This window comes from Furipterus horrens, unplaced genomic scaffold, assembly GCF_987537825.1.
Source record: "Furipterus horrens unplaced genomic scaffold, mFurHor1.1.pri manual_scaffold_8, whole genome shotgun sequence".
NCBI lineage: Eukaryota > Metazoa > Chordata > Mammalia > Chiroptera > Furipteridae > Furipterus > Furipterus horrens.
The window spans coordinates 30,426,133-30,570,311 of NW_028327178.1; the positions used below are offsets into that span (position 1 = coordinate 30,426,133).

Here is a 144,179-nt window from a genome sequence, read left to right on the forward strand (position 1 = left end):
TGTGAGTATGTCAAGGAATATAAAAGCCAACTGCAAAACCTCTCAATGGCCAAAGATAAAACAGTTTGAGCAGCAAAAGAAAGTGGTATTGGATTATAACCCAAAGTAAAAATAAATACCCATGGGTCCATGCTGATATAAACAAATGATTAATTAATTAATTAATCAATTAATGGAAAAGAGACAAATCTCCCTTGCAGACAAGTTCCAAATATTTCTGTAGATACTCCACTCTCAGGAAGCTGGAGCACAACTCTCACTCCTTAAGTATGGACTGTGGATAATGGCTTCTTTCCAAGAGGTATTATTTGGAAAAGAAATAAAAAAGAGTACTTTTACTGTGCAGAAACTTGGCAAGCACTATTTCAGCTAAGTGGTCAAGTTTAACATCAACACTGGTAAGTCATGTTGCTTGCTGGTACCCTTCATATTATGTAATTAAAATGGAACTTTATCTCTGTGGTCCTCTTTTCAAACACCTATAACCCCAGTCACATCATAAGAAAAATGTTAGACAACTTCCAATTAAGAGGCATACTACAAATGATCTGATCAGTATTCCTAAAAATTGTCAAGGTCATCAAAAACAAAGAAGTTCAAGAAACTGTATTGCCAAAGGAGTCTACAGAAGTATGACAACTAAATGTAATAGAGTATCCTGGATAGAATTCTGAAAAACTGAGGTTAAAAACTAAGAAAGTTTGAATAAATTACAGAGTTCAGTTAATAATTATCAATATTGTTTATTACTTGTAACAAATGCAACATACTAATGTAAGATGTTAATAATAAGGGACGCTGAGTGCTAGGTATATGGGAATTCTCTGTACTATCTTCTCAATTTTTTTGTAAATCTAAATCCATTCTAACGTAAAAAGTTTATTTTAAAAGTACCTCTGTATCTTAGAAAAAGTACTAAATAAAACGTTATTATTAATAATACTTTCAAAAGAAAATAAGTTTGGCAATACTGACAGCTACCCAGGCTGAGAAATACTAACTTTAGAGAATAACAATAAATACACACACACATATAGGCCACGTAGTTCAGTTGTTTAGAACATCATCCTGATAAGCCGAAGTTGTGGGTTTGACCCATGATCAGGACACATACAATAACAACAAATGAATGCATCAATAAGTGAACAACCAATTGCTCTCTCTCTTTCTCTCTCTCTCTCTCTCTCACACACACATACACACACACACCTTTCCTCTCTAAAATAAATAAATATACACATATAAAAAATTTTACCTTCAAAATTAAATACTATACATGTTGCCTAAAATCATTATACTTGAGTTTTCCCCCAAACATCTATACCACACATTCATTAAATGGACAAATAAGCATTTACTTATAAGATTCAGCAGACAAGGCCCTGGCTGCTGTGGCTCAGTGGATTGAGCATTGGCCTGCGAACCAAGTGTCGCTAGTTCGATTCTCAGTCAGGGCACATGCCTGGGTTGCACGCCAGGTTCCCAGTTGGGGGCGGGTGAGAGGCAACCACACATTGATATTTCCCTCTCTTTCTCCCTCCTTTCCCCTCACTCTGAAAATAAATAAATAAAATCTAAAAAATAATAATAAAAGCTAACAATAGAAACTATATTTAAAAATAAAATAAAATTAGAGTAAACATAAAAAAATAAGGCAATTTTTTTTAAAAAAGAGTCAACAAATTCTACCCACTTTAGATATGCTATAGACTTTCACATTGATAATATATACATTTCAAGTTTATGCAGGCAGTTACAATTGAAAACCTTTCTTAACGGTGAGAATGCAGAAGAGTTCCATCTTACACAGTAGGTGGGTTCTTGACATTTTCTCTAGAAACATTTGATTTCCTTTGACTCCTGAAAGCCAAGAAAATTAATAAACATAGAACAAGATAAAACTGGCCAAATATTCTTGCAGATAGGATTTAAACCTCCACTGAGAACTAAAATCAACCCTTCTCTTGACTCATGTTTTATTCTCCTTTTAAGCTCAATAGGATCTAAAGACAAAAATGCAAAGATTCCAATTCAGATTATCATGTTGTATCAGCAATGGCTGCATGTTACTATTGGATTTTGAGAAAATATATCCTTTAGTCATTTGTCTTTAAAAAATAAAATAAAATGCCCCACAGAATTTTTGAATTGTCACCTCAGTCAGCTTCCAAAATTTATCTAGACTATCAGACAATACTTCAACAATATAGCCATATTAATCTATAGAATTTGAACAATTCGATAAACTTTACTGGAATACTATGAAATATGGTAAAACAAACACAAGTAGAAATAGGATTGAGTGTACTGAGAGGAATGGAGAAACAAGGAGGATATGGTGAAAAAGGATAAGACAGAGCAACAGAAAGATTATTATAAAAATAAAAATGGAGAAATTAGCACTAATACAAAAAAGCTGGGAGTAAGAATAAATAGATATTTCAAGATAATAACAGATCATCTGTAAGGGAAACTGGACCTCAGTCAAAATGGAATATCTTTGTAACACTACCATAATATTTAAAGATTAAGCATATAGGTATTTGACTAAGAAACATAGATCATTTCTCTCTTTGAAATCTGAAAAAATTTCATTGGACTAGTGAATATTCCAACACAACAATACATATCGTCATTTTTAAGAATTAGTAAGATCAATTTTTAATTTTTGAGGTGACTTCATACTGCTTTCCACCAATCTGCATTCCCACCAACTGTGAAAAATGGTTCCCCTTTCTCCACATCCTTGCCAGCACTTGTTGTTTATTGATTTATTGATGATGGCCATTCTGACTGGTGTGAGGTGGTATCTCATTGTGGTTTTTATTTGTATTTCTCTGATCATTAGTTATGTTGAGCATCTTTTCACATGTCTATTGACCATCTGTATGTCCTCTTTGGAGAAGTGTCTATTCAGGTCTTTTGCCCATTTTAAATTTGGATTGTTTGTTTGTTTTGGTGTTGTGTTTTTAAGTTCTTTATAAATTTTAGATTTTAACCCCTTATCATATTCCATTTCTGGAAATTTATCCGAAGAAACCTGAAACACTAATTCAAAGAATAGAAGCTGTCCTATATTTATTGCAGCATTATTTACAATAGCCAAAATTTGGAAGCAGCCCAAGTGTCCATCAGTAGATGAGTGAATAAAACAACTATGGGATATTTACACAATGGAATACTACTCGACTATAAAAAAAAGAAGAAAAATCTACCCTTTGCAACAGTATGAATAGACCTGGAGAACATTATGTGAAGTGAAATAAGCCAGTCAGAGAAAGACCAATACCATATGATTTCACTCATATCTGGATCTTAATGAACAAACTGAACTAACAAACAAAACAAAGACAGATTCATAGAGAGCAGGATGACAGTTATCAGGGACAGAGGGGTTAGGGGGTGGAGGGATCAAGCAAAAAGGAAAAAGGACTAACGGACAACAGTGTAGTGATTGTGGGGAAGTGGAGGTGGCGAGAGGTGTAAGAGGATATAAGGGGGATAAACTGCAATGGGAATAAATAAATAAGAGTAAGAAAAACAAATATTGCCAAAAATTTAAAAATTGAGGGTGAAGAATATGATTGGAATAATTTGCAAATTTGGATGGTAACGCTTTATGATAAACATGCATTGTCATGCCTATAGGAAAATAACTCCTTTTTTTAAATGAACATTCAGAATATGGCATTTCTACTGTAAAACAAATACTTTCCCATAAACTTCAACTCCTCAAAAACTTTTGATGCATATAAAATAATTTATTTATGAATGTAGCTCATATCATTTCTGCCATACACTCAAAATATTTTCAATTTTTGATTTATTATCTGTATATGACTATTTTCACAACTGGGTAAATACCTCTGGCCTCAAGCCTCTGAGCATTTTTCAGGTGGGGATGAATTTTTCTTCTTCTTTTATTGTCTAAACCCTCATATTATTCCACAAGTCACTAGGAAAGTTTCCAGTGTTTCATTGGGGAACATTCATTCTAGTCACCTATTCTCAATGTGACCCTAAACAGTAGTGAAATAAAAGAAATTCTATCTCTCTTCAGATATGGGAAAACCAAAAGAAGAAAAGTGATTTGTCCAGAGTCACAGATAATGTCAAAGAAAGAAGCTGAAATACAACATCCTCTCTCATTTTAGTCATTGGCATGAAGGTCTATTGCATAAAAGCTACTTTTCAAAGTCAGGACTACAGTCTGCAATCTATCATGAAATTATCATTAGTAACAAATAGCCTTACGTTTTTAGAATATCAAATTACCCAAGAAAGTACATGAAATGCCAAATGTACTCAAAGATAAAAGAATGATGGCTTTTTAAACTATAGGTAAAGAAACAAACACAAAATACTTAAAGAATAAAGTCAAAAATAGTGGTAATTTATTAAAGTGATCAGTTGCTTCTTGAATAGCATCCTGAATCATTGCAACCCAGAGAAAAGTGATTTCTTTATTCCTTTTTTCATCTAATATTTGTTGAGCACTAGACATGGTGTGCAGAAAAGAAAAAACAAAAAACAAAAAACTAAGAGATCTTTCTAGCTACATATGTTTATTCAGTTTTTATTTAACAAACATTTACATTGAACTCAGTATGCGTCTGGCACTGTTCTAAGCACTTTTACAAATATTTACAAAAATTTAGGCATAATAAAACCCTAGGAGGTATGTGCTATAATTATCTCCATTCTCAGATAAGGAAACTGGGAGAAGTTATTTGCCCAAGGTCACAGAGATGCAAAGTAGCAGAGCTAAGATTCAAACACGGGTGGTTCTGCTTCCAGAATTCATGCTTAAAATCACAACACTGTGCTACCTTTGTTTAGAAGTGTAATATTTCCATAAAAGTAACTACACTTTTCAAAAGTTTATAGCACTTTGATGAATGGTGGTTGCCATAAGTTAAGGATTTGAGGAAAGCACTCACTAAGGCCCCATCGAGCTCTTACCTAGTATTGTGGAAAATAAATTGTTTATTTCACAATATAACATTTCTTTATTTTTAGATGGTAGCTTCATAATCTAGAGATTGAGTAATAGCACTTTAGTCAAATGTCCAATACAGTCTCTAATTTTTACTTTTTCTTAAAAGATTTTATTTCTTTTTTTAGAGAGAAGTGAAATGGAGGAAGAAAGAGACGAAGAGAAACAACAATGTACAATAGGATGCCTCTCACACGCCTTGAACCAGGGACCGGTTTTCAGGCCAGCGCTCAACCCACTGAGCCACACCCACTAGTGCCAGTCTCTCATTTTTAAATATTCCCTTGTTCTTTCTGCCGTTAGCCTAATAAATTTGAAAATTTGCCTTTAATAATCCATCAACATATTTATTGAATAACTACTATGGGCTAAGTAGGTAGCTATGGACCATGGGAAATTTTACCAGACACAAGGCTCTTTCTCCCCAGAAGCTTATACTCTAATTGAAATCATAAAACATATTTCCCTAAATAAGCAACTAATGATATAAAGCAGTAAACAATAAATATCAAAAGAATATTACAGGTAATAAGTTCTATAAGGAAGTTAGGGGTGTACATCTTTCTGCTTCAGTAGTTCATTATATATATCTTATTAGAACAATTATTACATCATAATTATCCATTTGGTGGGTCTAAGTTACCTGCCTGTTTCTTCCATTAGAATGTTAGTCCCTTGAGGCCAAGGATGTAGTTTTAATCGTATCTACAATTTAGCCCTTTATCTGGTATATAATACATATTTAATGTATGTTTGATGAATGAATGAAGTTCAAAGGAGACAGGCATTTCTTTTGTGACCAATGTAGCAGAATAGTTCATCTCTGGAGTCAGGATGTATTGGTTTAAATGTCCACTCTACCTTTGAAAAACTGTGTGACCCTGAAAATTTTACTTGATTTCTCTACACTTTATTTTTATCATTGGTAAAATTATAATAGCACCGTTCTTCATCAGCTTATTTTACTATGAAAAAAAAATCACCCCCAAAACAAATGGCTTGAAACAACAGCCATTTATTTAGCTCAGAGTTCTGTTGGTTTGTAATTTGGACTGTGTTGGTTCTCGGGTCTCGGCCGGGTTCATTCATACATCTGAGTTCAGTTATCAGGTCATCTGGAAATGGCTGGTCCAGTGGACTCTCTCATCTAGTGCCAGGCCAATCTGGGCTTTTTCACATGGCAGCTGGCAGGGCTCAAAGAAGGAGAGTTGAAATATACAAGACCTCTGAGGCTCAGACTTGGAGTTGACACTAAGTCACTACTGGTACATTCTATTGGTCAAAGCAAGTCACAGGCCAGCTCACATTCCAGGGGTAAGGAAATAGGCTTCACTTTTGATGGGAAACAGCAATATCACATTAAAGCAAGATGTTTATAACCAGAAGAATGATCTACCATACTCTTACACAGGATTAGCAAGAGAATTAAAAAAATAAAACAGCCAAGGGATTTAGACTAATGTCCACCACACAAGTAATGAGCTCAGTAAGTATTTATTGTGTTCACGATTGCCAGAAAAAGTTTCACAATGAAAATGGAAAGAAACCTGAGTTTAATCTTGAGAAATAGGTGGGATTTCTATATGTAGAGCACCAAGGCCTCTCATAAGTACACAACTTAAGTTCATACACTGTGGTGCGGAAGTGGAATGCTGTCACAAAACAACTAACAACAGACTCCTCAGAAGAGCTAGAGTCAGCTCCTGGGAACCCAGAATGTTGCCATGAAACTGGAGTTTGATCTTGGGGCAATAGTGAATTATTGACTTCTGACAAAATGCTAGCCAATAACACCATTTCTTATCTTTTATTATTATTTCAGATTTTGTGTTCTTCAATGCTTCTTGATGCTGATGGCTTTGTGATAGCTCTGGCCATGTCTTCCCAAGATAGAAAATTTTAAGAAAACAAACGTATGAGTTCTGTCTGGGTTTTCCCACTCCCTAGCTCTGAGGAAGCTATGAGGTCCTTCTTAACTCAATTCTATTTTGTCAGTAAAATGGGATAATTTCTCTCTTTATCCACCCATTTCACAATGTCAACAATCTTAAAGGTTGGGCCACAGGAAGTAGTATTTACTCATGAAAAGAAACAGAGGAGGCCAGGCCCTGCTTTTTATACTCACCTCACAAATCTTCATCAGGAAAGTCAAGAATGGGGAAAATAAATTTTAATGTGGATGCCCCTTCATGTTAGGCAGCAAAACACTTCTAGAACTATCCTGAAGATAATCTTGAGTTCATCCCGTCCAGTGAGATGGTCCTGAGCTACTGGAGCCATTGATCCACCTGGGTCCCTGCCACTCTGAAGGCTGACCAAACTGCTCAGAGTTCGTGGCAGCTCTAAGTAGGCTGCTCATTGGCAACTGCTTCAGAATCTTTCTACTGCACATAGTTTAAATGCAGATTCACTGATGAATAATTTTGATAATTCTGTCCAAGTATGAAGACTGCTTGCATTAGAGGACTACATGATCATATTTAATATTTTATAAGACAATCCTGGCTTCTCTTATGCCATGTAGAATCCATCCTGCTGAGTGCTCTTGACTAGTCACGTCCTTCCTGCCATTTTAAAAACAATAGTGGCAGAGATGCAAGCTGCTGATAGTGCTCAGCAGGACAGATCAAACACACAGATGCAATTTCTGTACGTTTAACAGTGAAGTAGGATAAAATTCAGATACTTACAATCGCTTAGTAGCTGGCATTTGATTGCTGCAAAATGAATCTTTCATAACAGGATTTATCGTAAATAGTGTCATATCATTTGTGAGTTCTGCAATAATTTCAGTCAAAGCCAGTGCAAGATGTTGGAGGTGTAAGATTTATATGATATATATGCTAGTTGGCGCAGATTATAAAGTGATGTTTTTATTATCAATATTCTTTTTTTCACCGAAATTTTTTCTCAGGAATTTTAAACATTCTCAAATAGCATAACTTTAAAGCCCAAATGAAAACAACCTAGCTACTTCATTTTCACAGCTGCTTTGGAACGGCAAGACCCCTCACCCCCTCACTTCCCCTTCCACCTTAGTTGTTAAATAAGCATTAAAATTACAGGTAGTCAAAATTTTTGAAATGCAGCTTTTATATTGTTTGGAAGCAACCAAGATCCTAGTAGTCATCATCAGTGATCAAATATCCTATCAGAAAAAAATTCAAAACTGAGGTATTTTGAAGTCTACAGAACATATCTAAACTGGTTTATTATAGAATGGAAAGATGGCAATGATTTAAGTGATCAATACTCTTATTTTCCTTTGGATTTAGTTTGAAATACTTCATTGAAAACTCATAAAAGATTAACATCAAAGCATACAATAGAAATTGCTTTGCATGTATGAGAATTTGGTGACATTCCATACACTTGATATCTTTAATTGCTAATTAAACAGAACCCCCAAAAGGTGCTATGTTATCATCATACAATCGTCCTATGCAAGGCCTAAATAAGGGAAATTCAAAAAAGAAAAAATCAAAGCAAATGTAGGACCCAAAGATTTGAATAATCTCTTTCTTTCCCCTGCTCTAAACAAAAATAAATAAGTAATCCTTTTTTTCTTATTTTACCCTGTATTTTGGCCTTTCTATTATAAATATGAACATGCAAATGTAGCATCTCAGCAAGATCTGAATAAAGAAGTCTTACTCTTACATAATCTAGGACCATGATAGAGAAGGGCCTTTGTAAGGGAAATTTTTTCATATAGATCCTTCTTCGTTTATTTAAGAGGAAATATCCTAGATGCATGTTAATGTTCACCATTCTAAATGGGGAATCCCCTATTTCTGAACCAAAGAATTTCAGTTTTCCCCCTCCCTTAAGCAGGTGTCTTTCCATCTCTCACAAATCAGAGAGGGTGAAAAGACAGCCTTTCAGTGGTGCCCTGATGTGTATTTCAGTAAGTTTATTAATCAGAACACATATAAATTGGAATGAGTCATGTTCATATATTTAATAGCAAACAACACTCTATTGAACTCATGTCCAGCTTTTTTTCATGTTGATTTTGTTCAAGGGCATACCTTCCTACTTTTGCTTCTTCTTTTTTTTTTTTCTTTCTTGGACACCTCCAACCCCCGTTGACAACCAAAATGCAGGGCTATAAATGTAAGGGTGAAATACATCATGAGGTAAGTCTAGGGAACATGTCCTCTACAAAAATGCACATGAATCTCTAGTACAGCTAACATTCTGGAATCCTGCTGGGGTTCATTTTGCATGCCAAGCAGGATCAAAAATGTGAGCTCTGTGTGGTTGTCCTTGTTTATCAGATTAGCTACAAAGTTGAAAGGTTACCTTTGTGAAATTGCCCCTGAGTTTCCTAATACTTGATTTTAGCTCCTGCAAATCAAAGACTCCTAATTGAAAGACAAATCTGACAATATGATAATCTTCTAATTAAAAAAAATGACTTCTGAACCCTTATCTATTGAACTAACAGAGAAGTTCAGAGATGGTTGTTTAACCAGACAAAATGATGGAGAAAATATGTTTTCCAACAAGATCATAAAGCTTGAATAGTGCAGGGAAGCAAATGCAAAGCAAAGGGCTGTCGTCTATTCTCTCTACCAATTCTGCTTTCCCCATCCCCCGGTTTGTACACTCAGCCACTCGTCTCATAGACAAGGGTTAGTGTCTTCCAAGTCAGACTGCCACCCCAGATACCAAGGCACTGTAAAGTGGCATCTTGGCATACTTTGGCTCAGACAGTTTCTGCATTTCATATTTGGGGGTGGGGGTGGAAGGGAAAAGCAGCATACCAATGTAGTGAAATCTGGAAACAACAGCACATATACAGACACAAAAAAAAGTTTGCATATTGCACAGAGCGCTTGAAGATCATAAATCTATGCATGAGAAAGATGTAGTGGAAATTTTGGGGGGGATTAGAGTTTATTTTTGTCATCTCTCTGAGACAGCTACTCATTCATCCAGATCACAGCTAAGAAAAAAGCTGGTCACAGAAATTAGCAGTTTCAGCTCAGCAGCGAAGTCGCCAGGCTGTGAAGGCAGAGAGAAATTGACTAATTAGCAATGCGCACTAAAACTTGACGGTTCTTTATAGAGAGAGAGAGAGAAGAGAGAGGGAGAGAGAGGGAGAGGGAGGGAGGGGGGCCTCTCTTTTTCCCCTTCTTTCTTCCAAAGATGTTTGAAATCGCAGTCATTTACGCTCGACAATTTTTACAATAGCCTTGAGCCATAATTTTGCGAGTCTCTCCAGCATCCATCCCCCTGTATGGTCTCTCTCTACTGGCCAAGCACGACCGTTTCTCTCCCCAACCGTGGATTTCCTATTACTCTCGTTACGACTCACTGAGCCCCAGGCCCAAGGATAATGATGTGTTGTTTCTTGGTAGCATAATTTGTCACACGTACATTTTTTCTTCTTCTTCTCTTGCAGAAAGCTCTGCTCCCTCTCTCTCTCTCCCTCTTCTTTTCCTCTCTCTCCCTCTCTCTTTCTCTCTTTTTCTCCCTCTCCTACATTTTCTTGCTGTTGCTAATTCATGGTGATCAAATGATGTACGACAAAATAAATTGTAAAGAGTGACTGCCTGGAGTTGGGAACCAGAAGGTGTTTTCCCCCTCCGAAGGAGAAAGCAAACCTTTAAAAAGGAAGGACAATTGATTTTGGGGGGGGAGCTTAAGTGAGCCTTGACTTTGCAGCTGGTTGAAAGCAGGTAAGTTTCTGGCCTTGTGCTTGCCTTGTGTGTATTTTGTTGTCTTTTGGGTTGTTGGTGGGGGGAAGGGATAGGGAGGGAATCTTGGGGAGGGGGATAGTTGTGTGCAAACGCTCATAAAGATTAAAACTATTGCAAGAAATAAGCAGATGAGGAGGAAAGGCAAAGGAGAACAAGAAGGAAGGGGAACAGGAAAGGATGGGGGGCAGGGTAGGGGGGAAGAGACGACGAAGCGGAGAGAGCGGGAGAGGTACGACCTGGTCCACTTAAACAGAGAGACTCTGGGAGATGTTTCAGGAAAGCCAGTGCTTTGGGGGCGAGTGGGGGGGTGCTGCCGGGGGAGGGAGCTCGAGGGAGGTTAGGGTCCACCTGGAAAGGGATGGTGAAGTGAGTGGAGGGGAGCCCAGTCCGGTGTAATAGGAAGCCGGCGATCCAGGACCCGCGCCAGGCAGGGCAGAGTGAGCCGCAGTGGAAGGGGCAGGTCCGGCGGGATCCCTCGGAGCCGGGCGGAGGCGGCGGCTGTCCCCGGCTGGCGGGCGCGCGGGCGGGATGTGGGCAGAGGGTCCTTTTCTGCTCAGCCCTAGAAGGTGCAATTACAGGTTAAGGACCTGGCACATCGATTTCACCTAGCCTCCCCCACCCTGCCCTCCTTTGCCTAAATGTGGGCGGCTCAGACTTTTTACAGAAGTAGTTCCAGGGCCAGGGAAGTGGGGGTGCTCAGGGAGGGGGGGCTCTGGGGGCTGTACAGAGGGACTCGAAGGGAAACTGCGGCTGCGGCGACAATGTGGATGGGATGCAGAGACCCCACGAGGAACTGTGTCCCCAGCCACCGCCCCCCCCGGAATTAGCCCCCATCCCACCCCCACCACCTGCCTGTTAACTTGAACTTCTCACAGTTATTGGAGTTAAAGCCACTGAGTCTGGTGCCCAGGAGGGAGGACCGTTTACACGAATCCCACCCCAGTAGCCCCACTTCCTCCCTCCTTCTCGGTGCCGCTCTGCGAGGGAAGGGGGGACACGCGTCTGAACTTCTGCGCCTTGAAATGCGGAGGGCGGGGGAGAGGGGCCGGAGGTTGCGGGCTGAAGGGAGTCTCCTGTCAGGTTTAAAGGCGTCTCTGGAAAATTAGCAAAACTGAGTGGCGGCGGGGAAACCAACAGTTTGCGAAGCAGGCAAGCAGGCAGGGCCGGGGTGAGGGAAATGAGCTAGAATTGATAAGGACAGCTCCCGCCTCTGCCGAGGCCACTGAGCTGGTCCTCACCGCGCTCCGCTGCACTTTCTCGGGAGAAGAAAGGGCTTTATCTGCTCCCTCAGACTATTAGCCCGGGAGTCTCTCGGGGCAGCACGGATAATCGAAAGGGTCCCCAGCTTTTGGAGGGCTCAGAATCGCCCACCCGCACGCTTGTCGGGCCCACGTCCCTATCCCCCCAAACTGGACCAACTGCGAAACGCAAAGCTGCGGGCGCCAGTTGACCTGGAACCTCCTCCGTCGGTCGCCTCTGCACTCCCGGGGCGCCCCCGGATCCCCACTCCCTGGCCTTTCCCTTCATCCGGCCCGGCATGGACACAAGCCCACGAGGCGCCTCGGCCTCAGCCGCCACTCTGCCGTCGCTGCGGCCGCCGCTCTTACTGCCAAGAGCCGAGCCCGGGCGGTTTTAGGAAAGTGAGGGACGAAGTGTGTGGGCGGTGGCGAGAGGCGTAGCGGAGAGCAGAGCCGGCGCCGGGACCCCGGACAGGGCCCCTCTGGTGGCGCTCACGGATCCGGCTTCTTCAGACCTTCCCCCCGGGGTCCGGGTCTGGAGGCGCGCCGGGCTGGAGCCCAGCTGAGCACTGATTGTTGTTCTTCGCCCTCCCCTCCCCTCCACACCCTTCCCCACCCCGGCCACACCCCACCCCCTCCACTACCCTTCTCCTTCCCTCCCATCCCCCACCCCTGTCTGCCAGGCTGGAGGAGGGTTTAAAGTCAGGTGCGCCGAGTCCGCTCGCCATGTCCAGATCCGGGGACAGGACATCCACCTTCGACCCCAGCCACAGCGACAACCTGCTGCACGGCCTCAACCTGCTTTGGAGGAAGCAGCTGTTTTGCGACGTGACCCTGACGGCCCAGGGCCAGCAGTTCCACTGCCACAAGGCCGTGCTGGCCTCCTGCTCGCAGTACTTCCGATCGCTCTTCTCCAGCCACCCCCCTCTCGGGGGAGGGGTCGGCGGCCAAGACGGCCTGGGGGCCCCCAAGGACCAGCAGCAGCCGCAGCAGCAGCAGCCACAGCAGCAGCAGCCGCCGCCACAGGAGGAGCCCGGGACTCCTTCCTCCTCCCCCGACGACAAGCTGCTGACCAGCCCCCGGGCCATCAACAACCTGGTGCTGCAGGGCTGTTCGTCCATTGGCCTGCGCCTGGTGCTCGAGTACCTCTACACGGCCAACGTGACCCTCTCCCTGGACACGGTGGAGGAGGTGCTGTCGGTCAGCAAGATCTTGCACATCCCCCAGGTCACCAAGCTCTGCGTGCAGTTCCTCAACGACCAGATCTCAGTGCAGAACTACAAGCAGGTGTGCAAGATCGCAGCGCTGCACGGCCTGGAGGAGACCAAGAAGCTGGCCAACAAGTACCTGGTGGAGGATGTGCTGCTGCTCAACTTCGAGGAGATGCGCGCCCTGCTGGACTCGCTGCCGCCCCCCGTGGAGTCGGAGCTGGCGCTCTTCCAGATGTCCGTGCTGTGGCTGGAGCACGACCGCGAGACCCGCATGCAGTACGCGCCCGACCTCATGAAGCGCCTCCGCTTCGCGCTCATCCCTGCCCCGGAGCTGGTGGAGCGGGTCCAGTCAGTAGATTTCATGCGCACCGACCCGGTCTGCCAGAAGCTGCTGCTGGACGCCATGAACTACCACCTGATGCCCTTCAGGCAGCACTGCAGGCAGAGCCTGGCCAGCAGGTAGGAGACAACAAAGAGGAGAGCTGGGGTGGAGGTAGGGGAGAGGCCGGAGGGAGGGGAAGGGGTAGGGAAGAGGGGGGAGAGGGGTGGGCTGGGCCGGAGGCTTAGACAGGCTGAAAACAAATGTAAACAAACAATTCAGACTGAGGGGAAAGTTGCTATCATATTCCCTGAAAGGTCAACAGAGAACTGGTCTATAACAGCATCCCTAAGCAATAGAAACCCCGCATTCTCAATATCCCCAGAGCGGGAAATGTGGGACTTGTGGACAGAAATTGACAGACAAGTGGGGCCAAAGGCCAGGACAGTTAGAAGTGCAGCTTTGGAATCATCTGTGTCCAGTCCTCCCTCCAAATCAAAATGAGCTTCTTTAAGGAAGTGAACTCTGCCTTGAGAAGTTCCCACCCTCCTTCACCTGTTTTCCTGCCTTGGTCCAGCAAAAGTGCCTGGTCGTCAGAAAGGAAAGCTTTTATTCTTTCTGTCAGAAGCTCAACTTGTTTTCTGGAGGTTTTCTTTTTTTTTTTTTTAGTGCATGATGTCTGCTGCCTTTGGAAGTTAGAGCTCCAAAATGCTTTGTCTATTAAGGTCTCTACTGGAAAGTCTGGTATTACATACCCTGGCAAACTTTTCTATCTTATGGAAAGCCTTTCCTTTTCACTTTCAAAGGAGAGCAAAGCAAGAGGTTTCAAGGTGTCAGAGAATCACACCTCCCATCTCCCACCTCAAAGAAGAGCAGGTTGAAAATTAGGAGGAGGGGAGTCATCCAGCTCCTTAGGTCTGTGTGCCTGCTCAGAAGTCACAGAGAAGTTGGGGGAGTTGTTGCTGTGGCTGTTATTGTTATTTAGAATCTATCTCTTGTGTGTATTGCAAATAGGATTTTATGTGAAAGGGGAGAGAGAAAGGATACCGTTTTAAAATGCTGCTGAAATTTTGAAAAAAGAAAAAGACTGTAGGATTTGACCATCATCTTTTACTGGCTCCAATTTAAAAACCCTTTTCAATGAGCCCCAAAATAGGTTGCTTTCTCTTTTTAGAAAAGAGAAGCAGTATCTTTTCAGTTTCTCATGATAAAACATTACGATTCCAGAGGCCAGGCAGGCTACCCCCATCTAATCCACTGAAGTCTTTCGTTAAAAGACACATGGTATAAAAGTCCATGATGGTGTTCTCCTATTTGGAAGGATGTTTAAAGGATTGGGTCTACCTGTGCAGCCTGGTGGAACTAACTGTTTATTTTTCCCATCGTGATGTTTCCACTAGACTAGGTGACTAAACTTTTAAGAAATGGAAGATTCTCTATAGCTGCTTAGGCAGCACTCGTGTTCAGGTGAGGCCCACAGGAGGCATGGGAAACCTTAAACTTAGAAACCTTGCAAGTTAATTTTTTCTAATATTTGTGAGAGATGAGTTAATAAATTTGTGGTGTCAAAAGATGACAGTAAGACTATAGCACAAGCAAGAATCCAAACTCCTGTGTGCTTGAATAGTGAACACAGAGTCCAAGTGGAATGTATACTTACTTTAATAGGGTTTTTCATTTGCCTGAATATCGAAATGGTAAGCTTATTGTGATGGGCAAATGTCACCACACAATAGGCTTTCGTGATTAATATTCTGTTATTTAACCTTTATAACTTCTAAATGACCTACAAGTATATTTAGTTTAGCACATGAAATACATATTCAAGATTCAGACAACACAGTTGTAGTTCTGGACATATATTTACTCATATTTTTAAAAAATATGTATTATCTAGTATACATTCAGAAACCCAGAAGGATGATAAAATTAAGATTTAACTTGTACTAAGAGTAACTTTTGGAAATGAGCATTATAAATTTGATCCAATAAATAATTTCTGGAGCCCTCCAGGTACTTGTATTGAATAAGTATGTCTTAGGGTTCAATGTTACAAGGGTTGACTTTCAAAATGTAAAATCTGTTTCCCACCTTAGTCTGGATTCAGCACACCAGCTGGGGCCTGCTGGCTCAGCCTTGGTGGATGGCAGAGATACCAGGCTGTCTGGCCCTGTGATGACACCTTCCAGCTTCACTGGGCCATATCATTTGAAGGATATGTAGTGGTGTCTGACCACTGAATGCTTACAAGTGTCATGGATGCTGCAAGAATCTGATACTTCTGCATAGGGAGAAACTGTATTTCCCTTTAATAAAAGCAGAAGATACAGAAAATAGTTCATATGAACCTATTGTTGATCTCAAATTAACATAATTTAGATTTTGTTACATCATTGATAGCTACAGCAATTTAATTTTTAGAGACTAATGACATTATTCTAATTTTAATTCGCAGAAAGAATGCAAGAATAATCATCAGTTCTTAACTTTAATGTAGACAAAAATGCTGTAAGTTGCAATCAGTAGCTTTATATCAGACTATTTATTATAGTATCAGCATAATATAGAAATGTTCTTCCAGCCTTACATGTGGTTCAACAGAGAGATAAATGTGTTAAACAACTGTTTTTGCAATTGCATCACTTTTATTGAAGACAATTGAAATGGAAGAGCATTATTGTATTTATTATTTTTTATCCACCTGTAGATCTTAAAGTCTAAATATAAAAAAGTTCCTCAAATTCAGAGAAGGAGTTGGAAAATTAAAATTGAACAGTTTGTTGAAATAAGAACAAAATATAAACAACTAGAATAACTTCAAAGGAAGTTTGCTTGTTAAAAATGTTATCTGTAGAAACTAGGTATATTACTATAGTAACAAATTTAAACATGTTTGTAAATATTATTAAGTAATTTTAAATTTTTATTAAGTCCAGAAAGATAAAGCAACCCAAGCATAAAGACTTTATAAATAACCAAATTAATTTTTAATTTTTGCTCTAGTTGCTTCATTTTTTTTCTGAGTATGTCATTTATACTCAGATTCATATTTTATTTTACCAAACTAAGCATTAAGGATAATAAATTAAAAATAAAAAAGTTAGTTTCTTATATTCAAATATATAAATAACTTAAAATAATACTTGAGTCGACAAAAATTAAAATATTTTGAAGTCTTGTTTCTTTGTTATTATTATCTGTTTTATTGCAAGAAATATAAAAGTTAAGAAAAAAGTTTTTGAAAAGTTCTGAAAAAGTCATTATTAAGAACTTCTAAAGCATTAAAATTTATTTAATAAAGGGATATTACATGCGTTTAGAACATTAAGAAGTAAACATCAGAAGACTTAATAATCTAAGTTTATCTTAAGTAATCCAAAGTTTCTTTTTGATTTGTATTTTTTTAATTTTAATGCATAATTTAGTAATTGTCAAATAAATCAAATTGGATTGGACTAATTAACTTCTCTTTTACATTATCATTGCACCATACACAATGTACCAGTTAAATAAATGCTTATTGAAAGTTGAAGGAATTAAGATTATAAAATAAAAAATCCTCAGCAGGGCACTTCACCAATATCCTTCTCCATCTACGTTACTATTGTACATGACAAAAATCCATTGAACCTCCTCCAGAAAAACACCTGTAGTAGAAATGCATTCATGAGAATGATTACATTTTTTTAAAACATTTAACTACCAGCTGTTACAATCCCATGTAGAGTTCTTTATTAGTATATACTTTTCAAGATATTATATTTTATAAACATAGAAGACTACCTTATAAAGATTTCACTTTCTACAACACATAGCTTATTTAAGATTTCACATAAATTAATGTAGAAATCTATTTAAATGCCAGGAGTACTAATTATTTATTTGCTAAAATTACCTGAAATTATTAAAAAGTCATTAGGTTTTCTAACACTTTTGTTTCTGTCTTAGGTTTTTAGAAAGTATTGCTCTAAATGTAATACAATATTTTCTATTGGCTCTCTCTCTAAGAACTGAAAAACAACCTTAACAAAACAAACTAATCTTATATCTATGCATTCTCTAAATTCTTACTTCTTTTTATATCAATTTGTTACCCTCAGATTATAAGTTGTTAGGCAGTTAGATATTGTATCAGAATTTACTGAACCATTCAGAATACAATTTGTTTATTATGTGAAACAGGACCATTGATTACAAAATTATCTCGTATACCACAGGTTTGGGAGGCAAACAGTTATATCCTACAATCAAAAGGCAACTACAGTAGGTATTAATACATTATATTGGCTTAGAGGTCATACTGATAAAAATGAATATGTTCACATTTTAATTTTGCTTATATTTTTCCCCATACTTAGGAACATGTTGAGGTTTACTTATTAACTCAGCTAATTTCTAGGTATCTCAATTTTCTTAACATAAAAATTCAATTAAAAAAGTTGCTTTATTTATAACAGCTACTTTATACCAGGTGATGTTTTAAGCATTTTATAGCTGTAATCTGGATGGCACAGGAATATGTCCATTTTACTGTAAACATCAGAATTAATTAGTGAAGATAGGGTTAGAACTATTTGCAACATTAGAAGCAGAAAGGTACTAGAGTAAGTCTACCATTGTAAAGAAATGAAAAGAGCAATTATTTATGATGTAAATAAAGAAAGTAAATCACAGGAAAGTGAAAAGACAAGAAAAACAGGCAGTAAAGAAAAGGCAAGCAAATATGGGAATTCAAAGAAATTAAGGGATAAGCCCTCTGAAAAGGAAAGAAAAAGAACTAGCAGAGAAGGATGGGTAAAGACATTTTTGAACTTGGAGTGTAGGCATTCAATATTTGTTGGACCAATAATTATAAATTTAGAAGCATTTAAATCACTATACACCCAGCTTATATAACTTACAGAGTTAAACATGGAGTTTCATTAAAAAAACAAAGTCAGTCCTCAAAAGAAAAAAAAAAATGTTTCCAGAAGAAAAAAAGGTCAGTCATGGTAACTTCATTCTTATAATTTGATTCAGTTCAATAATTATGTATTTGTAATATGAGTTAATCAAGATGTTTAATAGAAAACTCTTTGTTCTTGGGCTGAATGCAGTATTTTCAGAAGTGTCAGGGTTCAAAAGGGACAGCCTGTTATTCCAATAAAAAATGAAATTATTGTTACATTCTTTGTAAAATCATTCTAATTCCTAGTGTAATTGGAACCGAGAGCAGAGCTCAGAACCTTGGGCAGGTTTTCTAAACCCATGCCCATGACCTTGTCATGCCCTCAGTGGGAACTTGGGATCATGCATTGCAATTTACCACTAACAAGAAGTTCTACTATGGAATAGCCAGCCCCCAGATTTGTATTGAGCGTATCTAGTGCTCCAAGCCTGTGCTGGGTTCCAAGATACAGAGTTGAATATGGCAGACATGTTCCTGACTTCATGTAGTTTACAGTGTAAGGAAAAAGATTAAATAATTACACAAGTTAACAGTGGTAACACATGCTATATAGATTAGAAATGCAATGTGCTGGGAGACAGTATCACAGAGTGCTGCAACCTTGTCAGAGTGGCCAAAGAAGACTTTTTCTATAGAAGAGGTTAAGATGAGACATCCAGGTAATGGAACTGGGGAAAGCACAAACTGAGAGGCCAGAGCGTGCATGAGCATCTAGGCAGAAAAGAGTTTGGTGCCTTCCAGGAACTGAAAGGAGGTGCATATGGTTAGAAATTGAGCAGGAAGTGTTCAAATCATGGAGTAAGTTGTAGGCCCTGCTATGGATTATCCATTCCATGGATGAATTCTGTAGTGCAAAATTCAGCATGTTTTTTACTTGAACTGAGAAAACAAGCTATACTATGGTGGAAACACTCTTGCCTTTGAAATAATAAACCTCTACATATGTTCTACTTCTACTGTAGCTGAGTCCTACATCAGTGAAATGGGTTAAGTAATTATAGTCCTACTCAATGGCGTTTTGGTAAAAATCGACTGAGATAGGGAAAAACCTATATAAACAGAAAATGCTCTTTAAAATTAATATGTTACTAATTTTAAAAGATACATTAAGCAAAATGGGCCTGAATACACGTTTGCTCATCAAGAAAAATTTTGAGCGTAGCTGTGATTCCACTGATAACACCGAATTCATAAAGCCAGGAGAATGAGGTTGAAGGGACCCTAAAGGTGAACACAAGGGCCTCAGAAGGAAGTGGGAAAATTAAAATTTCTCACTGCTATCTACAATTTATATTTAATTCTTTAAAAGGAAAATGATGGCCTTTTTAGCTGTTAAAGTCTTTCAATCCTTCCCTTCATAAGAGAGTCCCTCTTCTTTGTAATCTCATTAACTCAAGCTTAGAGATTTCCTTTTCTGCTGCTCCCGGAGCCTCCCACATATGTATGCCTGGTTCTCTGCTCCCAGTGTGCCTGCGAGCAGGTTGGTAAATTGCACCTGCACAGGGACTCTGAGCTTCCTCAGCTCAGCTGGACACCGTATGGAGACTGGCTCACTGGAGGCTGCAGAGAAGTGAACTGAAGAATTACAGTCGGTTTCACTTCCCTGCCTTATGTGCCTTCAGGTGCCTCTGAAGACAGATGAGGCCAGTGAAATGGAGAAGAGGAGAAAGAGAGAAAGCACTGATATTAAGGAAGAAAGAGTCCTTTAAAATGTAGAGGCATTGTTGAAAAATGTAGTTAGATGGGTGTGTGTGTGTGTGTGTGTGTCCACAGACAACATGCATATTGTTGGGTTCCACCTTTAAATATTCTGTACAGTGACTTCTGAGATGTGTTTTTATCAGATAAAAGTCTATGTTGTATGTGAGGATGAGGGTGGGACAGTCATCAATTTCACAGTCTGGCATTGAGGGAGGAATTATTGGGTTGGGAAGGTAAATTTTTTGCCAAAAAAAGAACATAGTCATATTTGTAAATCCTGCTCAAAACAAAACAGCACACCACTGTCTGGTCCTGAATTTTAATACCCCTCAAACCAACCACACCAGACAGCATGTGCAAATGGAAAAGATCAGGAGAAGGAATGTATAATCTGTGAGTCAGAGAGGGAAACTTTGAAGAAAAAAATTCAGTGCTTTAAAAATGCACACTAGGACCTCAACACTTTCTACCTCATATGCATTAACAAGGGCTCATTGATACTACAAGGATTCCAGCCAATATCGGTGTATTAGAGAGGCAGAAGTGTGTGCCTCGTAGCACAGACCAATTTCGTGGATTGGTTACTATGACAACTGTACCACTATTGTCAGTGGCAATTCCTGTAATCTCCCTGTTTTAAGGTTTTCACAAGTGTTCACTCCAAAATGATGTTTATAGGTAGGCACTACAGAGTAAAGTCAGGAGATATAGCTATAAACATAGATACAGATATAGATATAAATATAGATATATGAATGAGGCAGAATATGGCATAATAGGAGATACAAATAAAAAGGCTGTGCTATAATGCAAATATCTTAAATAGTTCTATTGCATAATAAGACTTAACAGTCAGACAGATGCTGGTCAAACCCCCACCTTGACCACTTACAAGCTGGCTTTCCTTTGGTAATTTATTTAACCTATTTTCAGATTGCTTATCTATAAAATATACATAATAATATCCACCTCATTAGGGCAATTCTGAATACTGGAAGAACATGTGTATAACACAACATAGTGCCTGGCTGGGAATACTTAATTAAGAGTTTTTGTTTTTATAGGAATGGTTCTATTTATATATAATTGCCTTTCTAGACGCTTGTTACGACTCCTAATTCCATACAATATGTTCATTCTAGAGCTGGATTCCCACAGCCTGATTTCTGAGTGCTGATCTAATAGGCAAAATGTTTCTGCTGACAGTGTCCATTTTATCCACCTTTGACTGAACTACAGAGCTCCAACCAGTGCTGCAGTCTGTCCTATCCTCTTGATTTACCCATGGCAGCAATTGGAAAACTTAGAAAGGCCATGGTAGATTTATATTAAACACTTTATTGAGATATAATTTAGATACCATTCAATTTGCTCCCTTAAGGTGTATAATCTAATGGTTTTAGTATATTCACAGAGTTGTGCAGCCATTAACCAACACAATTAATTTTAGACCATTTTTATCACCTCCCAAAAGACCTTGTACCTGTTAGCAATCAGCCTCCATTTCCCCTACTCCAGCCCCCACAGCCCCAATCACTAAGCTACTTTCTGTCTCCATAGATCCATAGATTTGCTTATTCAGGACTTTTCATATGTGGTGTTTTGACTGACTTCTTCCATGTAGCTTAATGCTTTTAAAGTTCATCCATGTTGTAGAATATATCGCTTCATTTCTTTTCAGGACTAAACAGTACTCAATTCTATGGATACACCACATTTTCTTTATTTATCAGTTGATGGACATTTGGGTTGTTTCCACTTTTTGCTATTATGAATAATGGTGCTATGAACTTTCACCTACAAGTTTTTTGTGTGGGCATATGTTTTCATTTCTCTTGGGCATATGCCTAGGAGTGGACTTGCTGTGTCATGTAGTTAACATTGAGCAGGTGTTTAACCTTTTGAGGATTATTTTCCAAAGCAGCTGCACCATTGTGCATTCTCACCAGCAGTATATAAAGGTTCTGCTTTCTCTACATCCTCTTTGCCAGCCCTTATTATCAGTCTTTTTGACTATAGCTATTCTAATGGCTATGAAGTGTTATCTCATTGTGGTTTGCATTTCACTAATGACTAATGATGTTGAGCATCTCTTCATGTGATTTTGGCCACTTGTATGTATGCATGTATTTATTTAGAAAAAAATGTTTATTCAAAATCTTTGGCTTTTTTTCTTTGTCTTTTTTTGTTTTGTTTTGTTTTGTTTTTATCTTTTTTTAATGAGTTGTAAGAGTCTTTAAAGCACTTTTAGTAGGGTTTCTCGTGGTTCCTAAATCACAGCTGGGGCTAATTTCTGCAGGCATCAGCGATTCTATTTGACAAAAATGAAAAGAAAATGCATATAGATGTTCACTGGAAAATTCTCTAGATACTTTTCTATGAAACATATGTCTGTTATTTAAAGTCTCAGTGTTTGGTGGTTGATTTTGGTGTCATTTATTTTCTTCTTTATGTGATTATTTGGGCTTTATGCTGACTTAATAATGATATTTCTTAAGTGATAGTCTGGACTTGGTTTAGCAAATCTTTTACTCAAAGAAATATCACCACTACTCAAGTTATTTGCTTAAATTTTCTTAAATGTACATAAGGAATATTTTATTCAAACTATGTTTATACAACAATTATTTTAGGGAAATTAGATAAAACTCTTTATCAAGACAGTGATAACTTATAAGAATCACTTCAGGGGAGAACAATGGGGGAAAAGTGGGGCAATTGTAATATAAAAAACAATAAATAAATTTTAAAAATAAATAAATAAATAATTTTAAAAAGGAATCACTGCAGAATAAGAAGAATATGTAAAAAAAAAAAAAAAAAGTGCAAACCTAATGACAGACACTCTCAGTTGAAAGCGCATGCAGTGTCCCTTATGGGGATCAGCGGGAAAGAGCCCTGCCCAGAAGTTTCAGTAATGGCTGAGATGCAACTGAGGGCACCCCTTCACATGTCACCTGGGCAATTTCTGACAAGGAAAAACTAATCGTAATTAGAACTCGTCCAGTTTCATCTTCCTTGGTTACGATCTCCTCGTGATTCTCCTCAGGGACAAAAAAAAAAAAAAAAATCTGCAGCTCTTGAAAAGAAATTACTTTTACTACTCTTAGTAGGTTAGGTACTATTACTTTAATAACTGTTGCTTTGAGTGTGTGGATGTGGGAGACTGTTTAGCAAACCATTTTCTAAGCTTAATGCTTATGCTTCTGGATGGGACATTTTCTATTTCAGTTTTGGATTTTTTTGAACAATCAAATTCTTGCTTTCTGTTAAAAGATTTACTTCTCTATTATATAACAAAGATGACTTCAGACCACCATCATAGATCTGAGTGCAAAATGGTATGAATTTTAATGTATATTTTTTTATCTGGATAGTCAAGGGGTCAAAGTGTTACCGAAGTATCTGATAATTTTATAGTGTTTAGTATGCACTACCAGCAGATCCCAAGAAAGCAGAGAACCTCTCTAAATTAGTCTTGTGTGTGTGTGTAGAAGGCAGGCATCCTCCCTTGGCAGAAGTCTTGGTGACGCAGAGAAGGTACCTCATTCTAGGCAGTCACTTCAGGACCCGTAGATGCCTAACAAACTTCAACTGTCACTCATTCTTATATTCAAAATCTGGAAAGAGAAAAAGCAGACAAAGCAATACTGAAATATTAAACACCACTCAAATGCACTGAAATACATTCGAGGTCTGTGATTTCTGCAGAGTTAGGGAGCAGCCAACTACAACAGCAGCAAGTAGTGTTAAGGAGAAATCCATCCCAAGGAGAGGCACCCCCTGTACAGCAAGAAGCCCCTAAGCCTTCCATCAGCCTAGTCAAACTAAGAGCTCGAGTTCCAGAAAACAGTAGTCTTTTTGACCTAGAAAGAACCTCACCTCAGAAAGATGTTTCCGGAGAATGCTTCCCATTTTTTTATGGCAAGGAAACTATAGAGTCTCTGAACATAAGACACATTGAACATTTCTGAAAGCACTAAGAAATTGATGTCTATATCTTTATAGACACTAATTAAAGTCTTCCACAAAACCTTGTGCAAAACACTTCTCTCCATTTAGTTGTATCCGTGCTTATCCCTCCTAGTTGCCCTTGCTCACTGGAACAGTGTTACCCATGAACATTTACTGCATGTGTACAGTGGCTGCCCACCAAACAGGAGTGGGTCAGGAGCCTGCCTCCTCATTTCCAGATTCCCTGTACAGAGGGTAGTTGGTGGACTGCTATAAAGTAAAGCTGTTGTGTAGTGAAAATCAGGAAGCCCCTTTCACAAGGCAGTCATGTGAGTTTGACCATAGAAAGGTCCTTCTCAAGTGTCAATTCCCAAAAGTGAGTGTGAGGCTTATGGGTCTTTTCCTGCCCTATGTTCTTATTGGCTGGATAGTTTTGTTAAGAAGGACTATATTAGCCTGCTTGAGCTGCCATAACAGAATATTACAAACCGGGTGGCTTAAACAATAGAAACTTGTTTTGTCACAGTTCTGGAGGCTAGAAGTCCAAGATCAAAGTGCCAGCAGGGTTGGTTTCTGGTGATGCCTTTCTTCCTGGCTTACAGACAACCACCTTCTTGCTGTGTCTTCATATGGCCTTTCCTCTGTGGGCACAGGGAGAGAGAGGGAGAGGTGGGAGGGAGAGAGAGAGAGAGACATCAATTTGTTGCTCCACCTACTTATGCTTTCATTGATTGATTTTTGTATGTGCCCTGACCTGGGATCGAACTCACAACCACAACCTTGGCATATTGGGATGATGACACTCTAACCGACTGAGCTACATGACCAGGGCCACTTCTTTTTCTTATAAGGACACTAGTCTTAAAGGATTTGAACCCCACCCTTATAACCTCATTTAACCTGAATTACCTTGTAATGGGGGTTAGGGCTTCAACATATCAATGGGGGAGGGGGACACAATTTACTTCATAATAAGGGTCAAGAATAGGACACAAAGAATTAGAAAATAAGTTATGGAAACTAACTGAGATGTTACTTTTCAACTAGATTTATACAGACAAAGTGATATAGGCGGTTGAGCAATTATCCAAGTCAGCAAGACATTAATAGCTCTTCCAGTAATACAAAGCTAGAAGAGGAAAAACTACAGGTCCTCTTTCCTCCACTCCAGAAAATCTTGCCTAACTCAGTAGTTCTCTTAAGAATTAACCACAGACATTATTTTTAAATAAAATATATCTTCCCCAGCCCTACCCTGGAGATTCTAAATAAATCAATCTGTAATGTGGACCCAGGAAAACTGGATATTTAACAAAAAACAGGAAGTTTTTCTACCAGTGATTTTTAAACCACACTTTGAAAATCATGGGACTAAACAAATCATTGCTTTTCCAATTTGCTACATATCTACAGAAGATGGGGAAAAAATACTGGTAGTAACTGAAAGAAAGTCTTGAAGAAAATACATTGCAAAATTAAAAGAAATCTGAAACAAAAAGAAAAATGAGTCAGAGGGGAAGTTATGAGAATTACCAGACTGCAGGGATTTATTTCACAATGATGAAGTTTGGGTACCTAGAGCACTAGAGGATTTTCAGGATAATTCAAGCCACGCAGTATAGTGTCCTCAACTCAGCTTCAGAGAATGCAGTAAATTTCCCCGGAATAATTTGTTTCTGCCTGTCAAAGACCTGGTTTTTGTCATGGTTTGGCTGATTGGGTGGGTCTTGGAGGCTTCTGCAAACTGTCCTTTCGGAGATGAGAGATATTGGAGGTTAACCTAGACCTTGCGGAGCCCTGGATTTAAGGCTTACTTAGCCTCTCCCAGGTTGGTGAAGCAGCAAGGAGCAGAAAGAACTAGCTCACCATGGGGAGGGAGAGGAAAAGAGGAGGAGGAGGAGGAGGAAGAGAGATTCCTATTTCACCCATAGCAGCAGGGTATCTCTAAGCTGGATCCCACAAGCCACACCTCATTGTCGCCACAGTGCGCGCACACACACACACACACAGCGCGCGCACACAGCGCGCGCTCACACACACACACACACACACAGCGCGCGCTCATACACACACACACCCGGGCCTGCCTCAGTCCCTTGGTGCTTATCTACCCAAAATAAGGGTAACCTTCATTTATCTTAACCCCAGGAGGATTTCATAGACTTCTTATTCTGCTAAAAACAAATTCTGGCCCATTTAGAAACTATCTGCTAAACCTCCCTTTTCTTGAAGATAGACACCTGTTTGTTGCCATAAATATTCCAAGAGAAGCCTGGAGTAGTCTATTCGGTTACTGACTAACTTTTCTCACTGTGTCCTTGCATGGCCACTCCTGCAGTGACTCTCCAACCAGAAACAGCCTGCAGGGCAGGAGGCTGGCCCAGTGCCTCTGAACAAGCTTCCTACTTCCCCACCAGAAATCTCTCCCTGGAGTTAGAGTAATGGACAAAATCAGTCCCTAGATCATCAGGTGAGGTCTGGCCTTGCTTCTCCTCAGCACCATCCTGAATGGCTGAACTTCTTTCTCTGGAATGTGATTTTGTTAAAATATTCAGTTTTATTGTTATGTCCTAGACACCCAGAGACAAGTAATTTGGGGAGGGAGGATGTCATATCCTAACCTTGAACTTTCAACCTTATTGACCTTATTGTATATTTGTGTGTCTTTCTGCATTTTTTCTTGTACAGCAAGCATCAAAGTCTCCTTAAGTCAGGAAGTCACTCATCTCTTCAAAAAGCCAGCCAGATGGGAGGCAGAGAGAGAGCGCAGTCTTACTAATGAGGTTGGTTCTCTGGAGGCAGCATATAATCACTGGGCTTTATTAGGAGTTTAAGTGCAGGCATTACTTATGAGTTCATCACTAACATGAGAGTGATGCTTTATCTCCTTTTGTCACTAGGCTACCCAGAGCCGGAATGGCTTCTTTGCAGCACAGAACCACTTCTCTCTTGAACAAGAAGTGTTTGCTCTTATCACACAAACATTGCTGGTCCCCACTAGCTTGTTGGGTAGCAAGCTTATGTGCTAGTCAGCAGGGAGACCTCGCATCCTACTTGCAGGAGGATTAGTCTAAGAGGTGATACTTGCCACACAACTTCCTCACAGGGATGTGATGAGGATTAATGAGATGCTATTTCCATTGCAATGTATGCTCTTCAGAAGACAGGCACTGAGTACTAGGTATTAGAATTAGGGATTATATAGGTAACCAAGCAAAGAAGATACTCAACTGCTTCTAGTTACTAAAGGAAGCTTTAACTGGGAAGTGGGGAAAGAGGAAAATGCAGTCAGTATGAAGTTGGCCAGAAGCCATTATCCCTCATGAAGCAAAGGACCAGGAATAAAATGTGAAGGGCTTTGTACAGTATAAAGATAGACCCATTCTGGCCCTTGAGACTTATAATTTAAGTCTTGGGGAAACTTACATTTCATGGATTCAGATGAAAATCTTAAAGCTCTTTTGTCATTTCTTTCTCTGCCGTCATTAGTCTATAGGTTTGGTGCCCAGAGGAAGGGAGTAGAAATGTAGGTGAACTGCTTCATCTGCATGCTGGAGGATATGAATATTCTGGAATTAGTATATGTCAGGGAAGAATTGCGGAAGACCCTGGGTGCTACAGGGGCTGGGTGAGGAGTGAAGGGAAGATGGTTAATTTCAATTACAATGTGCAAAGTTACAGTCACTAAAGATGTTGATCTCACAGTCAAATCTATATGTGGTAAAGTTGGACTTAACTAGGTTTTTAGAGATTCAGAGTTTAAAGTTCTGGTTTCCTTTATTTATTATAATGAGTCCTCAACTATGGTTCTTCCACTGGTAGATGGTACATGAGAAACTTTTTTTTAAATTTATTTTAATAGTTAGGTTAGGTAAGGTATTACTATATTTTATTATATTACTAGATTTAAAATGTATTAGAAATAAAACTCGATTAACCCATGAAGCCCATGATTCATAAGTATAATTGCTTAGATTGTTGTCAATACTGGTTGCACATGAAAATCATGCAGAAAGCTTAAAAAAACACCAATGATGAGTTTCACCCTATATCATTAAATCAGAATCTCTGAGAGGTGCCCTCATCCTAGATATATTTTATAAAAGTTCCCTAAAGAGCAGCCAGCATTAGGAACCACAAGGAAAGACTGGGATTAATAATTTCTTTAAGTGAGCAGTTTTAAATGAAATATTAAGTAATATAGTATGTGAATATGGCAAATATAGTGAAGGTCCTATATCGTGCTAATAACCGAAATTTGGTAAACTTCCCTCTGTCGTGGCTAGCTAGCTCCCATTCTAGCAGATAACACTGATCCTGAAGAACAAAAATAAAAACAGGAACATCCAATCAAAATGATGGGTGTGGTGGTGTAGCAGCAGCAAGACTGATTATTTGGGCATGCTCGTGTAGGGATAAAAGACAGAGGGGCTAGGGGCAGGGTGGAGTAATGGTAGCAGGTTAGGTTTGGGGAGCAGTCAATAAGACTGTCTCCAATGTATTATCTTCTGACTCTGCCACCCTGTAGTTCAGAAATGTGCCTTTTCCTCGTTCCCTTTTGCGTTCTGACACCACTACCACCACACTCACTGACTGTACCTTAAAACAGATGGGGGGAAAAAGATGATAAAGAATCAATAATGACATGTCCCTGGGTAGTTCCTGGGATTACCAGTGACTGACTCTTTTCATCAATTCATTTTTTTATTTATCATTTCTCCATTCATAGAAAAAGCATTCACTGCGTACTTACTATATTGCCTTTAAGTATAGTCAGAATTGTTCTCCATGGACATGCATTGTCTTTATAATATGCTCAAATAAATCTTTTTTTTTTTCAGATTTAATGTGTTTTATTGATTAAAATATTATCAAATAAATCTTAAAGTTACTTCCATTTTAGAATAACTAAATAAGGTGCATGACTGACCACTCTCTAGTCACAGCACAGGCAGACCAGGTGAGAGAAAGAGAGGTGGCTCTGATGTCAGGAGATGGAAACGAAGGCATTTCCAGCCACACCTGAGCATCGCAGAAGGGTTGTGTGGAAAAGCCCTGGAGATATTTCTTCTGTGAAAGGGAGGACATAAAACCCATCCCAGCGCACTGGAAAATGTGCCCAGGACCTTTTTCCTCTATGCTTTTATCTGTTAAATGGGAATAATGATACTTTGTGTTTATCTACTTCAGAGAGGCATTATCAGGTCTATTTAAAGGCTCTTCCCATGAAAGCTGCTTGTGTAATTACCAAGAACAACTATGATAAAGAAACCTAAATGCAACAGCAAATCAGCTGGAACAAATTCTCAAGGGAGTTTATTGCTCTGGAAAAACTTAAGAAAAGGGTAGCAGCTCTCCTCTGGGGACTTGGATACCATTCTAGCTGGAAGTTTAGGGAAGGCTACCTGCTCTTCCAAGTCTCCCTCCTGGCTGATCACTCAAGATCTCTTCTCCTTACTTTTTCCCCATGGTCTAAGCACTTTTCCATCTGAAGTTCCTCTTTTAAGTTTTTCCAGACCTTAACTCAGAAACTCTTATCCCTGAAAAGAATCTCAAGCAAGGCATTTACCAGAGAGAAAGGGGGGTCAGCGGGGGGCGGGGGGGGGGCAGAGAGACGAGGGACGTTGAAGTGTATATTTAATAAATGTAGGATACAGGGAATTTTTTAATAACTTTGGAATAGAGGATTGAAGTAATTGATCATCAATGTCCGGTTTTGCTGAAGTTCATCAGACAAAGCATGTTGGGTAGATTAGGCAGGAGCAGGAGCCCAGACGGCAAGGACACCACCACTGCGACAGCTCGGGGAGAGCCAACCCAGGTGAACTGGGCTAATGGAAGCTTGGTTGGGGTGAAGAGGTCAATAGATCAAAGACACATCACAGATTTAGAATTCATGGGACTTGGCAAACATTAAATATAGCAAAAGAATGGGAGAAGAGTCAAGATTACCATAAAACTGGGTCACCAGAATATCGTAAGTTTCGATGACTTCCTTAATAGAGAGAAATGGCAGCCAAGAGAATTTATGAATGAGATCTGGATCAGTACTGCTGTAGGAAGCCTGATAGTTTTATATTTGTGTGAAGCACATTTATGCAGTAATTACAGGGTGGGGCAAAAGTAGGTTTACAGTTGTTTGTGTGGAAAATAATACAATAATTAACAAATAAAAATACAAGAATAAACTCTGTGTTTTGTGTACTCACAAGTGTAAACCTATTTTGCCCCACCCTGTATTTTGACTATGAATGGTGCAACATATGATATCTGCAAGGCTTCTAAGTACAAAAAAAAAAAAAAAAAAAAGCCAAAATGCCAAGGATTGACTTTAAAATGAGTGATTTGTAAGGTTTATAATTAATCATTTGTCAATTGATTACAATGGTAATTCCATAAATATTTTCCATGTGAAGCCCATGTATCGGCTGGTAGCTTCCCAGATCTCATAAAATTGTTACAGAACCCTACAACCCAGTGTTCTATTGAAATCAAAAGCCATCCCCATTTCTGTGAATCCCTGGCTATTTGCATCATCTTGGCTTTTCCTGCCTCCCGGATCACCACTATACGTCACTGTTGTACCACCAGATGTGAAATGGCCCATTCACTCATTGCTTGTGTAAGATACTGAGCCATCATATGTTTACTCAGGTCCACTGAAATTGGAAAGTCACAGGAAAGAGTCATAACTAATTCCAATCTTCACCAGCCTCTCCCTACTGGACTGTGTTGGGAACATTAATTTTTATCTCCCCTCATTATGCAGAGAGGCATCAACAGTACAGAATGGGTTTTATTTGTTGAAGAAGGTGGTTTTGTATACAAGTAGCAACCATTTATTTTCCTATTACACTTAGATGACTTCACTTAACCCTCAAAACGTTTCCACTTTACAGATGAAGCAACTGAGACTTAAAGAGGTTGAATACCAGCCCAAGGATATAAACCAAGTGGTAGAAAGAGAATTTAAATCAAGGTCTGGATGACTCTTAAAATTAAGTTGGTCTTTGAAGGATGGGATAATGATTATTCACCCCAGTTTACTTTGCCACTCCAAAACCACTTAGTTTTTTCACCAAATCTTTGTTTAAAAAAAAAAAAAACATATTCTCCTAAAGACCATGTATGGGGAATTTATAGAGTAAAAATCTCAATATTTTAGTATCATTTCAGAGAGGAAGACTCAGGATAATTAAAATAGCTGAACAGTGGAAGTGCAGCTCTATTATTTTTAAGTAATAAAACTTGGGTGGAGACATAGGCCACTTGCTTGTCAAACTTGCAAATCCCACAAAGGAATAGCTAATACTGATGATGATGATGATAAGGGTGAGGAGGATGATAGTATTTATTTAGCAGTTTTGTAAATGCTTTACATATATTTTTTCTTTTAATCCTGAAATTTTTTTTTAAACCTATGCCTTGGGTCTATTGTTATCCCTACTTTACAAATAAGGTTAAAGAGAACAAAGAGGTTTCCCCAACACCACTCAGCTAGGAGAAGCTGAAGCCAGGCGTCTCAAGTTAGTTATGAGTCCTACACCCTTAACAACCAGGTTGTCCTGCTTCAAGGACCATGATGCTTTCAATAAATTCCCCCACTAGGTTGGAAGTAGGCGCCATGAGGAACAAGGAATTTATTCCACTCATTCCCACAAATACCTCTGGTGCTTAGAACAGTACCTGAAACATAGTGGGAATTCAATAATTGTTAAAGAATAAACGAATCAACACAAAGTGTCTAAATCAGTCCAGAATACAAAAAAAAAAAAAAAAAAAAAAAAAAAAACATTGAAAATAGTCATGCATTTGATGTCTGAAATATTTAACTAGATGAAATAGAAGATGGAGAAACCTGACTTGAAAACACTTGGCTTAACATATATTTATATTTGTAGTGAGCTGGAAGCTAACAGAAACCCAGCTCTGCACTGTGGCTGCTAAAAGACTATTGTGATTTTGAAAACCTTGAAAAATCGTATACATATCATATTTTCTACACTGTGTGCAATTCTGACCTTCACATTTTTAGGAGGAACAGTGATTGTGTAGAAAGAAGTGGGCAGTATGGTAAGAAAAATGGAAAGTATTTCAGAAAGAAGTGAGGATTTTCAACCTGGGAAAGAGAAGACATATGGCAACTACCTTCCATGACACAGAGATAAGAACTTGCTCTTTTCCTCTAGAGTCTTGGGTAAATTTTCAGCTCAGCATAAGGAAAAAATATATATCTAACACAACTGTCCAACAACTTTCTACAAAAGAGTGGGCCTGAAAAATTAAGACCATTTCATTATACATTTTAACTGATAACAATAATTACTTATGAAAAAACTATTAAAAGGATTCCTACATTATATAGAAAACCAGACCAAGTCAGTGACCTCAAGTCTGGCTGTGTGTTAGAATGAAGTGGAAGACTGCAACTATTGATTTTTTAAGGCCCCATCCCACTGAATCATAATCTCTGGGAATGGGGACCTGAGAATTTATATCAAGAATCTAAATTTTATAATTCCCTCACCGATCTTGTTGACTTACCAAACTTGGAAATCACTGAACTAGATTACTTTAAAGTTCTCTTCTAACTCTGATTCAACAATACTTAGAAAATTATAGAATATTTTCTTTAATAAATAAATGAGAATTATTTATAATTAGTAAAATGAATTTAGTCTAAATGTACACTGGTAGCTTTAAACTGCCAGAAGACCACTTGATTTCTTAAATAGATTAAAACTTTTCTTTCAATCTAATGAAAACTTTTTTTTATGTATCATGGAAAGAAAAACTTTATCTGGCCTGTTTCCCAATTATTAAAGTTCCAAATCACTGAAATAAAAATAAATGATACTTTACCGTACTTAGAAAACCAGTATGATGAAAAATCTGTTTACACCAGGAGGTTTTAGGTCATCCTTCAATCATTCATCCCGAGAACCAAAGCACATATGCGCACGGGCGCACACGCATGCATAGGCGCACACACGCACAGATGTCACACATAGTAAATGTTGGGCAATTACTGAAATGGAACAAAGGGAATCTTTGGATTCCCTCTCCTATTTAACCTTATATTTTTCTATGCAAGAATCTAGGAATTCATATCAAAGGCATCCAAATATGACATACTCAGCTCTTTGTTTAAATCTCTCTAATTCCTTACCTTTTAAATACATTACTTTAGTCAAGGGAGTGCTAAGATGATGAGTAAAAAGAAGTATTTTAAAAATATTAACATATTTAAAGAGAACATACATATTTTGGCTAAACTGTTGCCCTATTCAAAAAAAATACCATATTGTCATATGAAGGAACTCTAATTATTGTAATATAGCGCCATGTTTGTAGATTTTGCCTAATCTAAAATTAAGCCTGTAAGGCTCTGCTGGAAATTATTCTTAGAAAAGAATAATTGAAACCCACTTTAGCAGGTTAATTCTCCTAATTTTACTTTTCTAGTTCATAAGGTATCTTTTTTCATGGCATTTTAAAAATGAAGTTCACTTACATCTAACAAATAGAATAATAATCAGAGTTTTCAATATCCAACACATATCATTAATACCTGACATTATTGTCATTGTCACTATTATAATTGCACATTGTAAAAAGAACAGAAGTTTTTCTACAGGAATTATTCTCATGTATTACTTTCTAGGAGTAATTGAATAGTTGACATTGCATTTATATCAAAGTAAAATATGTGATGGCTTTCCTCATTTATTTTGTTCTTAAGTGTAGAATAATCTTTATTAGGTCCCTTTACAGATCCAGAAAGGTTCATAGTTTTATGTTATGTCCAAATATATACTTTCTTATAACAAGACTCAAAAGGTAACCAATATAATAAAGTAATAATTGTCTAAGAACATAATAATAAGAACATAACAATAATAACAATGGGGTAGTGAAGTCCTCTTAATTAGCTTGTATTTATATCCATAAACTCAGCAAGAATCTCTATGAGAAATATTACTTTTCTTTTGTAGCTCTTTAATGAGATTTAGCACGTTGAAATAAACCTTCTTTATATTGTCAATGTCTAAAGACTAAATAATAATAATTTATATCAGAGTTTACATAGAACTTTTCACTTCATAGTCACATATAATCTTCATGACAATCATTTGAAGATGCAGGTCAGATATTATTAGTCTACTTAAACTAAGAAAACTTAGTCTCTAAGAAGCCCAGTGATTTATACCAAGTCTCTCTGATGAACTGCAAAATTAAGAGTAGAATCCGGTGCATCTGGGTCTAAATTAGAAGTTATAGTAAATAAATATTAAAGAATAGACCTTGGCCTGATAAAGTAGAAGACCTGTGTCTGAACAGTTCCTGCCACTTCGTTTGACTACAGAAACTTTCTCAGCTCTCTGTAGAGTGGAGTTATTATATCTGCCATGTAGGGCTGTTTGGAGAGTCAACGGAGAAAATGGTGAGAAAAACATTCAAATGCATTTTGTTATTTTATGTCTTCTCTCTTCTATACTATGCTGCTTCTCACGTCTTACCCTATTTTGCTGTCTACGTGATTCACCTTCACACGGTAGAGTTAAGTAACATCAGTACTGAGTTAGGAAATTATGTAGCAAGCTTTAGAAACAAAACACTAAGTAACTTCCAGCCAAGATGGAGTCCTAGACAGATACTCTGGGTTTTCCCCCACAACTAAGAAGGAATACAGCTACTTCAAAACTAGAGACAATCAGAAGTTCCAGAAAATCAAGCTGCATGGAAGCCCAACAAACAAATATATAAAGAAGAAATACTCATCCAGACAGGTAGGAGGGGTGAAGCTGGGTGGAGCGGATGTCATGTGGTGGCCACAGTGGTGGCGGCAGCAGCGGTGGCAGTGGCATGCTGGCAGAAAACACAGTCACATGTTTTAAAAATTGGGGAGGGACAACTGGGGAGCATTCCCAGCTCCTGACCAGACCACACAGCTCATGGTCCCAGCACCAGGGAAAATCAAGCCTCATTGCTTCTGACTGTGCAAACCAGTGGCAATTGGGATGGAGGAAGAAACTGCCGGTCTCTCAGCAGAATCCACTTGTTTAAAGGGCCCCACACTCCTAGAATGTCCACAGACCCACCCACTCTGGAAACAACAGCCAGGGCAACACTAGAGAGGCACCGGGCCCATACAGAAGTGGGAGAAGTGCCTGGGAAAGGGGTGAGTGCTGAGCAAATGGTATTGTTCCCTCTCTGACCCCTTCCCCACATACAGCATCACAGCGTGGTGAAACGGGTCACCCTGTACTGATGAACCTAAGGGTCCACCCCTTACAACATAACAGGAATGACAGCTCCACCTAAGACAGAGAGGCAAACAAACACAGGAGCCTGTCAAGATGAGGAGACAGAGAAGTATGGCGCAAAAGGGGGAATGCATCAAGGTTCCAGTAGGAGAACTAAGCAACGAGGAGATAGCCAACCTAACAGATGCAGAGTTCAAAACACTGGTGATAAAGATGCTCACAGGCTTGACAGATATGCTTAAGTATGTCAAACGCATAAGGGAAGAAGTGAAGGCTATGCTAAATGAAATGAAGCAAAATCCCCACAAAACTAATGGTGATGGGAAGGAAACTGGGGTTCAAATCAATGATTTGGAACATAAGGAGGGAAACAACAGTCAACCAGTACAGAATGAGGAAACAAGAATTGAAAAAAAGTGAGGAGAGGCTTAGAAACCTCTGGGACAACTTTAAATGTGCTAACATCTGAATCATAGGGTTGCCAGAAGGAGAAGAGGAAGAGCAAGAAATTGAAAGCTTATGTGAGAAAATTATGAAGAAAAACTTCCCAAATTTAGTGAAGGAAATAGACATACAAGTCCAGGAAGCACAGAGAGTCCCAAACGAGCTAGACCCAAGGAGGACCACACCAAGACGTATCATAATTAAAGTGCCAAAGGTGAAAGATAAAGAGAGAATCTTAAAAGCAGCAAGAGAAAAGCATAAAGTTACCTACAAAAGGGCGCCTATAAGACTATTAGCTGATTTCTCAAAAGAAAATTTGCAGGCAAGAAGGGACTGGCAAGCAGTATTCAATGTGATGAAAAGCAAGGACCTACAACCAAGATTACTCTATCCAGCAAAGCTATCATTTAGAATGAAGGGACAGGTGAAGTGCTTCCCAGACAAGTAAAGCTAAAAGAGTTCATTATCACCAAGCCATTATTATATGAAATGTTAAAGGGACTTACTTAAGAAAAAGAGGATCAAAACTATGAACACTAAAATGACAAGAGAACTATCAACAACTGAATCTAAAAAATAAAAACAAAATCCCGCTAAGCAAACCAGAATAGGAAAAGAATCATAGTTATGAGGATCGTTTGAAGGATTATCAGTAGAATTGGGAAGGGGGAGAAATGGGGAAATGGTGCAGGAATTAAGAAGCATAATTGGTTGGTACAAAACAGGGAGAAGTTAAGAATAATATAGGAAAAGGTGAAGCCAAAGAACTTATATGCACGACCCATGGACATGAACCAAGGCTGGTGGAATTGCTGGGGGAATGGTGGTACTGGGCAGAAGGGAGCAAAGGGGAAAAATTGTAACTATTGTAACAATATAATAAAATATACTTAAAAAAAAAACACTAAGTAAAATGCCATAACAAATTGAAAGAATAATGACATAAAAAATGAAAAATAGCCCTGGCTGGTGTGGCTCAGTGGGTTGAGCACTGGCCTGAGAACCAAAGGGTCACTGATTTGAATCCCAGTTGGGGCACATGCCTGGGTGGCCAGTCAGGTCCCCATTTGGTGTTGCATGAGAGACAACCACACAGTGATATTTCTCTCCCTCTTTTTCTCTCTTCCTTCCCCTCTCTCTAAAAATAAATAAATAAAATCTTTAAAAATTTAAATTTAAATTTAAAAAAATGAAAAATATGTAGAATGTGTTTTTCCTCACTAAGAAGGCCATACATAATGAACTCAAAGACTGCTCCTTCACAGACAACACACAGCCAGTGAGGGTAGATGGTATTTTCCTTACTTCCATGTAATTCCTCATCACAATTCCTGAGGATGCCTGAATAGTTTAGAGATTTATCTTAGTTTGTGGAGAGCTTTCATTGCTGCTTTGTTAGCTAATCCTTTGAATCATGTCGTTGTTGGCGGGGTAGAAGTTACCATTTGCCAACTGTTTAGTGGCTTATGTATTAATAGTCTCAGTCCAGTTCTTAGGGGGCAGATGATAATGACTGGCTTTTTGCGCAGAGGAGACAAAGACTTTAGATTCTCTCTTCATCTGCAGAGATGGTCCATTCAGGTCAATGTTGAAAATCACCAGTGATTGACCCAGGGAAGCTGGCTTTATCAATTAATAAAATGACCTTAGAGCAGTGGTTCTCAACCTTCCTAATGCTGCGACCCTTTAATACAGTTCCTCTTGTTGTGGTGACCCCCAACCATAAAATTATTTTTGTTGCTACTTAGTAACTGTAATTTTGCTACTGTTATGAATTGTAATGTAAATATCTGATATGCAGGATGTATTTTCATTGTTACAAATTGAACATAATTAAAGCATAGTGATTAATCACAAAAACAATATGTAATTATATATGTGTTTTCCGATGGTCTTGGGTGACCCCTGTGAAAGGGTCATTTGACCCCCAAAGGCATCGCAACCCACAGGTTGAGAACCACTGCCTTGGAGACATATTTGAGCCATGCATTCATCTCCCTTTGTCACTCATGTAACACATTTTAAAAGCAGTATATGTCTTTAAATGGAAAAGATGTAATTATATTGCTTTGGTGACACCACCACAATAATGAGTCCTTTCCTCTAACTAGCAGATATTGGTCCACCTGCCCATACCTGCTGTCTGGCAGCAGATAAATGTGTCATGTCATGACAGCCACAAAACTGTGACTTCCAGTTGAACAGGTCAGTCTACACATGGCAACTGACAGCAACCTAAAAAGATTTTTTCTCATCTTGACTTCACTTATATCCACAGAGAAAAAAAAGTCTTATATTGGTTCTGTAACCATGCATTTAGGAGATTATATAATGCATGAACTTTGTATATGTCACTTCACTGTAAAAGAGAAGTACTTAATACACTGAGTTCCCTTAACCCCTCTCAACAAACCACCCCAATCACTGAAAGCCTCAAAATATGGAACTCTTTGCTACTGAATTCTGTTTTCATTTCCCAACTACTGGTCTATAAGGGTAAAAATCCAAAGTACTTCAAATTCAGATAAATTGAATTTTTTGTTTGTGGCAAAATTAACACTGCACACTGATACTACATTAGGCATTCTTCTGTAAACGTGGCTCCTCCTATCTGTGAGTCCCTAATTAGAGTTTCTTCAGAAGATATTTTTCCTACTGAGGCATACACAATGCAGTCAATGGTACCAGAGTTTCATTAAAGGAATTCTCTTGTTCCCTTCCCTTACATGGAAATGCTGTTAACTGTATTAAGTTAGGCCACCCAATGTTAGGTTCTTAACCAACAAACAGTGCTTCTCCACAAGGGCATACTTTGCCAAGCGTCCTTGAATCTGAACGATGGCTGAATATGTAATAATAGACTTAGAGCCACACTGTGGGTTGTGGTCATATTTAAAAGGAACTCTTGTATTTATTGACTTTTCTCCTTTAATCATGGTTGTTCTGTTTCTTTCACCACCACGTTCAGTCTTTCAGGTAAATGAAAAGTTCAATTACATGTAAAGAGACAGTTAAATCAGCAGGCCCCTTGTAGGGGTCTGGGCCTCCCCTCCCTGCTCCAATCATAAGTGTGCTCAATCCATTACTGTTCCTGAGGATGTACATCCATCAGGCCAAGTCGGCCGGCCAGGGTGTATCCTATAGCTTTTACTGCATATGAGATGGTGCAGGCCTGTTCTCAGGAGCTGCCAGGCAGACTGGGAATCACAGTCACGGTTAATAGCAGTGAATTGCCAGTTCTTGATGGGTGGGTAGTCACTCCTTTCAGTGGTTGCCCCCTGGGGGAGAAGGTAGAAAAACAGAGGGAGGGAATTAGAGTGACTTTGCACAGTTGAGCAAGTTCATGCCGCTGGATCAGTGGCAAGTATTGGCAGGGTTCCACTCTGGGGAGGCTCAAAACAACCTCACAGTCTCATTTTTACCAATTGGTGCTGCTGTGTCGCCCGTGGTGCCCGGGGATGGGGTGGCAGGCAGAGGTGGAGAGGGGTAGGGGAGCTGGGGAGGGGATGAAGGCAGAAGTCTCGGCTAAGTTAAACAAACAAAAAGTCCTGATCATGCTGGTTAACCCACCCCAGTTAGTCCTGTGCTACTAATTGTACCAAACTTGTATTTGAAGTTCCCTGGGTGATTAAAGAGTTGGCTCACAAACTCTCTGCATAACCTTAATTTTTTCAAGGTTCTTTGAGTGGAGAATGGCTTATAATAATGATTTTGACTAATACGATTCTTGACATGCAACTTTAATGCTTAACCTTAGTACAACTCCAGAGCATTTCATGTGTACTCAGCTGTAAAGAGTGATGATTTAAAGGGATAATATAAGAAAAAGGTCGTTCTAGAATGAACCTCTAACAAATTGCATAAAGGGAGCTTATTATTCCATGAGTATGGGGATACGCCGCTCTTCTGATCATTTTTCTGCTTGGTTCAAAAAAAATTGTTGAGACATGAATGGGAGAAGAAACAGGAAAAATGAAATAGAAATCTGCAAGCAAGGAACATTCTTTTGATGGTTATGATTTTGTTGCCACTAAAAAGGCTCTACAATAATGTGGTTATTCATCTCCTCTTTTGTTTTGGGTGAAGAATTCGCTCTAACAAGAAAATGCTGTTACTGGTTGGAGGCTTGCCTCCTGGGCCGGACCGCCTCCCTAGCAATCTGGTTCAGTACTACGATGATGAAAAGAAGACCTGGAAAATACTCACAAGTGAGTGCCTGCCTTTTTTTATTTACCTACCTGTTTATTTCACATTAGAGCTGTCTTGAGTTATTAAAAAACATGGCTAATCGTATTAGACATCTTATTGATTTGTGACCCTTTAGAGGTCTATTTATGTAGCACTGGGGATTTAGAGTAAAAGACTAAATTAACATTGCAAAGGTGGCCAAGTTGGTAGTCCAAAAGGCCTTAATGAAAACTGGCCTAAAATCTCCATGAGTTTGTGTTTCTGTGTATGCTGAGGCATGGGGCAGGGGGGTGAAAGGGCAGTGACTGAGATATTCCAAAAGAAATACTTCAGTTATTTTTTTGTTCATTGAGAAGTGAAAGGTTGGCTAATGGCACTAGTAAATTTTCACATCAGCATGGTTGTTCAGTTCATTGGCTCAGTAACTAACACTCTTTTTGCTTTTTAGACATTTTGCTCAATAATCTTTAGTCTATAGAACTTGGTCTTTAGAAAAACACCCCCTCTTTTGCTCCATGGTTTGGATGGACAGATATAGTCATGGCCTATCCTGAGCTGCCTTAAATTGTGCTTGCAAACTTCCACCCAAGATCCGCCTCCCTTCCTCCTTAAAGGGTGATTGTGTTTTACAGCAAACCTCTGGCCTTGGGCACTGAGATTTGGAAATTATTGTTATATTGGGTATGATTCCCAATCTGACTCAGTCACGGAATCAAAACTCATCGTTTCCTGAGTGCAGCAGGCTGTGTGCACCAGCCCCTCGCGGGCACCGTGGTTGCCCTGGTCAATACAACTAAATTCTAACTGTCAAAATTGCCCAGAGCTGTAGAGATAAAATAATAAATGAGCAATTTTGATCCATAAATCAAAGCCATACATTTAAAACCAACAAAAGGGGAAGTCAGGCTTTCTTACTGCATGTGTCTTTTAAGTAGTTATATACTTTATCAGTTTTTTTTTATCATTTCCTTTCCTTGTACTGAAAGCCCTTTAAAATAATAGAAACACAACAATAGTTTGCCCATAAGAGCAGAAGAGGAGCAGAGACATGTGAGGCGGTGCTTGAAATAATACATTCCGAGGCTGGCTCACCCCAGTGAAACCTGTGGTAGCATTGTCCGGGAACTGCAACGAGAAGGCTCCCCAGACGCCTATACACTACGGTTGTAGTAAACAAGTGGTGGCACAGTAGCAGTGAGATCAAGGAGAAGGAAGAAAGAAAAATACATTAGAGATGCCTTGCAATGATTTTTAATCTCTGTTTGACAACAGTGGTAACTTAAATATCTGAATACGTGACCAAGCTGTACTGTAAAGATTCATCAGAAACAAAAGCTAAAGTAAAACTGAAGAATTCCTTTTCTAACACTTGATCAATAGAGAAAGCCTACATAATACTAGGAGGAGGAGAGAGGAAGGACAAAAGATTTTCAAAGAGAGGTTACAGAGAAAGAGAGGCTAAGGGAGAGGGAAATCTTAGACCCAAGCTATAAATGATGTCCATTTATAAATCCATCTGTTTTTCCAAATATGCCAGCTCAGCTCCAATGAGCTATTTGTTTGAAACCCTTCATTAAAGACAAAAAGATTAATTACTGTAGTATGAACAATACCTAAGAAAAATCTTACATTCACTTTGAATCTTGTTCTGAGATGAGGTGATCATCCAGCTTATTGTCCAAACTGGGACATTTTAGAGCATGACATGAGGATCTATTAATTATGCTGGGACAACAGGTATGGACTGGAGCATATGGTCACTCTACTAAAATTTTTCTCATTGGCCGATTTAACTCTTTACTTAGAGAGATGTCGTAAGAAATCATGAACTTGAATCAGTCACACCTGGGTTCAAACCCATGTCTATGACCATAAGCAAGTCATATACAAGTTCTGAGTCATGGATACTTCATTCAATCATCACGATTTGAGTATTTTAAAAACAAAAATGTCATTATTAATATCTAACACATAGCGTGAACTAAATAAATTGTAGGTACTGTTGCTGTTATTGTAACACCACTACTGATATTAATTAGCACAAGACTGCACAGACCTTTATACCTTAGAGGCGTCCATCAACTCAAGCTCTCCACAAACAGGGGAGAAAAATTACACTACAGCAGACACAATACTCGCACCCACTGCTCCAGAGTAGGGACCCTGTTTTCCATGGTTTTTATATGTTGGATGTAATAATCTACTAAGAAGTAAAGATAAATGAACATCTGTTGACTCCGTTCACCACATTTGAAATGGAAGGAAATAAAGACATTAGTGTATAGAAAAGTTCTCATAATGTGAACATATTTAAAGATCTTGAACTTTTTTCTATATTCGGGTATAATCATAGCTTTGAAATAAATGTCTACTCTACTCATACTCTATTTCATTGAGACTTGTACTTTAAAAAATAGAGTTTATTACCTGCTGGACTATGATGACAGGACTGCAAGTGAAGGCATATTTTTCAGGTTTGTCGGAGAAGTATACACAGTTTATCTGGTTGATTTCTGCTATTGGTCTGAATTTTTAAATTAAGGCATCTTATTTGGCTGCATTGACTAAATAATGCAAAATGTCCATGCTGTTTGGACCATCTAATAATAAGTTAAGAAGTGCTTCTCATTGGAATAAGAAAATATCCAATTCTCCCCAAATCCAACAAAACATTAGGGATTGCAGAACTTCCCACTGCCACACTTTTGACCCAGAATAACTGCTGAGGTAATGGGAGGTAAGGATGACAACTATTGCCAGGAGGCAGTTCCTGGTTTGGGGTCTGCTTATTTACTGAATGACACTGCATACAAACTAACAAATAAGCTAACAAGCAAAAACCAAAAACCTGAGGTGAGCTGGAATCTCTGAATCTTAGAATCCTTTGCCCACTTGGTCTGAGCAAGCCTACTATACAGCCTACTATACAGACAGGCTCCTTTTAAAAAGAGGCAGGAGCACAAATACCCCCTTGCAGAAGCCATGCTATTCACACACATTCTAAAATTAAAAGGAAGGTCATTTATAATTTCTTTAGATCTTATCTTGTTGTATTATTTATATTTTAGAAACACAGGAGGAGGGAGGCAAAGGGGGGAAAATTGGGACAATTTAATAGCATAAACAATAAAAAATAAAAATAAATTTAAAAAGAAGACAGATCAAAAGGGAATAATCCTGTTAAATATTAAAATATCTACAAATAAAATATACATAGTTAAGAAACACTATAATAATAATAAACACTTAATAATAAATTGAATGGTGTGGGGGTGAATAGAAAAGAAAAAATAGGTCTGCATAACATAAAGAAAACAAGAGTCAAGAGTCAGCTAGCCAGTGGTTTGATCTACCCAGACAGCAAAAGGAACAATCATTCTCACCAAAAAGACTGTTTTGGTAACACTCTGGCACAGACTGCATCTTTGTCCTCCTCTTTGGAAAAATCATTTACTATAACGTTATAAAATTAATCTTAAGAGTAGTGACAGAGCTCCCCAGTCTCTTTCAGAAAACAATATTGAAAAATATCATGTAAAAATAACTGTAAAACCCTTTTGTAAGTGTGAAGTGTTAAGTAATAACAATAAAATTGGCATTGTTGTTCTCTTAACTGTTAACAGCAAAAGGGAAGTTAAGTGCACGTTTATTCATTCTTATATTATAGTACTGCTTTTCATGCATTTCTCACTCTTGCACTCAGTCTCCCGTTTCATTCTTAACTTATTAGAAAGCAGTACAGGAGACATGAATACTAAAATGGCCAGTACAAAAAACATGCCTCCTGCACAATGCACTCCCTAATTCTTGATGCAAAGATCAGACAAAATTTCCCTGGCCACTGTGTACTTTTGGTAACATATTTCTTACATAGTAAAGTTCTTATGAAGTCCAAATGTGGGGAGCAGCATACATGCCTCCCCAAGAGAGCACCAAGGAGCTGCCATTTCTATTTGTTGCCCCCACTGACCAGTCTTTACTGTGGCTAAAAGTTTTTTCCAGGACCTACCTTCCTCTGTCCTACATTTCAGATAAGAAATTCTACTTATTAAGTGTTTCTTATTGCTTTTCATGAGCAGTGACAGGAAAGGGGTTCCAAAATACATATTTATCCTTCCATGTGCTAATGATGACTTCCCATTGATTATGCAGAAATGAAAATTGGAAGAGCTAAGTTGGAAAGCCTTGTTCCTCCTTCTGGCCACCATAAATTCCCTTTGCTAGAGGCCCGGGGAGCGCCTCTTTTTTCCCTCTTCCTTTCCTTTGCTTTGCAACTCTTGTCTTCTACTTGGTGGTGCAAGGATTTGGGAACTTGTATTTTTAAGTTATAGAAAATAAAGGAAAGCATTCTGCAGAGGTTTCCTGGGTTGTCTTCTCTGGTCCATGGAGGATATTTAACTGATCACCTCTATTTAGGAAAGGTATTGGAGCTGGGTATCATTGATTTGTTTTAGGAGAGTCACAAAGGTCAGAGGCTGGTGTACTCTTCATATTTTTTAAAAAATATTTTAAAATATATTTTCCACAAGTTTTGAAGGAATAGTACAGAGAAAGCAAATCTTATATAGGAAATTAAACTTCGGTTCCAAAAGGTAAATATAGGTTAGATCATATCCAAAGCCTGAGCAACAGAGAATGGTTTAATTGTTGCTTATTTGGGGAATAATAAACCTGCACACTGATGTATTCAATTGGACTTCTTTCCTTGGACCTTCTGTTTCTTGATTTCGGTTCATTTTTTTTCTTTAAGGATGTATTAGGAGAAAAGTCAAGTTAATCAAAAGTTAATAATTGTTTTTTATGATTATTTCTTTAGAAGAAAATAAAAAGTAAGTTCAATTGAGGTTTTTATACCTGTGGGTTTCCTTTGTTCATGTTATCTTTATTGCCAAGAATCAAAACCCACGAATTATTTAATTTATATTAATTTATAAGCAGGTAAGTAGAGTTCATAAATTGTGCCTTTCTCATTGTAGGAGAACCTCAGAAAACAATGAGGTGCTTCCAGAATGATTCTGAAAATACCTGGGCAGAATTTAGACTTATTTACAGATCTTACTTGTTCATGGAGCAAGCAATTATTGAATACTCCATCTGTACTGGGTGGTAGAATGTGCACAAATCATTTCTCTTCTTAAGAACATAAAGAGTCAATTGTTACACAGTGTGCTAAGGGAATGGGGACTGTTCGTACTATAGGAGTACATAAAGGGACCCCTAATCTATATGTGGAGGTCAAGGCAGCTTTCCTATAAGTGATCATCTGTAAAACTGAAAAAAACAAAAAACAGTAGGAATTATCAAGGCAAAGAGGTAGATAAGAAAGTATTTTAGTAACAGAGTCTGGTACCAGGAATGCCAAAAGGCAAGAGAGAATTGGTGCCTTCTAGAAACTGGAATGAAATTGTACATCGATAGGAGAGTCAGAGTTTGGGGAAGTATGTGATGGGGCTGGAGAGTTAACCAAGCAACATATTACATGCGACTGTTTCAAGGAATTGTTAAAACAGGCTCAAGAATTAAGAATTGAGAGTACAGATTACCCCTCTAATTCTTGTTTCCAATGTTAGTGAAAACCCAGTGATCTAAAGATTTTCTTTTACAGTAGCAGATTTTCTTTTATAGTTGCTCTCTCTTAACTTAAAACTTTTTATTTTAGTTCTTGGAGTAATTGTTTCCATGACTTTGGACAAAGAAGAAGGAGAGAGAATTGTGTTTGGATTTTTAAAATATGTTAGCATCTAATTTTACCTTCCATGAGCTCAATTCTAATTTGAGATACATGGCTACACATTGCTATATATCTTGAATTATTTGCTACTGTGCATTCATGCACCAGTGCATTAGTGGATTTTTTCATAGATTTTTTTTTTTTTAAATATGTGTGGTGGTCACTTCAAATACTGTATTTTAAATAAGTTGGTGCCTAGAAAAACCAGTTGACTCTGTTTCTGGTTTACATCTCCCTTGAATATAGCAATTGCCTTTTCTTCAGGAAATAGCATATGTACAAATAATTCTGCTACCTCCTTTACACACGAGCTGTGGTATTTGCTACTGAATCTGGCATGAAGGAAGTAGGAGTCATTTGGGCTGCTTAACTTTGCTCCGTGTCATTCTTAGGCAAATTGCAGACTGGGTCTGGCAAACGACTGAATATACATACTGAAAGACTAAATGTCTCCTTGCACAACCCTCTCACTTTACACATTAATTTCATTCATTCAGCAAACATAATTGATATCTTCTGGGTAGCAGGCATTGTTCTAAATATAGAAGAGGCAATGCTGAGTCAACACAGACATCATGACACCTTCATTAAGCTCAGAGTTTAATGGGGGAACCAACATTAATAAATAATCCCAGATAAAGAGGAAGCAGGGGCTGGGAGGAGAGGCAGCAAAGGTGGGGAGAATGGGGATGTCTGCAATAGGGTCAACAATAAAAATAAATAAATAAATAAATAAATAAACTCAGATAAATAACAGAATGTGATAGTACTCTGAAGAAAGAGTATGAAATATATAAGATCTTATAATGGAGGAACCTGATCTAGTTTAGGAGTCATTGAGAATATCACCAATGAAGTGGCATTTAAGCTGCTTAAAGTTGACAAGGAGTTAGCCAGGTGCCCAGGTAAAGATGTGAAAGAAGATTGCTCCAGGTTAGTTACTAGTAAGTGCTAAGACCCTGCAGAAAGAAGGTACGTGACTGACTCAGAGTGAGGGGGGAGAAAGATATGACATGCGGCTAAAGACTTTAGTGGAAACCAGACCATCTGGGCACTTCTATGTTAGGTTCACAATGTGGGCTTTTAAGTGGTTGGAAGGTGGTGTCGTACACAGGAGGCACACAGCGAGTCAGTGGCAGAATGAGGAACAGAGCACTAGTCTCTGGTTTTCCATCAAGCAGTGCGGCCTCATGCACCACACCAATCTGTCTTACCAACACCAGCCATTACCTGAGAGTCCAAGCAGATCAATGGGATTTTATCTGTACTGACCCACTTCACCCATGAAAATATAAATGGATCCAATGTACTTAACGTAGTACCACTTTCATAGCAAAGAACTAGTATAGATTAATTGGATGAATATCCTTCCTCTAGTGGTCAAGTATATAATCTTGGTGATGTATCACTTGATGTATAAGTAATACAATTTGAAGCAGTGTCAAAATTGAAACAACACCCATACCCACACACATATACACACACTTATGTACCCAGAACAACATTTTTTGGAACAGATAGCTCTGAATTAAAATACACCCCAGACACTTGTTGACTGTGAGGTTTTGGGCAGGCTGCTGTCACTGATCCTTCTAATCTGCAAAGTGAATATAATTCTTCTTAGATTTGTTGTGACATCTAAATAAAATAATCCAAATAAAAGTCTAGCCTTAGTATCTGGAATATAGTTGTTCCTCACTAAAGTTTTATTCTATTTTAGTCTATTTTGCATTTTTTATAATAAAGCAGAGCAAACCAAATGACTAAATCTTACCTTCTGGTTTTATCATCAGGAGTTTGAGAAATAAAACATATCTTTGATTCAGAACAAAATTTCTATCTATTTCGAGCATGAAGTTTATGTGTATCAGTCAGAATGTGCTAAGTTATGCTATGGTAACAAACAGCTCCAAAATCTAAAGTGCTTAAGCCAACAAAAATTATATTTCTCACTCATGCTACTTGTGCAGTCCAGGTTGTCAGAGGGAATCTGTTTGTCAGAGTCATTCAGGGACCCAGGCGTATGGGGCTCCAACTTTACATGTATTTCTACCAACAGCTCAATAAGGAGAAGACAGTGCTGCAGCATCTGGACATCAGATATTCCATGTCGTCTCCACCCCATGCTCAAAGCACACTCACTCCTCCTCCAGAGGGGACAGCATCCCAAATCATTAAGCTCAGTGTCACTCTATGGGTGATGAACCATTATCCCAGTATCGGGTTCATTTGATCTGGAAACAAACCAAAGCACAATCATTTGATATAATGCACAGTGATGGATTACTAACAGGTCAGCACAATAAACACTTAAATTTGAAGCATAGCAATTTAGCAATCCCACCTAATGGACAGTTTGAGGAGTGTCTATCCAAGGTTATGTTCCTTGATGAGGTGGGGGGGCTCCCTAATTCTGCTTGTTGTTCTTGGCTCTCCATGGTCCCTGCCTCCATATTGCAGGAGATTTTTCTTTTTCCCTTATCTTCCTTGGCCATTTCTTTTAGTCCAGGCTGGTGGATCTTTCGGCAATTAATCCTCTTGGAAACTTAGCTGCCTTCTTATGTTTTTATCCACTCTATGGCCAGTGTTTGTGTCCACAGTTTTCTCTAATATACTTCTTAGATTGCTTTTTTCTTTGTTTTTTTGTCCTCATTTTTCTCCCCCTGCCCACTAATACATTCTCTCTATATAATCATATATCTACCAGGCTTTAACAGAACAGCTCCCTCTTACTCATTTCCTTGAGTTGGAAGAGTTTACTAGGTATCTCACCCTTCACTGAACCTTTCTTCTAAGATACCCTAATGCAGTGAATTTACTCTGAAAGCCATATCTTTGATTTTGTCTTTGTCAGTAGCCAAGTTTTAGTTAACATTTTTGCTCAAAATTCTTCTCATTTTGTGTATGATACATAAAACCAAAATCTATTACCCCATGCGACCGAAAAACACTGCTTCTTTCAGTGTTGCACACTGCTAGATTTTTGGACACTATTTTCTTTCAATCTTGCTTACAAATGAGTCAGTTTTTTTGTGAGATCATCTTTTTTTTTGTAGATCTTGCCAAGTGCATCCAACAGCAAACAGTACACACTATCAGTGTTCTGTTTTCCAACCTCTTCCCTTGGAGGTAGAAGTTCATTAAATAACTGATTAGCCATCCAAGTAAGAGCAAACCACAGTTTATCAAGTGGTTTTCCATGCCATAATGTGCATTTCTATCTTTTCGCCCTACAAAATCAATTTCCTTGTCATCAGCCACTGGGCATTCTTGGTACCAATACCTGTATCAGTCAGATCAGACTAGGCTGGGTTAGGTCATCATAACAACAATCACCAAATCTTAGTGGCTTATGTAAGTAAAGATTTATTTCTTTTAATGTCATACTTAGATGGTAGGTCAACTGGCATCTCTGTTCCACATCTTTTCACTCCAGTACTCAGGTTCATGGAAATCCAGGATTTGACATGTTATTGTTGCCATGGCAAGGGAAAGGACAATTCACAGACTCACTGAGCTTCTACCCTGAATTAACATATTTCATTGTCAAAAACAAATCACTTGGCCGCACCTAACCTCATAGTAAATAATAGGAAGTGCAATCTTCCCAAATTCTCGAGAGGATAATCAAAATATTTAATAGCCCTAATCATTACCACAGTGCACCCTTATGTTCAACAAATATTTGGTTCACTCTTCTTGTCACATGTGAAATATTCTCACTTTCCCAATGAGCATTTATGAGGCAGACGAGATAGCTGATTCATGCATCTTTGTATCCTTTCAGTGTGACTCCATTGTGAGGATGATCTTTATCCAGAGATTAGATGCCTCTACACTGAAGGAAAAGTTTAAAAATGCATTTCAGAAATTATCATTGTAATGCATTTTGGGTGGAATATTTCAAAGTTTGACCCCCCCTCAAATACTTTAAACATGTCCGAGTTTATATAATTTTACTATTTTTACTGCTTATTATGCATAAACTATTATACATTTGTAAAATAGTTGTACAAATATATATAGATGTAAATTATATAGATACATATAACTCCCATAAAACAGAATGTATTTTATCATTTAGAGTCACCTCATTAAAAAAGAATTGACTTTCAAAATTACAACAAAAATGATATAATTGGGGTAAGTGATTATTATATGCAACTACCTTTATCATAATAAAGGAGTAATTAAATCAAAGTGTAAATAAGCACACTCTTTCCTTTCAGATCTATGGGATGGCTCTGTGGTGGAGTTAGGAACTAAATCTGTTTTTCATGACTCTGGCCAGTTAGAAATTTTGCTTTTCTGTATCATACAAAATGACTCCATTACTAGGGAATGATTACTCTATGACTACACCTTTATATTTATTAATTACATTGCTCTTGATGGAGCAAACATTTGTGCTTCTTAGAAGATGCTTTAAGAACCTGGCCACATTTAACTGGCCTTAAAGATGGTTTTGTGAAAGGGAAGTGCTGAAGAGACACTTTCTTACCTCTCTGTTTAGATGTCAAGGCAAACTAATGCTCCTTACAGTGTGTGCTAATTATTAATTTGACTGACACGCTTCCTTTGGTCATTAAGTCTTAATTTATTTAAAATATATAAGAGTGAATTCCAGTTATTTAGCTAGAACAATAACCATTGTGAATTTCAAAGACCGAAATCTTCTCACATTTTTATGTTGAGAACGCAAAGCACTTTCACAAAACCCTACTGCTAAGGCAATGATGTATCACTTTCACTTTCATTATATGTTTTTAATCAGAGCGTGACTTCACACTAGACAAAGCAATGCTTTATGCATGGTCTCACTTGTTTTTGCTAAAATCTTTTGACATGATTAATTTTACTTTAATGCTTTTGTCTTGTTGTAATGGTAAGGATGATGGGTATAAACCAGGCAAAAATACATGCTTTTCTATTATAATGCCTCTGAGCATTAAAAATATCTTAGATGAAAAGGAAAAAAAATCACAGGAGACTGGTCCAACTGGAATTAAATTTCTTGCTACCTGAACACAGAGTACATGAGATTTAAAAAAAATATGATTCAGTCATTGTTTTTAGCTTTATTTTTGGTATTTTTATAGCAATTTATTCATCTGTATGATTAGATCTGAAGAGGAGGAGAGACTGTAGCTCACGGATTTCTTGATCTCATTTGTCGCTTTGTAACACTTACCTCCTGCACAGGATTAAGGGACCAAATATTAACCAATTCAATGCGAGGTATATTTCCACCAGATCAAGGTAAAGCCAGCCGTATTCTCCCTGGTGCTGCCTGCCCTCAGATATAGGTTAGTTATCAGCTGTTCTACTGTTTAGTCTACAAGAACTAAACACAATATTCTTTGTCCAAATGACAGAAAGGCAGTGATGGAGATGACTTTGAAAAGAAAACAATAGACCGCTCAACAAGTGAGGCCCACCTTGTGAGAAGCAGTCCAGTGTCAGTTTTACTATAGTCACTCTTCAAGTAAATGATGGAGTTGCCTGCCCACATTACAAGAGAATGAGACCTTCCTTTTTCCTACCCAACTTGTCTGCTTGTTTTACTTGCCTATTACAATAAATATATCATCTAGCACTGCCCAGCAGAACTTTATGCAATGATGGAAATGATCTATATCCACCCAGTCCAATAGGGCAGCACCAGCCATATGTGGCTATTGAGTACTTTAAATGTAGCTAGTAGGAGAGCAACTGAATTTCTAATTTTATTTCATTTTAATAAATTTACATTTAAATAACCCCCTGTGACAAGTGACTTCTGATTTAACAGCACAGGTAAATTCACATTCACTTAGGAGAGCTGTCTGCTACCCCAGCCCTGCTGGCCCAAACCTAGTTCCCTGTAAGCAAGGAAGAAAGCAGGTGACCTCATGAAATAACTAATTTCAAAGGACACCCAGTGAAACAGATGCAAACCCTCTCCTAGGTACTGGGGTTTCGTCTTGTGCTTTCTCATTCTTTCCTTCCACAAATCCCCACTTTTTCGTCTAGCTTACCTGGTAGATTCATTTCCCAAGGCTACCATACTGAAGTACTAAAAACTTGGCAGCTAGCTTAAAACAACAAACATTTATTTTCTCACAGTTCTGGATGCTTGATGTTCAAAAATCAAAGTGTCAGCAGGGTCAGGAGCCATCCCAAGACCCTAAGGGACAACACTTGCTTTCATTTTCCTAGCTTTTACTCGCTCCTGGCAACCCTTGTATGCCCCGGTTTGTAGCTTCATCACTCTGATCTCTGACTTGTCTTCACATGACCTTCTTTCCTGGGTCAGTCCTCTGTGTCCCTGTTTCTCTTAAAGCGACATCTGCCATGGGTCAGAGCCCACCCTAGTCCCACATGACCTCATCGTAACTTGATTACATCTGCAAAGACCCTATTTCCAAATAAATTCATGTTCATAGGTCCTGGGGGTTAGGATTTAAACATACACTTTTTGAGGACACAATTCAACTCAATACACCTAGCAAATGACACACACGAGGAAGAAACACAGCAAAAACAAACAGCTACTAGACACTGTGTGAGGCACACACTCTATCTAGGAACTTCACTTGCATTTATTCATTTAACTCTTATAACAATAACTCGATGGTATAAGGATCTATGCTTATTTCTATTTCAGACAAAGAAATGGAGGCTCAGAGACATTAAGTAATTTTCTCAATGTCCACAGATGGAAACTGACAGCCAAAATGTAAACCTCAGTGAAGCTCCAGAACCTGCCCCCTTATCTGTTTCTCATTACTGCAGTAATAAAAGAGTGCATATGGGAAACAGTTAAAAGTAAAGCAAGACAAGATGGGCTATTTCAGCTTTTTATGCGGAATAAGATATTGTCTATGCAAATGGAATATATTAATACCCTAGTATGCTTGTTTATTTGTTTAACGTTCTACTATTCCCTTTGCTATTCATTGAAAACGAAAGGAAGAATATTGGATTGGATTATTTCTAGGTGAAAATTATCTTAGAATGAGGTGATCTTTCTTCTAGGGGACTTGCAGATCCTGTCACTGCTTTCTGTGTTCACTTCCTCACTTGAAAAAATTCATAATCATAAAATCTGTGTGTCAAGACATGATTTTTTAAAGAGGGAAAAGCTGTGACTGTATGTTCTCTTGGTTGCCTGTTTTATCTAGCATTAATGATGCCAAGGTCTCCTTGGTCTGTGGTATCTGGATAAACCTCACACCTTTGTTCCCTGTTCATTCATAAATTTATTTGAAGTTTTTCATTACCATAATCATTAACTTTACCAAACATCAGTAGCTGCTTGTGCATAAACATTTCCTAGGATTAAATTATTTCTTCCACTTTAGAGCTTTCACTTTTTAAAAAGCGATAAAACATTCTTTTTTGTCTTTATTCTTGCCAAAACCCCAGGTCATTTTTCCAACCTGAGTGACAATCAAGATATATATGCAGATGAATTAAGGAGAAGTCAATGGTTATTTGCTTTCAATTTTATTATTAAATTTGCAAGGTTTGATATCCTATATTGTGTTTGTCACAAATACAAGTAAATAGGATTCTAGATCTAATTCAGAAAATAATCCAGGACAGGTCTCATATTTACAAGTATATGCATCTCTAATGCCTGGTTCATTTACTAATCTCAGCATTGGTGTTTTATCTTTCATGCCTCACCCCAAATTCACTCTTGAATTCCAAGCTTGAGTAGACCAGGGTTCAAGACGAAACCCAAGGAGTGGTGCCACCAAGCACATTCACAAGACAGATTAACCTTCCTTGACCATTGGAAAATGTTTAACTTTCCCATACTCTGTAAAAAAAGAAAGAGAAGGAAGAGAAGGAGGAGGAGGAGGAGGAGGAGAGGGAGAAGAAGAATAGGAGGAGGAGAAGAAGGAGGAGGTTGGGGAAGAAGAGGAGGAGAAGAAATAAGAAGAAAATAAAAATAAAATACATATCTTTTAAGAAGCAGCTTTTGTTTCTTTGACCAACTAAAGTTTAATCATTTACAGATAGATAGTCAATGCCTGATTCTATCATGGTGTGAGGAAAGTCAAGGATGAGAGTCCGGTTCCTTTTACAGCTCAGCTAGCTTCATGTAGAGAGAATCCTTTCTCCAAGCTGCACCCCAACCAGTTCCATATAAATATAAGTGACTGTTGATAATGGAAGCCCATTGAAAGAGAGGAAGGAAAGCACAAATCCATTAATGCTACTGGAAAATAATAGGACATTTATTTTTCCTAGAAGTGGGTTTGTAATGTGATCCTCATGCACATTGCTTCCTTAAGCAGAACTGATGGGGGCGGGGAGAGCACAAAGCAGTACTCCAAGGGCTTATGGGTTTCACTTGTTTGCAGTGTGTAATACGTCACTTGACAGTGCAAACACATGAATATAAACATATTTCCCAGGATAAATAAATAAACAGCATAGGAAAAGACTGTGTCTTTTGAGAAAAATGCATTGGTAGTAGCTGTCTTTCCAGGAGTCAGCAATTTTTTTCTAAAAGGTCAGACAGTAAATATTTTGGGCTTTGCAGCAATGAGGTCTCATCAAGACTACTCAGCTCTACCATTGCAGCATGAAAGCAGCCATAGACAATGTAAATGAATAAGAGTGGCTTTACTTTAAAAAACACTTTTAAAAACTTTACTTATAAAAAGAGGTGGAGGGCTGGGTTTGACCTGCAGGCTGTAGTTTGCCAACCCTTGTGCTCTAATCTAAGAGTACATCTATTTTATTCACAAATCACACCACTTGGTACTAAAACAGTACTTACTTTGGTAATCATAACTAACATTTATTATACTAGAAACCCTTTACAGGTGTTAACTCATTTAATTCTCATAACAAGCATCTGATGCAAGTTCTACGATGACCCACATTTTATAGAAAAGGAACAAAGACATAAAGAAGTAGAATAACTTGTCCAACGCCATGAAGCAGAAGCAAAGCCAAGATTGAAACTCAGGTAGTCTCGCTCCAAAGATCACACTCTTAAGTTACAAGCTATACTACCTCTCAGGGAATGTTTTGTGACCTATCCTCTTTAACATCACACAGACGCTGTTGTAAATGTAAATGAAATACTTCCTCTGCCAGCGACATGGGGCTGACATCAGATCTACCTTGTTGATTAACTTCACTCACCTGCCTGGCTCACAGGACATACCCCACAGACACCAAACAAATGTCAATCAGAGGATTAGTTTACCTGCTTGCCAGAGCCAATGGGCAAGTACCAAAAGTAGCTAAACATTGGCTCATTAGCCATGGGTCCTGCAGGAGGTCCTGCTTGGGCTGACACAATGTCAGCCTTTCAGAGGTGGGTCCAGCCCTTAAATGTGTGTGCTTAGATTTTTCTATCTTTGAACTTGTAAATATCTGTATCATAACCAGCTTCTCTTCAGACTACACATGCAAAATAAGTAAGAGATAAAAAGACAAAGAAGGGGATTTTTTTTATTTTTAGCCACACCAAATGATAGTGATGTCTTAAACGAGCACTTATGTGAGTAGCGTTGTGTTTAATATGTTACATACATCTCCTTATTTAGTGCTCACAATATTTCATATTCCATTTTAATACACATGTAACTACCCTGATGAGGATTTTAAAAACTAAGGTAGGAAAATTTACAGTTAGTGAATATGTGAGTTAATATTCCAAGGCATGAACCCTTGACTCCAAAAGCTAAATGCTTAACCACTGCATGATATTGTCTTTATTGAGGTGCTCTCTGTCCACCTCCATGGCTTGAGGCTAACATAGATGGAGAGCTTCTATGTGCAGTACACTGTGCTGCAAACCTTACATAGTTTAGCTCATTAAATACTCAGAGTAACAATGTGAAGTTGAGATTTTTATTACCCCCATTTTGTTGTTGAGAAAAGCAAGGTCAAGGAGTGTGTCCAAGCTAGTTTGTGGTGGAGCCAGATTATAAACCCAAGCAATTGGCTTCAGAGCCTGTCTCTTAAACTTGACATTACACTGCTTTTACCTTGTCACTAAAATATTCAGGATAAGAATGGACATGAATTGAGGGCTCTCTAGGATAATAGAAATTTACATGTTTATTTATTAGATATATTTTATCTTCATAACCACTCTGGATAATATCCTTATCTACTCCTCCCAACTTTCAAGTCTATCATTCACTGGGTCCCCCATAATAACCCTGTGACATACACAGGTCAGGCATTATTATCACTTTGACATATGAGGAAACTAAAGTTCAGAGTGGTTAAGTGACTTGTCAAGGTCATACAATAATTGATGAATTTGTGACTCACACCGGTGGCTTCCGACCTAATTTAAGCTCTGTGTTCTTTCTATTAAGCCTTGTTCTGTGGAACCTTATTAGGAGTTCTTTGACCTGTAACTGACATTATTTGATCTCTTTCTAATATGGTATTTTTTTTCCCAGCTGAATTATTTAGAAAAGTATGTATCAGAAGCTTCAATTCATTTGAGCCATTTGAATGAAAAATAATTAGCTCTTTGTTTTCATATAATACAGAGGGTAAATTTTACAAGGTGCCAGGTTAGAAATGAAGCATACTCAGTGAGCATCACAGGATTCCAGCAGGAAACAGATGACACTGTCTAATAAAAAAACTGCTTATAGCCCTGGCTTCTGTGGCTCAGTGGATTGAGTGCCAGCCTGTGAACCAAAAGGCTGCTGGTTCAATTCCCAGTCAGGGCACATGCCTGGGTTGCGGACCTGGTCTCCAGTTAGGGGCCTGCGAGAGGTGATCAAGGATTTATCTCTTGCACATCAGGGTTTCTCTTCCTCTCTTTCTTCCTCCCTTCCTTTCTCCCTAAAATAAATAAATAAAATCTAAAAAGTATTTTTTTTAATTTTAGAAAGCTGCTTACAGAGGTGTGGGCAAGGGCTGAGAACACCTCGAGGAATAGCGTATCCCTTTCCTCATTCCCCAGGGCTAATTACAGTGAGCACTGTTATCACCTCTAGGCCCTGGGAGGCAAGGGGAAGGAGAAGTTACCAGAACCAGAGACAGAGAAGGCTGTGTTGAGAAAACCATTTGACAGGACCTTCATTCAAACAAGAAAGACAGCCCACACTAACCCAGAAGAAGGAAGCCAGGGAGGGGGTACCCTGACCTTCCTCTCTCTGCAACCAAATTCAGCCAGAAGCCAAAAGAAAGGGAGCCCCTAGCTGTTGTGATTAGTGCTACTGATACCCCAAAGAACCAAGCAGGGTCATTGGGGGTGAAGGGTGGGTCCTAGGGACAACCAGAAGATGCCTGGCATTCACCATTCTTTTATAAGAGACCAAAATCTATGATTAAAAATGTCAAAATACAGATACCTTTTCAGTTCTTTGGAACTGTAATATCTAGTTTGGCATAGCCAAGCTCCTTAATACCTGAGCTATTTTATATTTTCTCTTGGGTCTAACTGGCCCACTACCAAGTGAAGCTATCGGAGTAGAGGCAGGCAGCAAGGGGACTGTGACATGACACCATCAGCCTGTCTACCAGTTACAAGTCAAGCCTGTATTCAGTATTATCCTAGACCCAGCCCCCACAGTACGAATGACCACGAATGTTTGTTTGACATTTAAAAGGTCAATTACTTTTCTTCTTTCCCACGCTTCTCTTTGCCAGTTGAAGACAGTCTCCATGGTAGAGCATTGTGCTTGGCACACATTATTGTTACAGAGTAAAAATTAGTAGTTTGGCTCACCTTTATCAGAAAACACAAGTGGGGTTTGTGGTGAGAACTGAAACCACTGTCTTCAAGAGTGCAGGCCCCTGTTGGGCTCTATGAGTTCATCAGTCTGCCTTTTATTAGAGACAAAGTACCTCTGCTGCTCTGTTGCCCTCTCCACTTTCCCAGGTTCCTTTTGGCGAGCTCTCCCTCTCTGTCTCTCTCTCTGCCTTTCTCTGTCTCTCTCTCCTCTCTCTCGTCATTGTTGTTCATATCACATTAGATTTGAGGCTCTATTTCTGATTTTTCAAAGAGGCACTAAATATCCGAGGGATGGTGTATCCTGGGGTCTCCTGATTGTCACTAAATGCTAAAGGAAAACCATTGACATAAGAGTTCCATGAGAGGACCACCATGTCTTCATTTCAAGGCCAGATGGGTATTTGTGGATTTAAATGGGTGAGTCAGCCAAGGGGGTTCAGTGTGCTTGAGGCTATTGGAGAGGGCTTCTCAAAGTTGTGTACATGGAAGGCTTAAGTGTTCTAATATTTTTTACCACGTAAAGATTTTCAGATTGGTAACTAAGGAAGGCCAGTCACATAAAAAATAAGTTTGATTAATTATCCATTTGAAAAGAATGTGTCAATGTTGAGGTAGAGGAACCCTTCCCTCTAGCGAACTTCTGTAAAAATGTAAATTTCATAGGAATCAAGCCTGAACAACTGTTCTGTGAATGTAGACGTCGATAACGAATCATTTTTAATGAATATTATTAACTTCAATAAAAATTTAGTTTTAAAGTCATTGTGTCCCTTTATTTTACCCCTTAGAAAATGGCTTCCATGGGGAGTAGCTTCCCTCTTATTTCTGCTTGTTCTTGTGGTGTGCAGCACCAGGGCACAGGCTGGAGACACCTGCACACCCTCTGCCTCCCCCAAACTGCCCACGGTTCGCGTCATTCTGCAAACTGCTAAGAAATGCCCAGGTGTCTTCTCGGCAAGATTTGAAATGTACACTTGGCCACTTTTGTTGTTCCATGCCTACTGATTTTATCTAAATGTCCAGATGCATGGAATTGAGGGTAGAATTGTTAGAGTGGCAGCCTCGGGGCATTAGCACGCTCCTCCTGGCCCCCATGCGAGTAAAGAGCCTTCTCTTTGGAGAACATACTTTGTTCTCAACTGTACTTTTCTTCTGGCCACCCTGCCCTCTCACCATTTTTGCATATTTTCATTTGATAAGAGGAACATGAACAGGATACTCTTAAAAGACTTGTGCTTCCAAGGCTGGAGAAGAGGAAGAACTTGAGGAATAGGAGAGTAATGACAATTCTTCGCACATGCGAGGGAGCTTGGTGGGCCTGGTAGTGAAATCATGTGGAACTCAGAGTTTATTTGGCACTGGTTTCTGATCCAGAGAGAACCCATTCTGTACTTCTAGTACTTCTAAGGTATCCTTCACTTCCATGAAAGTTATGTTTATCTGGCTAAGTCATCTTACTACAAAAATATAACTTTGCAAAAACATACTTTCTCATGGACCTTCCTGGATGCCTCTTTAAGTACTAGTTTTTGGCAGAAGATTATCTGCAACGCTTTTCTCATCCTGAATACCCTTCCTGCGCTGGGCCATTCATGACAGTTGATGATGGACCACTAATCTGTCTTTCCTTCCCAGACCTCTCTCTCTTGAAACTGACTACTTCTGTATTTCTAACTGCTTCCGCATCATCTCCATTTGGCCTGAAATTTGTTGTCTTGCCTTCAAACCCATTGTCTTTGTTCTCTTTTGCAGTAAAGGACATCTTTATCTCCCCCAAACCTAAGTGTCATCCCAGACTTGCCTCTGTCCTTTAATCCCTTCTTCATCCTGTCAACATTGTTGCCATTATTATTTGTATCCATTTCATTCATTTCTTCATCTCCATTCGCACTGTGAATCCCTAGCATAAAACACAGAAGATGAACTCCAGCTCCTCTGCACGGCTTCTAAAGCTTGCCTCCCCAGGTTCATTATATGCTGTTTCTTCCACCCTACTCCTTCCCAGTGGGTTTTCCAAAATACATGCAGCTCTGTAAAATGTAGTCCTTCTGACACATAGGCCATTGCTCCTGTCCTTTTTTCTGTACAGTATGCTCTTCAGTCTGCCTAATTCCACCCTCCATTGTGTGACACTTTCTCAATTTCAAGCTCTGTGGTAGGAAATTGAGATACAAGTAAGATACAGCTCATATTATTAAGGCCTACATAATTTTCACAGGCAACAGAAATGAATCAGTTCTGTATAATGTGATAGGCAAACATAAAAGTAGGGCATGGTGCTAAGGGAGCACATGCCTTTACACCCACTTGGCCATGAACCTCCTTCTGACCAAGTGCCAGGGTACCTCCTGACCCACCTCTAACAAATGCTTGCTGCCTCCTCTTACTGGCGTAGTGTCCTTCCCATACTTACCTTGGAAAGTTTGTCATTTTGTATTATAATTGTTTAAATATCTGCCTTCCTATACTGAAAGCAAGAATAGTGTGCCTTATTTATCTTTAAGCCACTGTGTCAAGCACATGTAATAATTATCGGAGAAATGAACAAGTAGTGCTTAAACAACAATAGCAGCTTTAGCAACCTTGGCAATCAATAAACCAATGGACATCAAAGTCAGTTTATCTTCACATTTATACAGTAATTACTTTGGATGAGTGTTACATCAAATTGTTTGATATGTATACATAAAATGTTATACAGTGAGGCCCCAAAGTTGTTAATGATGAGAGAAATATCCCATTTATCCTGATCTTTGAATAATGGACTTATAGGATCTAGACATATCTTATTTAGAGTTCAAGTTCAAAACTGTGGGCATGCTTTGAAAATCTATTGTTTCCCATGGACTTTTATTGAGTACCTAATAGAGTTACACAAAACAGGTATTAGCTAAATATCTGTTGAAATAGTGTGTTTCTATCAAATTGTAACACAGTAAATTACAAATTTTGATGATATTAGCAGGTTCATTTTCTGAAAAATGTTTGTGAAAGCTAGACTACCAATATGTGAGTATATCTATATTACTGTAGAGTATACAAAGATTAAAAATAGGGTCGAGATTACCATAGTGACTATAAAATATTGAAAATACATTTAAACTCTGACTAGTGTAATAAACCCCCAAAGATACATAGAATTCAAGAATTGCCTTTCTGTCCTGGCCTGGTAGCTCAGCTGGTTAGAGTGTCATCCTGACATGCCAAATTTGCTTGTTTGAGTCCTAGTCGGGCACATACAAGAACCAACCAATGAATGCACCAATAACTGAACAACCAATTGATCTCTCTCTCTCCCTCTCTCTCTCTCTCTCTGTCTCTCTCCTTTCTTCTCCCTATAATCAATAATTTTTCTAAAAAATTTAAAGAATTGCCTTTCTGTGTGAGAAAAGCTCTTAGATAAAATTCAGGACTCTGAATACTGATAGAAATCTATCTTTCAAATTCATTAAATTCAGTAAAAATGCTACCCCTCAATCTAATTTGTTTTTTGGTGCTAGTGCCTATTGATGTTTAGTATCGGGGTTCTATTGTTAATCATAAGACCCTTAGCAAATCGTTGACATGTTCAGAGCCTTGTTTTTTTAGTTTTAAATTATGGGGAATAATCCCTGCCTACCTCACAGAAGTTGCATGGGGAAGTTCCTTGTAACCTGGAAAGTGATATACAAATATGAGAAGGAAATTGCAAAAAGTTGGGAACTGCTGAAAGGTGGGTTGAGAGCAGTTGAAAACTTATTCTATAGTCAGTGGGGAGTCACCAAAAATCTTTGAGCAGGAAAATAACATAATTAAATCTATGGTTTAAAAACTAATTTCAGATGAATTGGAAAGGAGAGATTGGAGACAGGGTAATCATTTATTACATAACCCAGGCAGGGGATAATAAGGATTTACAGCCATGGCTATGAAAACAATGAAAGAATAGCAAAATTAAAACTCATTTCATAGATAGAATTAAACATCATTTGGTAATTCTGGGCAGTAGAAGGTAAAAGACAGTCTGGCTTGTTGGCCAATTTGAGCTGATGCCTTTGCTCAAAGAGGAACTATGAAGATCCAAGTTTAGAAGAGAATGCAATAAATTTAGTCTTAAACATATTGAGTTGTGGCATCTATATGTGTCATATCCAGCCTTGTGCCTGTCACATTGCAGGTGTTCAGTAAGTATTTGTTGACTGCATCAGTGAGGAAATGAAGAATTAAAGACTGGCAGATATTTAAGGGAAGTTACCTAGAAAGTATTGGAAAATATTGGTCTACGTGACAGAGGAGAAAACGCTAGAAAATACAAATTCTGAAGTCAACATGTAAGCAAACAGCATCATTGACATCTGTAAGGGAGAAGAGGTGGAGTGAAAGAGAACTAATGACTCAACTCTGAAAGAGTAGCATTATGTATGTCCATGCCTAGCATGAAGTAGGGTTTAATAAGTAAATATTTGCTGAATACAAAAATGAAGGAATGAATGAATACCATTTCAGGAGTAGATAAAGAACAGCTGAGCATCTTGTAGTAGCCTTTTGTTTTGTCTGAAGTCTTTTATCTGAATCATAGACTAATTCTGCAATTCATCATCTGGCTCCCATGAGGAAAAGTGACTTATAGCCTAAATTTAAGGCAACCATGAGGAATTTCTTTCCCTTGTCATTTTCACTTCCACATTTTTTTAGTTCAATTTATTTACTTAAATCTATCACCAAACTGCAGTTATAACAAATCATTCTTTTCTTTAAGACTGACTGTACTACAACGATGAGAACTGAAAACACTTTTTCATGTACTAAATGTGGGCCAAATAGAATAAAAATATTCACTTCATTCACTTCATTTACTGTGACCCACATATTTATGTGGCATGAGCGGTTTGGACTGGTCCAACACCTTGACCATCTCTGGGCAGGCCAGTTTGAAGAGAGAGGACATTTGAATCTCAATCTGAATTGGCTTTATTCTTACAGACCCAAACCAGACTGGCAAATGAGGATATCAGGATAAATAAGAATATGTAAATAATAAGAAATTAAACCTAAAGCTTTCAGGAATATAACGTAAAAGATTTTTATCTACAAAATTAGTATTTGAAAAGAAATTTAAAATATGAACTAGATACAAAACGTGATTAAAAATAGCCAATTTCTAAATACAATAATTATATGAAGTAAAGGAGCCAAATTGATTGTTAAAATCCAAGGATACTAAAAACTTCACAATTTATAAAAGTTTAACACCATCACTTCATTCTCTCACCACACATCAAAAAAAGAAAAAAGTTTTTTCACACTGGATATCTGATCAATTTATTTGCATTTACTACTGTCCTTTGTACCACTCTCTGAAGAATTAAATAACAAAAGGACAGGCTAAAAAGAAGTAACAAAAGAAGTAATAATATCAGAATAATATATAAACAAGACCACTGGTCATTGAGTAATCATGAGTTAACTATACTTTTAAAATATAGTCAGAATTTATCATTATAGTTCAAGAAATCTTATTTCTCAGTTAAAAAAATTTCCATTAAAATTACTTCTAAATCTCATATGAATGTAATCCAAACAACCAGAAGATAAAATTAGCGTCTGTTTCAGAAGTACCATTAAGGCCTTTTAGTAATTTCACTGACTTTTCAAATTTGCCAACTGAAGATCCACCTACAGACATTTTTTCATCTCACCTTGCATAGTAGACATGAATTCTGGGCAGCTCTTGTCAGCTCAAAGGCTCTGACTGGTTTGAATACTACTTTTCCGACAAAGGATGATCGTATTGATTTGCTACAGTCATCTTTGACTATTAAGAATTCAGAAAGTTAAACTGCTACTCAAGATAAGGTATTATAATTCATATAAGACCCAGGTTAATATGACAAGAAAGAGTAAAAGATAATATCGAAATGACTTAGTCAAAAAAGGATCATCCATAATTTAAATGCATATGTCATTGTAAAAATCTGGGAGAGTGCTTTAAGGTAAGGAAGAGGACTCTTTTTATTCTCTCAACCTCTTCACTAAATTGGTTGCCTGTTAGATGAAAGTAATTTACTGTTTTAAAAGTGAATTCAATAAAGAGTAAAAATAAAAAGTGTTGAAGCTACTAAATAAAACATCATCCATAGTTAAATGCTTGTGTATTTGTAAACATCAAAGAGAGAACTTTAAGGTAAGGAATAGAACTTAATTTTTTGCAACCTTTCTGAAACGTTTACTTTTTAACTTAAAATAATTTTCTGTTTAAAAAATGTTTGGAATAATTCTTTCATGGAATTATTCTCTAAAAAGTAAAGAAAACCAAATCATTTTTCCAACTATTGCATACATGATATATAGAAATACAAGTTTAGCACATATTTACAGATAAAAAGAACAGATAAGAAAAGCATATATATCAAATCCATTTTTATGTATTTGTGTGATGCATGAATCAAAGTCACTTATAGACAAAGAGAAGCAGTAAATTCTAATTCATTACATCTCTGTCACAGAACTTATCTGCAGATCTTCAAGTTATTGGAAAATCTGGCTTATTTAAAAAATATGTCTTTAACAGTATTGGCATAGAATATTACTGCTAAGGATTTGTCCAAGTTTCTAAAAAGAGGAATTAAACTATTGAATATTTATTTGCCTTCAGCACCAAAGTATAAAGTTCAAAAGTAGGTTACCGTGAATAGCTAGGGAATCAGAGGTTTTGGTCCAGCTCAAATATTTGGAATTACTTAGGAAGAATGGAGTAAGGAAAATAATACTGATATTATTCTCTAACTCAGCATGATCTGCATAAAAAAATAATAAAAAATGAACACCAGAGTTTTAAAGAGATCCCCCTAATTTTTTTTCTTACTGCGCCGTGTTCCTCTTTGTTTTTGTTGGCTTTCCTAAGGGCTCCAATTATCTTAGCCTGGTTCTTGATGCTTTTTTCTGGGGGGCAAGCACAGAACAGAGTACACCATCTAGTGGCTTAGTTCAAAATTGCAGCTGTCCAAGAAAGGCGCCTTGGAGCAGGATGCAGCAGTGGGCAGCTGCAGCCATAGCAATTAACAGACTTACTTCTTCCTTCAGCATTTCTCCAAGTGCCTGAGGAATGCTGAAGTGGTTGCCATGAATTCCAGAGGGAAACCCTCGCAGCACATAAAAAGATTCAATCTAGAAGTTAATTTAAATCGCACTTCAGTTAAAACCCCACTTTCTGACTACGTATCTATAATTACTCTGCTTTAATGAGAGCTTTTTATTTGCCTGCTTAGTACCAGAATTAATATTATTACTGTAACACATTGTTATATCATGAAGTAAGCAACTACAATGAAAGAGGAAATAGCTTCCATTTGTGATCATATGCTAAGTGAATTGCTCCTTTAAGTCATCATCAGCCAAAACTGTGGTTGCCCGTCTGTGAACTTCGGGAGAGCTGTGGAGCTATTGCTAAGGGTCTTTGAATCCACAGCCACAAGACAGATTCCCTGTAAATTGAATATATGCTGTCTTCTATGTACATTGGATTCATAACTACAATTCAGATGTAATTAGTAAACGAGAATTACTGAATTATCAGTAGTTTATTCATTATATATATTTTTCCAATCAACATTAGTGCATCACTGTCATCTTGGAATTGGGAAAAATATATTTATATTATTGATTTATATGTTAATTACATAAAAGATAGATTTTAAAGAAAGATAATAGTCCTGATTTCAGCAGACCCTACTTCTGGAAATTTGTTGTAAAAAGATAATCATTTATATGGTTAAAGGTATTCATTTCAGTATTGTTTATCATAGCAATTAATTGGAACCAAACTCCTGTTTGAGGATCAGAGATTAAGTAAGTTTTAGTTTATTTATACAAAAAAGAAATAGCAAACCACTATTAAAAACTATTAGTAAACCTCTGTGTTTATTGAAATGAAAATAGTTTATCACATATTTACAGGTAAACAGAACAGGTTAGAAAAGCATCTGTATCATAATCCATTTTTATGTATATGTGTGTAGACAAAGAAAAAGTCTAAAAGGATATCTTTTATCCCAAGAGGAATAAATATGTATTTTATCAAGCATAATATAAGAGAAAGAAAGGAGTCAAGTGGAAGGATAGAGTTGACATTGACTTGGGTAGAAAGGAGGGTTTATTGGGGAAAGCCAGGGGTTTGTTTTGGGGCATGTGAAGCTGGAGAGCCCATTTGATACCCAAGTGGAGCTGTCAAGTCATTTTGCTGGAAGATCACCAAGGTAGTGAGCATGGATAAATATGAAAAGAGGGCAAGCTCTTGGGACATGCCAACATTTACAGACTGAAGAGACGACAAGCAACCAGCAAGATTTCAGACCAAGGAATGATCAATCGGGTAGAAGGAGGATCCAGAGAGAATGGTCTTCCCAAAGGACACATGTAAAGGAGAGAGCCATTGACTGGGTCAAATGATACTATGTCAAATGATAAATCACTTAAGATGAGCGTTGAGAAGCGACATTCTATTTAGCAATATGGTTGTTAACAACAGCTGTTTCAGTGGAATGATGGAGCTAAAATTTAATTAGAAAGGGTTTAAGTGAAGTGGAAGGGGAAAAACTGGAAACTTTGAGTAAAGACAACGTTTCAAGGATTGTCTATGTATAAGAAACAGAGCAATGGGATAGGTAAAGAGAAGAGGATCTTGATCCAAGAAGTTTTTTAAGGTGGGACTGTAACAGCATGTTTTTCTGATGATGGGAGAGATCTGATAGAGAGGGGGGGAATGATGCAAGATACGATAACATTTCTAGAAAAAAATATTCTTGAGCAGTTGAGAGGGAATGGGACCTAGTACACAAATGGAGGTCTTGACTTTAGAAATTAGCACGGACAGGTTATCCATCCTTGATAACAAAAGGAAACCAAAAAAAAGACAGATTGAATATAGGTAAGCTGATGAGGGTAATTTGGTATCTACAACTTGAGGAGCCTGTGGCAGTTCTTTTCTAAATGTTTCTATTTTCTTAGTGAAATGGAAAACAAGGTTATAAGCTAAAAGTAAATCTGAAAGCAAATGTTAGAGAGTTGAGAAGAGAGAAGATATAAAAGTCTTTAAGGACAGGTCAGAAATCTTTCTGTAAAGGGCAAATGTTCTATCCTTTGCAGGCCATTCTGTCTCTGTTGCAACTATTCAAGTCTGCCATTGTAGCAAGAAAGCAGCCACACAGATGACACATAAACTGATAAGTGTGACTGTGTTTCAATGAAACTTTATTTATAAAAACAAGAGAGGAGCCAGATTTGGTCCATGGGGCATAGTTTGTTAACCTTTGATCTAGAAAAATGGGATAATGAATGGTGTAGGGAAACACAGTAGAAATTTTAGGCAACAATAACTGGAATTTTAAATGAGGCTATTCACATGATGTCATAGCTACGTTCAGTTGTGATGGTGCTGACGTGGGGCTGGATACAACCAAGATTTGGTTTTGCTGTGCAAGTAGGAAGAATAGAGGAAAGGACAAGAGAGTTAAGATTGTACACCAGGAAGGTATTGCAAAGATGAGCATTGAAATCTAAACTCAGTCACAAGGGAAGTAAGAACATGAAGATTATGGGATATAATGGTCAGTGAAAGGAGATATTAATGGATTTAGAACTTGCTACTAGCATTGGATGCTCAAATACTTTCCCTGAGGAAAGAGGCCAATTCATCAGCTTATTTACTGAAGAGTAAGAACTAAATAGTGATTCAAATGATGTTACTTTGTTGGATAACAATGTATAGAGTGGTCATCATTGTGTGAGATAGATGTAATGTCACTTCCCATTTTGTCAACATAAAGGAAAGAATTCAAATTCGAGTTGGAAGTGATGTTTAAATGACAGTCTTATTTACAATAATATCTAGTTTCCTACTTATAAAGATGAGACTCATTATTCCCTCTCTTCTTCCCTTCTATTACATTAAAATGTTCTGTGTATTCTTTTTCCACAAATAACATATATACCTATTCTCATTTTTAGTTAATGGTTTTTCTTTTTTCTTTTGATGTCTCCTTCTCTTTTTTTTTTTTTTTCCTTTCTCTTAGCCTTTATATGTGGTTATGTTTTATGTTTTCTGGGTTGGCACTTGAAGGTGTTTATACTTTCCACAATTTCCCCCTATAGACCTTTGATCTTTTGTTGGATTATTGCACTTTAATATGATGGCTTTTAATTTTAGCAGAGACATACCCAGGTGATGAAAGAATGTTAGCAAGATCAAAGGACAGGATCTATTCCCTGTTCACACCATTTGTGCTTTATTCTGCTCTTTAAACCTTCAAGGCCTCTCTATTGAGAGTAACAGACTCTTTTGTATTCAGGGACCTCCATGACCTTGTCTCTCACTGCTTTTCCAACTTTACATCCCTTTGCTCCTCAAACCTTACTTTACACTCCAGCCCCACAAACCTGCTAACAGTTCCCCAGCCACTCCAATTCCCTGAGCCTCTCTCCATTGGTCCATTTCCCACCCTTCCTACAAGGGCCCAGCACAAGACTACCTGTAGCTATTATCTTCCAAGACAACTAAAAAAATTACTCTTCATTTGCCTCATCTTTGTCTGCACTTTGGACTTCTATCATATAATTACCTACAGTCTGCTTTGCATTTTCTTTCTGTGTGCCTGTAAAATTTTCTTCTATTGGATGTGGCCCCATAGTCAGGTACTATGCCTGTATTCTTCTCCGGTTCATACACAGCACATAGGAGATGTCTAATATGTATTAGGTAAAAATGAAATGGAATCTCTCATCCTTCTTATGCAATGTGTTTTTGTTAGAGTGATTTTAAGCCACTTTAAGCATCCCCAACATATCTCTTGAAAATTTGGGGTCTTGTGTCAGTCACTTCATTCTAACCATATGTCCAGATGCGATCATCTTTTGGGAATCATAAATTCCTATCCCAATAAGTCCAAACTGTGTTTTAAGTTAATTCTATATAAAATCCATACTTTAACAAATTTGTGAATTTATTAATTACTTAATAGTGCAAGTAAAGGAAATTGGCTTGTTTGGAGATGTTTTCTCTTTCGTAAAATTAAACAATGTAAGACTTTTTGATGAAGGAACTAAAGAAAGGGGACAATAAAAGAACTAACATTTATAGTTTGTTTGTAATAAGCCTGGTGCTTTATGTAAGTTATCCAATTTAATTAAGTTTTCACAATAACCCTGTGAGGTGAACATTATAATCCACATCTTACTGATGAAAGAAATCGAGACTCCTAAACTCACACAGTTAAATGACATAAAACCCAGACCTGTATGACATTCTACTATCTTCCACTTAAAAAAGCAAATTGCACATAAGTCTCCAACATTGAACCAAGTAGCTAAAGCCATGTGCCTTTTGAATTACTGTTTCATATCAACCAAATCTCTCCATCTAAAATTTCAAAGTATTGGTTGCAAGTTACAGACCAATGCAATATAACGTAAACTATTTTGCCACTAATTTAACAAATAGTTTTCAGGTGCCTAGTGTGTGCAAAACATTTTTCTAGGCACTCCTAGGGGTTCAGGAGTGAACAAGACAATCATGCAGCTAAGCAGCTAATATATTAGTATACTGTCCACCTATGTAGAAATAGGTTATAAAAAAATTAAAAACCTGTATAATGACAGGCATTATTGAATGTTACTAAGAACACTAAATTGGAGCACAGGAATGGTGAATGGCAGGGGAGGCCTTTTTAAGTGGAATTGTAAGAGGTCTCTCTTTCCATCGCACACCAGAGTAAAGTGATGGAGTGAGCCATGAGAACGCACAAGGGAAGAACAGACAAGGCAGAGAAAAACCCAAGTGCAAAATAGAGATGTGTCTGTGGTGTGGGAAATACAGCTGAGACACCAGTGGTGAGGGGACAGCGGTGGGAAAGGAGGTGGGAAAGGTGGCCAGCAGCCAGGGCCTGTGGTCCTTGTAAGACATTCTCAAAACTCCAAAGTTTATCCTAAGGGTAATGAGAAGTAAGGAAAGGACATAGAAGTGAATGTCATCATCGGACCTGGGTTTTAGAAAGATCATTCTGGGTGCTCTATGACTATTAAGCCAAAAGGGACAAAGAAGAAAGCAAAGAGATGATTAGGAGGCTATTGTAAAACTCGGGGACAGAAAGGATTTATGGAGCCACATAACCAGGAAAGCAGGACAGTAGGGACCTTAGGGATGACTGAGAAACAAAATTTCAAAGTCCTATCAAGATTCATTCTTTATAGGTTTCATTGCTCCTCACTCCATGAGCTCCTTCTTTGCTTAGACCTGCTTCTCTTTGTCATAGGCAGCTGCAGGCTCTAAGAAGGGAAAGGTTTCTTCTCATCTTTGAAGGGCCTGGCTGGGTCATGGGACCATCTGCAGACCAGTCACTCACTGTGTGCAGCACTGTGGTTATGGATCCAGCTTTCTGGACCAGGAAATGGGATGCTGTAATGATACATGGAAGGAGCAGCAGAATGCAAGGAGTTTGCAACTTCTGTTTTTTTGTTTTGTTTTAGTTTTTTTTAATGTTTATTTAGAGTTATTTTATTCATATAACAGCTATATATTGTTACTATAAGTCAAATTGTGTACAAGTAGTAAAGTTCTGCTACCAAACATACATATTAAAGTATTTTATCTTTTCAAACGACAGGCTAGGAAATGCCAAAATGAGATACTTGAAACAGTCCCCTTCAGTTGACTAAGCTTTAACAAACTGCTTCATGAGACCCAGTTTTATGTGCAGAGGTGGGAATATAATGTTCTTTCTGTCAACAAGCGGCTCACATAGAATGTTTGGATCACCAGGTTTGAGGTCAGATCTTGGAGGCTGATTCGACTCCACCCATTGCTTCTCACAAACTCTGCTGTCCCACATACACAGAAAACAGGGATACTTGGTGTATCCATGTTGCTGACCAAGAAGGAAGCAGACCATTTTAAGGTCAACACAGATGATCCAATTGTGCTTGTGATATTGCAACAGATCAATGACTCTCTTTATGTCTTCATATCCTTCATGAAAACAAACTGAATGGCCAATCGGGACTGCACCAAATAAATTGCCATTGTGGAGGAGGACACACTTCAAGCTCTGCTTTGATCTATTGATGAACAGTCACCATTCAGTTGCATTCTAGATTGTAATTCCCAATTCCTCCATTAAACCATGTATGTTATGGCAATACACAAAGCCACCGTCATTTTGGAAGTACTGCAGAAATGCACATTCTCTTGATCAAAAGTAGGATAACTTTGCTCCTTTTTGAAGCATATTTTTTTAATTAATTAATTAAATTTTTTATAACAATAAAAAATAACAATTCCCCCCTCTCAGACTTAAGACCCTTTATAATCTTATAAAGGACAATGGGCAAAGGTCTTGTGCTCCTCTAGCTGCTTCAAGCTGGACAGAGTCATTGTCCTGCCTACCCTTGGGTCCAGAAATCCCTAATAAGAGTGGGGGTATAGCGGGGAGGGTGGCCTTCCCACATGGGGAAGGATCTTGCAGACTCCAGGTCAGCTGGCTGTCTCCGGACAACAGCGTGCTTGGTTTAACAGGCTGGCATCCTTGTTGTATTCTGGGGGCAACAGATTTGGCAACAGGGTTAAAAAGCATCATTCAATCCATAACCACTTGATGACAAAAGGCAGGGATTAATTTTTCAATGTCCCACATTAGGGAAAAAAAGGGCTTCTTTGAAGGATGGTGTGCAAGGCATTTCACACCTGTCCAAAACCCTTTTGACCACTATACTTATTTTGGGCTGAGGGAAATATTTTAGGTTTCCCCCCTCTCAGACCTCTGGGCCCTTTCTGTCCAAGTCATTAGGATAGAAAAGAGAAACCAGTGTTAAAGTGAAGCCCACAAACCACCACACACTTCACCAACCCAGCCACTTAGTTCAGCCAAATCATTTGAGTCTCAGGAGGCAGTGATGCAGACAGGATTAAGTGAGGCCTATACATACAGACAATCATTCAGGTAATGAGATCATAAACTTATGCCCTCTGGTTCAATATTGCTCATTTGTTTGTGTTGTTCATTAGTCTCCTGTATTAGGTGATATCATATGGTATTTTTCTTTCATTGCCTGGCTTATTTCACTAAGCATAATTCTCTCTAGTTCCATCCATGTTGTTGTAAATGGTAGGAGTTCCTTCTTTCTTTCTGCTACATAGTACTCCATTGTGTAAATGTACCACAGTTTTTTGATCCACTCGTCTACAGATGGGCATTTAGGCTGTTTCCAGCTCTTGGCTATTGTAAATAGTGCTGCTATGAACATAGGGGTGCATAGATTCTTTTGAATTGATGTTTCAGGAGTCTTTGGATATAATCTTAAAAATGGAATTCCTGGTTCAAAAGGAAGTTCCATTTTTAGGTTTTTTGAGGAAATTTCATATTGTTTTCCATAGTGGCTGTACCATTCTTCATTCCCACCAACAGTTCACTAGGGTTCCGTTTTCTCCACATCCTGGCCAGTACTTGTTGTTTGTTGATTTGTTGATGATGGCCATTCTGATTGGTGTGAGGTGGTATCTCATTGTGGTTTTTATTTGCATCTCTCTGATGGCTAGTGATGTTGAGCATCCTTTCATATGCCTTTGGACCTTCTGTATGTCCTCTTTGGAGAAGTGTTTGTTCAGGTTCTTCGCCCATTTTTTAATTGGGTTTTCTGTCTTCTTGGTGTTGAGTCATATAAATTCTTTATATATTTTGGAGATCAACCCCTTGTCTGATGTATCATTGGCAAATATATTTTCCCATATGGTTGGTTCACTTTTCCTCTTGTTGATGTTTCCTTTTGCTGAGCAGAAACTCTTTAGTTTGATGTAGTTTCATTTGTTTATTCTTTCCTTTATCTCCCTTGTCTTAGGAGATATATCAGTGAAAGTATTGCTACGTGGGATATCTGAAATTGTCCTGCCTATGTTTTCCTCTAGGAGTTTTATGGTGTCACGGCTTACATTTAAGTCTTTCATTCATCTTGAGTTTATCCTGCTGTATGGTGTAAGCTGGTGATCTAGTTTCTTTCTTTTTTTTTTTTTTTTTTTGCATGTCCCTGTCCAGTTCTCCCAACATCATTTGTTGAAGAGGCTTTTTTCACTCCATTTTATGTTCCTTCTCCCTTTGTCAAATATTAGTTGGCCATATAGACCTGAATTTATTTCTTGGCTCTCTATTCTGTTCCATTGATCTATATGTCTGTTCTTATACTAGTACAAGACTGGTCTGATCACTGTGGCCTTGTAGTATAGTTTGGTATCACGTATTGTGATTCCTCCTGCTGTGTTCTTCTTTCTCAAGATTGCTTTGGCTATTCGGGCTCTTTTATGGTCCCATATAAATTTTTGAAGTATTTGTTCTATGTCTGTGAAATATGTCATTGGTATTTTAGTAGGGATTGCATTGAATCTATAAATTGCTTTGGGAAGTATGGCCATTTTAATGATGTTGATTCTTCCCATCCATGAACATGGTATGTGCTTCCATTTATTTGTATCTTTCTTAATTTCTTTCTTCAGTGTTATGTATTTTTTCTGAGTACGGGTCTTACCTCCTTGATTAAGTTCATTCCTAGGTACATTATTTTTCTTATTGCTATAGTAAATGGGATTTTTTTCTAGTTCTTATCCCAGATCTTTTATTGTTGATATACAGAAATGCCTTCAATTTCTGAATATTGACTTTCTATCCTGCTATTTTGCCCAATTCACTTATTAGGTCGAGTAGTTTTTTGTTTTTGTTTTTGTTTTTGGAGTCTATAGGGTTTTCTATGTACATTATCTTGTCATCTGCAAATAATGACAGTTTTACTTCCTCATTTCCAATTTGGATGCCTTTTATTCCTCTTTCTTGTCTGATTGCTGTCGGTAGAACTTCCAAGACTACGTTGAATAGAAGTGGAGATAGTGGACATCCTTGTCTTGTTCCTGACCTCAGGGGGAATGCTTTCAGTTTTTTCCCATTGAGTATGATGTTGGCTTCAGGTTTCTCATATATGACCTTTATCATGTTGAGGTATGCTCCCTCTATTCCCATTTTCCTGAGTGTTTTCATCATAAATAGATGTTGTATTTTACCAAATGCTTTTTCAGCATCTATTGATATGATCATGTGGTTTTTGTCTTTCATTTTGTTTATGTGATGTATTACATTTATTGATTTGTGAATATTAAACCATTCTTGCATCCCTGGGATGAATCCCACTTGACCATGGTGTATGATCTTTCTAATGTGTTGCTGGATCCAGTTTGCCAATATTTTGTTGAGGATTTTAGCATCTATGTTCATGAGCAATATTGGCCTGTAGTTTTCTTTCTTTGTTGTGTCTTGACCTGATTTTGGAACTAGAGTAATACTGGCTGCATAAAAAGAGTTTGGGAGTCTTCCCTCCTCCTGGATTTTTTTGGAAGAGTCTGAGAAGGATAAGAGTTAGTTCTTTCCTAGATGTTTTGTAAAATTCCCCTGTGAAGCCATCAGGTCCAGGGCTTTTGTGTGCCGGGAGTGTTTTGATTACTGCTTCAATTTCACTAGTTGCTATTGGTCTGTTAAGGCTTTCTGCTTCTTCTTGATTCAGTTTTGAAAGATTGTTTGTTTCCAGAAATTTGTCCATTTCATCTAGGTTGTCAAATTTCTTGGGATAGAGTTGTTTTTAATAATTTCTTACAATCCTTTGTATTTCTGTGGTATCGGTTGTGGTTTCTCTTTTTTCATTTTTAATTTTACTTATTTGGGTCCTCTCTCTTTTTTTCTTGATGAGCCTGGTTAAAGGCTTGTCAATTTTTTTTTGATCTTTTCAAAGAACCAGCTCTTGGTTTTATTGATCTTTTGAATAGTTTGTTTAATCTCTATGTCATTTAATTCTGCTCTGATCTTGATGATTTCCTTCCTTCTACTCGCTTTGGGCTTTGTTTGTTGTTGTTCCTCTAGTTCTTATAGCTGTAGGGTTAAATTTTTTTGTTAGAGATTCTTCTATCCTTTTCAGGTAGGCCTGTATTGCTATGAACTTTCCTCTCAGGACTGTTTTCATTGTATCCCATAGGTTTTGAGTTGTTGTGTGTTCATTATCATGTGTTTCCAGAAACTTTTTGATTTCTTCTTTCATGTCGTTGTTAACCCATTCATTATTTAATAGCACTTTATTCATTCTCCATGAGTTTGAATGTCTTTGAGTTTTTTCCTTGAGGCTGATTTCCAGTTTCAAGCCATTGTGATCTGAGAAGATGCTTGATATAATTTCAGTATTTTTGAATTTGTCGAGGCTTGTTTTGTGTCCTATCATGTGGTCTATTTTTGAAAATGTTCCGTGTGCACTTGAAAAGAATGTATATTTTGCTTCTTTGGGGTGAGAAGTTCTGTATATATCAACTAAGTCCATTTGATCTAGAGTGTTGTTCAATGCCTCAATATCCTTGGTGTTTCTTTGCTTCAAAGATCTGTCCATTGTTGACAATGGGGTGTTAAGGTCCCCTACTATGTTTACTGTCTATATCCTTCCTGAAGTCTTTCAAAATTTTCCTTACATATTTGGGTGCTCCTATGTTGGGTGCATATATGTTTATAAAGGTTATATTATCTTGATGGATTTTTCCCTTAAGTATTATGAAATGTCCTTTTTCATCTTTTTTTTATGGACTTTGCTATCAAATCTGTTTTGTCTGATATGAGTATTGCTACTCCAGCTTTTTTTTCCATGTCCATTCGCTTGAAATATTTTTTCCATCCCTTCACTTTCAGTCTGCGTAGATCATTTGTTCTAAGGTGGGTCTCTTGTAGACAGCATATATGTGGGTCATGCTTTCTAATTCATTAAGCTACCCAATGTCTTGTGATTGGTGCATTTAACCTATTTACATTTAAGGTTATTATCAATAGGTACTTACTCATTGTCATTTTCCCCCTTTGTATTTGTGTTCCTCTCCGTCTTTCTCTGTTTCTTCATCTTCTTAAAGCAGACCCTTTAGCATCTCTTGCACTGATGGTTTGGTGGATATGTATTCTTTTAGTCTCCTTTTGTCTTGGAAACTTCTTATTTCACCTTCCATTTTGAGTGAGAGCCTTACTGGGTAGAGTATTCTTGGTTGTAGGCCTTTGTTTTTCATTGCTTGGAATTTTTGTTTTTTTGCTATTCCCTTTTGGCTTATAGTGTTTATGTTGAGAAATCTGGTGATAGTCTTATTGGAGCTCCCTTGTAAGTTATTAGCTGTTTCTCTCTTGCTGCTTTTAGGATTCTCTCTTTGTCTTTGAATGTTGCCATTTTAATTATGATGTGTCTTGAAGTGGCATGTTGGAGTTCATCTTCATTGGGACCCTCTGTGCTTCCTGGACTTGCATGACTTTTTCTCTCATCAAGTTAGGGAAGTTTTCTGTCATTACTTTTTCAAACAGGTTTTCTATCCCTTGCTCCTCTTCTTTTTCTGTTATTTCTATGATATGGATATTATTATGTTTCATGTTGTCCTGCAGCTGTCTTAAAACCTCTTCATTCTTTTTCAGTATTTTTTCATTATGTTGCACTGTTTGGGAATTTTTTTCTACATTGTCCTCCAGCTCGCTGATCTGATCTTCTGCTTCCTCTAACCTGTTTTTAATTCCTTCTCTTGTATTCTTCAATTAAGAAATTGTATTCTTCATTTCCTCCTGGCTTTTATTGATAGCTTCTATGTCCTTTTTCATGCTGGTGTAATTCTCAGTAAGTTCCTTATAGTTTCTCTGGAGTTCTTTGTAGTTTTCTTTGAGCTCATTGAGGTCATTGAGCTTCTCTATAATCTGTTTTGAATTCCATATCTGATAGTTTGCTTTCTTCTATTTCATTTAGCATTCTTTCTGGAGTTTCCTTCTTTCCTTTCAATGGGGATTGTTTCCCTGTCTCCCCACTTTTGTGACTCTTCTTGGTTGTTGCTCCTTCTCAGATTGATCTGCACTTCCTGGATCTGCTCCTGGTGGCATCAGGTCATGTATCAGTCTGGGCCTAGGCAGCCTGTTGGAGACTACCAGAGATCTACTGCCTTTGTCTGTCTCTTTTAGTTGTTAATCTATTCAATCTGTGATCAGCCATCAGGCTTAAGCACTGAGGGTGGGGCAGATTAATTCCTGCAGGCTGAGGCCATTTGGAGGGGAATGGTCTGCCTGCAGTGTGGGGAATGAGTCAGCACTGGGACCCGGTCGGCTGCTTCCTCAGTTCTCTCCTCAAAGCCACCGCCCCAAATTCTCCCCTCTGGGTGCCAAAATATTTTCGTATGTGATCTGCTTAAGAGCTTTTTTTCTCCAGCTGTTTCTTTCAGGTCAGCAAAAAACCCTGTGGCTCTTCGCTTTTCACAGCTGGATGCTATTTTACTTTCTGCTGTGTTGCTGTAGGCTGAAAAGCCCAGCTGGGGGTTTAGACCCTGCCATTTTCAGGGGGAACCTCTGGCTGCTGAGCTGTTTCTCAATCCCTTCAGCTGCCACCAGTGGGAGCCCAGCCAGCCCTTTCATGTCTCTGTACTTCATACCGGTCATGTGGTGATGAAGCGGCCTTTTCTGTCTCTCTGTGGTTATAAGACTTCTCTCCACCTAGTGTTCAGTTAGTTATTCCAGATGATTTCTCCACAATTAAATTGTAAGTCCGGATTTATCCCGAGAGAAGGTTAGTGTAGCTTCCACTTACTCCTCCACCATCTTGAGATCCTACTTTCTGTTGTTTTTTAAAGACAAGGCAAAGCACCCTGTGAAGGCAGCAGACGATATAATGGCCGGGGAGAGATAAAGAGGGCACAACACTACCTGAATGAGCCAAGCCCCAGTGACTTCCTCCTCCTCTAGATCCTTGGACACAAAGTTCCTACACCACTGAGTTACTCCTTTCAAATGGTGTCATATTTGTCTGTATTAGTTTCAACTTCTCTGCACATTTTCTGAGAAAATATAAAAAGGGCCATAGTGTCAAGTTCTCTGGAAATTTTTCTAGTGCCTGTGACAGGACAGTGTTAGCCATGAGTGGATGCCCAGGAGATTTGCACATTCCACCCAGAGAAAATCTGGAGCTGCACTTCCCCAGCTGAAAGTATTCATGGGGAGTCCAGAAGCAGTGTTATCGTAAATCCATAATCATCTATTGAACAATCTTCCCATGCGGAGCCAATGGAAAACAACTTGATTTTTTCCATTCACTGATTTCTCAGAACCTCTTTATTGGACGTCTCATCTCTCCCTGTGGGCTGTTCCTCAGGAAGTTCTTAAAGCAGCCCCAGTGTGTTCAATCAAAATCTTGCTTTCCAAATACATCTGTGTTCAGTTAAAGTCTTGCTTTCCAAATACATCTGAAGTCTTTCTGTCTCCTGTTGTACCAGGTTCCCCTAGGAGCACCCCCAGGTTCAGAGATTTGCTAGGAGGACTAACAGGATCAGCATATAGTGGTCTTCATAATTATGAAGCATCCTCTCCCAGTGGAGTCACATGGGATGGGACGCACTTGTCTCCTCCAGAGTGAATTGTGACAACAGCTATAAAGTGTCTACCAGGCAAGTTCATTAGAGATTCAGTGCCCAAGGTTTCTACTGGGGGCTGGCCAGGTAGACATCTTCAGCCTAGCACATACCAACATACTCCGACAAGAAAAGCAGGTATGTAGCATAAATCACATTGTTTGTCTAATACAGGCACAAACAGTCACTCTGATTTAAGGTAGTGGGAACACTCCTGAAATCTAAGTTCCCAGACATCAGCCAAAGGCCAGCCTTGCAAACAGGCCTTCCTAAGGATAGCAGTCTCAGGCCTGCTCTGTTAACCTTTTATTTGCTTGGTGTTGCCTTTCAGGAGGCAAATGCTGTAAAGTCAACTTTTGTGCTCTCAAGAGCTGTCTTAATGTCTTCTACTGTGAACCTTTTTCTAAAAACTTCCTACTGCATCATGGGCTCTCCTCCACATAGCTTCTATTAGAGACAACTGGACCTCGCAATTAACCTTCTTGGGTGAAGGATCTTTTCATGACAGTTCTAGTCAAGCAAACTTCCCAAGCACTAACTCAGCCCCCAGGAAGGTGCTAGGTAGAAGTGCCCCACCAAAGCCACAAGTACCAGCCACTTCTGCCCCCAGCTTCTTCCCCTTATCCTCCCACCACAGACAGCTTCTGCCAGTCTCTCATTTCAGACTTCACCTATGCCTGCAAAGCTCCAGGAAGCATGGAAACATCTGGCCCAAGTCTCCATTCCACAGCCTCTGCTTTGTCTTTGGGGTAGAGGATGGGAGGAGGGTTCAATTCCTCTGTGGATGAAAAATGCCCAGGGCTCCCACAATCACCCACAATCTCTTCAAAAAAAATAACCCTACTCACTAATAGCCTTTCATATCATTGTATATGTAGGCTAAATATGTATACCTGTGTGTGTTTACATATATAGATACAATCAATCAAACCCAGTTTAGGAGCAATGTTAAGCAAATCCTACATAGATGGCCTGGCACATATCTTTTGGTCTGAGGGTCTCAGCCTGAATTCTAAGACAGGAGAAGTGCCAAATATTCATGAGCATTCATAAATATATTTATAAGTAAATATCACTTCACATTCAATGACTGTCTAGTTTTGCCAGTAAATGATAGTACCAAAAAAAAAGGAGAAAATGGAACTTCAGTATTCATCATTGCCCTACATGTTTCTCTCATGAGATCTGCATATCTGCAGTTCTCTGCTTTTTCCCAGCAATACAGAAATCAGAACTATCTCAAGAGTTGGCTCTGGGTGCCTCTTCCTGGACAAGACCACCTGCCTTGGGCTCATCTCCTTAGATCATTTGCTGCACTTTAATTTCCCATAGGTGTTAAAGCTATTGACTAGTATAACCTTGAGTGCCCAGCCCAACTAGTACTTCCTGGATATAATACACACACAGGTACCCATGAACATACACCTGTATACACCATGAAATGGCTATGTGAGAAATACATAACAAATCTTTCTGAATCTTTATAGCGAAATATCCTTTGAAGTCAGACAAGTGCAATAGCGCAACAGCACGCTGAAGCACCTGCTTCCAGAATGATCAGGTGGCTCCAAATATCAGAGAGATTTAATTAGTGTAGAGGCTACTACTTTTAGATCGTCTAAGGAGAGCATGTTTCATAAGGAACTTGAGCTGGGGAATGGGCAATCTGCCTATAAGGACAGTGTAGACAACAGCCCTTCCCCTTTATTTGCTCCCACATTCTTCAAACACATTTTCTCTGGCTTCAACAAAACAATTGATGGTGTAATAATATAATTACAATATTGAGAACATTTTGGAAATTTATCTGATTTTAATAATCAATTTTTATAAAATAATCTAAGTAAAATAATAAGTTCACTAGGTATTAGCTCAAGCTCTGGTACATAGTAGGCACTCAATTAACATTTGTTCAATCCTGTTTGTTTGTCTTTTTTTACTCATAATGACTCTTGCTGCTGTGACAACCTAGAAAACCTTTTTTAATCTTATGATTTAGCTTAAGCCTCTCTTTCTCTCTGAAATTTTAGTCATGTCCTGTCTGGTGCTTCTATTGCTTATCTCCCAGAGCATTGTGTACCCTATTTATCTGTTTCCATGTTCTCTTTCTTTCTGCACTGTATACTTTGGAATACAAGAATCATATCCAATTAATTTTAATATGCTCAGAGTTTAGCACAATAACTAATAGTTCCTTAAATGCATATTTTTGAATGAAGTGAATGAATGAATAAGTCGGTAGGCAAATGATCATTAAATGTACCTTCTGATATCTCATGGGTTATAAAGTGAACAACTAGAGTTCACTTCCCTGTATTCAGTACAAGTGATCTACATCAGAAAACACTTCCTAATAAATTCTCATTATATAGACCACACCCATTTCCTTCCTCCTTCCCTCAATAACTGGGAAGAACTATGGGACCATCCGCTAAGAGAATTGAAGCTATTTCACAATCATTTTTGCTGTCCTCTTGCTTTATCATCCACAGATTATTTTTATTTATTTTTTATTGTTGTCCTATTACAGTTTTCTCATTTTTCCCCATTGCTCTCCCCTGCCCTACCCACCCCATCATCCACAGTTTAAATAGCACTGGCTCCCTTGACCTTTGTCAAGGATTCTGTATTCACAAGTATAAATAATATGTGTTGCTTTATTACTTTAATACATCTACAGAGTTGAGTATTTTTTAAACAAGCCTTTTTAGTTGTAGAACAACAAATAGCACAATTTCTTACTCCCCCAAAAATACTATTAGGAAGATATTGTTTGGCACTTAAGAAGAGGAACATCAAAGTTACATCAAAGCATGCTTCATCAGTGTGTCTGCAAACACAGCACTTTGTAAAAAAGGAAAGAAATTGGAATAGATTGCAGCTTTCATTCCCAAAGATTTTTTTTTTACTTTTCAAAAGTGAAAATAAAACTATTTTTAATTTCTATCTAACATGCTAGAAAGCAGCCAAAATAAAATAGTTGATATTGTAATAATAATATAACTTAAGAACGTATTAGTGAAAATATTCTAATTGAAATAAAAAGAAGTCAGTTTTACATTACTAGCTAATAGAAGTGCCATTTTAAGTCCCCTTAGCCTCACTGGTTGTTAACAATCTCCCCCTGGTCAACACTAAAACTGTAAACAAACAAGGATTTATTAAAAAACTCTGACCTTGGCACTATTAGAGCTATGATAGTTTCTAATGAAATACATCACAGTCCTTGAAGAACTTATAAACCGCGTTTGTTGAAAACTAACATATGCCCTGCATGCAGGGTAACATCTATCCTAGAAGCCGTAGAACCCTGATCCAAGGCATATCTTCCTCCCTTTCTTCCCTTTCTTCCTCCACCTCCTCCCTCCTTCATATTCTGCTACCCATCATATATTTTACAAATTCCAAAGAAGTAAATTCCACAGATTCCCTTAGCTGGCTAGCAGTCACTCAATGTGCTACTAACATTTACTGATTTGCTGATATTTCTGATTGCTGTTAGGTATAAAAGCTATAGGAATGCCTGAGATTGACCCAGCTGTATATACTGAGCACAATGCTAGGAATAAAGCTGTAGAGATGATACAGTCTGGCCTCAAGGAGCTCATAGATGCTGTAGGGATGACAAACAAAAGACCAGCAATTTCAGTATATTGTGTCATGACTTGGCAAGTGTACAGTAAAGACATGCATACAGTACAACAACTGTATAGAGAAGTTGTAACAAAGCAACACTCATTGTCAGGAAAAAGCTCCCTTAGATAAAAGAGAGGTCAAACTCAGGCATTCCTCCAGCTTTTATACCTAACATAGTAATTAGAAATACTAGTAAAACAGTAACTGTTAAATACAAGTCTGAACTATGGCAGAGAAACAAGCTCTCGCTCAATTACACTTATTATAAAATTGAAAAAAATCATTAAAAAATCCTCTACAATCTCCTGCCAATATATACTTATTCAATACTATTAAATGAGTTCAGGTTATATTTGTTCCGAACAGCCTGTAAGTGCTATTTGAATTTGTGTCAATGAGTAAATATTTCACAAATATGTATTCTAGCAATACAATAGCTTTCAAAATAACATCTGCTTTAGAAAAGCACTTTAAAGACAGAAATATATAATTATAGGTAGCATAAATTATATCAAGAAATTAAAATTTAAATCTAGTGATAAATCTATAAAGTGCAAATGAATTTTAAACATATGAAAAGATGTCCAACCTATATCATAATTAAATAAATGTAGATTTAAATTTTAACTAGATTCCAATTGTACCCTTACCATATTGACAAAGATATAAGTGTAAAAAGGGGTACAATGCAATGATATCCATCAAAATATAAAATGCACCCATCCTTTAGCCCAGAAATTTCACTTGGGGGAATTAATCCTACATATAAACTTCTGCATATGTGTGTTGTGTACCTACAAGAACACTCAGCAGAGCACCATTTGTAATAGGAGCAGCTATCAATCATGTCCCCTTCTCTCCATCACTAGAGCCCTTTCCTGATCAAACCTCCATCATCTCTCATCAAATTCTACCTTAAACACCATCTCCCAGTGAGGCCTTCCCTGACCACCCCAGCTAGTGATAACCAGGCACTCCCTCTCTAGCACATTGTCCCATTTTATTTCTCTTTATATTATGTCACCACATCGCTGTGTTCCTATGTGGTCTGTATTTATTTGTTTATGTTCTTTCCCCTGTAATGTAAGCACTACAAAAACAGGGACACTGTCAGCATAGTTCCCTGCTGTATTGTCAGTGACCAGAAAACTGTATGCACATGAATATTTAGTAAAGTTTGTTGAATGAATTAATACATTACCATTGGAGGGAATGGAGTACACTATAGGATATCCATCAAATGGAACACTTTGCAGCTGTTAAAAAGAATGTGGTGGTCAATAATCCAAGGGTTGTCCTTTGACCGAGACTGCACCATGACACCTGATCTGCCTTGGGATTCCCACTAGACCTTGTCCCAGATCCCTCTGTTCTTGGTCTTTTTGCTGCTCTTAATACACTCTGTACCTGTGCCTAAGGGCCTTTGCACTTGCTATTTCTGCATCTACATCCTGCATGGCTCACTTCCATCAATCTTCTACTGAAAATTCATCCACTCAGGAAGGCCTTTCCTGACCACTATCAAAATTCCCTACCCTGTCTTTCCCTCACCTCAGACCCTGTTTTACTTTTTTCTACTGCACTTGTCATTTGAAACAAAAGTGCCTATTTATTTGTGTACATGTTTATTATGTGTCTCCCCTGACCAGAACATTCCTTGTTGCTGTTCATCATGATCTCCCCAGCAGGTAGAACATTGCCTGGAGTAGAGTAGCATTGACAGAAGTATTTGGTTGGTGAGGAGTAAGTAAATTAATGTGTTATTGAGAAGAAGAAGAAAAAAAAAAGCAAGGTACTAAACATTGTGCCCCTAGAACACTGCTGCTATTTGTATTAAAGAAAATGACTCATATGTATAATCTCTGTGGAAGAAAAACCAAGAACACAGCAACAGAGATAGCCTCTGTGGTAGGGTACTAAAAAACTGAGGGTAGAATGGGAGAAAGACTTATGAGTCCTAGATATCCTTGTTTTATAAGATTGTATTTTCACTGTAGACATTACTTTTCCAATAAGCTTAAGAAGTATGTTATATTTGACAGTTTTTCAAGTTTATGTATTTAAAGTCAAAAGGAAATCAAGGCCCTCAGAAATGTGACATCAAAATGATAAACATTCAATAACCATTTTTTATCAGTTTTATAAACATGGCATAGCTTCATGCAATCTCTTGCTTAGATGTTCATGAAAATTTTGTGGTTGTGAAGGATACCTGTAACTCTCTTGTGGAAGAGCTATACATTCCTTAGGTATAAAATGTGGGAAGAAATAGTGTCGATCTCTGGCAGAATACAGCCTTCATAATACAGCAAGCCCCTGCACATTTTATGTACCAGGAAAAAGGCCTCTATGTCCAAGATACTTTGAATCTGCTTACAATATTAAAATATGCTCTTATTGTTTAAAAACGTAAAAACCCTCTTCCAATAGACTCTACCCATCCTTAACTGGCTCATTCGCTCAATATTTTTCTGGCCTCATCCAATAAAAGTGTCTTAGTTTAAGAAAACCCATGATTTGAATATTGGATTTATAGAAAATTTTAAAAAACTCTGAAGAAGTGCCCCCTTGTTTTAATTAAGATTTCTTTAAATAAGAAAATAATGAACATTTTAAATATGATTTAATACAAAAATTATACAGACATTTCAGGAGCATCATCACAGAAGATATAGGTACTCAGTAATTACTTGCTGGTTGGGTGAACACACCTATTGAAAATCAGTAGAGTGAAATGGAAAGAGCGCGGGTTGAGATCCAGATATCCCTGTGTTTGGATTCCCTCTGCCGTTCATTAGCTGAGTATGACCTTCAACAAGTGACTGAACCTCTTAAAACCTAAGCATTTCTTAAAGAAATAAAATGAGTAACACCTCCCTTGTAGTTAGTTGTACTAAATGAGAGATATAGTAAATACAGGTAAATAAAAATAGGTATATTTTATCATGTATTATAATATTATCTATTATTCCCTCATTGAATTTCTGCTTGCCTTAATGGGAGCAAAGGAAGGGCAAGAACAAAACATAACTGTTTTTATATTTTCAGCAATATAATATAGGTACTTACATATTATAAATACAATTATATATATATATTACCCGCACAGTGCCTGGCACATAGCAAATATTTGGTAAATGGTAGTTACTGTTGTGAAGAGTAACACAAAAGACTGATTTCATATTCATATAGATTAATTTTATGCATAACATCCTAGGATATTTTATTGCACTGGAACAAGAAGGAGTTAAAGACTGTATAACTGAGATTTTACGGCCTTAAAGTTATGGGAAAACAATTAACAGATATATACGTGAATTGTGGCAGAGATTCAACTTGTAACAATTGTTAACATGAACTGGGTGTTTGATGATGAGTCATTCTGCTGAGTAAATACTGGGACTTAATATCCTCTCCAAATTTACTTTATAGTATTACCTGTTTCCTACTTTCTTAATTAAAATATTAAATATAAATGTATTTTTTACAGAATTTCACTTGCTTGGAGCGGGAAAGGCAAAAATAGTATGAACTGCTTCAAATTTAGAGACTAAATGAGTGTATGCCCACTGATGACCAAAGGTTTCTTTTTCTTTTTTTTTCCAATTTTCTGGCCTTCCTCCCCCTCCCTTTCCTTATACCATTTGTAGTTTGTTTAATAAAAGTTGAGAATTCTCAACAAAGGGCCTTATAAACACATATTATTAGATTTTAAATCTGATTCGAAAGTGCCTCTCTCCGGCTCCCTCTGAGTAAAGTGACCTTTTTAAATGGAGGGAAGTGGGTTTAGATGACAGTCATGATAAATGCGGTCATGTTCACTCAATAAAATAAGGCCCAGTGCATTTGAGGATAAATCAGTGAAATGTACAGCCCCACCTGTCTGTCTCCATCATTCATTTCCACTGTCACTTTCACAGTGGCTGATGGATCACAGTTGCTGTAAAATTAGACAGCCTTTAATCTCATTTCATCCTGATTAGCTTCTCTTTACCCTTTCCCTCTAACTCACTGACTGACACGCTTAAAGCTCACACTGGGCTGCATGTGAACATGGAGTACAAACTTCTCCAACACCTGAGGGTGAGAGTGAGGTTAGTGTCCACCTCTAGAGAAATCTAGAAAAGGCCAGGCATGTATTCTTTGTTACTTAAAAGGTAATCAATAAGTAGGGTACCTAATGCCATTATGAACAGATGTTTGCCCTTGCTCATTGCCCTATTTACTTTCCTTTCCTTCAGTTTTAACCAGAAATCAAAGAAAGTAGGTCTTTTTCAAAACTCAAACATTAATTTAATATAGATTTTCATCTAATAATTCAGATCATTTTACATTCAGAATAATTTCAAAGACCTTTTGTGTGTATTTATAGTTTCTCAATTCATGGTAATAATTCAAAAAAGACAATAATTCGGGAATGAGAATACTGAAATACTCTGTCAAGAAATATAGCACACAAGGTTTAAAAACCAGAGTAAATATGTGTAGATAACTAAGAATACCTTCAAGTAGCCTTCTTATTTTGAAGGTTTCAATAGTTAGCTTAGTGCAATAGTTTCATTTGTTTGCCTAAAGCATAACAATAAGGGTAATCAAATGAAAAAGAGGCTTAAGAATAAATCATCTATTATTTCCTTCACTTATTTCTGCTTGTCTGAATGAGAGCCAAAGAATGGCAAGAACAAAATATAAGTGTTATATTTTCAGAGATAATGATGTATTATAAAGCTGGACTTCTAGTTAAAAAGAAGATAATATAGTTTTTTTATTAAATATAAGATTTGGGCATTGAATGGACCAAAAGTTTAAAATAAATATTGGAAGAGTGGCTGTCATAAAGTAAGTCAGTGGCCTCTCTTTTACACTCCTTTTTCACATGAATAGATGCAGACAGGTGACAATCAATGCTATAGGTTTACAGTGACCAGGTGACATTATGATGAACTGAGTAGCACCAGGCCATTCATGATACACATAACCTATGGATTGCATAATTTTACTTTGGGTATTTTGGAGCCATCATCAGAATTCAAATAATTTTTTTTAAAGATGTTCAATACATATCCAAATTCAGTTGCTCAATGAACCCAACATATATTCTGCCCCAAATGGATTCTGCAGAATCTACATAGTTAAAAGCATTTCCCAGAGAGGTAACTGAGGGGTCAGGGCATGGGGGGTGAGCAAAGGACATTCCCAAGGTGACTCCTTGGGTCAATTGACCTAATTAATGGACCTCACAAATCCACAGCACACCCAATTTCTTCTACATTATCTCGCAAATCAGAGGTTTACATACCAATGCCTTCTCCCTTGTGCATGTAAGTTCAAAAACAATGAATAGTCACGGTATAAAAATAATTTTTTAATGGTAAAATAATCAAAACTCCTAAAATCCTTAGTAAAATGCTTCAATGATGTGATTTGCTCTTTCAGAAGCTGTACGATAGGTTTCAAAGCTTTGCCTGTTTCCTATTATTTTTATTTACATATCTTAGCCTGCTATGCACATTCTGAGAAAAATTTAAAAATAAAAACAAATGAAATAAGAGATAAGTATCACCCCAAATGAGCTGGGTATAAGATAGGGGTGCTCTGTTTTTTCCTCTCTCCGTGTTAGAAAAAGAGCACAGAGTAAGAGCTGGCCTTGACTCATATTGATTTCCCACTGCACTGGTTTCTTAAGTGCTCTGTTGATCCGTGTCAAGCAATAAGTTCCCTGCCTGAACATGCACATCACCTCCCCATCTTTTCTCACCTAGATTTAAGGTGCCCATATGATGAGCTGAGCAAGGACATCATTTTTACTACTGGTGACACTGGGCCCAAACCACTGCATGTGTTATAACGAATGCGGTGTACGTTTACATTTACCACATGACATTATAACAGCAGAGATTAGCACTGCACTGCACCTGGGGTAACAGGGGTGTCCTGTTCTGGTTGTGTGTGCCTCCCAAATGAAAATGTAAATAAGAACAAATACAGAGAAAGCTGGCTTTCATGGGTTTCTGAGTAACACCCCTCCTCACAGCCACCAGAGTAGGGCAGGGAGAAGGGCGCAATGAGGGGAATGAATATTTGTGATGTTCCTGACAGTTTTTATCTTTGTTACAGAAGAGCTCCTAAGCAGATAGATAGAAAATGTGTGATTGTGCTGCTAATGACATTGTACAGGAAATTAAGCGTATACATTTGGAGAAGGCATTAAATCAGCAGGACCTTAATTTAAAAACTTAAAACTATGGAAATTCAGCTTGCTCATTGCAGTGGAATAGAAAGCTCCCAAGCACACTGAGTCTGTTTATGGAAAGACTGCCAGCAGACCGAGTTTGGGCAGAGCATCTTAATGGCACCGAGTGTATGCAGGGTTATTTCTTCCAAGAAGCAACCCCAGCCCTGACCATTTGGGAGCCTCGGTCGCTGCTTTAGAATGAGATTCCCATCACCAGGCAAGTGAAGAGAACTTAAGGATTGAAAGCCGCATGACAGGTTGTTGTTGACTAATTTGTGGAATAACATTATGTAAAATTAATCAGAAGGGTTTGGGTTTGCAGTTGCTGGGAACACATCATTAGGCCACCATGGATTAGGGGGGCCTCGCTCCCCTGCTTGGTTCTCTTCTTCCTACTGACTTCGTCTCACGTTTTATACACTTTGGTGAAAGCAACTAACCAGTGAGCCAACGGGCAAGTTCTAAGATGGAAAATTCATACATCTGTTTTCTTCTTCATTCCAGTTATGCCGTACAACAGTGCCCACCACTGCGTTGTGGAGGTAGAGAATTTCTTGTTTGTATTGGGCGGAGAGGACCAGTGGAACCCTAATGGTAACTATTGAACAATGTAATAGTGACTGCTCAACAAGTCTGTGTTCAGTGAAAGGCACTAGTAACAGTCCATCCGTAATCACTGTGGGGAATATGTATCTGTGCAGCAGGGACAAGGGGAGTAGTCAGTGAATGGGGCTGACGAGTGGAAGGAGGGTCGATCACTTGAGCTAGCAGAGGACTACGCAGCAGAGCATTCACTCAGTGACTGTCTGGGGATTTAGCTTCGCACTGACGCCCCAGCCCCGCTCCATACCCATCCCTTGAGGAATGCCTCAGCACAGGCATGGACTCCCTAGAGGCAGTTGACAAGCTGCAGCTATTAAGAATTCTCACCACCTTCTCCACCACTGTTCTCCCATTTTACCAGCATAATAACGCAGTTTCAATAATTAAACATGATCTGCAGTCACATTGCACATAGCTGGCCTTCGCTGAAGATCTTCTGCAACTTTTATTGCTTGAGACCCGTTTGAGCTGTCCCACCATTTCAAGTGCTTCTTTCACAGATCATCCACCATCCTCCCTGTTGATGTGATTACTTCATAAATTTATCGCAAAGGGAAACCAAACACTTTAATACATATCCCAAGCCAAACACAGGGAGAACACTGTGCCTTGCAGAACACACAAAGTTATCGAGATATTTTTGGAAAGCTTGCGAGTGAAGGAGGAGTTGCAGTTGTAGCCTTCTGTGTAACAGAGATAATTATGACTGAGAAACCATAAAACAGCTTGCAGGTACACATTTTTACTTTAACACCCCAGAACATCCAGATGAAAATTACATATACTGCATATATTTTATTGTGAATGCTCTCTTTCAGCATCTGCACCAAGGCAAATTATAGAAAATTGTTACATCTGTTCACTCTAGACAATCTTAAAGGAAAACAACCCAGGCCACCCTCCAAGAACACTTCTTCGAAGCGAGGGGCACATTCTTTCTCAAGACCTGCAGCTTTCTTGATTCATATGTTGAACAGTTGGAAAGGAGACTATTTCTGGGCTTTGTGAGAAACAGATTTGGAACAGGAGCAAAAATGATATGCAATATCTCTCCTCTGACTTATCTTTGAAATGACAGATTTGACATTACCAAAAACCCTCGAATAGGTACAATCCCTTGCAAACTCCCCATTTACTATTTAACCTGTCTTTCCTCAGGAGTGATTCTACTGAATATAGAGCATGTATAAGTAAACAGACAATCCAATGCAGAACTTCTTTTTAAAGGCCAGATTAAAACTAACCCATGCCCGCCGCCACCCCCCAAAAAGTCTGGAAGATCCTGTTCTGATAGCCATGCTCTCTCAGCCCACCTCCCTTTGCAGGTGGAATGAGCCTCTGTCAAAATACCGGTCTTGGCGCCACAACTCAGTGTTCACAAAACTCGACAGACCTCCCATTCCTGTGAGACAGACCTTAACCAACAACACAGAAAACTTGCTCCCTAGGTTCACATCCCCCCAGAATGACCCGTAACTGCTTTCTGTTCAACTTCTATCAAACACAGTTCAGAGGATTGGGTGGGAGAATAAGGGGAGAGTTTAAAGGACATATTCCTTCCTTTACTCTAGAGAACCAAGGTTTTATCTTTAAACTAATTCAGACTCCCATAAACCCATGTCCTAGGACCTCACTGATTTGCCTTCCTCCACCCCTGAGAAAAACAGCAATTTGCTTTAAAGCCCTCAGTGAACAGCCTGTGCGAAAAGACCGTTGAAAGCACAGCTTTGCGTTTCCTGTAGGGACACCTATCACTCCTCAACCTGCTCCATGTGAAGACCCACAGACACACTCTTGTCAGACCAAAGCACTGAGTCACTTTTGAAAATTATGACTAATGCTGTCCCTATGATTGAATGTGTATGTTCTCTTTTGCTGTAGCCACTAAGAGGCTCAGAACTGAATTTTAGCACTTTTAGTCTCAATACGGGCCTAGCGGCTCACTATCTCTGTAAGACCCTTTTTAAGACCTTGGGAGTTCCACCTGCAATGCTGAGCTGTGCTGCCCCTGGTTTGTTTGGTGTGGGAAGTCATTTAATATAGATCTGGGAAAATGCTAGCGAGCCACTGATTGGCCTCTTAAATAGAATTGTTACACTATGAGGCAAACAGACCCTCTTGTCAGTCAGTCAGTCCTTGGCTGAGGCCTTCTCCCAGGTGGGGGGTGAGGACAAGCAGTGAGGTGGCCTGTTCAGCTGAGGACAATTCTCCAGAGTGGGAGCAGCTGTGACCATGAGCACCAAACACTCACAGCAGGTAGGAAATGGGGGTACCCATCTGGTAAAGAAATCTGAACTAGGAGCCAAAACACACATTCACCACAATCCCTTCAGTATTTTCCATTTAGCTTCGTATACCATCCATCTGGTAAACCACCGCTGTTTTTTAGCGTTAGTAGTAATATTTATTGAGTACTGATTTTTGCCAGGAACTTTGCTAAGCTCATCAGTTCACTTAATCCTCACAGCCATCCTGTGAGGCCTAGTCCACGAGTGCTCTAGTTCTGCTGTGAGGAGACCAAGCCTGAAGAGGTTAAGTAACTTTGCTTGGACACACAACTTGCAAGAAGCTGAGCTGATTCAATGTCTGACTCAAGAGCCTTAATCTATAAACCACTATGCTATCCTGCCTTCTCAGACAAACATATGTATTTGGATAGATATAAAGCAAGACTCATGTTTTTCCATTGATCTTGTGAAATTAAATCTGTATTATATCACAATGGCAAGTGGCTCTCACTTGCTCACAAAAATTCTCTTCATCATTCTCCAGTTAGGAAACCCAGAAGGAACTCAATCGTCTCAAAAATATGGAATTTTCATATTATAGTACCTCATGCAATCAAAAAGTAAGCATTTGATACCAAAATTTATAAAGGATAATAATCCCAAGGAAATATATAGCATGCTTTAATTTCATTTCTGGCAGGGAGGAAAATTAAAAATCCATGGGTTGAAATATTATCTATATGTGAGTTCCAAGAGTAGAATCTTCTTAAGTTAAACTTTAGTTCTTATTAAAATGGTGCCTGAGAGCATGTCCTCTAAAGAAATACAAAATTGTACATTTCAGTATCTGCTCATAAAATACAAATATGTACTCATAAAACACAAATTTATTTTTTTTATCATCTTGATTACAAGACCAAAATTTGAAGTTTTAAAACACATTAGTTACTGGAAATATAAACAGGATATATATTTTTTTCTACTCAGCCATAGATATTAACTCCTACTGACGTTCATCATGTCATTAGTGATAGAAATGCATTATAATATTCTAATACATGGGCATATATTCTGTCAGTGCCCCAACTTACAGAGAACCAATTTACATTTGTCACTTACTGATGATTGACTCCCAAAATACTGCTCATGAGGGACTTCCTTTCCCTCCCATTTTCTTTCACTCCACCACTGGCTGAAAGCTGCCACCCTTGCTCCATTCTACCTATCACCTAAGTAATAGTCAACAGAGGTGTCTGGGATCAGGGCATCACCATGGAGAGAGAAGAAAAGGAAGGAGTTAGAAAAAAGTGGAAAAGATGAGGGAAAAAAACCTAAAACAGTGAAGAGTGAGCCAAAATTCCGTTGGATGGGGCCACTACTCTCAGGCTGCTATTAGGGTCTCACCTCCCTCATTCCACCACCCTCATTCCCTCTGAGGTTCATTATGCCCTTTGCACATCCTTTACCAATTCCAGGACATCTTCCTTCTTTTTAGTTCCCCAATCCATCCTTGCCCCTTTGGGTACCATTGGCCCTGTGTCTGGAAACTTCCTTTATTTTGCATGCGTATCACACCAGCCCCTGCTTAGCCTTTTCTCTGAGTGAAGGCTACTACCATTACTACCGGAGACGAACATTCCAGTTTCTATCTACCACCACTGCCCAGCATGTGAAGGCACTCTCTGCCCTGTTACAGAGAACTAGGCAGATGTGCTCTTCCAAATGGAAATTCTAACCAAAATTTCATAGAGAAACATTCTTCTTATACTTGATGGGTATGTTCTATATTCCTACTAATAGCATTAATCTTCAGATGCATTTTGGAATTAACCTTGGAACCCACAGGGTTAATGATTGCAAAATCTACAGACTCCCTTATAAACCAACTCCAGATATAATTATTCCTTGAGTTGGAGCCTCTCTTTGTGAAATCCAAATCTTTTGGATTATTATCATTCCAAGAACTCTTAACTCTTTCTGTACATCCTCAAATAAAACTTAAGTTACCACCTAACCAGATCACCAAACCCTCCCACTTGATCCTTGGAACTCATAAATATCACATCAACAAAATTCCAACAGTTCTTCAGCTCTCCTCTGAATGCTTCCTTCAACTTCTTTTCTAATCATAACCTGGCTATTTCCACAGCCACCCTCTCTAATGGGGTCTGGGTTTTCTCATTCTTCTTGTTATTGGAGGCAGTTAGCTTTTTGACTTCCTCTTCATTGCCAGTCCCACACCCTTAAAACTCATCACTTCAAAAGATGTCTCCAGATGATACCACCTGCTGCCCCTTTTGGTGGGCACTGTTGTCCTGATAATGGCACCTCCTTCACTTGACCCCACCACTTTCTCACTGTCCACCATCCCCTCCTGTTCTTATTCCCCTCTTTACCGAGTTTATATTCTATTGCCCATCTCTATAATCAGTCACACTAACGCACACACCTGCAACCCTCAAATCCACCTCCTTCTGTTATACTTACCTAGTGAAGTTTTGGTCCTCATTAAATCCACTCTTTTCCACCTCTCCCCTGCCCCTGAGCAACTAAATGTGGATATAGAAAACCACACAGCCATTCTGACTACTAACAAACCATGTTAACTGCTAGCCAGCTCCACTTAATCTTCCTGGTCAGTGCACTCTCCCACCCTCCAGGTTAACTATTCCACACCTTCTCTCTGAAATGCCTTTCTCCAAAACCTCCCTCCTCACTCCCAATGGATAGACTATCTTCTTAGTTCAATTACAATAGAAGCAACCAGAAGATACAAATCTTTATCATGCTACTACCAAATCTACTCTCTTCTATACTTCCTTTCTCCTGTTATTGTTTCTGCTCCAGTCTAAGGCCTATTCTTCATTCCCTCTTGCCTGCTCAAGCATCTGTCAATACTCCTGAACTTAAAAGAACAAACAAGCAAGTAAAAGCTTCTCTGGATGTGGCATCCTCCAGCTATAATCTTCCTTTTATGGCAGAAGTTCTAAAAAGTGTTCCCTACCCTCTTTTCTCTGCTTTCTCCCACTTTAGTCACCCTGGAGGAGTCCCCACTCAGGCTTTCCTTCCCACCCTTCGCTGACACGATCCTGTCAAGGCCACCACCAGCCTCCACGCTGCCAAACCTTATGGTCAGCTCTCAGATGCCAATCCCCCATTTTGGAACACTATTTGACACGGCTTCCAAAATACCACACTTTTCCTTTTATCTCTGACAGTTTCTTTCCATTGCTAGTTTTCCTTCTTCTAGCAGAGGGCTAATTCCCAGGATTTATATTACCTTCCATTTACATACCCTCTCCCTAAAGGGATTTCATTCTGTTCTATGACTTTAAATAATGTTTCTGGAATAATAGCCTCCAAATTTACAGCCTCATTTAGCCAGCACCCTACCAGACAGAAACTTCCACTTTGAGATCCCACAGGCTTCTCAAAGTTAAGTCCAAAACAGAACTCATGACTTCTTTCCAACCTCCAAACTAATCCTGCCTGGTCTTTCCCACCTTGAAAATCCAGGTTTTTAGTTACTTGGGCTAAAAACCTGGCAACTTTCCTTAATTAAACCCCTTTTATCTCCGAATAATAATCAATCAGAAAATAATTTTATTAGCTGTTTCCATACAATAGATCCCAAACCTGGCCATATCTCACTGCCTGCACCTTTATTCAGTGACCTCCTGATAGCTCCCCTGTTCTAACAGTGGCCCCTCTGTAATCTACTCTTTACATGGCAGCGAGAGTAATCTTTGTAAAAGATAAATTAGACCATATTCCTTGATTGCTCAAAACCCTCCAGTGCCTTCCTACGGTTCTTACAGCAAAAGGCACAATCCTACACTAGTCCATGAGGCACACTGTTCTGGATCATGACACCTTTCTGACTTCTGTCCAAATCACTACAGCATTCTTTCTGGTTTTGAATTCATGAGCAGCCCAGAGACTTGATCCTTGCCTACCTCGCTGCCTGAGAGGCTCATTCTGCAGATATTTGCATGGCTTGCAAAAGGCATCTGTGACTATTCTATTTAAAATGGCCTCCCCTCTGTATAGCCTTCATCTACTTGCTAATATGTTATATGTTTGTTCACTTACCAAAACAGGAATTTGCCCCCTTTTTTTACCTATATAGTCTCAGAACCTATAACAGTAAGACATAATAAGTGCTCAATGTATAATTGTGCAATTAATAATTGTGTTTTGTATACATGCCAATGTGAAAACACACACACACACACACACACACATGCACACACTCCTATCTGTTTATTCCTGTGGTCAGGCTTGGTACCTATATGTCAATGGGTAGTTATACATATATGGATAAAAAGTAGACTTTTAGAGTTAAGACTTAAGGTGCCTTTAGATGATTGTTATCTTAGGTGCTACACAGAAAATGGAATGCACTCTTTGGCTTCCCTTTCTTTGTGTCAACCTGTATGTAAAATAAGAATAAAAAATTTTCTAAACCTCAGAGGCATTACTGTGCTTATTAGTTTCAAAAGAGATAAACTGGTTTACCAGCTCTAAGGACTCACAATTCCCATTCAGTACTTACACCTGCGTAGGTCACAGCCCCTACACTTCCCTCAAATACACACACAGAACTTACACAGCATGCACAGATTAAAACTTATTCCCTTAAAACTCTTATTATAGTGATTGCTGTTATTTCCCTGAAGAGAGAGTGGATTCTACCACTGCTTGATTTATTACAAAAAACAAACAAACAAAAAAACCCTCTAATCAGAGATGTCACACAGGGTAGTCTCTGGAACTGACTCTTTATAGGCAATAACTTCATGTGTTTAAGGCATAAAAACACCAAATCCTAGACATTTTACCCTAACTTAGGGATAAAACTGGTTTGATAAACATACTAGCTTTTATTATTATGGTTGACTTATTTTTATTCTAACTTATTATTTTTTTAAATAACAGAGGGGAAGTGAGAAAAAAGGAAAAACATTGGAGATAGCTCACTTATTTTTCTACTGATTTTATCACTTCTACTTAATTTATCTATTTGTTAAACCTGAGAACAGAGGCATCTTGTAAAATACTACTAAATGTACAAAACAACAAAGAAATTTAAGTTTTAAGTGTCTCAAATATATTTTCACAGGAAAACACAGTACCAATTTTGTCAGTCGATATGATCCTCGATTTAATAGCTGGATACAACTTCCACCCATGCAAGAAAGGTAAGTGTTTATTTCTTGTATCTGAAACATTTGTGGCTGCTTTACAAGAAGCATGGGTGCTGAGTGGTTCCATAGGAAGGTATGCTAAATGGAACCAGTGGGAGACAGACAGGGCAAAATACAAAACTTGGCCCAACCATTGTAGATTAACTGAACTGCCTTATTAACTCAATGGAGAAAAATCATCAAAAAAAGTCAATTATTGATCCTAACATAGGAAGAAAAATTTTGTATGACTTTTCTTCCTTTGCTACATTGCATCAATGTTTTTTAGGTTTTTTTTAAATATTCATGAAGTATTTCTTTAGTGTATGCTGTGTCTCAGGCATACTGTTAGGTCTTTGACAAACATTTTCTCACTAATTAAATCCTCAAAATACCTATATTTTACAGAAGAATAAAGTTAATCTCGAAAGGTTAAGTAACTTGCCCAAATTTACACAGCAAGTAGGAAATAAAGACAGGATTGTAAATGAAGCCCAACTGATAATTTTCTTTTCCCTTCCCCATGGTACCACTCAGTAAATATCTACTTTATTTGGGCTTACTTAACTGGTGGGGAATAAAAAATAATTAATAATCAAGATCTATATTTATTGTGATAGAACGTATTTCTTTTTTTAATTAATGAATTTATTTATTTTTTATAACAATAAAAAATAACAATTCCCCCCTCTCAGACTTAAGACCCTTTATAATCTTATAAAGGACAATGGGTGAAGGTCTTGAGCTCCTCTAGCTGCTTCAAGCTGGACATGGTCGTCGTCCTACCCACCCCTGGGTCCAGAAATTCCTAATAAGAGTGGAGGTGTGGAGGGGGGGTGGCCTTCCCACATGGGAAAGGATCTTGCAGACTCCAGGTCAGTTGGCTGTCCCCGGACAACAACATGCTTGGTTTAACAAGCTGGCATCCTTGTTGAATTCTGGAGGCAACAAATTTTGCAACAGGGTTAAAAGGCACCATTTAATCCATAACCACTAGATGACAAAAGGAAGGGATTAATTTTTCACTGTCCCACATTAGGGAAAAAAAGGCTTCTTTGGAGGAGGGTGTGCAAGGCACATCACACCTGTCCAAAACCCTTTTGACCACTATACTTATTTTGGGCTGAGGGGAATATTTTAGGTTTCCCCACCTCTCAGACCTCTGGGCCCTTTCTGTCCAAGCCATTAGGATAGAAAAGAGAAACCAGTTTTAAAGTGAAGCCCACAGACTACCCCACACTTCACCAACCCAGCCCCTTAGTTCAGCCAAACTGTTGAGTCTCAGGAGGCAGTGCATTGCATCAATGTTTTTGGCAAGCAGCGCTATGATCTTACTGACTTCCCACTCTCCTTCATTATGTATCCTATATTTAAATCCTATAATTGAAATATAAAACACCCTTCTCACAGTGATGTGCATTTTGATGCAGAAATTTTAATATTAAAGTTTTCAAGTCTCACTGACTCAAATCCTTTACATTTGCCTCTTCAAATGTCTTTCTATCATACATTCAAGAACAGGTCATTTGTTAGCTTAAAAAAATAATAACAGTTTTGCAAGGTGTCCTCTCATTTTTTATGTATAGTGTTTATCTCACCCAATTCTCCTAGCACCAGGACAAGATGACAACGACATTTATACCTATTTGGCTCTCCTGACTGTTACCTAGGCATGAGGCCATGTCTTGATATGCCTATGAAAATTCACATGCTTAGTTTTAAACACTTGTTTCTTTTCAAATAATACACTGACATCTTGAACAAATTCTTCAATATAACAGTAACAATAATCTACAACCTACTTTCTCAGTTGAATTATTTAAGAAATAAATATTCTTATTCCTTCCTGACCCTTCACCTTAATGTTTCCTTTTTTAAGCAGTCAAACTGCAGAGATCAAATTAGATACTTAATCATAAATTCCAAGTTAAAAAGAAATTTTCAGAACATGCCATTCACTTAAAAATGGACATTCCTGCAGGAAGACTATGAGTCTATGCTATTATAAAGAAACTAACTTTCTAGTCCATATAAATATTTTAAAATGTTCTGTCAGGAAACTAAAGGCTATACACTGAAAATAATGAGTCCCAATATGCTAAAAGGACCCAGACACTTTTAGGAATGTCTAGTTCTAAAGTGCTATAAGAAATTATTCTAAGTTAATGTCCTGACAAACTTCTCAATCTTCCTGTGTGTATACAGGGATACTTAAAAGCCTCTTGATGTCTTTCCCCTGTTCCTCTGTTACTGTAACTGCCATCACTTTACCCTTTAATCAAAACCATTTAAAAAAGCTTTACTTAAACAATATTTTAAAAATAAACGTCAATAACATCTTTGAAATGTCAGCATCTCATCACCACAGTCCCCTTTGCTGTGTACATCTCGATAATTAACCTTCATGCCTTGGGTTTGGGAGGGATAACTCACGTCGTGGTCAATTATCTCACTGTAGGGCCCCTAAGGATGAGAAGTATTGCTGCAAAACCTAATTAGTAATTTTTTTTCAAATGTGCATTGTTTACGTGATATTCTATAATGACTTCCTCTGAGGCACTGTGGCCTATCATGGCAGGGTCTTACTTAGACAATTTTTAGCAGCTCATTGACCTGATAAAAAGACCTGCCATGGTCTGTCGGCGCCCGGCAGCCACCGTTGACAGGATGGACTGTTTAACGTTTCTTTCTAAGTCATTATGGTATATCATGTCAGATCCCTAGTAAGAGAAGTTGTTTTTTTTTTTTTTTTTTTAAGATTTAGAACAATCAACTCGATAGACCAAATAAAGAGCTCCTAACAGAGCAGAATAGGAAAAGGCGGATCTCACAGATGCCTGGTCAATCTTCTAACTTTCTATCTCCTCTGGGGTGGTTGACCCAGGCAGCAATCCATAACTTCAAATGAAGTTTTTCTGTTGTTGCTGAGTTTCCATTCAAAATAGCAAATACAATCAGTTACCAGCATGGTCTAATTTGTGATTAAACAAAGAAGAAAACTAAAACATATGAGACATGCTTCATATCAGAAAATAATTTTCTTAAACATTTTATTTACTTAATTTTGCATTGTATAGATTATGAATAAAACTCACCAGTTCTCCACCCCACCCCCTTCCATTAGCTGTTTCCAAACTGCTGATAAGTCACCTAACTGATGGAGAATAATAGAAAGAAGTTGTAAAACACTCCAGGGCAAACCATTCTTACAGAGCTGGCTGGACAGATGCCTAAGGTATCTTACCTAATTAGAGCATCCAAAAGAGTATAGTAAAGTGCAGAATACCATCCCAGTTCAGCCAGGAAATGGGCACATGGACTCTAGACTTCCTCAACCTGGGTCCACTCATGAATTGCATGCCTGCTACCTATGAATTTACTGTCAGAAATGATTAAACAAATATATAAATTTAAGTGTCATGCAGATGAGTTGTTTTGGAGTCAGATTTTAGGATTTGATTCTTCAGAAAGAAGAAGGGGGCAAAAATAAAACCTTGAATCAATAGAAATGCTTCACTGACTTTAATTTTTTTAGAAAAATAGGCGTTTTAGTTATTATTCTTAAGGAGATCTTACTCCCTAGATAGTCTAGGGAACAAAGGAAACAGAAAAAGCAGCTTGGAGAACAACAACAGAGCATGTGCTTCACAGAGTATGTAAAATCCAGAAGCAAATAATCAGAAAGTTTCCAAAATTAACTATTTTATTTCTAGAAACCTACAAGAAACAATGTGAGAAAATATTCTGTTTGAGAAAATCTATTGTTTTTAAGCAGATAATGAAATTCAAAAATTTAAGCTAAGATAAGGTTGTAATAATTCAGTCTCATGCTGAAGGATATAAACCGACCACCCTAAGGTAAGAAAGGCCTTGTAAAGACATGGACAATACCCAGGATTCAATGCATGTTTGTAGAATTTAAATTTGTCCTTTTAACTTATCTCAGTACATTGAATATTGCCTGTGGTGGGTAAAGGGGCTGATGTAGGGGGAAGAGATGAACAAGTTAAAATACAGTGTAATCCCATTAAGGACTCATTAATAATCTTAACTTACTTTTCCAAAAATAACCTAAATAACCTAAACCAGGTGTGATCTTCACCTGGAGAGACAAGGCAGGGAACATTCCCAAGAGACCTGGCATGGTAAAATTTAAGCCTGGAGCAAATGTTCACAGTTGCTGACAGACCATTAACCACTGCTTCTATAATGCATTTCATGAATTCTCACTTTGGGTATGCAGAGACTTAGAATCTTCGCTACTGGAATTTTTGCATAAAAATGCACTTTTTGTCAGGAAGTGAAACCTACTTTGTTTTGTTTGGGGGTCTTTCCCCCCTTTCAGATCTTAACAGTGACACTGTGTGGATAAAGCTGGGAGTACACATAGAGTATCAAATTAAGAACAGCTCAGCCAAAAAAAGAGCAAGTTCTGGCAGGCTGACTCTGTGTCGCGATGAGGAAGGAAGAAAGAGAAAGTGAGAACATTGACATTTAGACTAGATAGAAGGAGTTCACACTTCCAAAGAGAGAGATCTTTCTCTTATTCTTCACTACCAAAACTTAAATAAAGGGTTTTCATACTTGTCACAACTGATGGGCATTTTCTCTTAGAATAATATATCGTGCAGAGGTGAACTCACCACCTCACAACCCACAGAGTCCAAATTATTTTAAAATGGCAATTAGTGAAATTAGTAAACTAACTACTTCAGAGGCTACAAGGCGTATCATAGAATCATATAGGAGAGGGACACTGATCCACTCTGTGTCAATGGTGCAAAGAAATATCTATGCGCAGATTTTTGTAGATGTGCATCAGTCTTTTCAATGAAATATTTTAACTGAGAAGGTAAAATCACTAGTAAAATAATCTTGACTTATCCTGTTTCACTAGAGAGCAATTGAAATCTAGCTAGAGAAATGAAAGGAACCAGTGGCTCATCTGTATGCACTTAATTTTGCAATAATTTTTAAACCTAATTTTATATTTCAATGAGTTTTTACTCCTTGAGTAATAAAGAAAATCCCAAATTTTTTAGGTTTGCACCCCTTTGAAAATGTGATTAAATCTTCCTCCAAAATCTCTTTCCATATTCATCCCAAAAATGCACATATGCAAAACACATATATACAACATTTTGTTACAATTTCCAAAGGGCTTCATGGACTCCTCAGAAAACATGGGCCCAGGTTAACAACCCTTACTTTATGAAATCTGTCTCTCCTGCTCTTTATCCTCCTTCCTACTTTTTTCCTTTCTTCTTTTTCCACCATGGTTGTTCATCATTCTTGTCAATTTTCCACAGCACATATATTTTTAAAAAACATCAAGAAAATAAAGAAAAGAAATATCTAAAATACTATTCTAAAATTATTAATAATACTAACAATTTCAAGACTATAAAAAATAACTGACCCATATGATCCCACAATCGTCCTTCTGCATATATGTCCAAAGGAACCAGGATCAGTATCTTGAAGCGATATCTGTACTCCCACATTCATCGTAGCATTATTCACTGTAGCCAAGCTGTGAAAACAACTCTGCCTGTCAACAAATAAATGGATAAAGAAAACATGGCATATGCAAACAATACAATATTATTCAGCCATAGAATTGAAGGAAATCCTGCCATTTGAAACTAAAAGTCATTATGCTAAGAGAAGTAAGCCAGATGGAGAAAGACGAACACTATATAATATCATTTACATGTGGAATCTAGAAAATGTTGAACTTAAGGAAACAGAAAATAGGGATGGAGGGTAGGGGGAATGGTTGGTCAAATGGTACAAAATTTTATTTGTAAGATGAATAAGTTCTGAGGATCTAATTAATGTATGGTGACTATAGTTAATACTGTATTGTATATCTCAAATTTGCTAAAAGAGTAGATCTTAAGTGTTTCATAAAAAAAAATGTGGGTAACTATGTCAGGTGACGGATGTGTTAACTAACTTCATGGTGAAAATTCTTTTACATATATGCATATATTACACCACCACATTTTACACATTAAATTTATTTGTCAGTTATTCCTCAGTAAAGCTGGAAATAAAATAAAACTGAATACATCACCATATATAGCATATACTACACCTATATGGCAATAAATCATCTTCACAAATATTAAAGAACTTAGTTGTCACTTAAAAAGTAGATTTACAGTTGGGAGAACATGAAACAGAGTTTATTCTTATATTATTTACTTTTTTATTATTGTATTAATTACTTGTATTGTTTGTCTTACTATTGTTACCATTTTGTAGCCTTACTAATGATTTATCTTTTAGGTAATGGTGGTTGGTAATTTAACCAGTGACCAACAAAAGTAGATACTTAAACAATACTGTATACCTACTTTTTCTCCACTCCTAAATTATTAAGAAAAATTTATATGCAAATATTTTTAAACTTTATTTTCAATTACATTCAACATTCTTTGTATTAGTTTCAGTTGTGCAGCATAATGGTTAGACAATCATATACTTTACATAGTGTTCCCCCTAATATTTCAAGTAACTACCTGGCACCATACATAGTTATTACAATATTGTTAACTGTATCCCCTGTGCTGTACTTTAGATCTCCATGACTATTGTGTAATTACCAATTACTACTTATTAATCCTTTCATCTTCTTCACCCAGCTCCCCCCCCACCTGCTTTGGCATCCATCAGTCTGTTCTCTGTATCTACATGTCTGTTTCTGTTTTGTTTGCTTCTTTGTTTATTTTGTTCTTTAGACTCCACATATAAGTGAATTCATATGGTATTTGTCTTTCTCTTTCTGGCTTATTTCACTTAGCATATCTTGTAGGTCCACCCATTCTGTTGTAAATAGTAAGATTGCATTATTTTTTATAGCTGAATAATATTCCATTGTATGTATGTACCACAGCTTTTTCTTTATCCACTCATCCACTGAGGGGCATTTAGGCTATTTCCAAATCCTGGCTATTTGTAAATAATGCTGCAATGAACATAGGAGTGCATATATTCTTTTGAATTAGTATTTTGGGTTTCTTCAGATATATACCCAGAAGTGGAATCACTGTGTTATAAGGCACTTTCATTTTTAATTTTCTGAAGGACCTCCACACCATTTTCTACTGTGGCTTATTTCAAACATCTGGATGGCTGATTTTTTAAATATAAACTGATGGGTCCTGAGCATGAACAAAATGCTGGACACTATAACAAACACTGTATATGTGTATTTGCAAATAACCCCATGTTCCGGATGAGCAGTCTGAGACTAAGAAGGGTTAAGTAATAATATGTCAAAGGCCACACACCCAATAAATCACAGAGCCAGGCAATCTTATTCCAGAGACCAAACTATTAATCAAGATGCTATATACTGCTTCCCAGAGGTTTTGGCATTTTATAAACTCAACTTGGAAAATCTCCAAACCATATAGGTTTACCTGATAAAAACTTCTGGGACTTCTCATCTTGCTATTGACATTGTCCAAGAGTCTTAGCATCAATTTTTATGAAGACCATAATCTATCAAACATAAATTATATTCACTAAGAGGCTTGGCACTTAATAATTGTACCTTGTCAGTATTGAACCACATGTTATCCTTATGAATATATAATTCTAGTAGCATCAATGAGAAAAAAGAAGCAAAGGGTCAAGGATTTGTTTAAGATTTCAACCTAGTCTTCCTAACTCCAAATTTTTGAGTCCTCTTTGAACCTTTATTCTCCTTTAATTGACATATCTTATTACTAACCCAGTCTTACATCTTCCTTTCAAATATCTTTTTTTACCCTTTTCCGTGTCTTCCACTAAAACTCTAATTTAGTTCCTCAGTACCTCACCCCCAGATTATGATCTACCTCAGAATTGGTCTTTCTGTCTCCAATCCTTTCAACACAGCTTGTATCTTTTTCTTTTGGTGGCATAGTTAAATAATTTATCGAAGAGCCTCTCTTGAAAAAAGACTAAAAAAATGTTTGTAAAGTATCTGTAAGAATCAACACCAAACGCTGCATAGATGAAATCCCTATAATGAGTTACATAACAGCAAAATTTCAACACTATATTCAGTTCACAAAAGTTTCTCTATTTGCCACAGTACTGGGGGGAAACAGGAAAAAAAGATAATTAGAGAAAAAAATTTGATGATGTAGTTCTCTTATAAATTGGGAACAATGACCCTTGAAGGACCATAAAGAAAGTGAATGTCAAGATAATTTATTATTGTTACATTATCTACCTCATTTTTTACTTTGTCTTACTGAGCTGTGATATCCTTACAGGGTACCAGATACCCCAAACACTAATGAATACTTTACCAGTGTACCAAAAGCAAGATAAAAAGAGCTAAAACAAACAGTTGGTGAATTGCTTGCTCCTCTACTGTTACCCAGAATGGGCAATGCATATGATTACTGTATAAAGCTTCAGATTTAGAAGGTAGCTAGCTATATGTGAGATTTCCAAGTTTGCAAGCCTTTCTGAAGCTGAATATACTTCCTTTCCCAGACTGACTGGCTTTCTTTTGTGATTTACGGTGGGTTTTTGTTTTCATTGTAGAAGAGCCAGTTTCTATGCATGTCGGTTGGACAAACATTTATACGTGATTGGTGGAAGGAATGAAACCGGCTATTTGTCCAGCGTGGAGTGCTATAACCTAGAAACAAATGAATGGCGTTACGTGTCCTCCTTGCCGCAGCCTCTGGCAGCTCACGCAGGAGCAGTGCACAATGGGAAAATATACATTTCAGGCAAGTCATTCCTCCACTTCCTATTACGAAGTTCAGTTCCAAGGCACTTTCTTAATTTCTACGTATATTTAATTCACAGGGGGTGTACACAATGGAGAATATGTCCCATGGCTATATTGTTATGACCCTGTGATGGATGTCTGGGCTCGAAAACAAGATATGAACACAAAACGTGCCATCCACACTTTGGCTGTAATGAATGACCGCTTGTATGCAATTGGAGGAAATCACTTGAAAGGTCTTTTTTAAAAAATTATAATAATATTTGCATATCATATTTCTTGCTAAGGGGGTTTCTCATTAGATAATCATAATTAATTTAACCAAGTATAAAATATGTTGACCAAATAAAATTTACTCTGTGTGAATTACCAGTACCCTTGGGCAAGCACTTATTTTGGCTCCTCTGCAGATAGGATTATTTTTAAGTTACCACACATTAAGAAAATGAATAATGATGTCTACAGAAAATTTTTAAAAGAAAGCATTAAAAATGGAAAAAGCACAATTTGTTATAATGGTGAATTCAGTAAAATAATTTATTCTCTTTCAACAAAGTTCTAGTAAAGGATTTTGTCCAGAAAATTGTTTTCTGTAGTAGTTATAAAAACTTTAGTCATTGCTGCGCAAAGAGGCTAATATGTGATTTTCCTTAAAGAAAACACTTGGAATTTCATGTCTAAATTTTGAATTATCTCTTTTAAGAACCACCTATGATTTTCAACTTTTTCTCTTTGTTTTTTTTTTAAAATAAAAATATATCTTATTTAAAGCATAATATTTTTAGAGCCGTGTCTTGTCCCTTTTCTTCTCCATATATGTATATGCCTGCAACTTTTTGTAGTATATGTGCATATATGTAACTTTATGTGAATTTATATAACACTGAGTTTGATAGAAAAGCAGAAAGATGTGTAATATTGAAAATGTTATTAACTGCTCGGGGCCTCAGTTTCCTTATCTCAAAATGAAAAAACTATTCTGGTTGGTCTCTAAAGTTTCCTGCAGCTCTAACCTTCCACAATCTTTGAAACTGAAATAAAGGAGAACTAGGCCATCTGGATATGGTAGATAAGGCCCGTCTGTGCATTTACTTTTCAACTACATACCCATCTTTAAAAATGGGCTAAACATAGACATTTTTCTATTTTTCTTAACACATATTTACCGCTAAATATAATAAAGACCAAACAAGTATAATTTTTATGCAAATATATCCACATGCATATTGAATCAGAAATGTCATTTTCCTGGTCTACGTCTGCTGCTCATCTTAGAGCTCTCCTCGGTGGAAAAGGGTTGACTCTTCCCTTTTATTTCAGTTTTTTCTTTCACTGATCCTCCTTCATATCAATTCATACGCCATGCCTTTACATCAATATGTTTTATATTAACTGTGTAGTTTTCTTCATTAACATATGATTTCTACTAGGTCCTTTGCACAAGAATGCCTAACTGTTTTAGGAACTTTTTTATTTGTGGTTATACTTGGACAGAAAAGATTTGGGTAACAACAACCTAAATGAAAAATAGCACATGCACACATCAAATTAGGTTGACTCAGGGAGGCATTGTAGCATAGAGGAAAGGGTATGGACTTTGCATTTCAGCTTAGATTTGAATCCCAGTCCTGCACTTAGAGTTGTGTCTTACTCAAGACACTTAAGCTCGTGTCTGTAAACAAGGGATAGAGATCCTTTCGTTGGTAGTTGTGAGGATTACAGTGAACAAACAATACAATTACTTGGTCCAGAGAAGGTGCACATATTCTCATATGATGCTGCTAGAACCCTAGAACCAGGAATTTGCCCAAATCCTCATTGCAAGTACATGTCCTTCGAAATGTTTTTTATCAACTATCCTAATGGTAAAGGAAAGGAATATACCACAGAGTTGTAATAAGCACATAACTCTGTTATTCCCAAATCTACATAATTTATTTTATGTAAAAAGTTAGTGGCCTGAAATATTCTGTCTGCCTCTTCAAAAATGAAAATATTTTTATGTTTTAGTCTACCTTCTCAATTAATGTGAACAGTCCAGTATGTTGTTTTAATTGTATTATATGCATTATAATTGTCAGCTAACAAATATCCATACCATGCATTTACCTAAAAAAAAAAAGACCTTGAAGATTTAGTTTGCTCAGTGACCATGAAGCTCCCACTTAGGATTTTTGACTCTCTAAATTAAAGGCAGGGATCCAAATTGTTCTTTATGACCTAGTGACTGCCCCAGCCACTAAGAAACTTTATCAGAAGTGGGAAGAGAAGCCCTTCAGTGAAAGTTAGCCCCCTACTCAAAACCTTGATCCTTAGTAGGTTTTGGAAATATCATCGTAGCTGCTTATAAACATAGTCAGGCTGTGAAAAAGGTAAAATATGCTGAACCACAAATTTTAATCAATTAAAACATTTTGAGAGTTAACTACTCATTCAAGAAAAACAATATAGTTTAGGCTATAAAAGTATGAACTTCAAAGCTTGTTCACTTGGATTCAAATCTCAGCCTGTCTACTTCCTGGCCATGTGACTTACCCAAGGCATTAACTCTCTCTGTCCCTCAGTTTCCTCATCTATGGAATGAATATAATGGTATAACTATCTAATAGGATGACTAATGGGATTACATGAGTTCATTTATATAAAGCACTTTAATAAACTAGTTTAATTAGCTTATTAAAAGCACTCTATAAAATACTTGCTTTAACTATAATTATTTTAAACCTTTAAAAAGGTTTTAAGAAACCATTTTTTAATAAAGTTTCTCCCCATATAATCAACTAATGACATCTAGTCAGGTATTTTTGCTTTGAATTAGTCTGAAACACCCAGAGTTGGGTTTTTGTTTGTTTGTTTTAGGTCTTTTTGACCTATCTCCTAGTTTCACCAGTATATTTATACATTTGTGCCTTAAAGACACAATTATCTGCTTTTTGGCTCTAGACATTTTTTGTAAAAGAAGCCTTAGCCTTAAACTGGGACCATGAGAGTTTATTCTTTTGTAATTCCATGTTGCTATGTCACTTAGGTTTCTCCCACCTTGACGTAATGCTCGTGGAATGCTATGACCCAAAAGGTGACCAATGGAATATTCTCCAAACGCCCATTTTGGAGGGTAGAAGTGGTCCTGGTTGTGCTGTGCTTGATGACAGCATTTACCTTGTGGGCGGCTACAGCTGGAGTATGGTATGTACCCACACTGAACTCTTCCTCCTCCTTTTTGTTGTGCTTCCTTTTTGTTTCCCTCAAAATGTGTCATCTCCCATGCATGTACCTTTTAAGAGTATCATGCTTATATGCAAACACCATATTATTTAAAGTAGCAGAATCAGTGTAGTTGCTGTGGAGCTGGTTTTCTCTGTGATCATAGAATGGGTTAGGTCTCTGGTTCTCTCCTTTCCCTATGCTTTTGCAATTCTGGCTTTCCAACTAAAAGTCAGAACAAAGTGGCTTTACCGATGTTCTGTTCAAATTGCTTGAATTGAAGAGTCTCAAAAATTGCTGACCAGTAAGGTATGAAAATGGAAATCAGTTGTTCAATATCTACAAATTCTATTTAGGATATGTAACTTGCCCTTGCGTTTCACTTTTCCCCTATCTTTATCATCAAAATTTCCAAACATCCACCAAAATTGAGAGTACAGTCGTCCCTTGTTAACACATCATCCAACTTCAACATCATTCAACATTTTGCCATACCTCATTTATCCTTCCTTCAAAATTCTTACTGAAGCAACTGAAAGCAAATTCTAGACATCATATTATTTTACCCTAAATGTGTCAGTATTTATCTTTTAAGAAATCATTCATTTATGTAAATACACTGTCATTCTCACACCCAACAAAATTAACAATAATTTCTTTGTATCCAATCTATATTTAATCTCCCATTCATTTTAAAAAAATGTGTTTTTCAAATTGATATGTTAAAACAAGTCTCACTTGTATTAGTTATTACCTCTTCCACATTTCGGGCAGGCTGGAATGTTACCCCTGTCCCACTTCTCATTCAATGCCATTTGTTGAAAAGCAGGGTCACTTATCATATAGTATATCCAGCACTCTGCAATTAGCTAATGACTTCCTTGTGGTATCATTTTAAATTGTCTAGTCCCCGTATTTCCTATAGACAGGAAGTTAAAGATACGAGCTTAAGTTCAGCTTTTCTCTTTTAAAAAAAAATAGTGTTATTTATTTTTGGCAAAAACATTTGAGAAAGTGGCTTTATAATTCAAATTACATCAATTACATCATATCAGGAGACATATAGGGTCTAGTGGTCTACATAATCACTTTTTAAATGATGACATTTTATCTTTTCTTATTTATATGTGTTGGTTTTGTAAGATTAATTTGTAGTTTTAATAACATGAGTTTTGTTTCTTTTACATAAAATAAGGTTGTGATATAAAGTTTTAGGAGAAGCCATACAGGTGGCAAATATGTATTGATATGTCTGTATAACTAGCTATTTGTACATGTGCCTGTTTGCTGATGCAAATCACTAGCTGCAAGAGTATACATGTTTGCAAACAGACACCAGGAGTATACTTTCAGAAAGTGATTGTTAGGTTGGTAGGGAATTTGGTTTGTTGCCTATGATAAAAAGAAAGCCGCTTTGGTCTGGGAAGGGAAATGTTATACAAGCACTAGTCCCAGAGGTTGACAAAGAAAACAAGATTTCTTGTTTGTTTCTTATGTGGCCTCTTGAAAATAAATAAATCACATTGCCTCTTGAGCATAAATAAATCAGTGTGCAAAAAAATGGGCAAGCTTTTATTTCCAGTTCATATTAAAATGGTTTTGAATCCCAGCTCTAATTCTCTCTACAGCAATAAAATAAAAATGGGAATGTGAGACAACAATCTAAAATCCAATTTATTTCAATTATTTGACTATTTATGTGATTTTTTAAAACTTAAACCAGCAGGGTAATTTCTATTTTTTGGTCAATTATTTTAAGGGATTTGTTGATCATCTAAGAGTTCTAGGTACTTGACTATTATTATTAGTTACACACACTTAAAAGCAGATTTTAAAATCTTGCCAATCTCAGATTTTGCCTTGGATTAAAGCAGTTTAATATCAGTTGTTTTCATTTCATTTTGAAGCAAGAGCAGAGAATTGATATTGTCTTTGCAAGGTAAATGTGATAAATAAGTTGTCATTATACTTCTCTGAATATTCTTCCCTAAATGCTCCCTGTTCTACCATTACAGGGGGCCTACAAGTCATCTACAATCTGCTATTGTCCAGAAAAAGGCACCTGGACAGAACTGGAAGGAGATGTAGCAGAACCACTGGCAGGCCCAGCCTGTGCAACAGTTATCCTGCCCGCCTGTGTACCTTACAATAAATAACACCAGGAACCCCTGGAATGAACAGTATTCCATTCTAGGAAATAATGACAGGTGACATCACTCTTATAACTAGGAACAGTGCATTTGAATGGTACAACTGCCAAAACCCACCTTTGGTTACTGGTGATTTACAAGTAACTGCAAAAAAAAAAGAGACCTGCTCTTGAACAGATACTGTCTATAACTCATATCACAACAAACTTCTTCTGGTGACAAACTCTTCCATTGCAGACTGGTTTTAACTTGTCCCAGCTTAACAAAAACTCCTCCCATGGATCTTAACTTTCAAAAGGAGAAAGATAAAATACAGAAGAGTGTCCCCAGAGAAATCTAAGATCAGTATTGTGCATTGTAGTCTACCTGCATGTGATCTATGTTGAAGTTTGGGGAATATTGTGTTCATGAATGATTCAAAACTGGACCCACTAAAATACTTACCCTGCATTACAGAAATTGCCACTTGATTTTATATTCCTAACCTGCGGCTACTTCACCGACTCCATAGGCAACACAATTGTAGAAGATCATATAAGATTAAAGAGAAACACTTTCATTTCTGTATAACATTATTTCATACACCTTCCGCCCCTTACAGCATCTTGGGATCAGAGAGGAGAAAGATGCTGAGTTTTATAGCAATTGCTTCCTTCCCTGTAGGCTCCATGCTAGCCGAAGTCATCATTTCTGTGTCCTCGACTTTATCTGAAAGATTAAAACAAAATACACGATGTCACTATTCAGTTCATGGAGGCCTTCTCTTTTTTTTTTTTTTTTTTTTTTGCAGTATATAAATAAGTAGTGAACACACCTGTTATTTGCTTCAAATGGTAGGACTGACAGGCTGTCATACAACATTGTGTTTTCTGTTGGTGGCATATCTGACCCAAACAACCCACAGAAAAAAAATGGGAGATTGCTTTCAGAAATTTGGGAACAAAAAGAAAACATAATTTATTTTAAGTACAGTCCCAGTTGCCCCTTTGTCCCTTAAACACACAACTTAAAAGAGTCACAGGAGCAAATTATAGCTTCTAACAAGTACTTTCCCTCTTCCTCACCTTGGCTCTAGAAATGGCTTTAGATTTGGCTCTAGAAAAAGCCTATGACTTACCCTAATTATTCCCCAACATATGTGTTTGTTACCACCAGAGATCCCTGGGCTCAGATGAGTGAGCAATTGCTAGTTTTCTTTAGGAGCCTGAGGAATTTAGGAACTGAAGATTAGGAGAGCATGACATCATCTCGGAGTGGCCAGTCAAAGGAAACAAACTGGCAGGAATGTGAATTTGATTTTGAAGTTCTTCAGATATGGAACAACATCTGTTAGGAGTAAATAAAAACCTAAAATATTATTTTAATCACTCAGAGATGTTATTGAATCCCTCAACAAATGTGTCATTCAAAACAACATCATCGAGGAAGCCACAGATTAAAAATGCCTGGTGGTAACCTTCACTGCAGAGCGTGTCAAGATGGACAGGTGTCCTGGAATCCAGTGCCGTTTCCACAGTCAAGTGCAATCTTCATTGTTTTGTATTTATTTGTTTGTTCAGATCCAAAGGATCCGTTGTAAAATATATATATAAATATATATCCAGTGCAATTAACTTCCATTTCTTTTTCCTTGAAAGCATACGAGTATAGAGAAAGAAAGAAAAGTTACAGTACTTTGTGGGAAGATCCCAGCTGACTTCATAAAGAGAACAAGGTCTGCTTCAGAACGTTTTACTATCAACTGTCACCATTCCATCCAAATGTCACAGTTTATACAAGGATATTTGCTTTCCTTAGACTTGTTCTTCATTTATTTTTTTTCTAGCCAAAATAAATAAAAGCATTTATGAGAACTATAAGTAAAGCTTTCTGTGTTTCAGAAAGACACAAACTATTAGAAAGTGAAAAGTGAATAAATAAGTCACAAAGGATGTAAATTTTGTACAGTATTAGAATGTGTAAATGAAGCTTGCTTGGAAGGGGAAAACTTTAAATAAAAACTTTATGTACTAATTCCACTGTCTCTCATATTTCTACTTATAAAGCCTATGTATAAATCTCTACACTGAATTGTTTAAATGTTTGTAATATATGAAGGCCTAAATATTTTTATTCTGCAGCTATACTTTACAAGTTTATTTAACTTCCTGGCAATATATAAATGTATACAGTATGGACAATGTTAAAAATTATGGAGTGCTTCAGGAAAAATGTTGTGAGTTGAATCTGATTTTTCCACTTTAAGACTGTTACAAAGGTATAACTTATCCAAGATCTAAGAGATAAATATGTATAGAAATTACTAGAAACACCATATGTATTAAACAATACTTCTATATATTCTAAAGAATAAGTGAACCACACATTTAATTTTTTAAGATTTTTTAAACTTATTTTTAGAGAGCGAGGAAGGGAAGGAGAAAGAGAGGGATCAGTTGCCTCTTGCAAATGTCCCAACCAGGGACTGACCCACAACACAGACTTGTGCCCTGACCAGGAATCGAACCATGACCTTTTGTTTTGTGGCACGATGGTCAACTGAGCCATGCTGGTCACGGCAAGAGTAAGTGAACCACACATTTAATTAGATAAATTCTCTAAATACATAGTATTTAATTTAATTTTTTTTTAATCTGAAATAGAAGTTGAACAGGGCAAAAAAAGAGGCTGTGGGAGACAATAGGAGAAACTGAGTCATGGAGCTGAAGATAGCAGTTATCAAACTTCCAGGTAAAGAATTATGAAGTGTTGGAAGCTACTTCCTGAAGCTTGTAATCTAGAAAAATTTTACTCTAATGCTTCTCAGTTAAATCTACCATAATTGGGGATTAAACTCACAAAGGATTATTTGATCCTTCCTAGTGTTTCATGAAAGCAAGAATAGTGAGATTTCTATCTTCTTCTCCTTGACCTTCACCTCTCGACGCTAATGTGGCATACCAGAAAAAGGCCTCTTTATGGTAGCTCCATTACCACCTTCTCCACATTCAATAGCTAGTTCTTCTTATAGGGCTTCTTCCAAATGTCCCAAATCTCCAAAAGCTCTAATGCTGACCAGCCCTCAAGAGCAATAAAGTGAATATAATTATCTTTTCCCTAATCCCAAGCAACTACCTATGTTAAGTCCATAATTAGACTGGGTAAAACTGGAAAAGTAAGCACAGGGACCAGGGCTTTTAATTAATTGATTGTGTCTGTAGACTTACAGTTATTATCTGCATTCCCCCCCCTATTAAAACCAAATTTATATTTTCCCAGCTACTTGACACTTACATCACTTAACAAATTGTCAAAATTATCAACACTGTTAAGTATCAAGTATTTAAGTAAATCCCAAGAGGCAGCCCATAAATGCCAGAGTTCTCATCAAACTAGGTTCTCCAGGTTAAAATACTTTTTAAGTGAATGAGTAAATGGGCCAAAATAGGATCGGTATGCATAGAAAAGCCAATTAATACACATTGGTGGGTATCTTGATAGACTGAGTTCCCATAGACAGGGTAGCAGGAAGAACTTGACTGATCAAGGCTGACTTCCTAGAAGTACCTGACTAAAGGATGTTAAACTTTGGCAGAAAATAAAATGGCAATAAAAAGCAAAAGAGCCACACTCAGAAAATATTCAAATAGTATGTTTGCCTTGTGTAGCTGTAGCTATATAGTGATGCTCTGGGTAGTGTATTAAGTATGGACCAGTTATTAGATGGAGGTTTCTTTTTTTCTTTTTTTAAGTATATTTTATTGATTATGTTGTTACAGTAGTCCCAATTTTCCCCCTTTGCTCCCCTCTGCCCAGTACCCCCCCTTCCCTCCAGCAATCCCACCTCCCTTAGTTCATGTCCATGGATCATGCATACAAGTTCTTTGGTGTCACCCTTTCCTATATTATTCTTAACTTCCACGTGTCTATTCTGTACCAACCGATTATGCTTCTTAGTCCCTGCACCATTTCCCCATTTCTCCCCCTCCCCCCTCCCAGCTGATAACCCTCCAAATGATCCCCATACCTATGATTCTGTTCCTATTCTGGTTTGCTTAGTTGGATTTGTTTTCATTTTTTTAGATTCAGTTGTTGATAGTTGTGAGTTTGTTGTCATTATAGTGTTCATAGTTTTAATCTTCTTTTTCTTAATTAAGTCCCTTTGACATTTCATATAATAATAGCATGGTGATGATGAACTTCTTTAGCTTTACCTTGTCTGGGAAGCATTCATCTGCCCTTCCATTCCAAATGATAGCTTTGCTGGATAGAGTAATCCTGGTTGCAGGGTGCCTTTCATCACATTGAATACTGCTTGCCAGTCCCTTCCTGCCTCTGAGAAATCAGCTGATAGTCCTATAGGCATCCCCCTGTAGGCAACTCTCCGCCTCTCTCTTGCTGTCCCCAGGACTCTCTCTTTATCTTTCACCTTTGGCATCTCAGTCATGATGTGTCCTGGTGTGGTCTCCTCTGGGTCCAGCTTGCCTGGGACCCTCTGTGCTTCCCGGACATATATGTCCATCTCCTTCGCAAAATTTGGGAAGTCTTCCTCATTTTTTTCAATTCTTGCTTCCTCATTCTGCACTGGTGGACTGTTTTTTAATTCCTTATTTTCCAAATCATTGATTTGAACCCCAGTTTCCTTCCCTTTACCATTGGTCTTATGTGGATTTTCCTTCATTTCCTTCCTCAAACATAGGACATTTGGGAACTTATTGAACTAAATTAAGAAAAAGCAATAAAAAGAACAGCATTTAGTTATTAATTCAAAGTTATTATATCAACAATATTATATAACACTTTCACTAACTGCTTACTATGAGTCAGGCACTATGCTGGGCATTTTATACATATTTCCTTATTTACTCCTCAGAAGAGCTCTACAGGGTAAATGTTATTCTTACATTTAAGGTAAGGATGCCTATGCTCAGAAAAGATAAACTATTTGATAAAGAGCTGATATGTAGCAGAGCTAGGATTCACACCAAGGCATTAATCTAACATCATCCTCAAATTACCATAGTCTCCTACCCACAAAGAAAATCTGTAAGTCAATCACTTGAAGTCCTGTAGAAATTCCAGGTGGATTGGCTGCTTTTTCCACATATGAATAGAATGTGCTGGAAGGGAAAGTGAACAATTAATGATGATGTATTATGGTTAATGCTATATTGTTGGTGAGGACACTTTGCAGGCAGGAAGGGACTGACAAGCAGTATTCAATGTGATGAAAGGCAACCTGCAACCAGGATTACTCTATCCAGCAAAGCTATCATTTGGAATGGAAGGGCAGATGAATGCTTCCCAGACAAGGTAAAGCTAAAGAAGTTCATCATCACCATGCTATTATTATATGAAATGTCAAAGGGACTTACTTAAGAAAAAGAAGATTAAAACTATGAACACTATAATGACAACAAACTCACAACTATCAACAACTGTTGGTGAGAATGAATACTGGGAAGCACGGGACTGAGCAGAACTAGCAGGAACTTGATCTGTGACCTTGGGAGGTCATTTAGTTTCTCCATCTTTAGGTTTGTTATGTGAATATGGAGTGATAATCTTTTCTTCAAAAAGCTACTGTGAAAATAATTTATAAAGGCTGTGAAACACTGTACCTTGTAAACTCAGAAGTAAAATACAATATATACATATCAGCTATTAGGATGTGATGACTAAGTTCAAGTTTTAGCCTGGCATATGAGATACCTTAAAATCTGGCCTCAGCCTCACTTTTAAGTCACATGCTTCTTTCCTATGTTCATTGAGCAACGTGAATCTTTGCTTTTCCACAAACACAGCTATGCTTTTCCATCTTTGCCCTTTTGCTTGGGCATTCTCTCCACCAAGAATGCCATTTCATGCTCAACACTATCTATTAAAATCCTGTCTGTTTTTCAAGGTCCCCATTCAAACTCCACTGCTTTCATTAAGACTTCATGATCACAACAGTCTTATGTGATATTTTTCACATAAAACCATAAAGCCATGAAATATTTGTTGGATAGAAGTACTATATTTAATGTATAATGTAATCAAATTATAAGCATTTTGGAAAGTACAAGAAAAAAAAGAAAATTGTTTTGACTCCACCATAGTACACAATAACTTTTACTTTTGCAGCTGTGAACTCTAACCAGTCTCTTCATTTGCATTCTGTGCAACTGAATTTATATCTTGGCATCTTAACTTTTTAGCATTTCACAAACATGTTTCTATGTGACTAGGTGGTCTTTATAGTAATTTTTAATAATTTCATAGTAAGCTTGAAAGAACATTCAAATTTTGATTTATGCCCTTTAACAACATTCTTATATGTTCTTTCTGATTTCCTCCCACCAACTTAATGCCATAGTTCATGTTCTCCCCAACTACTAGTATTGTTTCACTATAACAAACACTTTGAAATACATAAAACTTCTGTCTCTCCAGAAATACTGCTTACTTAGTTTATCTCTGGTCATTTCCTTTAGTTAACATCTCTGACGAGAAATGCTATAACTCCCCCAACCTCCAGGCTCTTCCAGAATAGTTGTGGTAAATTGTACTTTCCTGGTGAATGGACTTAGACCACCAAGATTCCACTTCAGGCCACATGGCATTCATACAGTTTGGCAGGAAGTTCTTTACTTGTCTTACAAGTTTGTCTTAAAAGTAATTCAGACAATTAAAACCAGCTGGGATGGAATGCCATATTAAATATATTCACTTCTTTTCCAACATGATTGACCAGTGTTAATGCAACTTGCAGGAAAGAAAGAAAAGGAGGAAAAGAAAGAACTCTAAAGCCAAACAGCCCTGGAGGCTACATGTCTGATGAGAAAATATAATCCAAATCTGTGGCTAGCCCATCCCTAGGGTGGTCCTCATCTCCTCTAAATTCTTAGAATATTTACTATCTATACTGTTCACACAGCACCTATCACATTATATTATATTGATGGTGTTTTACAGTATATTTATGCCTTGTTTTAACTAATCCCCTTCCTGTAAAGTGGACAATGCCTGAAATGCGTCTCCCCACAGTGTTTTGCCCCTGTGGTACTCAGTAAATGGGTATTGGGTTTTAAAGGTATTGGAATCCCTGGAGTAGCCCAGTCATTTCTGACTCAGAAATTTCATGCTTTTAATCTTTAAAATGTAGATTGTACATGGATTTTCTCAAAGGCAACTGACTGCTGTCAATACGACAAACCCTGTCTGCAAGTATGTGCAACTTAGTTGCCTTTGTTAAATTAACCATGTTTTTCCTATTTAATGCCTGCAAAAACCAGAATTTTAGATGCTAAAATCCTTGTTCAGTTGTATAAAAAATCTACTACTATGAAAAGCTTTGCCCCAGTACATAGATGAGAGAGTAATTGTGTAATCTTGGCTTCCAGCTCAGAAAACATTTACAAATATTGTGAAGAATGATCTCTTCACAAATGATGAGGATAAATATATAACAAATATTTTGGTATCCCCAGAGAATATTTTCAGTATTATACTATCAGTGTTTTGTTCATTTATTCCTTCCACTCTGGGAAAAGCTATGTCATGTGCCTTGTCAAGAATATAAACATATCAAAGTAACTGCTGTGCAAGGTATATGTGCAATAAAGAAATGCAAAAAAGCGGATATGGAAGTTACAGAAAGGAAGAATTTATGTCCAACTAGGGGAATCAGGGATGGGGGGCAGGGTGCAGAGAGACTATATAAAGTTAGTCCTAAAGAATATGTAGAAAACAAAAGAAACTTTTTTCTTCAATTAATGTTTGTAAACTAATCCTTGAGAATACAGTAAATAAAAGCTAAGCCAGTTTCATATGGAAAACTGGTGGATATTATAAGTATCTCCAGATTAGTGTATGAATGGTGATATAATTGACTAAGAAAATTCAAAGTGTCAGGGCAAAATTTTCATGTTTAGATAGAATGAAGTAAATCCACATCAGGACATGATTTTCACCATGATGACTAGCAAAAGATGAATAAGGTTTTTTTTAATATTTTTATATTAAATATTACAGAGCTATTAAAGTAATTGGGACTAGATGAACTAAAGTTCCAGAGATAGAAACAGCGTTCTAAGGTGAGTTGATGATGGCCAATAATTTTCTTTCTCGGGACATTTTTAAACGTTGGCCACAAGTTGTTTGACCTTGGCCCACATAGCAAATCTATTCTGTGGGAAAGGGAAACCAGCCAACTCTCAGCTGTCACAAAGAACTGGAGTGACAAAATGAAAACCTGAGGATCCCTAAACATGCAGCCAATTTTCCCTGAGGGTTATCTTTGGAGTTCTGGTGTTATACAGGAAGATGGGGAACTAGGCCAAAAACTTTGAGAAGGCAGGAAAAAGTTGCCAGGTGAAGAGATCTATCTAATTCAAATACATGACTGCTCATTCCTGTAAGGCATTTGCAAATTTTAAAGTTGTATGCGTTAAGAAGATAAAGAGTTAAGCTGAAAACCACATGAGGAAAGAAGAGCTGAATCTTCTCCAGACTTCAAGGCTGGGGGGACAAAGACCAGACTCTCAGCCAAAAGCTTGAGAGAGCCTGCCCTAGGAATAAGGACAGACCAAAGGTAGACTGAGAAATACTGAAATAAGCCCTAGCCAAGCTCCATCCCTGACTGAATTGAGATAATCACCTCCGTACTCTGACTGCATAACAGAGAAAGGCAAGAGCCTTCTCTGGTAGAAGATAAAATTATAGGGAGCCACTATACTTCTTTTATACATAAGCAGTCCATTTAGTCAAAAACTTCTAGACGTGAGAAATATAACAGAATAAAAGAATAGAAATTGACCTACTGCTGATTCAGAGTTTTGAGTTAGCAAATAACTATGATTGACAGGTTAAATGAAGGGAAAGTAGACAAATCAATGAAAGGATGAAGAATTTCACCCAAGAATTAAATGGTTATTCTAAAATTTTTAAAAACCTTTTAAATAAAGAACTCAAGGAATGGAGTTAACAGTAAATTAGACGCAGCCAAACACAAGACTGGTAAACTGAAAGAGAGGTTAATAGAAAATACCTAAAATAAAGCACAGAGAGAAAAGAAATAGATAAGTACATGCATTAAAGTGAAAGAGACTTCTAGGACATGCTCTAAATGTCTGCTATAGATACCATTATAATTTCAGAAAGAAAGGAAAAGGATGACAGTAAAGCCATATTCTAAACAATAGTGGCCAAGAATTTTTCAAAATTGTTAAAGGATAACAACCCACAAATTCAAGAAGCTTTACAACCCCCAGCGGAATAAAGATAAAATTATACAGTTTATCTTAGTAAAATTCATGAAAACCAAAAAACAAAAAATAAAAAGTCACATTATTTTAAAGGAACAGCAATGAAACTTTCAACTTAGTTTTCAACAGAAATGATGAAAGCCAAAAGACATTATTATAACATTTTTAAAGTGCTGAAATAAAAGCCAGCTCAGAATTTTATATCTGGTGAAAATATTCTGTATGATCTGAAAATGAACAAAAGACCATGTTAGGCAAACAAAAACCAAGTAAGTTCATTAACAGATCTACACTAAAAGAAATACCAAAGAGAGATTTTCAGGCAAAAGAAAGTGATCACAAATGGAATCATAAAAGACACAGGAAAGAATTAACAACATAGGAAAAGATAAATATTTGGGTAACTATAGATGAATATTGATTATAAAAAAGTAATTGTGAATTCTCTAAAATTATAACTGAGTCATATAGCAAGAATAATTTAAAAGATGGGAGTGATAACTAGATTTCAAGTGTTCTAAGTTTCTATCAGTATTAGGAAAGAGATAAAAGTAATAAGTTGTAATAAGTTAAAGAGGCATATTGTGATCTCTTCATTAATCACTAAAGGAATGATAAAAATATAAACAAATGAATAAGAGAAAACTATTTTTAAAACATTTAATTAATTCAAGAAAAAGCAAGAAAGAAGAGAAAAGAATACAAAATAAAAACCAAATAGTAAAATGGAGATATAAAACCAAATGTCAATAATTTTATTAAAGACCCATGGATTAAGTACTCCAAGTAAAGAATAAGATTATCAGACTGTTTTTGAAAAAACTCATAGGATGCTTATAGGAGACAAAATTTAAATATGAGAATCTATCAAAAGAAAACTAATGTAACTATAATAGTATAAAGACAGAATAAACAAAGCTCATCAAAATGGGCATGGCTTCTTTCTACATTAAAAGCCTAGCAACTCTAAGTCAGTAATAATTTGGCATATTAGATGCTGTTTTGCGTGTTATAAATCAGTTGTAGCTAATCAGTTTTAGGAAATAATTTTTTATGAAGTTATTTGACATGAAAGAGAAAAGGAAAGAAAGAAGACAGGTAAATAGATTAGATAAATAGATGATAGATCAATAGAGAGACAGATAATCTTGGATATTTATTATAAACTTCCCTAGAATTTATATCTGTTGCTTAAATTTCTAACATGACTCTTAGATCTTTAGGCCATCCTGACAGTATCGTTTCTTTAAACATATTTTATAGTCTCCAGGAGGCCTGCGCTGCATGTCCCCAAACATATACCCCCACACAGACGTGCAACCCTCTTAGTAATGTTTCGGGAAGAAAAGCCCTAAAACCCTGGGGTAAAAAGGACATGTAAAGTAATGTTATAGGCAGGAGGACATATCCTGCGAATAAGATAGAGGTTTGTTCTGTAGAAAGAAAATATATAAATTATCATTCATCCCAAAATGGACACACACAGAAAAAGCCCTTTTGGGGGCATAAAAAGTCAAGGAATATGTCTGGTGTATATCACCTCAGATATCAACTAGATTTTCAGATTCAGGTCTGACTCCTAAAAATGCCAGCAAAGGCAGACCAAAGAAATTGTGTGAGAAGTGAATAGTTAAGGGAGAGGCAGATAGTGTTAATCAATTCCAAAAGGCTTGTTTCATCAAAAAAGATTCCACTAATCTGCAGAAGCCTAAGCCACAGGTCCTCCAAGACACATTCTGTTAGTGTCAGTGTTCCATACCAATTACAGACCTCTGAAGGGCCATCAGAGCATAACTGTGCCCTTAATATGTAAGCCGACACTGCCGTAACTAAGATTGCAATTGGACTGGGACAAATCTCTATGATCTTGATATATGAAAATCCAAGTAGATGGTTTCCATAGAAATGAATAAAAACATTTCTAAATTACTTATTCAGGATTAATCCACTGCAGCTCTGCAAAGCAAATACATTTGATTAGGCTCAGAAAGCAACCAATGAAAAATAAACTGAAATTGTCCAGTAAGGTACCATAGTTGCCTTCAATAACAGAAAATCCTCACATAGTTAAAAAAATATGGATTTCATTAAGGAAACACCATAGTCCAGAGCAGGAGCTGTGATCACACAAGCGAGGTTTGAATCCTGATCAAGACCACTGCCAACTATATGACCTGAGGATGGGTCTAAGGTTTAAAAGCTGTCTTACCAAGTTTCTAAAAAGAAGTGAGGAAAGAATCTGTCCGCCAGGAAGAGACGTCATGTCACGGCGTACAGCACCTCCTCAGATCAGGGCTCTGTATACACTCCTCGGAAACGTTCTAACCTGGTGCGTGACGCTGGTGACCAGAGCGGCCGTGTAGAAAGTGCACCTGACTCCAGGCCTCACAGAGAAGTTGGGGAGCTTGCCAGAGGAGGTGGACTACATCTGCGAACGATATGGCTGGCTCCAGCACTTGGCTTTGAGCAAGCCCTGGCCTCTGGACCAGACTGGCCGAGCTCTGGCAACTGGAGCGCCCAGTCCTGAAAAGTCTGCATGGTGGCCCATCTGGTGCCAAATACCTGCAACCCACCCCCACCACACACACACACACACACACACACACACACACACACACACACACACACACACGAGGTCCCAGGTGCTAGCAAGGCAAGAAGGGGTTGACCAGCTGTTCATTGAGACCTTGCGCTTTTCCCATTGACACTGTGTTGGACTAATGCACCCCTCCCCCACACACACCTGGAGCCTGAGCCCTGCACCCTCCCACCCACACCCTTCTCTGTGATGTGTCCTAGGAGACACCACAAGCCCCTGGCTGGAGTCAGTTAGTTCAGTGTGTGCTAGGCTTTGAGAGGAGTGGGTAGCTAAGGAACTCTCTCAGCTTCTACTCTATTCTCAGGTTCATTTGGCTCACAACTGGCTCTAGATGAGCAGTTTGTTTTGTAAATTGCATGTCTCATCCCACTGCCCTCCCTTGCCCAGTGGCCAACATCCAGTGGTTTTCCCCATCCACTGTGATGATGCCCCACCTGGTCTACTGGCTGCCTTGCTGGGACCACTCCACAGCTCTCCCATCTGCCCTCCTCCCTGGCCACAGGCTGTTCCACCATAGCTGTGTGCCTCTATCATCTGGCTTTGACATCGAGCAAGGAGGCGTGATGTGCTCCCCTCTGGGGATTCTCCCCTTAGTGAACTGGAAGGACCCTCCAAAGAAGCCTGTTGACACCAAGGCAAGGGCACCACTCTCCCCTCCCAGACTGCCATTTTCCTGTCTCCTCCTGTCTCCAGGAAGAATCAGTCCTCATTGTACATGTTGCTTCCTAATTCTGAGAACACACCATCCAGTGACAACATTTACTAGCTGATGTCTCCACCCATTTACCTAAAAAATTAGTCAGCAGAAGCGCCCAAGTTTCCAACCTTCCCTTGGACCCAGGAACCACCTCTCAGCCCACATCTGGGGCCAATGGTAGGAAACAGCCTGAACACTTTACTGTTGGGGAAGTGGTAGCCCCAATCCAGGCTGTAGGCCTAATAAGCTAGGGGCAGATTAACGCACTCAGGTGGTACGGGTTTGCTATTGCCAGATTCCACGTTTGATACCACTGTCAACACCCAGCTGGCCTTTGATGAAAACCCAGGTATCCTCCCCATTGACACATCCACTACTGCTGGCTTTTGAGTTGCCACCAGGATGTTTAACACTGAGGACAATAAGCTCAGTTTGCCAGTATAACTCCAGGCCCACTTGTGATTATGAGACCTGCAGCTCCTGTGGATGGTAGGAAGTATGGCGTCAGTATGTCCACCCCAGGCCCTGCTCATTCACAGGCATCAACAGCATAGACATTAGAGATGAACTTAGGAAGGCACAGCACTGCTTCTAGATCTCATTTTAACCATATAACCTGGGACCCATCTGTACAGCAAGGTTGCTGCAGTAGGAGGGACAAGCACCCCCCCAGTGCTTGGATGCACTGCTGGTTTCACCTCATATCTGATCACCTGGAGCCGACCTGTCCATAACACAGGTGGTGTGGTGACAGGAGGGAATAATGAGATTCCCGTGATTGGAGGCCCCAGTGTTCACACTTGCCATCAGTGCACCTGCAGCCTTCCTGGGCCTAGAAAACCTCCTACACTTGCAACAGCCACCACCATAGAGGAGAAATGTATGTCAAGAGACATGTCTGTTTTCACCTTTCATCAGGCCACCTGATGCTCACCTGGCTATACCACATTTATTATAGATACATATACCAGCACCATCCCTGTGTTTAGACACATGTTTAGCTACACCTTATTTCTAAATACCTAGAACCCACCTGTGCAGAATACAAGTGTTGCTATGGGAGGGTATAACATCTGCTTTTTTTTTTTTTTTTTTTTTGGTGTAACCCTAACTGATATGCTAGAAATTTATAATATGCAATATCATTGCAATGTTTAAATTCGATATGTGCATGTGTGTACAAGGTCCGTCATTGTTAACATAATGAGAATGGTTTGTGTAACATCAATGTAATCTGGCAGCCAAGGAGAGTGGACTGGAATGTGCATGTGTGAACAAGACAGTTTCACTCTACTAGTCAGTGAGGGCAGTAGGTGCCATTGAGAGAGCATGTGTACTGTGTGGGCATATTCAAAATGACTGGACTAATAGAACAATGAACCTGCATCATATTTTGTGTTAAGCTTGAACATTCCTCTAGGGAAACTGTTCAGATGATTCGGAAGGCCGTAACTATGGACAACTGGTGATTGGCCCCTTCATCATGATAATGTGCCCGCTCATGCATCATGTCTCATGCAGAGTTTTTTGGCGAAACATCTAACCACCCAGGTGATTTCTGGCTTGTCCCCAAACTAGAATCATTTGTTAAAAGGCAAGAGATTTCAGACCATCGATGAGATTCAGGGAAATACAACAGGGCAGCTAATGGCAATTCCTACAAAGGATTTTGCCGAGTATTTTGAACAATGGAAGAGATGCTGGGAGAATTGTGTGAGGTCCCAAGGTACCTACTTTGAAGGGGGCTGAGACATCATTGTCCATCGGACAAGGTTTCTAGTATCTTGTATCTTCTTCAATAAATGTCTCTATTTGTCATACTACATGGCTGTTTCTCTGGAGAGATCTGGCTAATATAGTGCTTTTTAGAAAATATATTACAGTTACTCTGTGTAAAGGTCCTGCAGAGATGCAAGGGCACACTGCATCAAAACAAATTTTGGAAGTAAATTTTATTTGTCCCAGTCTTCCATTTCTCTGCTATTCTCTGAGCTCCACAAGGGAGACATTAAATCTGCATTGGCAAAGACCCTGTTAAGGGAATGATAAGACAAGCTATGGTTTGGAAGGAAATATTTACGAAGCACAAATCTCACAATGGATGAATATCTAGAATAGAAAACTTCTAAAACTCAACAGTAAAAAACACAAACAATCCAATTAAAAGATGGGCAAAGGGCATAAATAGACATATAAATAGCAAATAAGCTCATAAAAAGTTCCGCAATATTATTAACCATCAAAGAAATGCAAATTAAAACCATAATGATAACACTACACAGGATTCAGAATAGCTAAAATTAAAAAACAGTGGCATCAAATGTCAACAAGGGTATAGATTACTCATACATTGCTGGTGAGACTAGAAAATGGTACAGCCACTCTGGAAAACACTTTAGTAGTTTCTTTAAAATGAAATATGCAACTACAACACAATCCAACAAGTATACTTCTAGACAATTTATCTCAGGGAAATGAACTTATGCTTATACAAGTACCTGTATGAACTGGTTACAACTTTATTCATAGTAACCCAGTACAGGGAACTACTGAAATGTTCCTCAGTAGATGAATGTTAAAAAACTGTGGTAAACCCATACCACGGACTACTAAGCAATTAGAAGAATGAACTATCAATACATGTAACAACCTGGGTAAGTCTCCAGAGGATTAGGTTGAGAGAAAAAACTAATCCCCTAAATTTACATACTATATGACTTCATTTATATAACATTCTTAAAGTGAATGTTATATAAATTAAAGAATGGAGAACAGATTAGTGGTTGTCAGGGGCTAAGGCAGAAAGTGGGGGCAGGAGAAAGTAGGGCAACATAAGGGATCCTTGAGGCAATGAAATGTTCTGTGTCTTGACTATATCATTGTCAGTATCCAGTTGTTATATTTTACTATAGTTCTGCAAGACGTCACCGCTGCAGGAAATTGGATAACGGGTACACAGGATCACCCTGCATTATTTCTTACAACTGCATGTAAATCTACAATTATCTTACTATAAAACACTTACTCTGTTTAAAAAAATCTCAAAATTTAATTAAGAAAAGCAAAAGTGATGAAGTTTCCTGTAGTTGACTACATTATGTTTTCTACCATTATATGGAATGAAAGATAAAAAAATTAGGATGAGTTATCCAAAACAGTCAATCAAACAAGAGAAAAAAAGGGAGAATACAAATGTACCTTAAAAATTTTAGTGTAACTTAAAATATGCACATGTACATTTATTTGATCATTGTTCCTATGGAGCTGCAGGCTGTTCTTTGAGTTTCAAATGCAGATAAAACTATGTTGGTTGCACACACCCACCCTGTGATGCCTACTGTTTCAGGTTTCGTTCTTTAAAGAGAAAAAAAACTTAAAGAACTTGGGATATGGCCAGAGTGCATACTCCATTTCTAAGTTTTTACAAGTGTTTTCAGTTTTTTGTTTTTTCTTCTTTTTCAAGTACTTGACAGTTATCTTCCACACAGGTCTAATTAAACAATATTTTTAAAGCAACTCACTGGTTCTCTCCTAAGAAAACATAAAAATGAAATTACTGTACCAGCAATTCCTTCCCAAGGGTATTACTCTTAATATGTGTTACAGATAGTTTAGTGCAAATCTAATTCCAATGTATTTTTAAATTGAGGTGAATATTTAGATGAGCTTATTTGTATTTTTCTATAAAGTATGTGTTGCTTTTGTAATAAAAAATAAGTTGTTAATGTTCCTATAATAAAAAATCAAGTAAATAAATTCATGTTTTGTGATTAAAAAATAAGTCATCAATGTCTTTCTTAGTCCCCTTTCTACCACCACAAAAAAATAGAAATTACTGTCCAAGGCAAATGTTTTATTCACCTCATTTTCCTATTGCACTCAATACAATCCTGGACCACCTCTTCCAATTTCAGAAAGTATTTGTGCTCAGGAAATATAAATTTTCACCATCAGTGAAAATAACATATAACTGGAATGGGGAACTATGCTACATGTTTTACAAATTAAGTACACTTTTATAGTATATGCTAAGTTCAAATAGAAGTTGTTTGAAAGAATTTTTGGCTCTGTTGTCCTGGTGCACGTTTAGATGGTGGAGACAGTTCATTCATAAAACAACTTATCTGCAAAGGTGAATATATATAAGGTGTTCTCATTTGGGGAGTTAACCCAACAATTGAGTAATTGCTGCCAACCCTGTTTTTTGGTAAGTGGATTGGTCATGTTTTGAGAGTAGAGTTCATGATTACCTGGACCATCTGTCCTGCCCTGCCTAATTCAATCACACACCTGTGCAGTTGTACACAGAGGCCTGGTAACAGAATTGTATGTGTAAAAGAATTAGAAAGATACAGATGTGTACCCCTTGAAGTTAAAAAATATGTGCATATATATGTAAAACATTTCTGTCCATGTATGAGTGTGCACTGTGGAGAAGTCTCGGGCTTTTGATTGTACTCCAAACCAAAGATATATAAAGTAGATATTATAGACCACATGATGTACCAGAAAGAACACTGGTGGGGCATTTGGGAGACCACCCACAAGCTCCATTGTTGACAATCCAATTTCTACACTTGAGTTTGACTCCCTGCTTAAAGCACCAGTGACTCTGCTAGCAAACTACCTGAAGACAATGATTTCTCAGAGGACACTGAACAGGAAAGAGAAACCCACTGAAAGAGAAACAAGTGCACTCAGGATGAACTCCACAAGGGAAAGCTGAATCTCAAGGTTTAGAATTTAATTTTTCTGGTAATAGTATGATTCTGATCTCAAGTGAGTCACTGTTCACTCCACTCTATTTTGTACATATTATCTCCAAGGCACAATTTTTAATCTATAATTACCTTACCACATCACATAATTCAAACCTTCATATACAGCAGTAGATATGCACTACATAAACAGTCTTGGTGCTAAGCTGTTTTGCCAGGATAGGTCTTGTCATCCCATTTTTCTATACCTCTGTTCAGAGCCCAATTCGGTGAAGCACTGAGATGATGCAACCTGCGCTATAATGTTCTTTCAAATGTTAAAACAAGTCCCCAAGAAGCTGCTGGATCAAAGGGTTGCGAAATATTGATCAGAACATATGCCTCTTTCTACCAAGGGAAGTTAAAAATATCTCATCCCATTCCCCATCCCCACCCCCAGAAGAAGCTATGAGGTAGGAAGAGCATGATAGTGGGTGTCTGCATCAGGAAGGGGGAGGAAGGAGGAAGGGGACAGGGAAAGGGTAGAAGAGAAACAAGAAGTAATAAGTGCAGAAAACTGCCAGAACCTGGAAGAAAAAAGTGTAGACAGAATCAGGATAACCTATTTTTTAATCATCATGACTATGAGGTATAATCAATTTATTTACTGTTTTGGTCATCTCAATATTTACTTTCACTGTTGAAGTATTATGCTTAACTATGTGGCAGGTACTCAAAAAGAAAAGAAAGAGGGAAGGAAGTATGAGAGAGAGGGAGGGAGGGAAGAAAGGAAAAAAAGAAAAAACTTGTTAAATGATCGATCTTTTCTTTGTTTGATGGCAGGAGACTTCTTCTATAAAAAAAAAACTTATAATTATCTACTCCCTTTCTCTGGGTCTCCAGGTAAAAACATCCCAGAAAAGATTCTGCTCCCCTTATCTTGGTAAATTTCATAATAAACAGAATCTCATTGAACATTTTTGCCCTTGTTGTTTCGGGTCAGCCTCTTATCTTCAACGTCCAGTCTACTGATGATGTAGTTGCACTTGAATCTTTATTAACCTGTTTTTACTCTGCCTGTGAATCACTTTGGGAAACAAAACTGACAGCATATCCTGAGCAACATACTGATCCAAATTTGCAAGTTTGGGTACAACCTTCTCACACCATCCAAAAGTGACTAACATTGAAATTCCAGCTTCGGTGAACTGTACTAATGCATATTTTAATTAATGCAAACTGTGAGGTCTAGCAATGTAGTGGAAACATTTCCTTTAAAGAGAAAAATAATTGTAGGATACAGGGATTTAATCCATACCTATAATTTTCAAGGAATTTATTCCTAATAAATATAGGAATATCACCTTAATTAAAGATTAAGTTCAGTTTAATTAATGACTATAAGAAAACTGTAGAATCTATTATACCAGTAAAAAAATTTTAAAAAAACATTGAATGTAATATAATATTAATATGTCTTGCAGAATACTATCCATATAAGATTTTTTTTTAGTAGGGTATTGCTTAAACTGCTTTTTTAATCATTCAATTTCATGGACATCTAAATGACAGACCCCCAAATAAATACCAATTAATAAAACTGGGCCATTTTAATGTTCTTTACAATAAAATAAATAGTTTTCTCAATGGCTGCAGACATGTAAGTCCTTTAATATTGTACTGTGAAGAAACATCACACTCAAGTTACTTGTATGAAACTGCTGTCAAACCAGTAAGACTGCATTTATACATCCATCATTTTCAGGATTATTGGTAACCTGGGCATATTTTCCCCAAATAACCTTGCCTCCTTGTGTCACAAGGCCAACTCACTTACATTCACCTCGATGACAGTACCTTTGGTAATAAGACCCAAAGTTGTATAGAGGGGGGATGAGGGATTCTTCTTTACACCTTTTGGTGGCTTTCAGTTCAGGATGTGTTGCGTGGGCCTTCTTGAAACGTAAGCCCATTGTCCTAATGAATCTTTCATATTCAGGTGGTTTTCGAGTAAAGTCATCTCCAACAAAGCAGACTTTAGTAACCATTCTCTTCCACGCTTTTTTCTTTCTTTCCAGTTCAAATAACTTTTAATACCTCTGTTTCTCCCTGGGCACGAACTTTGGGTAGAGGGACTTCCCATTTTCCCGCTTTCTCTTTTCGTTTTTGTTTAATCATATTGGAAAGTACTTTAGCTCGGGACTGTCCCTCTCTGTCCAGTAGGTACACAGGTAATGCTCCTTCTGGAGTCTTCTCATCATTCTTTTGTTTGGTGTTTCTCTTTTCATGCATCTTGATAGTCTTTTTCATTTGTATTTTCTCAGCATGGCGCTGTTTATGGTAGAGCTTAGCCTTCAGACCGATCATCTTTTTTGTCTTCTTTGAACGTTCATGAGCCTCTCAGCCTTCCTTCTTTCTCTTTTTCTCATGGTAATCCAAACGATATCCATAGCGTTTACGGTGGAACTCAATATACTCGTTCTGTGGTATGGTTACGGCTGCCGGGCGGCCGGGCGCAGTCCCCCGCACGCGAAGACGCTTTCAACTTTCAGGTCTCAGAGACTCACGAACCAACTCCAAGCAACTCGCGACAGGAAAGGATCACTTCTCCATATAGGATTTTAACTGAAGGATTTCTTATCCTGAAATTCACCACAAGATTTGTACATAATAGGATGTTATTTTCAAGAGGCATTTCATTCCAGTAGAAATGTAGATGCCATTAACAGTCCATAGCCAACACTTTATAGTGAAAGTGACTCAAAAGATAGAAAAACAAGATGCAAATCTAAAAACAAAAATGTTTTCAACTGAAGTAAAGGCAAACAAACACACAATGTTATATTGTAGCTGTAAATACCATTCTGCATAGTTTTAGTGACTTAACAGAACAGAAATTTATTTCTCAGTCAATATCTGCTGTAGGTCAAGGTGACCCACAGGAGTCTCTCTCAGACATTAAGTGAGGACACTCTATGAAGCAATTCACTATTCAGGTTGACAGAGTCTCCATCCTTTTACAGTTGTACCATCTGGAACACATGATCTCCTGGTACAATAAAAGAAAGAGGAGTCTGAAGAATAGCACACCAGCATGTATGTGCCTCTGCCCAATACACTTCTGCTCTCATATCATTGACCAAAGCAAAGTCCATGGCTATGTCTTTGGGGAGAAGAGAATTTTCATCTTCCATGTGAATGGAGAAGAGATCAAATATATTGGTGAACAAGAATAATATCCACCACAAATGGTAAAAGCAGGCTGAGGAGAAGGAACTCAATTTTTCTGACTCTGTATAGGATGACTCTCTTGCCAGGGATTGCTTCAAACATAATCCCAATGAGTTTAGAGGAGAGAGAACCAGCTACATCTTTTTACCATTCTGATGTGCCACCTGAATGCTCTCCTCTCTCCATCCTGAACCCTCTCATACTTCTATTCCACCACCACTCTCATTTAAGATATTCACCTTCTCCTGGAAACCAAAAGCAATCCTCCTAGACTGGGTAGACTGCCCTGTTATGTGGTTTCATAACATCCTGTAGTTACTCCTCTCCATTAGTGTTCACATAAAGATGAAATGTCTTGATACATGTAAATGTATGTAAAATACTATATTCTAGGAAGGACCAAAAAAATGGAATTTACTTATTAAAAATTGTGTATTTATTCTCACATGTTTAAACTTCAGTCACCTTCAGAGTACTATCCATTTGATGCAATACACATATCAAGATGTTTTTTCCACTGCTCAAAACAGTTTTTAAACTTGTCAATTTTGATGCCTTTTGGGGCTTCTGCCATTTCTCATTTCATCTCTTCCATGTCAGCAAAATGTTTCTCTTTCAGGACTTTTTTCATCCAGGGAAGCAAAAAAATAAAGTCCCTTCAGGGAGAGAGGCAGTGAATAGGGGCACAAGGTTCACGTTGTTTTTAGTCAAAACTGCTGAACACTCAGCACAGTGTGGGCAGGTGCACTTGTAAATCACCCATTATGAAATGGGCAAATGCGTTGGAAGAGTCTTCCAAAAAGTTTACTGAAGCCAAACGCAGCCTCTCACAACAATGCCAGGTGGTACACTGATACAGATGGGTTTCTAAAACACTCACCTAGCATAGGAAGCCTGTACTAAAAGGGGTCTGCCCTCCAGAAGATAATTCTGGTTTCTTTGAGGGATTCCCCCCTCATACTTGACACCTGGTAAACACCAAAAAATATCATCATCATCATCATCATCATCATCATCATCATAGCATCTAGTACTTTGTAACTATTAATTTAACAGTCTCTCTCTCTCACAAGACTGAGATCCCATAATCCTGCCTACCCAGGTCACTCTGCTCCCATGCAGCTCATACCAGCCTTGACCACTGACTAGGACTTGAGCCCCTCGCAGCCTCTACTTTCCAATAGTTCCATGTACCCCCTCCTTCACTAACCTCCCAAGTTTCTTTTGTATTCACCTTCCTCTACAGTTCTTCTTAGACTATTACAGTATACATAAGCACTAAGCCTTTCAGTAATATATACACTCATTAGCAAATGGTTTCATTTGCAGTGAAAATTGACATTAGGACATTACAAAAGATAAATTAAGGAAGCAAACATTCAAAAATGCTGACTCTTCATTTCCATGTCCATTACTAAAGTTTTGTCTCCTCCCTCCTATTCCAGATAATCTTTTCTCCAATACCTCACATAACTGTCAGTGTGATGGTTCTATTTCAAACTTTATTTGTCCAACACTTTTGCACTTTTATTTTCTAATAATTCCACAAAGTCCATTCACTTGTACAGACATCTGAAATTATTCCATAATTAAATAATAATTTACATATATAATATTAATATACATATGCTTTTCTATACATGTATTATCTTATTCAATCAACAATATGGCATTTTAAAGTTTCTCTTTTAAGAGCTATAAATTAATGTGTCATATGGTAAACAACCAGCACCAACTATTAGTTTTAAAATAGAGTGGCACGAATTAGCACATTGTTTTTATGTACATTTATATATGCCTTATTAACATTCACTCCTGAAATAGGTTTTATTGGAATACTCTATAAATCTGGTTTTTCCAAGAATAAATCCTGGCTTCTCTGGGTGTCAAAATATCTTCTCCCTGTAGGGTGAAAACTGATCCTCTCATCAGTGTCAGCCATGAATAATTTTACAGCCTCCCCAGTAGGTTGTGTGCTTTGGAATTTTTCATTGGCCTGTGAAACATTTATTATATTCTGAGAACTTATTAAATATGGGATAAAATGTGGGAAAGATATTGTCCCTATCCAGTACCCTCTTCATCTAAATAGCACAAGCAACCAAATAAAAATAGTGCGTCACAAAGATTGCTTTCAATTTCCTTCATTTCTTTTTAGGATTATGATCTAATTTTTCAAAAACCATGTCCGGGAGCTCCGGTCTAAGGAGAGCCTGTGGTCATATGAGATTAGAGGATGGGTTCACCAAATAAATGAATTTTGAGCAAGACCCACTGAAGCAGAATTGGCCCATACATCAGAAGAAATGCTGAAATGGAGCTTAGCATAAAAGAACTGAAACCCCAGCTTCTTAGGCAGAAACATCCACTAGATAAAACTAACTTTGGAGTAAAGAAATGTTTAAGTTCCTGGTCCTTGCTCTTAACAGTGATGAAGTCTGTGACCTTAGGCAAATGATTTCACCTCTTCATACTTCTGTTTCCCCAGGTGTAAAAAAGGGGTGACCTTTCTGTTCTGTCCTGCTTGTGGAGATGATGGGAGTGCATAGAATAAGATACACAGTGAGCATCCCGAGATCTTGGTTGTAGGGTCCTGAGAACTTGGCTGAGGCTGAAACACAGACCAGCCAGAATCTGGCTTGGATCCCACTCTTGGGCTTGGGTTCAGCACATGGGGAGAGCAATGCTCCCTTTGTTCCTCACCCAGACCATCTTCCCAGCCCGGGAGGGCAAGCACCCTGCAGCTGTCACTCTGTACCTCCCTGAGGGGAGGCTGAGGTCTGTGGGCACAAGCAGATATGGTATAACCAGCTGAGCCACCGGCTATCTGGGGCCATATGTACAAGATGGTCGTATGTCAAGGGACCTGGCCATTTGTCTCTGCTCCAAATTATGTTAATTAGCACTTACATAGAGCTTAATTATTTATCAACACTGTATTATTTCACCGGGCTGTCACAGAACCCCGAGTGCTATCATTCAAGAGTTGCAGAGCACTAGGGGTTCAGACCTGGAGACAGGCAGCCCTATGTTTGAAGTCCAGCTTATCTGTTTACCAACTGTGTGATCTTGTGCAGTACCTCATGTCCCCAAGCCCTAAACCTCTATCTACAGTGTAATGATCATGAAAAGGAATCTGATAGGATGCTGTGAATGTTAAGTATGAATTCAAGTAAGGTGCTTAGTGCAATGCCTGGCTCATCATAACACTCTATAAATGTTGGCTATGCCTTATTATTATTATTATTATGCAGGCTATTTTTAGAGCAGTTTTAGGTTCACAGAAAATTCATGGAAAAATAAAGAAAATTTTTATATAGCCCCTGCCTCCTACCTAACACACAGACTCCCCATCACCTACATCCCCCACCAGAGTGGTACATTTGTTACAATTGATGAACCCACATTGGCACATTATTGGTCTACAGTTTATATTAAGGTTCACCTTTGAGATATATATATATTCTATGGATTTGGACAAATGATATGTATCCATCATAGTATCATCCAAAATACTTTAACTGCCCTAAATTTTTTATCTGCTCTACCTATTCACCCCTCCCTCCCCCATCTGCCAATGATGTTTTTACTGATTCCACAATTTTGCTTTTTCTAAAATGCTATATAGCTGGAGTCCTACATTATGTAGCTTTTTCAGATTGGCTTCTTTCACTTAGTAATATGCATTTAAGTTTCCTTCATGTCTTTTAATGGATTGATAGCTCATTTCTTTTTAGTACTGAATAATATTTCATTGTCTGGATATGCCACCTTACTATGTTTTTAATGCAGGTGTTTAACAGATACAGAAAGGTTATATAGTATACCCAATATACGGCCAGTGAGCAACAAATCAGGACATCAACCTGCAATTCTCTCATCAGTATCCCTCTGCAATCCAGCTTCAGATGAGTGCAGTTAGTTGTCACACTCACTGGGACATGCTAAATCAAGCTCCATTTTCAGAAAGTAGCCAGTAGACTTTGTATTTTTGTTGTTGGAAAGAAATTTGTATTCCCCTTGGGTAGGGTTAGAACCACCCCTTGAGTCACAGATGCTCCGGGGCCTATGATGGAACAGGGAGGACCATGATAGGAAGTGCCCCACTCTCTCTCCTGTCTACCAGAGCAGTACTGCTCCAACTCCTACTCTGATACAGTGGATCAGGGTAGGGGACCTAAAATTCTGCATTTCTAATAAAATTCCAGGTGATGCCATGCTACTGGTCCACAGACCAGACTTTGAGAAGAAGGAGACTAGTCTATTATGCTCTCTTGGGAAAAAAATGGAAATGATCCCATAATGCATCTGTTAATTCTTTATTGAGTATATCACATGCTAAGTACTACAGATCCAGTGGGGAAGAAGCCAAAGCTGCTGGGATCTGTGCTTTCAAGGACTGTACATGCTATAGAAGAGGACAATTAAGCAAATAAATAACAGAGAAACAAACTGTAATAAATGTTACAAAGGACAAAATCGGGGCCTGAGACAGATAGTTAAATGAAGATGTTCGTTAGACCGATCAGAGAAGACGTCTTTGAGAAGGTGTCATTTAACCTGAGATTTGAAGGATGAGATGCTAACTATGTGAAAAGCAGAAGAGGAGCATTCTAAGCTAATGCATTCATAATATCCCTAAAATGGCAAAAGAGAAGATGAAGTCTGAATTTCACTTCAATGCATTCAATGGTGAAGAATGGATTCCAGGGGAGGAAAATGGCAACAAGGAAACTACACAAAGGCCGTTGCAGGGGTCTGGAAAGAGATGATGAATTTGGGGCATTTAGTGCTGAAATAAAGTATGAAAGTTGGCCTCATAGTAGAGGGGTAAGCCTGGGCAGACAACCCAGAGTTTTCAATCTCTGTCCTCAGCACTAAGCCAGTCTACCCCAGGGACAACAACAAAGGCCTCACAGAGAAGACTATATCCACAGTACAGAAGGGTCACCCTTACCGTGAGAAGGAAGACTCACCAGGTAGCAGCAATGATATTGAAATTAAGACAATATCCCAAAGCTCCAGTGCTGTGCTGTCCAGCATGGTAGCCACTCGCTATGTGTGTCTACTTAAATGTAAATCAATAAAAAGTAAATAAAATTAAATTTCCATGGCTCGGGCTTACCAGCCACATTTCAATTGCTCAATAGCACTTATGGTTTGGAGCTACCATTTTCAACAAAAGAGACCCACAGAACACTTCAGTTATTATAAGAAGTTCTAAAGGACAGTGTTGCCCTAGATGGTTAAGATGTGAGTTAAAATTAATAAATGCTGAACGCTCATTAGATATTTCCTGAAGGAGTAATATTTGTTATTTCCTGGACTGCATACAGGTAATGTGGCCTAGAGCATATTTGCTATGCAAGTAAGCAGGAGCAAAAATGTGTAACGGAGCTGCCATGGATATGTATTGAAAGAACAGGTACTGCATAAAGGCAAATGAGTTAGAAATTAAGAGTGCTGGTATAAGAATCATTTCATTGTTGAATCTAAGGGACCTAGGCAGGAACTTTATTGAGGCCAAAATGAAAATAAATGGACTTTGAGAACTAAAAGTGATAAGAGATTTGAGATCTGGATGTTGGTCAGTAATGAGTACAGTAGAGAGATGGGATAGTAGTGGGTAAGGTAGAAAGTGAGTCCAGATAAGGAACTCCCATGGTCAGGGATGTTGGAGGCAGAAATAGTCTGAGTGATACTGAGGTCCAACATGTAGCCTTGTCTGTGGTAGATGCAATGGAGCTAAAGGCTATATTCAGGAACTATAAGACCAGGATTTGGTAAAGGTCATCAACATGGACTGTTTTTAATTTTCTGTTATAAACATTTCAGCCTTATATAAAAGTAGAAAAATAGTACAATGAACCCCAATATACTCTTAACCATGTATCAACAAATGGTAACTCATGGTCGATCTTATTAATGTGAATTTTAATGTCACCAAGGCATTGGAAAGTAGAATCAGGTAGTTAAAACAGAAAAAGGATGAGACATCCTCCTCCTCAAGATCAATAGTGGCAACTAAATAGAAGAGGTAAAAATTTGAAAGAACAGTGCTGATGTTCGCTCCTATAAACAATGGAAAGCAGCTAACCCATCTGGCATGTAGTAGAGACTCAATAAATAAGAAGACAAAGAGGCATACACAGTGGAGAGAGCGAGGAATATCCTGTTATCTTGTCCCTACATCTGTGGGAGATTTAAGCAGCAGAAGACAGACACAATGAAGGAACAAACCCTTTGGATAAGACTTCAAAATTTTAAAAATCTTGGTTGCAGTAATGGTTACATTTCCCATAGATTATAATGACAATAATCAGGCCAAGCCACATCACATTAATTAAATGTTGAGCAAAAACAACATAGCAGAGAGTTAGCTCTATTTGAAAATAAAACAGTCTCCATGAATGTGACTCCAGCTGGTTTTCCATTACCCTTTGCCTGCCCTGTCCTGACGAGGACCCTGTCAGCCTCACCTCAGCAATTTGTCCTCAATAAGCACAAACTCTCAGCCTGAGCCTGGGCACAGCAGCAAATGAAAGACCCTGCAATGCCTGAAAATCCTTCAGTGATTCCTTCATGTTGCCTGCAGTTTTAATAGAATTTGCAAGTGACAGGGGTCCACGATCACATCAAAAGCTGCCTTGAAGATTGGCCTCTTGGGGCATTCTTTGTCCTAAATGCAACAAGCAAAAGCATGGGCATTCATAGTCCTTTGTGTTTAAAGCAAGATTCTAAATTTGGCTTCCTTTTCCTAGAAGAAAACACACCAAAGTCTCCTGACACCACAGAAGTTCAACGTTTCGTTTCATAAGACATTTTTCTGGTTCAGTTTCAGTCTGCAAGTTCATTGAGCTGGTCAGGTGGGTACCGCTAATACATGTGGTTTACATTAATGCTATTCATGATGTTTATCCTAACTCCACAGGAAGCAGCTTACCATATGGTATTCATGTTTGCGTGTTGCTAAAAAACATTCAGAATTCCCATTTTTAAGAAGAATTCATCAATTGCAACGTAAATAAAACACATGCCTCTGCATTTGTTACAGAAAAGGCCATTTAGAATCAGGGTAGGAATGTTACAACAGTACCCTCAGAATTAAATGTTAAAATCAAATGGCTTCCCAAGCCTGCATTGCGATGTGGGGATCCGCTGATATCTGCAAAACCAAACAGATGCTTAGAAAGGGGAAATTCAAGTGAGCAAGAGTTTGGTGGCTTCAAAGAGAAGAGCAAGTGATTTAGTGCAAAAAGGGTAAATTTCCTCAGCACCTTCCTGACTGAGGACATTGTGCTCATCCCAGGCGGATACTAAGTGGTGCAGTAAAGCAGTAAATTAGAAGAATGTAAAGTCTTTAGTAGGAATTGCACGCAGGGGAAAAATGCCTCCTAATGCTCATATTTGTTTTCATGTAAATAATGTACACTCTTCCTAAAATCAGACTGGCACAGGCTTAAGTAAGACATCAAAATCCACAATAGATAATATGCTGGACTCCAGACTAGCAGAGACACAGTTATCCTCCTATTTGGGTACAGATCTTGCAGGCAAATGAGAGAAATCTACTCAATGCTGAAATCCAGCAGTTGCGGTCTTTTGCTTCCTCTCGTATTCTTGATAGGCACACGTGTGCTTGTTCACATCCTCTCTTTCTCCCGCTCTCTGATTTCTTATTACACTAAATTGTATGCTAATTGGTTGAGCGATCCCAGATGATATCATTTCTATTTTAATTTGTGTAACTGCTATTGTTATTCCTTCCCCATCCCTCAGTCACCCATCCCTCTATTTGTCACCCTTGCACAGATCTGGTCATGCCCTGAGCTCTCCCTGAGGTTAATTGAAGTCCCACTGTCCCAAGGACACTGGTTCATCAGCATCATCTGGGTGAACCCCAGTGGCCTGAGTTTTCCCCCACATTCTGTTATGACCCAGAAACCTGGAACAAGGGTAGGTATCCCCATTTCCAAAATGTCCTTAATTGGCTTTCTATGAGCCTCCCCTTCATTATTCTATTCCTAACAGCTTCTGGCATTTACGAACCATATCTCAACATTTAACATCCAATTGTGATGTGCCTTGTACTGTCCACTGGGGACCCCATTCTCTCTTAGGTTAAGCTCATCTGCCCTCCTAAGAAAACTTCTCAAGGAACATGTCGTAGAGCACAATGCACTCACTATTTCCTGCCTGCTGCCTTCTTCTGTGTCCTGGCAATTAGGAGGGTCCAATCTCAGCTCTCAGGGAGCTCAGGACGACCGAGGGGCCAGAACAAAAGGATTAACAAATGATTTATAATACGATACTCAGAAGGATATTTAAGATGTCCTAGGAGGACACTGTTATATCTCGGGAGTCCAGAGTCCCCTGTATAAGGTGATATCTGAGATAAGATCGACAGGATGAGTAGCATTTCACAGGGAAAAGTTGGGACAGAACCTCCCAAGGCAGAGAAGAAAAGTCAGTGTGTCAGGGGTGATGCAGGAGAGCCACTCGAGGAGACCAGCAAAGATGGGGCAAAAAAACAGAGCATGACATTATCAGAGACACTCCAGGACTGGGTTTTTAGGTTGAAACATATGAAATTACCAACCTTAACCAGAAATGTCTGACCTAAAATTACAGCATTTTCATATATTACAAAAATCATAATATTACATTTTTTTTTATTTCCCAGGCATGCTACCTAGGATTTCCTTTAAAATTCCACGCCCAACCCCACCCTACAGACAGTGTTTGTTAAATAGTTTTCATCTAGATGGCGGGAGGAAGGTCAGCATCCTAACTGAGAATACTAATTCCAGGGTGGTTAAAAATTGAAAGACTCTAATGGAAACTTCCCACCACATGAGGCTTTTGAAACACTTCAGCTATCTTTATGGCCGATCAACTCCAGAGACTTCCTTTGTTAGAGTAAGGGATGTCAGAAATGATTTTTCATTGGTGAAATGAGTGGTGATCAAGATGTGTGTATTGACCGAAATATTGTGCAGGCATCCCCACTCATGCGTGAATGGGGTGTACGAATCCAGCGAGCCCCATCGCCTATGCAATTAGGAGTGGAGCCTGAGGCTTGATTCGGAAATTGTCCTGGGTCCAGCTGCTGACTCAGAGGATTCTCCTCGTCTGAATCTGGCTGGAGTGTTAGCTGAATCCTGCTGCTAAATTACTGCCTCTTTGCCTCTAGTGAACCGTCCATGCAAGGCGCTGTTGGAGCACTCCAAGGGACCTAGAGCTAGGATTTTTATCAAGCTTATAGAACAGGTTAAATGACTCCTTTCATGTCTCCTGGCTTTAAAAAAACCGGTATGTGTGGCAAAATTTAATCTGAGCCTTGCTGTCATTCAACTCTGGTGTCAAGGTTGACCCAATCTAAGACATCTATCACACTTACCAACTTCCTGCTGTGGGTGGTTACCGACATTTTCCCCAAAAGCTCAATGGGAATGATCAGATTGGTATAGGTGAGTTCACATCATCCCTCTAGCAGAGCACCATGCACAGCAATAGGCATGCAATGGGTAGGCAACCAAACTGTTAATTAAATTAAGGTTTGGACACTGACTGAGGTGAATAGAAATATAGTTGTATATCAGCTAATAAGAGGAAGTTAGAGATACTTGGGAGGAGGTACCATATTTTTTGCACTGTAAGACACACCTGATCACCTAGGTTTAGAGGAGGAAAACAAGAAAAAAAATATTCTGAATCAAATGGTATACTAAAATATTTAATAAAATATGACAAAATAATATTTCAACCATGTAAAGTGAATAGCAGTCAACAGCGGTATTAAGAGCCACCATCGCTGTCATTAACAAATGAGGAGAGACTTTAAGGTTCAAGTACTCTTCTAGTTTTCTGGGAACCCCAAGGACTCATCATTGCTAGTGTCAGAATTTATGAAGCTCAGTTGCTCACCATCACTGATACCACTTTCTTTGCTATCTTCACACTGACCAGACGCCCTGAGGTTCAGCAGTAAAGAGGGACATTTAAGCGTCCCCAGGGATTTCGCGTGGGCTCACCGCTTCCTTTTCTAACAGCTGTCACCATCGCTGACAGGTCAGGTAATACCCATCACAGTCTGTGATGCAATATTTGCTCCAGAAGATGCACAGACTTTTTCCCCCCACTTTTGGGGGGGAAAAGTGCATCTTATGGAGTGAAAAATACAGTAATTTTCTTCTCCCACACATTGGAGAGAGTAGTCACTTTCTTCTCTAAGAGGTCCCTGGTGCCATAATCAGAATGACCAGATAGAGCATGGTGGAATTGTAGTCTGACCTCCATATTTAAGAATGCTCCGTTAATGGGCCATTGAGCACTCAGGGTGAAAGAGTTTCCATAGAGAAACAACACTTCAGAGATGATCCTTTCAAATCCCCTCAGTTAATAGATAATCAGAGCCTCACAGTCTCTCTGATAATCTGTGACAGTTGGCACTACAATCTAGATTTTTCTTATTCCTACTAAGGTGTTCACTTCACCAGACAGTGGCCCTCAAACATGTGTGTGCATCACAACCCCCTGGACGGCTTAGTAAAATACAGATGTTGGGAGCACCCTAGAATGCTAAGTAGGTCTGGGGTAGGGTCTGAGAGTTTGTGTTAATAACAACCTCAGGTCTGGCTGATGTAGCTGGCCCAAGGGCCACATTTTGAGAACTCCTATACTGTGCTATATTCCTTTCTTGTTCCTTAACCATTCCATACCCCTACCCTTCCAAATACACCTGTTTCTTACAGTCTGGGTCAGCTCCATTTGCATGACCTCCAGCCTCAAACTGAACCAAATGCAACCAAAATAGAACCCTGTCTGCCCATGATCCTCAGCTTGAGGTCCTACATTCTCATTACAGGTTTAGCAATGGTCCATCTTCAAGGAACTTTAAGGACATGTATTACTGTATTTTCTTTTTGACACCTCAAATGTCTGTGAGGAAGCAAGGCAAACTGAGTCAGGAAAGCTTCTTGGGGCCAGATCACACTGGGTCTGGAATATCAGGTTAAAACGTAGGACAAACAATTCAACCCAGTTTTAGTGCTTCAACTCCTACATCCTGAGAAATGGCTTAACCCTGGGAAGCAGGATAGTTGTTCACCCTATAAAGCATGGAGTTTGATTTGTAATTTTAAGTGACAGAATCCAGTGATTGCTTCACCACACATGTGTTCCCATGTGCTGTTAGGCCAACGGAGACAAAATAACACACTAGTCCAGACCCCCCATGGTCTACTAAAAGAAAAAGATAGGTAGATAATAAATTGTCTTATTCCAGCAGGTCCTTCAATAACATTGTTTCACTCAGCATCAAATCACTATGTTATTTATAGTTGATGAGATGTAGTAGGAACTTAACTCTTGCTTGTATCATTTAGTCTGGGGTAAAACTGGTTTCATCATATGCCCTTTCGCTTACAGTCACAGAACCTATAGACAACATTAAGTGAGGACTTACTTTGTATGATATGTACTTTAATCAAAGGTATTTCTGCACCAGAGTTAGAGGAACAGGGTTGTGCTTTAAAAGTATTAGGGGTGCAGCCCTGGCTGCTGTGGCTCAGTGGATTGAGCATTGGCCTGCGAGCCAAGTGTCGCTGGTTCGATTCCCAGTCAGGGCACATGACTAGGTTGCACATCAGGTCCCCAGTTGGGGGTGCGAGTGAGAGGGAACCACACAGTGATGTTTCTCTCCCTCTCTTTCTCCTTTCTCCTCTCTCTAAAAAATAAATAAATAAACAAACAAATAAATAAATAAAAATTTTTAAAAAGTGTTAGGGGTGCAAGGGAGGGAGCTTGGGAGAAAAAAAGAGCATGTGCATTTCAAGGCAATGTCTTTTGTAGTAAGGAATGCTAAATATGTCCATCGGCAAAAGGGTCAGGAAGAAATACACAGGATAGAGGATAGTTCCCAACTGGGGAGGGGAGAATGAAACAGACAGTGGAATTTCCTGGAGAGGGTTTGGTTTGGTTTTACTTACATGTCCCATGCTCTCTGCTGACCCTCCTTGTTGCTGATCACAGGTGCAGCAAGAGAGACCAGGTTGTAAAAGAGACTGGAAGCACCGATAGAGATGGTCCCAAGAGAGGCAGGAGGAGGAAGAATCAAGACATAGCTGGAGGGGTTAGCTTTGGATACGGGAGCACTCCATCTTTCTCAGAGACCAGAAAAAGGAAAGCGTCACTTTAATGTCCCTAATCTCCCTGTTTGAAGCCTTTTAAATTCAGCCCATTGCTCTCCTTCTGTGAATCCAGGATCCAGCCCATTCCCACTGGGTAAACTTCAGGAAATCATCTGATTTCTCTATTTATGAAATAGAGATAGCAATGCAAGACTGGTGAAAATCAAGTGAGAGAAGTCAGAGTCTCGGAGACAGCCTCTAATTTATGTTAGCTGTTCATTAAATAACTTCATTTCTTTCATTCACGACTTTTTTTCCCTATACCATGCACAACCTTATTTATAGATCCTTCTTTCTCTTACCTGTAATTATATAATACCTTTGAGTGTAAAACCCCTCTAAGAAAGCTGCAGGTATGCCTTCTCTTCAGACAAATGCTTATCAATTTTGCATACCTTTCAGGGAGTTGACTGACCATTTGGAGCCCATCTGTGGATTTACTCTGATTCAGAACTTCAGTTTTAGAGCAGGGATCTATGAAGCAGGATTTTCCACCCAATCCACTGGGGATTGAGGAAAATTTATAATTTACATAGATTATGTTTTCATTGTTATTTTTGTATTGGTATAATGTATACAATGTTGGTATAGTATATGTATATTTTAAAATAAAAATATACAAATCCAAGGTCCTCAAATTCACTAGAGGTTACTCTTAAATCACAACCCACACAGAGGAAATTAACGTTTTAAGTAACTAATGTATAAATAATAGAAGAAAGGAAGAGAATTGCAGAGAGGCCAGAACAAGGGAACACAGGCAGACAGGAAGGAATCTGGGCCTTCCTGGAGGTCTTTGTGGTATCCCTGAATCTCCCCCACTAGGCTGCCGCCTGCCTTTTTTTCTGCCGAGGCAGAGCCCTGAGAGGAAGGAAGGGAGAGAATGATTGGTATTATCCTAGCCCACAAAGACAAAGAGAGAGGATTTATTGCTGCTCAACACTTAAGACCTCCATACCCTGCCATCATCCATTCCCCCTTAAACAAATGCTGGTTGTCATCAAGATGATTATTATTACTATGCAGACCAGATCCTCTGATGAATCGAAGCTGATGAAGCACTCCTCTCAAGTAAAGAGACTAAACTATTCCCGGGTGGCCTGATTTATTCCCAGGAAGTTGTGATTTTCCAAGTGGAACTCTGATCACTGAAAAGCATTCCCATGTTGCAATAGGGTGGAAAGTTAACCCTACAGAGCACGTGTTTCTGCAGCAGGAGCAAAGGGACAGATCCAGGTGCACACACAGGTGGCCAAAGGAGAATGCACCAATTCCCAGGGGTATCTTCTACAGCAGTGGCCTAGAACCTGAATGCGCTTAAAAATCTGCTGGAGAGCATGGACCCACCCCAGAGATTTAAATACCCTAGTCAGGACAGGGTCAATGGATTTTCATTTCTGACAGTCTCCCAAGTGACATCCATGCTGCCCCAAGTGGCCATCTCCATCACTCTGAGTAACAACAGGCACCCTGGTCAGAGTCCTGACTTCAAACCCCTCCCCACTGGTCTCTCTCCCTCTGTGCTCCCTGCTTCAGCCTCTTTGCTCTGCTGCCTGCTAGAACAATCTTTCTAAAACCTGAGTATATCTATCATTCCTTTCCTCAAAACAAGGTTGACTGTGGACTCCAGTTAACTTGAAACAGAAGCCAACTGGCTTAACAGGGCACCAGAAAGTATGTAG

At 38.2% G+C, this 144,179-nt stretch overlaps 1 protein-coding gene and 2 pseudogenes across 1 annotated transcript; 1 reads left to right on the forward strand and 2 right to left on the reverse strand.

Moving 5' to 3' along the window:
• Window positions 1-10,646: 10,646 nt before the first annotated feature.
• On the reverse strand, window positions 10,647-12,243 carry LOC150002675 (uncharacterized; annotated as a pseudogene).
• Window positions 12,244-12,668: 425 nt separating this feature from the next.
• On the forward strand, window positions 12,669-110,606 carry KLHL14 (kelch like family member 14). Its single transcript, XM_090285118.1, has 8 exons — window positions 12,669-13,612; window positions 39,873-39,994; window positions 88,246-88,335; window positions 95,695-95,773; window positions 104,309-104,499; window positions 104,579-104,737; window positions 107,530-107,687; window positions 109,721-110,606. The coding sequence occupies exons 1-8, from the start codon at window positions 12,669-12,671 to the stop codon at window positions 109,859-109,861; spliced, it is 1,884 nt and encodes a 627-aa protein (XP_090141244.1). The 3' UTR covers window positions 109,862-110,606.
• Window positions 110,607-128,799: 18,193 nt separating this feature from the next.
• LOC150002677 (ribosome biogenesis protein NSA2 homolog pseudogene) lies at window positions 128,800-139,736 on the reverse strand (annotated as a pseudogene).
• Window positions 139,737-144,179: the final 4,443 nt, after the last annotated feature.

Bases quoted from the DNA above. Each gene is read 5' to 3' on its own strand.
- KLHL14 (XM_090285118.1), top strand. From the start codon at position 12,669: ATGTCCAGATCCGGGGACAGGACATCCACCTTCGACCCCAGCCACAGC. The intron at 39,995-88,245 runs GTGAGTGCCTGC...TCTTCATTCCAG, and splicing joins GACCTGGAAAATACTCACAA to TTATGCCGTACAACAGTGCC. The intron at 104,500-104,578 runs GCAAGTCATTCC...TTTAATTCACAG, and splicing joins TGGGAAAATATACATTTCAG to GGGGTGTACACAATGGAGAA.